Below are 143,325 nucleotides of genomic sequence, written 5' to 3' on the forward strand. Positions count from 1 at the left end.
CGTGATTTGCAGTTGAATTTCGCGATAAATGCATTTGCAGAACCGCTAAAGCAAGACTGTACTTGGGCGAGGTGTTAGACTCGGAAATCATTTTATTCTGAATCTGCAGTCAACAGATAGTCAACGTGCGAATTCTAAAGGATATATATATATATAAAATACACTTACAGTCGCAGTTATTTAATACGTCCTTAGCTAATGTCCTAATCGAAAAAAAATTCCATGTCCCCCTTATTTAGAGAAGAAAATAAATGTGATTTGTGGTTAAGCAGGTTGGGATGGTCTTGGGCCGCTATTCCTGCTCTGAACGATGGGGGTCGCCAGTCCTTCAGCGCACACGATTGTTTCAGTTACACCGTGATGCTTGCAAGCTTATACCTTTCCACCCGCCGGAGTAGATTGAACGACTGTAAAACGGACGAGACCCTCCGCTACTTCCACTTACTTGCCATCGAGCTTTTTCAAAATGGCGGCGACTTCCTCCATCCAGCCGCCGAGCGTGCATGCGTTAATGCAGGAAAATGCACTGCTTCGAAACTCCGACAGCCCTGCCGAGAGTCGACAGGATGAATCCACGGCATCCGAGGGACTTACCCTGCGATCGCTGCACCATCTACCGCCAGAGGAAATCAACAGAAGGCTGGAAAAAACTCACAGGGAGCTAAGCAACAGGAGAAAAATCTTGATCAAGAACCTACCTCAAGACACAACTAGTCAGGTGAGTCATTCAGCAACTACACGACTGGTTTAAGGTGTTAAAGTGCACCACTAAAATGAATGTTGGTAGGGGCTATAACTTCAATAAATCCCGAGTGAGTATCTTTATTTGAAAGTTTCTTGTATGTGTAGGAAGTTTCTTCCCTGTTAAGAGATGCATTTCTTAAGTTGAGAACGTAGTTCGAGCAAACTTCTCTCATTGCGCATCCCCTGAGTGCAGCCGGCTAGTGCGGCGCGGACGGGCTGGACACGCACTGACGTCCGCAGCTCGCGGCTGCACGCGCCGGCTGCTCGCTTTGATCTGCGCTCCGCCGGCGTCTCTCCGCCTAGATGATATTCGAGCCGCACTCCCCCTACACTGAAAGAGCGGACAAAATGACTATACGAATTATTGGTGACTTTTCCCCTTCATTAATATCCTGCTGGGTTAATACGTTACGTTGTCATTCTATGCTTTATGATATATTTTTAATTATTGATATCTTTATAAATGCGGTTACCCCGGTAATCGTGAATGGTTTCGTACAAAGTTCGTGATACTTGTCTTTTTCTCGTTCGGTTACAGAACTAAAGCGTATAGTTTGCCAGGTGCGTCTTCCCGTCAGCATGACAGACGCGAATGACCCTGCGCTCTATGGGTTGATACAACATGGCGATTAGCCGGTGACTCGCTTAATAAACGCCTAAAATGGACACGACACGATTCAGGGGTTTAACGTACGCCGGTGTTGTTTTTTTTTTTTTTTTTACTGCAGTGCCTGTCTAGATAGGGAGCGTTTTTTTGGAGCGCTGTCCACTGTTAAATCTGCAAAAAAAACGGGGCGTTTTAGGATGAGCTGACTGGTTAACCCCGTTAATTAGACTGGAGGTCTGGTTTTCGCATGAAATGAACGGGGCCATAGTGGAAATAATTCGGTTCCAATTGTTAGCATGGGAAAAGAGCAAAAACATAGTCTGTTTAGGCTTGGCTGATTCTCAAAGCTGATGGCTAAAGTTATCTCAACTTTTCCTTTGTGCTGTACTAACTTTGCATGCATAGATACTCCAGTCCTGTTTTACAGGTGGTATGATACCGAGTATGTGAATGAGAAAATTGATGAGGTAAAATATGGTTCCTATACCATTTGATCGAGCAGTCGGTGTGACCTCCCCTGCCTAATATGGCTGTATACAGTCATTTTAGAGGCTGTTTCAGTCTTGGGATGGCTTTCCTATCATTTCCTGGGTGAGAGTAGTGTATAAATGATCTAAAAATAATGGAATACTGAGAGGTGTGCCATAAGGAGGTGAGCACCTTCCCATTTGAGACTGGTGATCAGTTTAACAGATTAATTATTTAGGGCCCCTTAGCTGCAGGTAAACCTCATTAGAAGTTGAAAACTCTGACCATGGACACAGAGGCTAGCTGAGTCATTTATATAGAGCGCATGTTGTAAGTTAATGTGATTGTTCTGACAGCCTCCTGTCCTGATGGTGATTGTGTGTGTGCGTCATGCTCTGTCTGTCAACAGCAGATGTTCGCTGATCTCGTCCTTCAGAACTGTCTTTGTTATGCTTGGAAAAGCCCACCTCATCTCAACAGTTAGGCATAATCGTTGGTGTTCAGTAAACCTGTCGACGCACTGTGTTGAGAAGCACCGCTGACAGCCTCAGACTGCAGACACACATGCCCTTGGGGCATGTGCAGACGGTTTCCACCTCTTCCTACAGACGTTGCCTCGAATCACGGTGTTCCTTTTGCCCTGTTGTGACCTTTTGATGAAGAACTGCTCTGTCGTACTCAAGTGTACTGGGCTACTGGCAAGAGTACTGGGTCTCCTCCTCACTGTCTGCAGTAAAAGATCTTGTCCACACCAGGTTGGCACAGCAAAGGAGTGTCTGCCCTTTGTGTTACCAGAAAGCAAGACTACAGCAATACAAGTCTGCACCATCATCATCATAATTCTGCTGCTTAGCATTTAACTTGAGGGGTTTCTTTCCGGTTTGTCAATGCTGTCAGTCCTAGGGAATGTCTTATTAAACTTGATCGGTCTGTCAGGCTTCGAAAATGTTCATCGAAAAGCAGGAATTACATTTCCCCTATGCTGATGTTGATGGCTGCTGCAGCTGTTTCAGATGCTTCATGTTGGGGAAAAAAATTGAGACAGATTAAAATTTTAGACTGTTTGCAAAAAACTGGTAGAATAAACCTAATATCAAACCAATAATGAATCTTTTAATGCTGGTGCTGGGCTTTTGCATTGTTTGAAGTTCCTGGTTTTTTGTTTGTTGAATAAGTTGCCAGAAACACATGTATTTAAAAAAGGAACTGAAATGTACCTCTTGGTTCCAGCTTTTGTTTTCTTGAGGTAAAACAAGTGGGAAGTTTCTTGTGCTTTAGCAGTGCCATAATGCTTTGTCATGATTAAATATTTGGTTCAATGGTATTGTTCATAATCAATGTCCAGGTGACCTAATGGATCAAGTGCCTGGGTGTGTCAGTTGGGTGTGGATGTGTAGTTTATTCAGTTCGTGTAAGCTTGGAAGACTGGAAGGGTATTAATGTCAGATTTAATGAACTTTTTGCATGAAAACTCGGGTTGTCTGAGAAATTCCTAAATCTTCATGCTAGTTTTTTTTTTGTTTAACGTTATGACTGACAGATTTTTCTGTGCGTGTTTAAAATAAAACCTTAAACCTGAATATATGATAATGCTATACCAGTTTGAAAAAACATAGAAAATATATCTTCTTTTAGTGTGTGTGTTTTCTCTTTTATAGTGTAAAATAAACATTTATTATTAATCACAACTACGCTGACATGCAGATCTTGATAATTTTTCTTAATCTCTTCTTCCAACAGGAGGTCCATGATGTCTTGAGATCATATGAGCTGAAGTACTGTTATGTGGACAAAAACAAAGGAACAGGTAATAATCATTTATAAAATACAAGATATTTTCAGGTAGAGTTGAATAGTTAACTTTTTTTTGGCAAGGATACAATCAGAAAGTGAAACTGTTTTCCCTCCGACAGTGTTTATCCTAGACCATTAACAGTGGATGCGTTCCATCTTTAAAATACAAATTTTCAGAATTTGATAATGCTTATTACATTTTCATGTCTTGCTATTTTATCAAATGATATGTTTCTTTCCAAGTTGTGTGAATTTTCAAATACATGTCAATGTCTTTGCGTGCCAGCATTATCTGGTAGTTGTCCTAATAATATGTTGCCTTGTGTTGTTTTATGTCTGAAAATGCATGTGCACTTCATAGCTGCCACTTCCTGTATGAGTTTCGTCTTTTCATCACCTTGAAATGAGACAGTGTGAATGGTTAACATGCAGCAGGGATTTACACAAGATCTTGTCACGGTGCAAAGGCGCTTAACATTGAGCCCCGGGCCCACGAATTCGGCATTCTCAGCTAGGTGCCGCCATTGATCAAAGCTACGTCATTGCTTTCCGTTTGGCAGCAGAAAGCAGAGTGGCCTGGCTACGTGGGAATTCAGCAGGTCCCGTCTGCTAGTGACGTCCCTGAGGTCATATCAGTGACTGCTGACGCTCATCAACGTGCAGCACAAATACTGGGATAAATTCCGATGGTGGCTGATTTTGTCATTGGATTTGCAACTCAAATATAACCTTTTACAAAACTTGGTGATATCTATATCAAAAAGTAATAATAATCCAATCCAATAATCATCCCGAATAAAGAATTCATTGCTCATCTAAAAAACTAAACCTTACACTGGTAATTCTTATTTGTCAAATATTTTCTGGGCAAAATGTTGAAGGGGAAATCTTATAGAGCAGAAAATGTTTTCGCTGCTTTATACGTAGCTCACAGAAATGAGGCGTAACCTTTGTAGGCTTGAAATGTATGAAGAGGTCTGAAAATTAAGCTCGGCCACTCGCCTGCAGTTAATAATTTAGACGGAAGGCGAGTGTACAGAAAACCGAACACAAGCCCACTGGCTAGTAAAGAAAATTCAATGTTGGACTACATTTTTACTGAACTAGCTTAGATGGCCAGTAGCAAATATTCTTAAGTTCTACCCCTGCATATGACACAGTGTTAGACCATGTCAGAGCAAGTACTGCATAGATATACCTCATTACTGCGCCTGGCTCTAAGATTAGCAAACGAAACAAAGAACGTGTACATATTATATAAGAGCCAGGTAACAGTATGGCACCGAGAGGCGATATTCCACCTCGCATATTTCACTCCATGCGTGCCACCATTTTAAAAGTGCAGAGACGCCTTCTGTGAATAAATCCAGCATCCTTTTTATTTTAGGAGTGAACCCTGCCAGCACGTCTTTTAAAAACATCAAGCTAAACGCCTGTTAGAGGTCGAGTGTTTGCTGATTAACGTTGATCAGCGTTTTCGATTTGCTACTTACACAAGTTACAATGTGCAAACCAAACTGCTCTTTTGCTTAAAAACCAGCAACACCTTTACTGTTTACTCTTCAGAGATAAACCGCTCCAATTAAGCTAAAACAGCTTATATAATGGGATAATGAAGCACTGGATTATTACTGACATATCAGTATTAGGAGATATATGAATAAAATATCCCATAGCTAACAAACTAAACTGCGCCAATAAAGCTGCATTAATGTGCCCCCGTACCTATTTTACCCATAATGCTCGTCTTATGCTGACGGAGATGGCTGGATATAGGTGGTGGTTGTTGTTTTTTGTGTGAATCTGAAAATGTGTTAAAATATGAATTCCAGACAGTGAATAGGGTGTGTGGTCTCACCTTTTTAAGTGTAAAACCTTAATAATAGGTTCTTCCCCACTGGAGTGCTGCTGTTAAAGCTCGTTGAAACGCCCCCTCCCCCCCTCCAGTGCGCGCACACAGACGCATGCACACAGGTGTCACAGCCGTTGACAGCACGCTGTGGCAAGGTGCCAGGTGTGCAGCTCCCACTGTATCTTTCTCCAAGCGAAACTCAAATAGAATTTTAAAAAAAAATAATCGGTAAGGAAAAAGGCGAGCTCCTCCTCACTGCGTCCCCAAGCAGAGAATGGGAGGGGAAGCACAGGCTCAAGGGATGCTGGGAAAATAGCTCTGTGTGTGTGTGTGTGTGTGTGTGTGTGTGTGTGTGTGTGTGTGTGTGTGTGTGTGTGTGTGTGTGTGTGTGTGTGTGACCGCCATCATGATAAATATGGTGCTGGGTCAGATGTCCGTTTTGTACAGATTCTGCAGGATGAACGAAGTGTCTCATGATTCTTGCTTCAGTAAATTCAGTGCTTCAGTAAATGCTAAGACTGCCACCATCAGAATCTCAGGTATACAGTTGGAAATTTAATGCTGTTACACCCCCACTAGCTGAAGGAAGCTGATGTCCTCCTACAATGAAGAACCAGGGTGCCGTATTGGAAATCATATAGAGAAGGATGTTCATGCAGTCAGTCATAATTTGCTCTGCTGCTTCTCCCCTTAAGGAGAAGTAAAATCTGGCTCTGGCTTCCACTGGGACCCCTGCTGGGACCGCGTGACATGGCAGGGGGGGCGGTCGCATGCTGTTGGGGGCTATATGGGTTAGGGCGGAGCTTTTTCTGGCTGTGAGCACGTGCCACAGCCTGATACCAGAGCCTGTCTCAAGCCACCACTATCATCGAAAATGAATGATGGCTTCTGATGTTACGAGGTGATGCAGCACAAGTCCTATGTAACACACTCCCTCAATGAGCTCTTCAGGAACTCTTAATATAGAAGCAGTAGTGCACAGTTTTAAACTTAGTTACTGGGGTTCATCTTCCAGAATGGTTCGCTCACCAACAATGGAATTTCAAATTTTTTTTTTGTCTTGGGTCCCTAGTCGGCATGCTGAGGTGTCTGCCCTGTTATCGAAAACCACGAGTGCCAAACAGGCTTCTTATAACTGAAGTTGGCACCTTCCTAATTTTTTTTAAAAATTTTTATATAAAGAAAAAAAGAAAAAAACGTACAGAAACCAGGAGGGAGATATTTAAAGATGAAGCCTCGTCGGCGTGGCTCTGTTACGGTTGCCTGGTATGAAGCCTCGTCGGCGTGGCTCTGTTGCGGTTGCCCGGTATGAAGCCTCGTCGGCGTGGCTCTGTTGCGGTTTCCCGGTATGAAGCCTCGTCGGCGTGGCTCTGTTGCGGTTGCCCGGTATGAAGCCTCGTCGGCGTGGCTCTGTTGCGGTTGCCCGGTATGAAGCCTCGTCGGCGTGGCTCTGTTGCGGTTGCCCGGTATGAAGCCTCGTCGGCGTGGCTCTGTTGCGGTTGCCCGGTATGAAGCCTCGTCGGCGTGGCTCTGTTGCGGTTGCCCGGTATGAAGCCTCGTCGGCGTGGCTCTGTTGCGGTTGCCCGGTATGAAGCCTCGTCGGCGTGGCTCTGTTGCGGTTGCCCGGTATGAAGCCTCGTCGGCGTGGCTCTGTTGCGGTTGCCCGGTGAGCCGCCGCCTCTCCACGTTCGTTAATATTGGCCATAAGACACCAACACGTGTGTAGGGTGACAGTGTTTTTTGTGGGGAATTAGTACCTTCTCATCGCCGCAGTGATCCGGCGCCGTGCCTTTTTCCGCCAAGGCGTGGGAGTCGACCTCGTCCCACTGCCCGCGGAGGACAGCTGGTGCCTCGCAGCGGGAGGCGGTTATTGGGAGTAATGGGGGGGGCCGGGTTTGTTATGATAGTGTTGAACTGTTATGAGGCTGCGGGGGGGTGGCGGCGGCTCAGCCTGTCTGCTTGGCTAAAATACCCCCTGGGCATTAGGATGAGGGAAGCCTGATTCGAATGTACGCATGGTCGGCGAGGAGCTTGTGTCACCCGGTGAAAAACCAGTGCCTTTAGTCGTTACTGAGTCTGTACCATTACAAAGTAGGCCTGACCTCCTAACAGTGACCACTGCTCTGTGGCTCATGTGGGGCCTGCAGAGGAAATGAGTTGATTCCCTGGACTCCTGGAGCGACGTGGCAGCCTAAAGCTGCCGTGTTTGTTTGGAGTTTATTATGGGCTTAGGTGGGCCTAACCTGGAATCCACGCTACATGCTTTCGGCTGGTGCTGCGGCTTTGTGTTCTTGTGCGTGTGAGGTGTGAGATTTGTGGGTGTGCTTTGTGTGGGTGTCTGTGTATATATCAATAAATAAGTATACGTGTATGTATCTAACATGCTCAGAATGAGCCCAGAAAATTGCAGCCTTAAATTAAGAGCATTAAAAGAAAATCCCAGTGAAAACATTTTTTAGGTTGTTATAAGTAGACTAGCTTCATTTGTGACTGCAGTAACTGCTTCAGAAGACTGCGTCCTGCCTTATTATTTTTTGTATTGCATTTAGTTGGCTCTCAGTGGGTCCTGACCTGTGGACATCTCTGTATAGTGTAGCCTTCTATTAAAAATAGTGTCTTTTTTTTTTGACGGGGTGTTTGGGGAAAGGACTCTTGAACACCTGGCATATGAATCAAACGTTAACCCTAAAGAGGGCAGCACTCTTAAGAGAATCTTGTGTGTGTTAAACGAGGACCTTTGGCCATGGTTTGGACTTCTGGACTGTTTAAGGTTGAGAATGTCATCGTCATCTCCTCCTCCCTCCTCTCCTTCCCTCCTCTGCTGCTACCTCTTGAAGCACCTCACATTTTTAACTTCTCCATCTTTCCCATGGGTAATTAGAACTGTAAACATACTTAAACTCAGCACGGTGATGGAAGTGTCAGCTTAGACGTGTCCAAAAGATTCCCCGAACAGGAGTAAGGCAGATCTCGTGCGATGAAAATCCGGGGTGAGTCTGGCACTACGGCGGGTGAGGAGACCGCTAAGGAGGAGCGTCTGCCTTGGGTGACAGGGCTCTGAGGTTCGATGGAGTCTGATGATGCAACGTGGCTGTAAGCCCAAGACGCTGAAGCACAGGTCCACCACCATCCCTGCCCTTTAACTAGCCTTCAGCGCAGCGGGAGCTGAGCTGCTCTCCGGGCTTCCCAGCTGGACAGGCTGCGAAGTTGTTTTTAAGTGTGGAAGGGCAACCTAGAGCCCAATTAACTCACACATTCTGTTGTTGTTAGTTACATACTTGGTCATCATCCAGGTTTTGACGTTGAATGGTTGGTTGTACATATTAGGTGTGTGTGTGTGTGTGTGTGTGTGTGTGTGTGTGTGTGTGTGTATGTATACACACACACACACAGTGCACTATATATTTAAGGCGTCCTTAAATGGGCTCTGTCTTCAGGTGCCTGCCTGCCTCGTGTCATCATCCAGCACAAGTCTGGGGACCCTTAAGTGCATATTAACTTTGACAACCTTGTCCTGCTTGGATGGGCTGTTGAACGACTGTTTGAAAAGCCTCAGTATCTCAATTATTAGTGCTCCTCAATTCTAAGCCCCCTCCTGCTGTTTTCCAAGCCGTTGTCCTCCCCGTTTGTACCTGTTCACAAAGAACCTGCAGTAATTTTTTTTCTTCTTTGAAAGCTTAAATTATTAGCCTCGACACAGTTTCTTCTCCCTCCACTGGTGCAGGGAGGCTGTAGTGAGCGATGGCCGCTTATCTGGAAGCTGCTCGCTCATATTTTATGGGCTTATGTTTCCACGAAGTGTAGATGTGCATAGCGAATGGGGTGGGGGGGGGACTCTCATGGCTGAACAGGTAGTCTTGCAGAGGCCAACATTGTAATGGCGCTCGGCTGAGTAACTCTGAGCGCGGGGCGTGTAATTAGGTGCCTCCTCGCCACGTTAGTGTGCCGTCTGCGTTTACCGCCGTCACCCGCGTCGGAGAATGGCCGTCTGCGTTTACCGCCGTCACCCGCGTCGGAGAATGGCCGTCTGCGTTTACCGCCGTCACCCGCGTCGGAGAATGGCCGTCTGCGTTTACCGCCGTCACCCGCGTCGGAGAATGGCCGTCTGCGTTTACCGCCGTCACCCGCGTCGGAGAATGGCCGTCTGCGTTTACCGCCGTCACCCGCGTCGGAGAATGGCCGTCTGCGTTTACCGCCGTCACCCGCGTCGGAGAATGGCCGTCTGCGTTTACCGCCGTCACCCGCGTAGGAGAATGGCCGTCTGCGTTTACCGCCGTCACCCGCGTCGGAGAATGGCCGTCTGCGTTTACCGCCGTCACCCGCGTCGGAGAATGGCCGTCTGCGTTTACCGCCGTCACCCGCGTCGGAGAATGGCCGTCTGCGTTTACCGCCGTCACCCGCGTCGGAGAATGGCCGTCTGCGTTTACCGCCGTCACCCGCGTCGGAGAATGGCCGTCTGCGTTTACCGCCGTAACCCGCTTTGGAGAATGGCCGCCTGCGTTTACCGCCGTCACCCGCGTTGGAGAATGGCTGTCTGCGTTTGCCGGCGTCACGTTTAATCAGGAAGCTCAGCCAAACACTTAGGGTTGGCATCCTTTGTTTCTGCTGCGGTCGCTGTTAGTGCCTGCCGCTGTTTTCCTTTCTGTTCTGTTTGTTTTTGTGTCCCCTCCCCCTTGCTTATCATGGAGGCTGTTGAAAAAGGGGTTATGAAATATGAAATTCTGTATCCCTCTAGACTGCTGGGGAGGGGGGGTCTCATTCATTCCTAGCCAGATTGGATCAGTCCTGAATGGATAGTCACTTGCATATAAATGTATGTGCTCAGACTCTGTGTCCTGCGTGTGAATTGTGTGGCTGGGTATCTGCGAGCCGCCATTATCCAGGCCCCTCACTCGCCGTGTCGCCCGCAGCTTTCGTGACACTGCTGAACGGCGAACAGGCCCAGGACGCCATCCGCTCCTTCCACCAGCGCAGCGTGCGCGGCCGCGAGCTCACCGTGCAGCTGCAGCCCACCGACGCGCTGCTCTGCATCACCAACCTGCCGCACGCCTTCGGCGCTGCCCAGTTCGAGGAGCTGGTGCGCGCCCACGGCAACACGGAGCGCTGCTTCTTGGTGTACAGCGAGCGCACGGGCTACTCAAAGGGCTACGGCTTCGTGGAGTACATGAAGAAGGACTCCGCGTCGCGGGCACGCTCCGAGCTGCTGGGCCGCCTGTTGGGCGACCGCGCCCTCATGGTCCAGTGGGCCGACGTCAACCAATTGACTGCCGCCCACCTGCACTCCAAGTGCCTCTGCGTGGACAAGCTGCCCCTGGACTGCTGCGACGCCGACAAGCTTGCCCAGATCCTTGGCAAGCGCCATAGCCCCGTCTTCTGCCAGGTGAGTCCCAGCACCTCCGCTTGCTGTCCTCCAGTCAAAGTGAACTTCACCGTCATTGTGCGCATGTACAACAAAACGAGGGAGTCGGTGCTCTCTGCAAGAATCACACAGTAGAATCACACAGTAGAATACACAACATAACATTACACAAAGAAACAGTGCTACAATTGGTCTCCAGTAAAATGCAAGGGTCTATTTTTATCTGTATAAATATTTTTTAAATGTTGCCACAAAACTGATAATGTTCATCAAAGTGTGTCAGTCTAGGCATTTAAAAACATCTCCTAATGTCACCCAAATATTTACAGCAACCATTCAATACACCAAGTGACCACTAGCCTACCATGTTTGGCTAATCAATACCTCATTGAATTATTGATTTATATTAACTTAATTACTTAATTAATTTAGTGAGCTCGTGGAATGTATGAATATGTGGAAAGGTTGGGAGCCTAAGTGGTGGTATTCTCGAAATCCAGCACGATATCAGTATCTTTTTAGAGAAATTCTTGTTTATTTTTTATTGAGGTACTCTTCATATAATAATGTTCAATTGTATTGTTTTCTGAGCAAATATATACTTACTGCCCAGAAAAAATAGCTTTAAACATAAGCTTAATAGCTTTTCTTTGACTGCCTAATACTTTGTGTATGTGTACACATGACTATGCAACACACACACACACCATACACACATTTAGACCAGGATATTGGTGGGCTACTGAAGTTTTCACACAGCAGCATTACTACTGAAATAGCAGGGCACAGGGTCCCAGTCCATCACAAGGCATGTTCTGTGGGCAGTTTTGAGATGCCCACTTGAAGGGTAGCTTACAGTCATACCTTGATGTTTTTGGCATAATGAGAGTTGAGTATTTTCCAAAGGGTACAGCCATCTTCAAGCGCCTGTCCCAGGAAGCTCTACTCTAAATCCAGCAGCTTCATGCTAAGCTTCCCAGCGATTTCCTGTGGCTGCCATACAGATTGTTTGTTTATATGTAATATATATATAATTTTTTCTTTTGCATAAATCCCCCACTGTCCTCCTGACGGCGCTGTGCATTGATTGGCTGTTTATGGGCCGCTGACTGCTCTTGGTCTCACTCTTTAGTGGCAGACACCGCAGTTGTAGGGAGTTTAGTGCCCGAAGCAGCTGCTCCATGTTAAGCCAGATGTGCTGGAGAATGTGATAAGCAGGGTTTACGCTTAAGATTAATTTCAGAAACATTCTCGCTATTCACTGTAAGACGAATAAAGCGCGCGGTTTCCAGTGGTAATGGTGCAATACCCTCGAGCATGAGGGACTGTGACGTCTGGGGCGTTCAGCATATTAACAGCAAGTCTTTGGCTTTCTGCAGTCTTGAGGTGTGAATTTTATGGGTCTGTACGGTTCTTAACTGAAATGTGTTTTCCTTACATTCTGATATAATTTACGACTTCTGTCCGGCTTCCGAAAGGTCACACGTTCCAGGATCTGGGATTTTAAGCTTTTAACGGCTCCCTTGTTTGGCCGGGGTGCTGGGGGGGAGGGGGAGGTTCAGCCTGCTGGGTGACGTAATGATTATGGAAGGACTTGCCTGCCCCCCCCCCCCCCAATCACAGCGGCTGCTTGTGAAACAGTCACAGACTGTGGTTAACAGCAGGAGTCTTGATGTTGAAGAATTCGCTCGCAAAGTAGCCAGCAGACTGAAGACAGTGTGGTGAGAGGCTCAGAAGGAAAGTAACAGAAGAGAAACGTAGCGGAGAGGCGCAGTCTTGCCCAGTAAACTCTAGTGCCCACCTATCATAAGAGAGATTTCAGCCAGGGGCGTGGCCATGTGTGGGCCAGCCAAACAGATTGCCCACCCAGCAGACACACACCAAATGTAGCCAATCAATAGTGATTTAATAGAATCATCCGTCGACACCCCCTCCCGAGTTGTCATCCAAATTGACAACCTTTTGCCATTCCCAGCCCCCACAAGACCATTGATAAAATCAAACGCTGGTGCCCAGCCAAGATAACCCAATGCCCACCCCAGTATGGCATCCTGGTCATGTCGCTGCATTGCGCTCGAAATAAGCAGTAACAAGGGCAGTCGGGAGCTCGTCAGGCTGACCACACATTCAGCACGGCCTGCTTCCCTGCAGATCCGAGCTCAGTCTAGCAGTATGTTTGTATCTCCCCAAGCGGGATTTTGGCCACTCAGCTGCGCTCAGATATTTCTGAAAGTGTGCCGGGTCCGTTTTAAGATCCCCCGCCGCTCCACGCCGCTATGTCCCTTAACTGCGAAGGTGTCCAAGGACGATGTGCACACTGTAGCTCCCTTCCCCCGGACCAGAAAACTCACGCTGTGGCAGCATTTTAGTGGCTGTCCTGCCCTTTTTCAGGGCTTCCGGGCGGCTGCCATGTTTCCGTGATTCACCCAGATTGCTGTCAGCGCTGCTGTCACTCTCGCCGCCTGACTTAAGATCGCTGCCAGATTTGCTGCATGAATTCTTTGCTTAGGACAGGTGCCTCGTTCTTTTACGTGACTTCCACGTTGGCATTGATGGAGCTGTCTATTCCCCTTGCCTGTCTGGAATGGCCTTTGCACAGGTAACTACTGTGTGGCTGATCTCTGCACTATTGGTACACGTCCTGCAACTGAAGCGTTGCAGGAGGTGGTCTGTGAGCCAAAATGGCCGCCAGAAAGAGATCTTCCTCCTCATTGTGCTTTGGTGCATCTCCCTCCTCCTTTATTAGGTCTGGCTGTAGTCCCACTGCACCCCTTGCCAGTTTAGTTTCATCTCTTACTTTCCCTGTCTCCTTTCCAGCACTCTGTCTCTTACTCACTTCAACTGACCTCTCTGTTGAAAGGACAGGAATGCATGACCTGGGGAAAGACACTCAGTCTCCACACAACACACACGCAACCGATTCAATCTGGAGTTTTCCCCTTTGTTTCAAACACAGAAGTTGAGAAGCAGCCTTATCCATTAAATGGAATTCCTACTGGCTTCTGAAATCTCAAGTGGGACTTTAACCCATTTTCCATGTGCAAAAGGAGGGGCTTTAACGCACCTTCTGCTGAATCCCATCCTGGGGTGGTATGTGACTGTGCAGGTTAGGACTTCATGTTCATGATTGGATGGTTGCTGGTTCAAATCCCCTGGTGGGCAGAGTAACATTAAGTTGGCAATATTGATCCTCAGTGTGCTCAGTTCAGGTCTAATTCTAGTCCTTCCACTATTCAAACTAAGGAAACTCAACACCTCTTCTCAAACATAATTTCCACAGTTCCAACAAGTCTTCGAGTTCCACCCAAACCTTTTTGGAACCTGCTTCCCCAAAATGCTGTTCATTCTCTCAAAAACTATTCTGCAAAAAGAGGCCTTTGTCACCAGCTCACCCAGGGCCCCCATCACCGGAGCAGCCTATGGGCAGATACACTAGCTGGAAAGCCTGTTAAAAAGGCGTTCCTTTACAGGTGTGACCTGCCGTTGGGAATCTCCGGGGAAGGCCCAGATCCTCAAACCGCTTGGTATCTCAGTTCTTTTTGTGATGCCAATTAACTGTCGAGAAATTCGCGCACAAATAGCCAAAAAGGATAGTTTATTGAAAGGCTTAAAAGACACATTGTGGCTTCTCCAGTCTCCTCTTCAGCGATAGAGCTGCCACTTTGTCTAAATAAGGAGTGTAGAACTGTAAACTAGAAGGAGCGTCATGGGCCATGAGAAGTCTGTTAAGACCTTTTCCACACACTTTTGTGATTTAGGGCCTAAATATAAGGAATAACGATTGATCATTATTAATTCATCTTTATTGATATTACCAGACATCAGTTCTCAGGGGCTTGTTTATCAGTCATTAGCTGAGGACTGATGTCTGGTAATTTTGGATTTGTTTGTCCAGGAATGACTGAACCCCAATTGGCTGTTGATTATTTTCACAGGAAAGCCGCATCATTTCTGTTAATTGATTTAAATGCAATAATCACACAGTCAGTATTTTAGCTGTACTATCACTCCGAATGCTGGTATTTCGGACATCATCTGCCTCTTTCTTGAACAAATAGTCGAATTCAAAATGTAAACCATGAGCAGCTGTGTTGGTACTATGCTAAATAGCTTTTGGGTTTATAGATTAGACTTTTAAGTTTGTGAATATCATATTCACTTAGAATTATTATTAAGTAAAGTACTATCCATATCCCTAGGTTTTGCCATGTAATTTGAGCCAGAATCCCCTCTTTTGGGTAAAAGTGGTAACTGATAGCACCTAGTAAAAGTGCTCACACTGAATAACAAGCTGTTGAGATTATTTATGTTTCATGTGCCATGTGCAGACCTGTTTATAGGCTGAAGGGACACAACAGTGAGCCAAGCCAAGAAATCTGTGCCTGAAAGGCCTGTTTACGTCGTCGTTATGGGGTTGGAGCATTCTCAGGAAAAAGACTTGGTGCATAAGCTGTTCGGACACAGAAAGCGAGGGTCTAGCAGGGTTCTTTTGGTGCCCCCATATTAAACTTCCTTTCTGTTATTTGAGATGCTAACTACTATTCCCCCTGCTGCCTGACCATGGTAATGAACGAGAAGGGGCTGGCTGCACATCCACTGTGAGGCGTGTCCACTGATGGACTGGAAGTATCCCTTTTAATCGATAATGTGCACTATTTAAAAACTTATTTAATAGTTGTTTATTGTATTGGATATAAGGACGAACAGCACCATCTGCCAATGAATTTGTGCTTTAAATAATGCTGTAATGTTACAGAATGATTGCTTAAAGGAAATATTTCTTTGAGTATGTTATGCTACTGCTGCATAATGTCTGCTTAACTTTAATTTCTCCGAGACTATACTAAATCTTAATAAGGGTTAAGATAAATGCTCTATGATGTCCACCTTGCTCAGGTATTTCTTTTCCAAATTGATCTTGTCTGTATTTATGGTCCTTTGAATGAGGGGGATTTATTGAATACAAAATAAAGCAAAACAGTCGCGATTTGGGTCAGGCCAACTTGCTCTTCATCTGTATATGTATGTGTGAGTAATATGATAACAATATTGAATTGAACAGTCTGCACATGACAATGAATTAAACTAAGCAGTAACAACTATGCAGGAAGTGTGTTTTTTAGCAGCCAAACAACGGGAAACAAAAACAACTCCCATACTTGTAGTGAACAAAAACCATTCCTCTTCTATACCGCGGTATTTCAGAATGAGTCATGGATGGATCTCACATCCCACACTGTATTTTCAGTTTCTCACTGGATTAGCCTCACAGTGGATCTGTAGCCAGGCTCTAGTACAGGGTTCTTCAACTCTGGACCTCGATTTCAAATCCAGGCCGTGTTTTCAGTTCTTCCAGTTAGTTGTTTACTGATTCTGATTAGTCAGAGGCTTCTCACCTGACTGACAGGTAAAGGAAGGCTAGAAAACCAGCAGTGCTCGGACTTCGAGGACCGTGAGTTGAATAACCCTGCTCTAGTACAATGAATGGCTAAAATTTTTTGAGCGCGTGTCTGTAAAATGAAACAGAGATATAGTGGGGAAGGGGAGAGTGTTACATTGTTTACGTGGCCTTAGGGTTGCTTCAATCTGTCGGCAGCAGAATTTGAAAACGGGCACATCGTTAGCCCCGATGCATGATGGGAAACCTCCAGATTTGGTAACCAAATAAGCGCCGTGTGTAATTGTGCTCTAAAAGGAGGGGGAAAGCAATTTGTAGAGGGAGTAAGTTCAGCACTGATTGTCATAGCGTCAAACCTCTTTGCGTATGTGCTGTTGGTGCACGCGTGTTGCTCAAGCAGCGCATGTTGGCAACGACACAAGGGTCATGAGTTTAAATCCCATGGAGTGCACACAGATTATATCCCCTTTACTGTAAGTCATTTGAGATAGGTGTCTGTTAGATGAGTAATATAGTGCATATCTTGGCTGTGGTTTCTGATGCTATGCTACCACTGTCCTGCTTCCTCTTCCTCAAAGCTGGCACAGGATGAAGGCAGCTCCGTGAGGGGATTCGCCGTGGTGGAGTATGAGACTGCAGAGCAGGCCGAAGATGTGCTGATGGAGATGGACCGGCAGCTGGTCGGGGGCCACGAGATCCGCGTGTCCTTGTGCGCCCCCGGCACGTCCGGCCGGAGCACCCTGGCTGCTCTGATAGCGGCGCAGGGCGTGGTGAGTGGCTCCTCCTGCTGGTTGCTTCAGGAATTGGCCAAGGCGCTATTTGAGGCCAGATTACAGAGCAGACAGAGGCCTGGCTGACGATACGTCGATAACAATAAAAAATATGTTCAGCTTACAGTTTCCAAATTTACTAAAGCCAGAGGGGGCTTTTTTTGGTCAGTGTGCAGGAGGTGGATGTCAGTGCGATGTCCAGCACCAGAAATTCTCTGATTACACATAGGAATGGACAGGGCTGCCCAAACAGTTTCGAACGCCAGATGAATGTAATGTGATTCTCCATCACCTGCTTCTCCTCCAACATATTGTGACAATGAGGCATTAGCCGGGATTAATCTTTTAAAAATAACATCATCTTCACAGCAACCGATTGAAACTGGATCTTTCCCTACAACATCGCAGTGGCCTGGGGTGCCGGGCCAGCCCAGTAACTGGTGAACCATCCCGAAGTGGGCTTGAGGTTCTTCCAGTCGAATGACCTTTAATTAGGCCGTGGAAGATGTCACTCTGTAGGACTCCAGTCTCTGGTCTGTTAATAGTCGAGATGGCGATGGACATCCTCCGACACGTTGCCAGCGAGATTGCGCTTCGTGCTAAATGCACGCTCCGCGCTTGGTGTCCGTCCCGGAATGCCGCCCGCAACCCAGGAAAAACACACTATTTTTGAAATCATCTAGCTGCCTGCTCTCATGCTCGTCAACAAGAGCGCTGTCTCCACTCCGAAGGCGCTGAGGATCCACTGTGCTCCCAGTTCTGCCTGCCACATGTGATTAGGGCTGCGATGGGGATGGGGGGGGGGCATAGATTTGCTCTTCTCGAAGGATGGGGGGACGAGACTGCAGGGATGTCCTAATGAGGGAGGTTCAAGTGTCCCTGCCTGCTGTCTCCACATACTCAGGTGCTACTGACATCGCAAGTCTTAAGGTCTCATTGAGCCAAAGTGGCTCTTAAATTGATTTCCCAAACCGAATGGCTCATTAATTCACACGTGCTAAATGTTCTGGTTCTGGCCAGGCCACCGGTTCAGCCTGAATAACCAGGCTGATTTTCGGATTCGGGTTTCGGTGGATGTGACAACCAGACGCTCGTCTGTGACTCCGCAGTCACTGTGCTGCACGGCTGTCTGTGAGTGTTCCCTGGCTCTGCCCTGTAGGCTGACGTCTGCGGGCTTCTCCCTGTGTTCCCACAGATGTCCAATAGCAGGAGAGGTCTGCTTCCTGAGCCCAGCCCAGCCGCCCTGCAGGTTCTGCTCCGGCCGTACCTGACCGGGGTCAGACACACAGGTGAGTGAGTCCGGTCCATCCGTTATGAGAACAGGGTGTATGCGGGAAGTCTCTGGTGCCTCAAATTGCTCTTAGTCTTTGGAGACAAATATCATATTTAGTGTTTGGTCTATTTAGAGAAAAATGTAAAAGTTTCTTCTCTCTTTGTGTTATTTGTGTTCCTTCAGTGAGCTAACATGATTCACCCAGCCGTGTGTCTGTACTTAGCGAGAGTGCTGAGTCACATCCCAAAGTGAAGGAAGGTGGGACCAGGAAATCAAAGGGCTTTCGGCTCATACCTTTAAGGAATTCCACTGCTAATCTTAGCAGCTGATTAAACGAGACGCTTCTCGGTCGTTCTGAAGCCCGCTGCCGTCTCGCTTTCTTTTTAAAGAGATGGCAGACATGACACTGACCTTCACTGTGTGCCGCTGCCTGTGTTTTACCCCCCCATTCCCATCTCCAGGGAAGTTCGCACAGCCACAAGGCCTGCCCTTTCTGCGGCCTCCGTTCACATCAGCACTGGTCCAGTTGGGAAAGGTTCAGCAGGTAAGATGTAAGATCTAACTGCAGGCTGGGATCTTCATGTGCACAGAAGGGAGGGGTTGTAACAACACATTATGTAATAATGTTGCATTATGTGGTAACTCGACAGAATGTAACAGATTAAATGATGGTAATAATAGGGTAATGTTGCTATATAAAATCATAATAGTCTACAAATTACATTTTGCCGAGTTATTACACAATGTGGTGTCATTACGTAAAGCACAGTGTGACAACGCATTGTGTAATAACATTGCATTATGTGATGAGAATTTGTTACATTTTGTTGCATTATTATATAATGCAGCATTTTTTACATAATGCGTTGTAACAAGGATACCTAAAGGATCACACACAAAGCAACGTGCCGGCACTCAGAGGTCTGACACACCCCCAATTCCCCATCTGCATCCCTTCTGCATGGATGCATCTCATCCACGCCTGATGCATGTATAATTTTCCCCATCTATGAGCTAAGTTCTTCCTACATTTTTTAAAAAACCTGTCTCTGAACTCGGGCGAGGAGCCGGTTTATAACATGTCTCCCGTAAGAGTGAGCTGGGTTCTGCAGAGTCACGATGAAGACTATGAATACCAGCTCCTCTGGTCGGTGAGCTGGCCGTGTTTCCTGTATAGCGGGGGAGAGGTTTCCGTAGTCAGCGATTTGGATGGTGATCAGGTGGTCAGACCTATAATGAAATGAGAGCAGCATGGTGTGTCGTGGCACCCCGTTTGCACACCAGCACCTGGGCATGTCCGAGGCCCCCCCCCCCCCCCCCACTGAATACGCTCTCCTCGCTACAGAATGCCTTGCTGGGGAACAGTCTGATGCTACAGAATCTGCTTCAGATGCAGCTGGCCCAGCAGCAGCTGGTGCAGATCAAAGAGAAGCCCGTCAGCAGTGTGAGTGTCTCCCTCCCCCCCGGCGTGTCTGTGAAGATGCTCCCCGCTTGGCAGCCCCCCCCCCCAACCCTAATGTTGCAGGCAGAGTGATGGTTTCTCCTTCCCCAACTTTGTTTGGACAGGAAAGGTCAGCACAGGGGCCTGTTTAATGTGCTGTCCTCCTGCTCCCTCCTCACTCCTCCCTAGTAACTTGTGCATCTTTATTTTAAGGTTGCCTCACAGGCCTCCGTTGCCAGCCTTCTGGGGGACCCCTCCAGAGCGCTGCTGCAGAAAGCCATGGACCTGATCTCCCCAGGCAAGGGCCTGCTGGGAGACTGTCCTAGCGGTGCGTGTAAACGGAAGCTAACAGCTTTAAATAAAATAGCACTGTTCGGGTAGCTGGATAAGAATATGTTCTAGTTAAGCGACTTTAAGGTCCAACTGCTTTTCCTCCACAGTGGCCAGTGTCCCTTGATGATTCCCTTCCCAACTTTCTGTATATTTCTCGACTACCCTGTCTAGACCCATCTCAGGATGCAGCACACGGCGCTGCCAAATCCTCAAGTTGTGGTTCGGGGCTCGTGCACTACCCTCCCAGCAGGCAGATGCTGGGCTTACCAGTCTGCAGTGAGCCCGACGGGCCCCTGACCACCGACAAGCCGCCTTCTGGCCCCGGGGCCACGAAGGCCATGGCGTCAGCCCTGCAGCACGCCCGCAGGAACTCCACAGCCCCCAAAGCCAATGAGAGCAGCACTGCCGGCCCGGTACGGCACCCTCTACTGGCAGAAACCGGTTCTGCCTCATTTATAGCAGTTGTTCTCAAACTTTTTGCATGGAGTCTCATGACCACTTTCCCAACCCACTGATCTGACAGCAGATGTGCTATTTCAGGGCTAAGCATGTCTCCCTGAGCTTCAAATCCCATCAGCAACACAAAGCCAAGGTCCCCTCGGTAACATTCAGCAAGGGAGTGGACACGATCAATTTTGCTCTGCCTGGGGGGGGGGTAATCTCCTACGCAATTTAGCAGATTGCTAAGATCTATCAAGCAACAAAATGATAAAAGAATATGTTTTGGCATTTTCAGAAAATCATCCCCTGACCCCTCTTAATTATTTGGCACTACCCCCCCAGACCAAGCACCAATGATTTAGATGCAAAACACAAGCCGTGTGTGTTTCACAATGGAAAATGGAAATTTAAATACAATGGAAATTTACTGATATTTTAAATATATATATTTTTTAATCAGAGCTACTGATGAAGCACATTTACTGCAGTGATGTTGGGAATAAATGTTACTTCTTAACATGTAGGTTCTTGGATGATTTTATGCAAAGAGGATTTTTACTAGCTTATATAGATGGATAGTCTGCTGAAGTAATTCAGGTTAAGGACCTTGCTCAAGGGTATAACTGCAGGGTCCTCCAGGGGTGTGAGCGAGCCACCTTCGGGGTACAGGGTCGACGTCCTTAATCGTGCTACTTTAACTGGGTTAGCGTGTCACGTTTTCTAGGTCGGTGTAACTTTGACCTTGTTGGATTATTCACGGTCCCATAGAGGGCAGGGAGAGGTTAGCGGCTGGTGGTGACAGGGATCCTACCTGACTTAATGCACGATATCCAGAAGCCGCCGCTTTCCTTTGTGATAAATGTTTAACTTGTGACAAGTGACAGTCATGTTGTCTGTTCTATGCGCTCGCTGTTGTTCGCTCCACTGATGTGGTTTTCATTAAAATTTAAGTTATAATTTGTTCCCAAAATGGCCTTGGGGGAGAATGGGGGGGGGGGGGGGCGCGCATATTTAATGACAACTGTCGTCCTCAGTGGACTCATTAAGGATAAATTAATGGTGCGTCCGTGTGTCAGGCTAGCGGCTGAGTCTCTGTCGCTCCCGCCCCCCTTCAGGCTCTGTCCGCCAACCATACCTCGCTGCTGGGGGAACCTCCTAAGGAACTGAAGATCCCCACCAACCCGTACCTGAACCTGGCCAGTGTACTGCCAGGCATCATCCTGCAAGGTACCCCCCCCCCACAAGGCCCCAATGACATGTATGTGCATACACTGCATTCTTACTGCACTATCCGCACTCATGGGGGAAGCTTGTTTAAAGGTTTGCAGTAGCTGAGAAAGACCAGGTTCTGTTCTGAACTGGCGCAGGGTGGGTGGGGGGGGGGGATGGTCAGCTTTCAACAGCACTCAATTGTACCTTTATTTATTTTTTCCCCCCTACCCAGCCCCCGCCAGCGGTAAAGCAGCGAGCGTAGCGCTTCAAGGCAATGCGTTCGCTGGGGGGCTGGCACTAGCACCCAAACTTGCCCCGCCGCTCTCGACGGCCCTGTACGACACCCCCATGGACTACATGTCACAGTACGGTCCGCAGTACTCCCAGGTGACTGTGCCTCCATCCCAGCATGCACCACTGTGGGCTGGTCTAGCGCCCCTCTCTGTCTGCTGTGTGTAACCCTGAGTGTCTTTATAGGAGCCCGGTTCCACCTGCCTTTAAAAAGCATGACAGACGTGTGTGTGTGTGTGTGTGTGTGTGTGTGTGTGTGTTTTTTTGTTTTTCCCCCCCCCGATACTCCCCCTCAGGCATGTGCCATGACTGTATGCTCTTATAAACGTTGTGTCAGTGGGCTGTGCAGTACAGAATTAGCACTGCAGAGGGGGGGCGCGTCCCATCTGGGCCCCCGGTGGCGAGATACGTGGGACGTTCCCGGCTGAGCACCCCGCATGCTGCCTGGCTGGCGCTGCGCTTGACGTACTGTGGCTGTGACTCAGTTCTGAGTGGCACACACGCCAGGGGGGTGGGGGGGCTCCCAGGCCTGCCCGGAACCAGCCCCCTGCGTGCTGCCTACCAGCCCTCCGTCCTTTTCCTGTAATGGTCCCCCACCCCATGCTGAAACAGTAATGGGGTTAGTATGTTTTTTTCATTAAGACTAAGAAACTTTATTGATTCCAAGCGGAGATTCTTGTTTGACATAAATTACTGTGTGTGCTCTTTATATATACACGTACACATACAGCCACTTCTCGACTTACAGTGGAGTTACGCTCTGATGAACATGAAGTCAAATGCGATAAGTACGTGAATAACTGCTGTCACTGAATAACTAAATAATTACTGCAAATAACTAAATGCCAGTGATTTAAAAAGTAAGTGAATGAATACAAGTGTATTTGGTCAAACAGCGAAAAAAACACTGTACGATACGTTGTTAAACACTGTACGATACGTTGTTAAACACTGTACGATACGTTGTTAAACACTGTATGAACAGAAACTGCAAGGGCGGATGCGGCCTGGCATCAGCAGAAAATACCATGCAGCATATCACTAGTCCGGGAGCAGATCAGAGTTCAGTTTACTTACTGCTCATTATGCTTCGCTATCGCACCGTCATAATGTAGAAATATCGTAAGCCGGACCATCGTAAACCACCGAACATCTATATGTTTTATGCATGATATCTGTTTTTGATTGTATGGTCTGTCCTGTAGGAAGCCATTCAGCAGTGGTACCAGAACTACCAAGCTCAGGCCTACAGTGGTGCCCCCCAGGACAGCGACTATGGGAAGCCGCAGGAGAGGGTGGGGGCCCTGGGGGTCGTCCGTGCACATGGCCACTACACTAAAATAACCCACAAGCCTCCAGGCCACGCAGAACTGCACATGATGTCTTTACCCGCTCTCAGGGAGCCTTGAATCTCTACCACTGACAGAGTAATCCAGTTTTTCAGTTTAAATGTAAGTTGATGATGATAGGATTGGTTAACATCTCAACAGTAACTATAACTCGGTACAAGTTCTCGTTTTATGCAAGTTTAAAATCAGTGATTTTAAAACACCAAGTTTATTTTGTTTAAATCGGATACGTCGACACATCACAGTTACACCGTTATTTTTCAACATTGGGCGGGCAGGGGGGTAAAAATTGAGATCTTCAAATGATTGCTCTTAAATGTCTTAGTCTTTAATAAAATAACTCCGCGATGTTTCCGAGTTTCCGTCTCGTTTAGCTCTAGCTTTGTCTTGTTTCATGGCTGCCCCAGGATGTCGGCACCACGTCGTACGGGGATTATGGTGCCTATATGCAGACCGTCAGTCAGTGCTACTCACACACACACATGTCCGTGCAGGACTTCCCTCACAGGGACACCACCAAGGTAATTCTGTCTGTCTGCACGTGTGTCTGTCAGTCTGCGTGCCTGTCTGTCTCTGTGTGTCGGTCTGTGTGTGTGTGCATGCGTGTGTCCCCACAATGTGATTAAAAACCTGTCATTTTGCCCTTGTGGGGACAGTTTGTCAACCCCTACAACGGAAAATTCAATTATATAAAAATCTGACTGCACTCGAAAAACTAAAATAGCCTAAAGTTTTGTGTATTGTTTGGATACCTTATGGGTAAAGGTTAGGGCTGGATGTAGGGGTTAAGGTTGTCATGATTAGGATTAGGGTGATATGAATACTAAACGTGTATGTGTCTGTATGTGAGCACACAGCTGGATTTGATTCATGAGTATCTTCATAGTCTGATCAGGAGCAGCAACGGAGGTCTTGCTCTCCTCTCTCCGCAGGAGGCTGATTTTTCCAAAACCTCCCTGACCAACACGCTGCAGTCTGTTGGTAACGGCGGTGCCCCGTACAGTGCTGTGCCCGTTATGCCAGCCTACGGGGGCATTCAGCACATCGCTCCGGCGTCGGTCGCGTTATCCCACTCGGCACAGGGTACCGCAGACTGGAGCCAGTACTACTATGTAAGTACAGCCTTGGGCGGCTTCACAGCTGTCTCATACACCATGAGTTCCAGATTCATTGATTCCGAGTTGTGGTCACAGTCTCAGTCGATGTAATTGTCCTCCTTAGCCATAGTTGGTGTTAAGATGAGACCTTTCAGGCTTCAAAGAGTGCAGCAATTAAAAAAAAAAATAAAAGATAATGAAACGGAACGTTCAGATGGTGCAATTTTTCCCAACGGCGTGTCTGTGTATGCACTCTCTCTTTTGCCAGAACCAGAGCCAGACACGGGCACTCAAGCGGGACTTTCCGACTCCGCAGGAAGGGCCTCCAGACAGGCCCCTTGTAGGACAGCCCCCCCGGACCTCGGGATCTCTCTATGCAGACCAGCACAAGAAGAAGAGGATATAGCCAAGCCTTCTGGTAGCTTGAGCCATCCAAGTGCTGCCGGTACTCGCTTCCTCTGCTTACTCCAGGCCTTACTCATGGTCTCCTCTTTACACGCATTAACGTTTAATAGTGTATAACTGTACAATGCTCTCTCTGTTTTTGTGAATCTGCAGTCTTCCTGTGGGATGTGTGTCATGTCCTTTCCTCTCCCCAGGAATGTTTTCATTTTCTTCCTAATGGGAAATAAAAAGTCCCTAATAAGAATGTAACTTTATTATTTAATGTAATTATAAAGCACTGGTATCCCTTGACAATTTTCCGTCTTGGATTATATTTGAACAAAATCCTTTAATGTGTTTCCTACATAATTATGACGCCGTTGCTCTGCCGCAAGACTTGATGAGCATCGAGAAAGTCTGCTTCCGTTCGAAGCTGGTGTTCTAAGACCAAGAAATAACAGGATTGGTAACATCTTCAGTGGGGACCTTCACAGGTAATGGTTCCGTGGGGACTTCGGAGCTCTGTTTTCCCCATAAACCTGCCTGCTAAGGGACAGACTGCCTGTCTTTACAGCACTTTAGCATTGAGGTTCTCTGGTGACATCCTCAAGTTCGCTTTGGGTGAGTTTGAAATCTGAAAATGTGATACAATTTGATGTCTATGGAGCATTTTCTACCTGCTCAAACCTCCAGTCACATTTGTAATCTTACTATATTAAAAATGCAGTACTATTGTATTGAGTCCTTTTTTTCTTATAGAAAGAGTCCTCCATCCCACAGATAATCAGTTTCTCCAAGCCTTAAAGACCAACATTTAACAACGCAGTGATCATCTTACTGCTAATTCTAGAATTTCCATACTGATTTTTTTTTTTTGTGGTTCTAGAATAATTATTTAGCTGCCCCCACCCCCCCAGAACATCCACATGAAATGTAATTTGGCTTGATGTCTAGCACGTGTATTTTACAGTGGGGGTGGCACAGTGGTGCAGTGGTTAGCACTGTCGCCTCGCTCCTCTGGGACCTCCAGGTCTCCACCATGGCTCCATGTGTGTGGAAGTTTGCATGTTCTCACCGTGTCATCGTGAGGTTTCCACTGCGTGCTCCAGTTTCCCCCCCACAGAAACATGCTGAGGTTAATAGGACTTATCAAATTGCCCATACGTCTGCAAGTGTGAGTGACTGGTGTGTGTGTGCCCTGCGATGGGTTGGTGCCCCATTCTGGGTTGTTCCCTGCCTTGTGCCCTGTGATGGGTTGGTGCCCCATCCTGGGTTGTTCCCTGCCTTGTGCCCTGTGATGGGTTGGTGCCCCATCCTGGGTTGTTCCCTGCCTTGTGCCCTGTGATGGGATGGTGCCCCATCCTGGGTTGTTCCCTGCCTTGTGCCCTGTGATGGGTTGGCGCCCCATCCTGGGTTGTTCCCTGCCTTGTGCCCTGTGATGGGTTGGTGCCCCATCCTGGGTTGTTCCCTGCCTTGTGCCCTGTGATGGGATGGTGCCCCATCCTGGGTTGTTCCCTGCCTTGTGCCCTGTGATGGGTTGGCGCCCCATTCTGGGTTGTTCCCTGCCTTGTGCCCTGTGATGGGTTGGAGCCCCATTCTGGGTTATTCCCTGCCTTGTGCCCTGTGATGGGTTGGCGCCCCATCCTGGGTTGTTCCCTGCCTTGTGCCCTGTGATGGGTTGGCACCCCATTCTGGGTTGTTCCCTGCCTTGTGCCCATAGGCTCCGAAATAGGCAAAAGACCCCCTGCAACCCTGAATATAATAAGTGGTTTCAGAAGATGGATGGATGTACTGTATTTTACAATGTTTGTAGTACAACCATAGTCTCTTGAAACATCTTTATTTTTGTTACAGTATCACCCTTGTTCATCCAATTTCTTTGTGTTGAATCCACATTTAGCATGTTAATATCAATATTCCATGTTGAATGCATGTATGTTTACCTCATCAGTACTGTATTGGTCCTGTGCCTCAAGCTTTTTGCATAAAGAATTCCAGTTCTGTAGGATAACTGAATGAACATCAAGTTCTGCCAAGAGTTTTACTGTTTTCACATTAGATGTTTTCTTTTCTGTTTTTTTTGTGAACACGTGTGAAATTTTAGGTTGTTCGTAGTTCTGATTCAAAGCATACCAATTAATTGAGGACAGTTGGATTTTATTAAAAGTTTATTTAAAAGTTTATTTACATGAAGCACCTCTCAAATTAAACATTTTTAAGCTTAAAGTAAGCATTCTGTTTACTTAGCCAATGACAGATCATCTGCAGCTCGTTTTTACATAAACTCTTGATTTGTCGCCTGTGGATCATTGTCTGATCGGACGCCTTACAGTGTGCGTAGCTCATATTTGTCACATCTGCTTGTTAACGTCTCTCCCAGGCTTAACATCAGCATGAGTGTGCCATCTGTCCTACTTTAAAATATCATGTAGTACATGTCATATGATATAGTGATACTTTCAGACTTTTTTTTTTTCTTTTTTCTAAGCTGAAAACAGTACAGTGTAAATAACTATAAGGATTTCTCTAAGATATTCAGGTCTTCAGACCTTGCAGTATAAAAAAAGTCTTTTTTTAAATTATTTTTTTAATCTGTTGTCTCAACTGTATCTTCTTTGGATCTTTTATCTTTTAAATCTATAATACTTTGAGACAGGTTGGAATTCTTGGAAATACAAGTGCTGTTTGCCAAGGTCATTCCATTCCTGGGTCTGGTATTTCCAGATAAATTTTCCAGAACAGATGAACCGTGGCTATGTGGGGGCACTAAGTGCTGTTGATGGTTCATCCACAGCTGAGAAACAATTATTCAGAAGCAAATTAAGCAGTTTAATGAGTTTGACAGAGAATGACACACAGACCTTTCATTTATTATATAATATATTTAAATGATATTCTGTGATGCCACGTAAAAATGGATTAATGCCAATGATTATAGATTGCACAAAAGGTTTCCTGCTTTGAAGGTTGCTGAAGTTTAAACAAAAAAAATGAAATACTATACTTGTGGATCTATTTACAATTTTATTCACTGGCACTTCCGATGCTCATCAGCTAAATGTAACAATTTCTAGTCTTCCTGAGACTTTAAACATTGATAAAGACAAAAAAAATCATTTTAAAATAGATGCTTTCCCACGTCAATCCTGTGGGCAAGTCAGGGCACCTTCTCGAACTCCTTGATCAGACCCTTAAAGTCGATCCGCTCCTCTGGGGCACTTTTCCAGCACTTCGTCAACAGAGTATAGACCTGCATTGAAAGCCAGACCGGAGCCGCTTAATGGAGCCTTACTGTGGACTTTGTGTGATAGGAGAACTTATACAGTTAATACTTTTAAAATGTCCTTTAAAAATATCTTAGGAGTGGAATTTGAATTAGAGGTTTTCTAAAGACATACAGTGTTGGTTTTGTGCTTGGGGCTACACTCACTTTTTCTGGGCAGTTTGGTGGACAAGGTAGTCTCTTCCCCTCCTCCAGAATTTTCACCAGCCTGGTGACAGTCATCTGACCTTGGGTTCGCCCAATCATGTTCAAGAACACCTGCGAAGACAAAGGGTGGGAGGGTCAGAAATGCCGCTTCATGGCTAAATGCTAGAGGAACTGCAGAAACTGGGCTGGTTTGCATTAGTGTGTAGGCAGTGAATACCAGAGCTGCAGTGGGTGAGTTTGATTTGTTGACATAATACAGTTCACCACCATATATCATTATGTTAACGTTGTTCCTTTACTTCATCAGTATTATGTGACGATGCCCCCACTGTCAGAAAGAGTTTCTGTGGCAGACGTGCGCAGGTGGGTTTTTAAGGAGTTGCCTACCTGCATAGGACTTTTCTCTGGCTCACAGTAGGTCAGCAGCTCGTACATGGTCACCCCAAAAGACCAGACGTCTGAGGCGCGGTAGAACTTGCAGTGCAATAAGCACTCCGGGGCGTACCTGGAGGAAAAACCACGCAGCCAGAAGTTCACTTAATGCACCGTCCACCCGGGGTGGCAGATATCTTGGTGGTTTTCTCACAGTTGTTAGAAGTGGTGGTTTGTGCTGAGCAGGATGACATCAGCCCAGATCAATATCCAACTGCTCTCGCATTTACAATCCAGAATAGTGTTTTTCATTATCCTCCTTTTTTCTTCTGGCAGTCTATTATTAAATCAAGTTCACAAACTGCCACAGCCCAAACCGGCTCGGTAAGACTGCTGTGATTTTCTCATTGAGGTCTCTGGCAGTTTGTGACCCCGGCTTCCAATGAGGCCACTGACCTCTCTCGTTCTCACCAAGATCAGTTTCTGAGCCACCCTCTGGTACTGGCACCTAATATTCTCAATGAGGCCACCTATAGTTACCGGCGCTTCACTTACAACGATATCCCTCACTGGTCCTGGCCTTTAGTTACAGCTGAAGTCATTTACAGCTATTGACCCAGCATTATAGACCACTAGGTCACCCACGGTAATCCTTGACTATGGCCTTTCATGCTACTGGACTCCTACCAGAAGACGGGACTGTCCAAGTCGTCCTTCACGGTGTAGTAGCCCTCGTTGTCCTTGATGCTCTTGGTCAGCCCAAAGTCTCCGATCTTGACAGTTTCCTCATTCTCTACCAGCACGTTTCGAGCAGCTAGGTCTCTGTGGATGTAGTTCAGAGACCCCAGATAGTCCATTCCCTGGAATGAGAGAACAAGACTGCTTCATGAATGCATGCTTTCCATCACCTCGCGCAGCCAAAGTACAAATCCAGGAAGGGCTGCTACCATGTTTGCTGCCTGCCATGACATACCTGGCATATTTGAGTTCCATAACTTATCAGCCTCTTCAAGTCCATCTGGGCCTTCTTGCGGGGAAGGTACTCCTTCAGGCTTCCCGAAGGTAGGTATTCCATGATCAGCCGTATGCTTCTCCCACCTAGACAGACCACAGCGACAGGGCCAGTGCTAAATACTCGCTCAATTTAACTTTTCCTTCTGTATGCGTGACAGGAGGAGGACACGGAATGTTATCAGCTGAAGTTTAAAAGTACTGCTGCTTATATCAAATTATTTTGCGTTCTTGTAAATAAGGTAGAGATGTGAGATATCTGAGCAACAGGGAGTGAAGCAGACCAACCCGTGACAGTCCTGCAGGGGTTCAGGAACCCAATTGTGGACGTGCATTTTACGTTTTCAAAAATGTATATAAAATTATAGCCTACTTATTTTTAAAATACGTGTTTGCCATTTAAAACTGTGGTCGATCTATGCCCTATTAATTTCCCCCCGCACCCTTACCCACAAATTTTAGATTTTAGGATATTTTTCATACGTTCCACCAAAACTTTCGGATTACCCGTTGGGTACCTGTGGGTACCCCAACCCAGAGAACACTGTACTTAGCCTGAATTGCCCAAGTGATAATATCTAGCTTTATAAATAGGTAAGACTTGTAAGCTGATGTAGACGAGAAGCAAACAAGCAGGGCTGCCTTTCTACATTAATGAGGTTAAAAAATCTGTAGAAAGATCAAGCTGGATCTTGTTACCCTCTTCACTGCAGATGCCTTTGTACTTGACGATATTTTTGTGGTAGAGATCCTTCAGGATGTCGATCTCACGCCAGAGGCTGCTGCTCTGGTCCTCCTTGTTCTCGGGCTTCAAGGACTTCACAGCTACCAGCTCGCCGGTGCGGTCGCCCCGCGGGTCATACATACACAGCTCCACCTTGCCGAAGTGGCCCTGCGGCACGGCGGGAGGGAGACTCCGTTAGAACGTGGAACCTAAACCTCTTCATTGAAAAACATGCGCTTCACATTTCATCAGGTGTCCTTTTCTAGTGACTGTCTGGATTATGTATAGACACATTTGCATCATGTGTTTGGAACTAGATTCAGGTCCTGTTAACACCCCGTATTAGAGTAGCTTTTACTTAATAGATTTAATCCCTCGCATACAAGTGAGCTTTGTCCATTTCCATGTTCCCCCAAGCGTGTAACAAGTACATTATGTTTACACTAAAGGTAAACTCGTTTTCCCGGGATCTCATTTCTTTGAAATCAGCACCGTGACATTTGATGCAGCCAGAACATGCCAGAACAGTACCACATAACCGTCATCTCCTTCCTTGCCACACATTGATTCAGACATCAATTGACGCTGTAACTTGCCTAGGTGCAGTTTGTTATTAAAACTCTGTGAATGAGTCACAGTCCTTGCTGGTATCACCAGTCGAACCACAAGTCAGAACGAGACTTCGTCACGACTATTTTGGGCATTGCCAGCAGGAAAAGAAATCTAGACAGCTCAGGAAATCACAGTGTGGCTTGGAATCAAAGGCGTGACGAGAAGGACTTGCCCGCACCTCTCCGAGATCTCTGATTTTCTTTAGGAACCTCTTCTCAAACAGGGTGGGGTCCACCTCTTGGGCTGGAATGATCCCAGAGGCGATGGATGGGTCTGCAGGACGGAAGCGGACCCCAGTGTTTATTTTGAAGATGTTTTATGACCGCTTATGATGGGATTGACTGCTAACGGGGACTTACTCTGCTCCTCCAGCTTGTTGAGGTCCCTCACAATCGCTCGGAAGAAGGGCCTCTTACGGGGGTCGTAGTTCATGCACTGTTTCATGAGGTCGGCCAGCTCCTTGCAGTCTGGGGTGGCCAGGCTGCACTCTGCGGCATAGAACCTCTCTTTCTGCTCGGGTAGAACACAAAGTGTTATTCCTTTGTACCTGCCCAGTCCTATTCTTACGGCTCCGGAGAATAATAATTAAACAGCTCCTGCTAAACCATTTAGAGCTCAGATATGGGAGTTAAATGGATTAAAGGTTTATTTGAGTGAGATGCTTTAGCAAACTCCAGGCCTCTTGTTTTATTATGTTAAATCTGTGGTGGGAAAACGCCGAGGAGGGCTGAGCCGTACCTCTGTCAGCTTTTTTTCTTTCAGTGGTGCCTCGCCGTCGTAGCAAATCTCCCACAGGGTGGCGCCAAAGCTCCACTTGTCTGCTGCCACGCTGAGGTCCTTTACATTCCTCAGGCACTCTGGGGCAATCCAGGGGATGCGGTCCACACATTCTGGAAGTGGGGAGGCACACACACCAGCATTAGCACAGTTTGCCTAAATTAAGGGCTGTGTAGGCCGTAGCAGAATGTCAATGTCCCTTTCTTATGCAACCCTTCTGAAACATCCATGTGCTGGAAATATCAGAAATCCTTGGCTTATTATGGTAATACGGCTGTGTTTCAGGAACCCCCCCCCCCCCCCATGTGCCCTGCCCTACCTGCCCTGGTGAGCACAGTGATTGGAATGCCTGGATCGCTCAGCTTGATGAAGGGCCCGTCTTCACCTTCTAGGCCGTCTCGGGCCAGGAGGATGTTTTTGGTGCAGACGTAGCCGTGAACCAGCCGTAGATCCTCCTGGGGGGGCAGATTTGAGTTGGGTAGGTGAATGGCAGCTTGTGGCACAGAGGGTTAAGCTGTTACATTTGAAGTGGCTCATAGATATAGTCAGTATCAGCACATTAAGGCACATTACACTAATGCTTTAAGGGGCCCTATTATACTCATTTTTATTATTCATAATTGTATTTTTATAATTTACTTGCTTTAATGTTCCAAAAGTATATCTATCTAATTGGTTAGCTTGCCCTACATGCTCTGCCCCAGTCTTGTGGTCTGCAGGCAGATTCTTGCAGGTAGGCAGCCAATAAGGATTGTCTTACGAGGTGACCTCACCATGTCACGGAAGTAAGAACTAGAATACCAGTTATGTGTTTCAGGCAGATTAGAGAAGAGTGGTTTCTGTGGTGAGAGTGTACTTTTTGGTCTGAACACTTTGCAGACCATTTACATGCACATAACGCTATATAACACATTAAGGGAAAGGGAAAAACCAGAAAAGCATAATGGGGAAACTATAATGCAACCAGAAAGTTACTGGAACTGTGTGTAGATTCTTCTGCAAGACATTTAAACTGCATAATATCATTAAGATATCCAGTTCTGTGTGTAGGTGCGGTGTCCCAATCCGCTTCCCTCCCTCCCTCCCTCCCTCCCTCGGACTTTATGCTCTTCAGGAAAGGCACAGTTCCCCCCCCCCCCCCTCGGTGGGGCTCCTCTCTCACCAGGTAGCTCAGGGCACTTGCCAGCTGCTTGGCCACCTGGAACTTCCACGGGGTGGTAATGAAGTGCCGCTGTTTCTGCATGAAGAGGTCCAGCGGACCCAGCTCCACAAACTGCTCCACCATGATGTCTGCGAGAAGGGAGCGGCCGGGTCACATGACCACCTCATGCTTAGACAGATGAGCCTTGGTGCTAGTGGTAGGTGGGCTTACCAGATACTCCCAATAAAAGTGTGTTAGACCAGTCTGACTACAATCATCCTACCTACTTCAAGTTGGGTTTGTTATGTAAGTTGTCACCTTCATTGCCCAACTAAATCAACTTCACTCGTGAATGCAGACTGTTCTGCTTCCTACACCTGCAGCTGTTTTTCCTGACAGGTTATGTCTGACAGTGTTCCAGAATCTCGCTGGTCGGTGAAGCATGGAGCATCTTTTAGCTGAGACTCACACTCCAGTTCGCGGACGCACAAGCCATACAGCGGGACGATGTGTTTATGGGACATCTGCCGCATCCTGCTGGCTGTCTCGAAGAACGCCTGCCAGGTAGAACAGGATAGGTGAGATTTGGTGGGATGGTGGGGGGGGGGGATGCTGATGGGGGCACTCTCACCAGGGAGATGTCTCTGTGACTGGACCCCAGCACTTTCAGCACCACCTTAGTCTCGCTGTAGCTGCAGTAGCCGCTATCCTCGTCATCCTCATTTTTCACCTTCATGATGCCTGCATAGATGTTGGTCCTGGTACCCCGACCCAAGTGCTCCCCCTTGTGGTGGGAATGCGCATGAGCAAAGGCAGTTAAAGGGCAGCACATATACACACACAAAAACATGCTCGTTAAGTATGGCTGTGTTTGTGGGGATTCCCATTGATGATAAACAAATTTTGGCACTATTGATTTTACTAAGTCCAGTCCTTGGTGACCCTCCCAGCCTCCAACACACCTGAACCAGGTATTCAGTGTTCCTGACTGACTGGGAGCTGGGAGGCAGTAAAGTTTCGCCTCATAAGAATATTCGCACCAAGGCTGCCTTTTCAGATTTTACCATCCTGTCAGGAACCTCGGGGATATGCGTACTACCACATGAACACCAGCGCCTACTAGTGGCGGGTGTCACAGATAAATGCATCCTCGCACGCACGCGTACACACACACACACACACACACACACACACACACACACACACACACACACACACACACACACACACACACACACACACACACACACACACACGTGAGGCACACCTGCACGATCTCCTCCTTGGGTATCCTGTGGAATATCAGCTGGCTGAAGAGATGATCCTGTGTATCCTGGTCTCTCTTCTTGGTCACTACCAGGAGGTTGGAAATTTCTGGAACAAACGCGGGGAAGTTAATCACCGGGACAGCCCCAGGTGTGGAAGTGCACAGCAATGAGGTGAACCTGAGGAAATTCAGCCCGGTCTCCATTTTGACCCTTCCCGTTAACTGAAGACGAGAGGAAGAGGGGCCTTCCGCAGGTCTATGAGGAAGTCAGAGCGACCGCAGGGGTGTGTGGTGAGCCGGTGGGTGGGGAGGGAAAGTGCAGTGTGGCATCGGCCACAGTGACATTCAGAGACATCCTTCTGTACAGCCCCCCCCCACAGATTACAGGAGTGCTCTCTGACACAGAAGGTAACTGAGGCTGTCGGCGCTTCACCAAAGTCACAGGAGGAAGTCGTTTCTACACAACAGAGTCGTCCGCTTCCTGACTCACGTCTAGAGTTTCGTAACCTCTACAGCCGCTTCCGAAGAAAACGGGTGCGAGTCGTTCCCTGGAACACTGCTTTCACTGCTTTCACTGCTCTTCCTGCTCGGGGTGCCCGAGGGTCGCCACAGTAACCTGTCTGTTAGCTACTTGTTACTCCCCATGGGAAACACAGCAGGGCCCCCCATCCAGGTTATAACCTTCAGTTCAGTGCTCCCGATTCTATTACATATGTACATTTAATTAACTAGCACCCCCCCTAGAGTTACCATTGTCATACATTTATATACCTGGATAAACATATACTTGCCTACAAACACTCTAACTACACATTTAATCAAAACTGAATTATGGTTGAACTGGACCTCTTAGGCTCTGCTTTACCTTGTGACAAAATATCTTGGTTCACCTATGCTCTGTTTTGAAGAAGACAATGTGACACAGTAGCTACAAAATCCACTCTAAAATCTAGGCAATACACCCTTTTCCTTGGGTTACTGTGTTGCCTCCATGCCAGTACAGCCCCCCTTAACCCAATCTATCATTCCCGCCACGCAATAACAGTTGACATCATCATCAGCCTGATTTCAATGAGACAGGATTTTTGTCTCATTCACTTCCTGGGTTCTGGGCAGTATGATGCAGTATGTTTTTTTTCCATTTATGCACTTAGCAGATGTTTTTGTCCGTAGGGACGTACAACTAAGGCAAATGGCACGTTGCAAACGTACGTGCAGTTGAGGAGTCAGCTTGGCGTAAGTGCAGCTAGGCTGAGCATGCAGTGAACGCCCAGGTACGAGTGTGAGCAGGACTGGAGCAGGAGCTACCAAACAAGGCAAGAACCTAATGCGACTATTCAGGGACCAGAAGTACAACATTCGAACATTCAGGGAACATGAGGCATCAGGCTGGCGGAGTAGAGTGTTAGATGAAAGGCTGATTTGTTAAGAGGCTGTTATCTTAGGGGCTGTTTGTCGGTTAATGACTTGGGCCTCATAATGTGAGAGTTGCTGGTTAAAGTCTCAACAATGTCGCCTCTGTAAAACACTACTGAGTTGGTGGGTGTGAACTTCCCCTGTAAAACCGGACAGTGATGCACCTCGGGGCTCGGGGGGGCAGCAGCGCTTTAGCTGGAAGCTGACGTTCTCCGTCCGCAGGCACTGTCCCGCCAGGTAGTCCATCAGCTCTTTCAGGCTGCTCTGCGAGGTGTTTGTTCCACATAACCGGAATCCTCCCTCTGTCACCTCGATCTGGAAGTTCTTATACTGCCGGGTCATCTTGGACTCGCACAGGTCCACCTGTTATCCGCCGTAGGGGTGAGGGACAATATTTAAACAAAAAAATAATAATAATAAAAACAAAGGGGGTTTGTTTGAAAATAGACTGGAGGACATCATGACAAGAGACACATTCTAATTTTGGCTATAGACACATTTTTTTCTTGTTGCTGACAAACAATAAAAAGTTCCCTTCCTGCGGTTTGCACTGCAACCAGATGGTATCTCTGGCCAGTGTTAGCTGAGCCTGTTTGTTTACTGGCTGGATGCAAAATGATAATGCCACTGTGCTAGATGTTAACTGCGAAATGTAGAGGTCTCAGTATAAATACACATCGGTAGTAACACTGTTGTTGATCAGGCCAGCTACATCAATGACCATAACCAGTCCCCGAAGCCTTCTGTCTTCTGGTAAACAGTAATAGCTAATTCCTGACTGCTGCCCCCAGATCATATGACGTCAACCCCCCAACCCCAGCGCAGCGGCGAGCTGTCATACATCGTTGCATGTGACCGTCATGAGGATGTGGCTGTAGTCCGTGCAGCTCCAGCGCAGCACATACATGCCATCCTCGTTTCCCTCCTGGCGTAGCTTATGAATGGCATAGTCGGTTCTGAGAAACAAAAAAAGGAACAGGTGCAATAATAAACATTTTTTAAAAAAACATGCAACGACCACTGTCCGGAGGGTTCGCTGCAGCATGTCGCGTAATGGAAAACTTTTTGGCGGTTTTCAGTTACTTTTACCGCTCAATGCCGTCAAAACAGCTGATGATTTAAAAAAAAAATGAGAAAGAAAAAACATGGAACGCTGCTGATCAGTGACCACACGCCCATCCACACATCCTTTGTGGTAATTCTAGCTAATTCTTAGATCCGTCTTTGCTGCGGTGGGACGACGCTGCAGGTGGGAACGGATGCCATCCCCCCCAACTTACGAGATGGGCCCATGGCAGCCGTTCTGCAGGTTCTGCACCACGGAGGAGGGAGCCACCTCCGTGCAGAGGTAGTGATGGGCATCCACAGTCAGTCGGAAGTAGCCGTCCACCAGGGCAATGAAGGACAGCGCCTCAGCGGGGAAGGCCAGCTGCATCTCCTGTAAGACGCAATCGGTGCCCCGTTAGCTATGTCTCAGCGCTGTGGTACAACAATGAGAGCTCCGCTGTCCATTTTGAGCACCAATCCATGTTCTTCACCTACTTATCGTATTCAGCGTCTCATGGGTCTAGAGACTATTCCAGAAGCTATGGGCACAAGGCAGGGAATAACCCAGGATGGGGCGCCAACCTATTGCAGGGCTCACTTACACACACAATCATACCTATGGACAATTTGGCAACTCTAGTTCATCTGGTGAGGAAACATTCCATCCTTGCTGCTGCTTTCTCTCTCTCTCTCTCTCTCTCTCTCTCGCTCTCGTTATGGTGACCTTAAGGATCTCCTACTAATGCATGTCATACATATCTCCTCCTCGCTTTTCAACCACTGTGATGTCCGTGTTCCGTGCATCTCGGTTAAACCACGGACATTAGCTAAAACTGGTAGAAGCCTGTCATGTCTTCCACCTGTGTGAGAACTTACCATCTTCATCTCTTGTTTGTAAATAGTGACTATGGACTCCTTGATGACAATGTGGGTAATCTCGTGAAAGTCAGAAAACAGTTCCCATCTATCCATGGTCACCTCTTTCTTCTCATTTTTGTTTTTCATCTTGTTTTTCTTGGATTTGTTCTTGTTTTTAAGTAGGAAGGAATTCTGCACAGATAGAGGGGGGACAAACCTGAAAGCTTACAAACCAATCCGTATATCTTTTTCATTTAAATGGATGTACATGCTGGCATTGGAATATAATATTTAAATTTGCTCATCATTATGACAACTTCTAAAATGTTCACAAGAGCCCTTTCTTGTGCAAACCAAGGTCATAATTGGTATCAAGGCCATAAATGATACGCAATCATACAAGGCAGTGCATTGTGTAGTTCTGATAATTCCCATAACTTTATATATTGAATAAATGTAAGAAATTAATCATTTGTGACTTAGAGTAGAGGGAAGGGTTACAATTTGTGTGTTAGTGCAATGCTCTACTTACATTGAGTGGCTTCTTTCGCCAAGAGATGCCGTTGTTCCCAGACACTTGCACCTCGTACACTGGCGGGTCACACTCGTTGAAGGCGAACACTGGAAACTTCATGTTCTCGTTGGAGACCTGCAGTATGCTCGTCTCGTAGACCTCCTTGCCAAAGGACCGTGTTAGGGTCTCCAGGGTGGACAGGTACTTGACCTTCAGGTCATGTGTGGTGACGTGGCCGTCCTGGATGGTCTTGCTGTTGAACTCATTGAGGAAGTTCTTGAAGACGTTGTTGATTCGAACACGGGTGAGGAAGTTGCGCTGTTTGATGGTCTTGTTTAAGCTCTCTGGGATGTACTTCTTGTAACTGAGAAGAAAACAAGAGGGGTTGGTTTCGTTCTACTCGCCTGCATAGCCTGCCAAGGTCAGCAGCCTTGTTTTTGTAATAAATATGGACATTAGACTCAATCAGTCTCAAACTCGGGTTCAAATTACTAAGCCAACTGCAAGGCCAGCTTCAGTAAATGCCCAGCTGTGAGTCATTCTGGATAATGGCAAGTTCTAAGGCATTCAATAAAGAGAATAAAATTTCCCTTTCAAATGACTATTATCGGTGTGTGAGAGGGCGTCCCTTACCTGAGCTCTGCTGGTATGCTGGGCAGGGACATCTTTTTGTTGATGGCGTGGTGCGAGATGGCCAGCACCGCCATACCCAAACATTCGTTCTCGATCTCGTGTACCTCTTCCTCACTGTGGGAGCTCTTCAGCGGGGCCAGTCCTTTTACAAAGTCATACTGCCCCTAAAGAAGAAACAATGCAACAGAGCAAGCTGGTCAGCCGTGATGCCGCCAGTGACCTCCAGCCAAGCAGACGGGACCCTCGGAGTCTGCAGCTGTTCCGGCTGGTGGAAAGTGTCAGTTGGCCGACTCGACCAGACACGTAAGGAGGCCCTGTGGTGTCATTCGCTTAGTCATACCAGAAATCCCCCCTTTAAATGTCAGATTTGGTTTGGGGGGGGGGGTTGCTGAAGAAAGACAGACAGAATTGTTATACTGGTCCCCAATGCCATTTAAGGCTGTAGATGGTGGTGCGCGATGTTACCTGGGCAAACAGGTACTCTAGGGACGCAGCGTCCAGGAGGGGAGTTCCTTCTGGGCTCTCCTGCTTGGCACAGCTCTTCTGTTTGTTCAGGGAGTACCTCCAGATGGGAGACTCATTCTCGTTGGTGCCGTGCCAGTTAGTGAAGTAGAACCTGGACCGAGAGATGCTGTGTCACGCGGCGAGTTTCCCTTCCGGTCACCCGAGATTCTGTGTGACGCCTGTGTGTTCTGCAGTCAGCGGCGGTACGTGCGTACGAGGGCGCGTACGCATGCTGGCAGACAGCCCTTTGCGACAGCACCGCGCACGTCTGCTCTCGGCTCTTAGGGAGATTTCCCACTTCCGTATTTAAGCGCCACCAAAAACCTCCACATCCAGCTCCTTGCCCTTTCCTTACCATGCCCCATGAATCATTTTAGTTTTCACGGCTGTGAGGAAACCTTTTTTTTTTTGTTCCCCCCAGTAAAGGCATCGGGACATGCATGTGCTTCACACAGGAGTTACATGCGTCACTTTCAATGTGACATAAGTCCCCCCCCACCCCCGCGGCCGACACTCACCTCATACGGTAATGCAGCTTCACGTAGCTGTCACCGACTGTGAAAATGTGATTAGGGGGATACCAGATGTCCCTGTATTCTTCATAGAGGGCGAATAGGTTGTGACAGAGGGGAGAAATGCCTGAAAGAAGTGAAAGCATCTGTAAATGATCATCGCTAAAAAGTTTCTCGTTTCCATGCCAGGTGTGACGCTGCCTAGCACAGGATGCACTGGTAAATAGGAGACAGACTTTCATACATCTTTGTCACAAGAGAAATGCATGTTTTAACTATAGTGTGGGTCTCCATAGGTGTCCGTGTTAAGTGTTGTTTTACCATCTTGTTTGTCTGTTTCCAGGATACACCCTTTTGCCGATTTCGCGAGCATGCTCTCCTGCACGACTTCCTCTGCTATACCCTCCCCCTCCCCCACCCCCGCACACCAGAGACAGTGATAAGCAGCTCTGCGACTTTGGCCTGAGGCTGGAGCTAGTTTCCTGATGACATCTTGTCGGCTGTCTCAAGCCGGCCCGACTTACGGCATCTCTTGGCCGCCTCGAGGCACAGGTCCTCGGCCGAGTGGCTTCCCTCCTGGATCTCCAGTGGGTTGATCTCTGGGGTGTAGAAGTAGATCCCCAAGCCGCAGGCTGTGACGAGCACAGCAGTCTCGGGTCTCCTCGCCTTCCTCATCTTCCCGCAGAGTTGCCGGCCCAGTTCCATCGCTGTGAGTCGTGACATTGAGCCCTGGAGGGGAGGCAGGAAGGATTGTTCCCGCTGAAGGCCAGCGACCGCCCTGGGTGGGATCTCCCACCCAATGTCTTCCCTTTTCATGTCGGCTCAAGGTCAGTTTCCATACAAGCCAAAAAAATAAAAAAATATGCATCCTCAAAGCTACAATGCTAACAAGCACTGTTAATGCTGAATGTTTATCATGAGGGGCAGTGTGTAGCTCTGTGGTTTCCAGTGCCCATGATCCGAAGGTTACAGGTTCAAATCCCCTAGCAGGCAGAATGATTTCCCTACCTTCTCAACTGTGCATTTCTGTTAAATATATAAATTAAATCATTTGACTTGGTAGACACAGAAATCTGCATTTAACATCTTAGTTTTTCTTGTACTAAGGTCTCTATCAGGGACAAAGCTGGATTTTTGGGTTAGCAAGACACCTAGGCTAATAAAGTTCACTTAATCTGGGGTACCTTAAATTCGACAAGTTGCCAACACAAGTCCAGTTCTGTTATACATGAGGTCCTTGGACTCCCTATAGCTTAGCATCTCTTTTGGAAAATAATCACAATAACTTTTTGATGGAGTGTATTTCTTCGAATAAAATCTCTGGATTTCCATGTATATTCTCATTGACATCATACACTATTTATAGTTTCATCCATCTTCCATAACATCTTTTTGAGCACAGTGAGCCGGCAAGCTATAGAGAGAAGAACAGGGAACAAGGCAGGGGACAATCTGCAGGGGATATAAGAATCCAGAAGAAACTAAGTGCTAACCACAGAGTCATGACACCAGTTTCTGTTTATACTCGTATGAAGAGTTGTGTATTGGAAATGGATCTGAATACAACAGGCAAAGGCTAGTTCCCTACCCACTGTGACTGTCACGTGTTAAGAGCGTGTCGCTACTGCCTCCACGATCAGTGCCAGCTGTCACTGCTCACCACACCAGCATCTCCAGAAGCTCTGCACTGATGGCAGGGATTGAATCAGTTTCCAGTCAAGCCGTGTCTTAATGCTGTAAAACGTGAGGGATCCTCCAGGCCTGTGCTGCTTGTGAGATGAAACACCAGCAACAATCAAGGGCTGGAAATGCTTTCGCATGAAGCGAGCATTTAATTCATTACGTCTACCTTTGGGCACCAAATCGGCCACCTGCTGAACGCACCCAACCAGACTCCTGGGTGAAACACAAAGGATTCTGTAAGGAGATGTTCCTGCCAGGGAATCCCTCCCTCAAGCGCCTGTCTTAAGTGGTTTCTCCATTCCACCAACCTGCTCACTTTCATTACTGGTGCAGATCTGAGGCCATTCGAAGTCAAAGCATTTGATTCACTATACTTATTGCATGTGTTCGTGGTGCAGGAGAGATTATTCAAAAATCAAACTTTCTGATATATGTAAGGCCATTTTTCTGACAAAAACCTCCAATTTCCAATGTTCCATCCAATTAGCATTGTGTTTTTCTTGTTACTGCAAGGATCTAGATCTGGATCACAATGACTTTAACTGGGTAAGTGGTTGGTGAAACTAGACTGTACGGCTGAATGCATTACTATTTATTTAGGAACCCTTTTTGGACCCTGGGTAGGTCATTTTAAGTCTCACATGGCTGTTCCCCAGCCCTAATACTGACTTATTCATATCAATATTACTGCAGAATACCCCGTACTGTCGAAAAAGAACTCACTGCATGACTGATCGGCTTTTTTTTTCTCTTCATATAAGCAGGTCATCTCTAATGTTATGGGGTGACCTCGTTAACCTCAGTGACGACCGGTGCATTATTGACAGCCACCTCAGCTGCGATAGCTGCGGAAATCGCTAGCGTGTCTGTGGATGGATGTGCTTTTGACCGAAGAATCGAGAAGAACAATTTATAACCGCAAGCTTGGACTGCAAAGCACGTCAAAGTTTGTGAATTTTTTTTGGTACACAGTTGAACCACCGGGTACAAATTCCTCACTTTGTTCCTACCATTTACATCAGGCCACCAACACATGGAGGAATCTGGCATTTTGGAGGGGGTCCTACAATACAGGTATCTGCTGCTTTTCAAGAATTGGAACGATTATTCCAGAAGAATAGTGCAAACTTGTAGTAGTTCCAGATCCTTGATTATCCTAGCTTTATAGCTTCTCAGCTCACTGCTGTGACCCTCCAAACTAAGTGAAAATATGCTCTCCACATAATTCTTTTCTGCTGATTTATGTTAAGTCTTATAACAGTGATGATACAGTGAGCAATGTTCTTGGGCAATTGCCAACCAAGTGAGAAAAAGGGCAACTCATCTGGATGTGGATGATTGCAAAGAGTTGCCCACTGCTGATCTAAATTTTTCAAATAGAAATTTGTTGCCCAATATCAATGTAAAAGTGCCTGAGCAATAGTGGTCAACAACATTGCCCGGCAACATTTGTTAAGTTGCCCTGTGTATCATGATCCTACGTATTGTGGGAACAAGTCAGCCTACTGGGGAGGTGTGTAGCTCAGCAAGTTAGGTGATTATAAGTCACTGGTTTAAGTCTTAAAGTCAGCAAAGTGTATTCACAGTTGGGCTCTTCAGCAAGACCCATCACCCCTAATTGCTCCAGGGACCATCTGACCCTGCTTTCAATTGTACGTGAAAATTGTATAGTGTTTCTCAAACCAGTCCTCAGCTACCCCCAGGCAGTGCACATTTTTGATCTGTGGACTGTCTGGCAGGGAGCTGAAAGAAAGCAAAAACGTCGACCCTTTCGGGGTCCCCAAGGATCGGGTTGAGAAGCACTGCTTTATGTAAAATCATCTTACTAAATTAAGTAATTAAAATTGCTATGCCTTTAAACCGGATAAGAATCCAAGCCTCGTAACATCCAGTAGTGAAAATCATCTGTTCCAAAAATGTTTGCTGCCCTGGCTTGGATTAATTCCCAGTGGTCAGCCTGTTGGCTGGATAATGGGAGTATTACTGCTGCCCAGGGCACAGCCCGAAGAATCCACATTAGCAAACACTCTGGCTCCCAGCACAGTCCCACTGCAAGCAACAGCTGCATCTGCAGCAGTGGCATAGGATTAGTTACACAAGGAAAGGCCAATGGATCTCATTAAGGTATTACCCTGGTGTTAAAGGGGGTTAGAATCCTTTATGAGACAAGCACTTTTGCATTCCTCTTTACAGTATATTCTTTAAGGATTATGTACAAAAAGCCATTTTCAGTATCATGCATTAGTGGGCAGTGGTGGCTTAATGGTTAGGGAAGCGCACTTGTAATTGAAACATTGCTGGTTCGAATCCCCGACCAGCAAGGCACCACTGAGGTACCCTGAGCAAGGTACCGCCCCCAAGCACTGCTCCCCAGGTGCTAAATTAGCTGCCTCCTGCTGTGTCACATATGGGTTAAATGCAGAGGACACCTTTCGTTGTTGTGTGCTGTGACCACTGATCACCAAATTCTAATTCTAATAACACTAAGAATATGGAAATTTTGGTAACACATTTCTATAGGGGCACAAATGACATAGTATTATACTATTTCTTATGTATTAATTAGCCACAAATTAAGTGTTAGTTACAAACTGATCTCATGTTTGTTCATCATTAATGAATAATAACACATCTTTCATCTTAAGTAGCAATTATAGTAGTTTATTCAGTTCATGATTCATACTAAGTGTTTGCGTCCCCTCAAAGTGTTACTGGGTTTTTTGTTTTTTGTTTTTAATAAATAAAGTCATCCTTCAGAATGGCAGAAAAGCCACGTTTAGACTACCAGTGTGTGTGTATGTATAGATACACTTCAGTGTAGCATACTACTAGACAACTGTAAACACACTACATTTTCTGTTGATATATCTTTGCATAACAAAATCCTGAGGAGGAAAAAAATCCAGTCATCTTCAACTGCCTCATACGTTTTGAATTATAAGACTGAAAGCCTGATCTTTTCGAAGAGTTATGCAATAACACAATTCACAACAAAGGGAGTCTGCATTTCAAAGGATTTCTCTATACCAACAGTCCATAGTGGTTTGAACATGTATATAATCTGGAGGTTTTTAATGTTAGAATGCTATACACCTATAAATATTTCACTGAAACTCGTTTGGGAATACAAGTGTTGTCCATCGTTCCACCTGCCAGCCACTTACATTTCATCAGTAGACACTTTAGTTCAAAGTGTGGTACAAGAGAGAATAGCTTGGGTTCAGATAGTAGGGTTAAGTACCCAAGGAGCTGTTAGGGTTAAGTACTTTACTCCAGGGCTTTACTGTGATATGATTACTATGCTGGCCAAGGAATTCAAACCCACAGCCTTCCAGTTCACTGGCACAGAGCTTTAACCTACTAAGCCATTCATCGCATCTGGTACAGGGCTGCAGGTTGTCGCAATTGTTATTTCATAATTAATCAATTTTACACTGATAAATAGGACCTTAAATAACTGATAAAAAGGACATTAATCCATTGCAAAAAAATTCTCTGACTCAGCAGTCTCCTTGAGCAAAAAACAAATGTTTAATACTTAAAGGTGAATAATGCAGAAAAGAAAAAAAAATATATATATTTTTTTTTTTTTCTTTTTTTCAGGCAGAACCAATTGCTGGTCAGGACTGAACTTTAACATCAGATAGCTATCATTACAAAAAACAAGTTTTTTTGTTAATGAAGAACAACAACAAAAGTGAGTCATGGTACTTTTCACAAATATGGCCATACATAAATATGGTATTTAGACCTTTTAAAATCAAGTTAACAAAAATTACTTTTGCCTTGCCTTTCGATTAACATGCCAGCTTTATAAAGATATTTTAAGTTAATGAATATCCACAAAAACAGAAACCTTCATCTACATATCTGATGTACTAAGTCTATCACAAACATCTTTATACATCTAGTACTGGTTTTTATCTCAAATGTCACTGACATGGTAGCGATGTCTAAGAAAACTGCAGTAAAAAGTGATTGTAATTATGTACAGTAATTTTCTAAAACCTTTTTCCCCTACTCTTAAGTAATTAAACTGTTGTGAGTTAATACCCATCACTGTGGCTCATCTGTGTTGCGTTATAACTGTTGCAGATGCTACAAGCATTAGTCATTCGCTAAAGAAACGTCGTTTCTGAGATCATATGACGCAACATGTTCCATTTCATCAAATCACCTTTAACTATAGTTACTTAGTCTGCCTAAGAATGGTTTGAAACACTAAGAAACGTACACGTTAATATAGCATTGAATTTTAACAAAACAAAAACCAGTTTGTCAATGTGTATCTTGTCAAAACCAACTCTGCATCTTTATTTCCCACAGTAAGCTGTCAAGCTAGTTTTCCCAGTTTATGGGAATATGGGGGTGAGCATTCCTGATGTCAACACATCAAACAGTAAATTATATTACTAATGCAATAATAAAGCTAATGTTTCTCTGATTAAAGTTGTCCTAACATTGGTTCCTACCCATGTAATCCTAGGGCTTCAGTTGTGCCTGAAGAGTGGATGCTGAACATCTCTCAATATTGTATGCTGCTGTCTTTAATGACTCTGAGGCAACAAGCAATGGAAGACGCGCTTTGAGGATGTATGGTAAACCAGGTTCTAAACTTTACATTGTCTGGCTGAGGGATTCAGAACCACAGCTGTGACTTGAGCTAAAGAATATTGTTATGTTTGAGCAGGTCCATAGGGAGTCTAAAACAATCACTGCTGCAGGGCAAAGGAAATTCACCATGCCTTTTAGGCCATTTGATGCATTAGTCACTGAGACTTATCTAAATATAAGTGCTTTAACATGCTTTTTAATAATGATTTTATATTTCTCATAGATGCCTTGGGTTGCAATTAGATCTACAAGAGGTATTGCATTAGAGGGCCCATTAGCAGGATTCAAATTGCTAAGCACGAATGAGGCAGAATGAGGCACATGATTTATTTTTCTATTACAATCAGGAAGCTGGCTGAAGAACTTCAGTATATGGTGCTGAAATTGAATTTGTAGATACATATCACAAGATAAATGACAGCCGGAGTGCTACCATAGTTCAGTACTTGATTAGTGTCTGTATTGCTAGTACTACATTTCATACAAATGAATACAATATGAAATAAAATAGAAACATGTACAAACAGCTATATTTATTAGGAGTAGCTAAACCAAAAACAAGTTAGCCTGTCAGGCTTGGGGTTAGATCAACTGAAGTGGCATTTAAGTTCAAGTCACCCTATTGAGGGGTGGGAGGGGGCTTATTTAGGAGTGCAGTTGATGTACCACATTAAAATTGCTGTTGTACATGAAAGCTCATTAAGTCATAACCTTCGTTTGTCAGAATTACCTCTGGTCAAACAAAGTTTAAATACATTTTCTGAAACAGGGTTTTTTCAGGCTTAATACAAATAAGTGTATCACTGGGCGCAAGCATTAGAAAGACTTTTGTTTTGTTGTGAAGCACTTTCTCTCATAAAAGCATGTTCCCAGATATAAAGCCTTCATTCTTAGTCTGTCCCCCCCTCCCCCATTTTCATAATGTATATTTTTCTCCCCAATTTTTCTACCAGAATTAGTTGTCCAAAGACATTGCCTGCCCCCAAGATAAGGAGTTGTGCTTCCTGGATATATTCTGTGTAGTTTTCTTTGAAAAATGAGTCAAACCCCATATCCCTCAGTATTAACAGACCACAACCTGCAGGAACATGACCATAGTTTGGAATCACTTACGAAATGGCAAACCCATAATGAAACAATGCAATTTGCTGCTACAGAAATCCCAGTCACCACAAAAGAGATTTTTCCTTGCAATCAGTCCCAATCAAAACTACTACAAAGCTTTCAGACAAAGCATTCACTGAGTTAGCTGTTGGAGACCATTATTGGAAATGACCTAAATGGTCTAATATAGCTAGGCCATCTTGTTTTAATAATTAAATTCCCTAATATGTTTATTTACAATAATGATTTTATTGTACATCTTTTAAATCAATACTTCACGCTTGGCCTATACAGGAGTCTTGGAACCATTCCCAGCATATCAACCTTTACTATGAAAATGTTAGCAATCAGACCAGTTACTCACGGTACAACATATTAACAATTAGCAGGTGCTTTTGTGCAAAGTAACATACATGTGAGGAAAATGCTGGATAAGCCAGTGTCTGGAGTGGTTGGGGTTAAGGAACTTATTCAAGAGCTCAACAGTGCTGTGGTTACTCTGCTGGCAAAGGGATTTGAACCCCTGACCTTCTGGACATGGACAAAGGCACGTAGCCTACTGAACCGCACACCCAAAGCAGCAATAGCAGTTCCTTAGTACTGACACTGTTTAAGTGCAATAACAACGTTTACTGCCATAACATTGTGGCCATAAACTGTTTTCAAAGCCAAGTCTTAAAAAAAAATGCTTTTTAGGAAAAAAATACCTGCTTTGGTTTGCTAATAACAGAAAAGATTATTTCAAGCAATATTTTTTTGAAATCTGAGTTAGAACCAGTTAGAACTAAACAACATTTTTTCAGGTTCACTGTTAAAAAAAAAAAAAAAAAAAGTTTGTAAGCCCCAGATGACAAAAGTGAAAGTACCCTTGTCTGTATTACTCATTAGGTTAAAAGATTTAGTTAAATTCGAACTAGCACATCTAACGATAAAACAGTAAATGGATTACTGGTATAACACAAAATGAAATATTATGTTGATTAATACAACCAAACCACACCCCAAATAGTATCGTCATACGAAATTCGTGTAAGAACAATAATTCGCGTACACTTTTACATAGTACAGTATACGTGATTACTCTTCTGTCGATTGCACCAGCTGTAGCTTTTAAACCCCTTTTCAACCAGGAAGGCAGTACTTAGTCTATACCAGTTAGTGAATGACAAAAAGAAATTATCGAATACTATGATTATTTGTTGCAAAATATCACATATTAACATTTGACTAAAACATAAATGTTTTATAATGTATTATTACATAATATAAGCATCGGGAAAGAGCTTCTAAAGAGCTGTCAACTTTGTAACGCGTTTTCCTTTTATTCTTTTACATACTATAGAAGTTCGCATCTTTGTCATCAAATAACTGAAAATTAACAAATGATTTTTCGGTTTTCTTCAGCCCCTCATCCCTTTATCGTTTACCTTAATGGCCTTCGGTTCGCTACTAAAGCCGGAGCGGTGCACACGACTCCGACGACACTAAGCCGCGAGGACAGCCGCCCCCTCCCCGGATCCCCCGGCCATTTCTGTGTCGGGCGGCGCAATGGCAATCGTTTTCGCTTCCTTATTGCTGCGAGTGACACGAGTCCAGCTCTCGTTACATGACAGGCCGATTCGTCGTTAAGCCCCCCTTTTTTAATTAATTACTAAGGGGGTTTTTTTAAAACAATCGGCTTCCAGGCACCCAGCCAAGTACCCAAATGGCTTCACAGCGACTTCAGTCCCTTTTCACGGTGCCACTTCAGCGAACATGGACGGCTTTTTTTCCACCTTTCGATTTTAAATACCAGAATGATTTGGTTTTGAGTTTTTTCAACCCAATAATGCTCCCTTTTTAAAATCTACACAACGCCTTTTTAACAGTATAAGAGGAAACGTGACAAAGAAGAAGAGAGATCAATCGCAGGGATTATTAAAAAGCCTGCGAATATGAACTTACCTACTTCCGTATCTTTATTGCCATCGACAACTTCTCAAGAGCTCTCAGAAAAAATATCCCAGACTCGTGCGCCGATAAGCCTGGGTGAACGTTAGAAATGCGTCTTTATCAATATCTGTCGACTTTTTCCCCCATAGAAACGCGTTAAATCGTACAGAAGAAGCAATAATCCGCGGGTGACAAACTGTGTGCCCCGCTCCGCGAGGCTTTCCTGTCAAGCGTCGTCTCGATTCCCGAAAACAGGGCTCCACTCAGTCCGAGCACGATGTTGATTGGATGCCGAGCCTGTCACTCAAAGCGATCGCACTTTATTAACCATTGCGTGACCACGTTAACGCTGGAAGGCGTTCCCCGTTCTCCCTCGAAATCGTCGTGCTGTGTAAGTGGCCGAGTCACACCAAATGGACTCTTCCGCGCATCTGTGCAGTGGGCTATTTGGATGCAAGATGAAATGCACGAATAACCGTGCTTTCGAGTACAATACTTTATTTTTGTTAGGTTCGCTACTGGGTTTTTTCCCCCGTATATCTCAAAGTTACAAATTATTTCTTTATGTGCTTGGTCAACGCAACGAATAACGTGTTTATTAATAATAGTAGTAGTATAGTCTTAGAGAAAACACGCGGCACATTCTGAAAGCACTGTAGTTTTCTGTACATGCTGCAAAAGATTGTTGGTGTTTTCCTAGTGCAAAAAAGGGAGTTCGGGAATTTATTTCTGTGTCCGTTACGCCAGCTTTTTGCCGTGGTCTCTTACAAGAAAGCGGAATACAAACCATGATTAAGAGTTAAGGAATTTCCCCTTTGCATTTCCTGGGTTAGGTTCTCATTAAATTAGCACCAGAAGTTATGCTATAAATATGGCTTTATTTTTCTTTTACCGGTAAAAGTAGTTTTACACGGCTCCATGGTTCATAATTTCCATGACATCTGATATTTTACAACTCCTCATTGGCAGAACATTAACATCCATCTGTGCATTTTCTATTGCTCTTATCCATCTGAGGGCTACGCAAGTGCGACGGGTTTGTGAATCGCTGGCGAGAAGCTGGGTACATTAGGGCCCGGGCACATGTTTTACACTGGGGGAGGGACTTCCCGTTATTTCCATATGAGTATCATCGGCACGTCACTGCCAGAAAACATGGTTTGAATTTCCCATGAAAATTACAATGCGTCGTGCGGGGAACGTTAACAAGAAACAGAAGCAAATGTGACCGACTCTCGCCTGTATCTGAACTTAATCTTCATTTTTGTAATACTAAAGAACAGGTACAAACACGCATTTAATATATACATCTAAATATGACGTTAGGTAGACAAATATTACGTTATATCATCGAAAATAGAATCAGCTTGTCTGACCGTATACAATTGTTAATTTCTTCTTGAAAAATAATTTTCTGCAATTATAACAACGTAGACACGTGTGCATTTAATGCGTCCTATCTGTTAATGCCGTCTTTGAATTTTCAATCGATTGGGAAAGGAACAGGACATCCGCGGCAAAAAATCATTTGACCCGGAGCAACACACGAGAAGTTACACATTAATAGATAATGAATTTGATACAGAATACATGCAACTAATATTTGCAGTGCCTGTTATGTTTTCCATCTAAATAGATGTCTCTTGAATGAGTATTACGTGCAGCATTTACTGATATTTTATTACACGTATATATTTTTCATTTCGTATATTCAGTTGATTCCGTTTCATATTGTCAGTGTTTCTGACTATATTTTACAATTTATATTTTTAAATCTTACAGTCACATTTAACAAACTTTCTGTTGACATCTCACATTTTAAAGTTTTATTTATCACATACACAGTTAAACTTAATTTTTTTTATTGCCAAACTCTACCAGATTGTGAACAAGGGAGATATATATATATATATATATATATATATATATATATATATATATATATATATATATATATATATATGGGACAGAAGTATGCAGACATAGTATTAGACATTAACAAAAAACATTAAGAAAAATCTTAAATATCCACAGTGTCCAACTGGCAGTCGAGCTCCCCTTCATTTTTAAATGCATAAAATTTAGAGTGCTTCAAAAACTTTAATAATATACGTCTTCTTATCAATAAACTACTGACACATCTTTAATCTATAATTACTGCTTCAGAAGTGTTGCCATTCATCCACAAAGCAACTTGCCAACTCTAAAATGTACACAGAAGGTAGCAGGTGTTGCTAACGATTTGAGACTGAATGTCATGGTAGTGATTTAAACGGTGCTGCCATTTGGTTCCCTAACAAGGACAAATATATTAATCAAGATTTAACCTGTAGTGATACAGAAGTCACATTCAGGATCATTTGTAGAATTTAATTTATTTGAAAATGAAACCCGAAAGGTCTTTTTTTTCCCCAGCTGGCATAAAGGAAACTCCCATCACTCAACAAAATTTTATTTACATTTTTTTCATTATTTTAAAGAGTGTGTGCATACATACTAAACTTCACCGTGGGACAAAATAATAAATTAAATGCTGTTGTGCTGATTCTGCGCACATTATCCAACAAAATCTGCAAAACAAAATAATTCTTAAATATTAATGTGCAGCCTTGTGTAGTGGCTGATTCTTTGTTTTGTTCAAATTGCCCCTTCCTTATTTTCAGAAAGTCAAGGAGGAAGTGACCTTATATGGTGTCTTTGGAGTCAGTCAGTTTCTGCAAAAGTTATAAATTCCTTTTGGTAGTTTAAATAAGGAAATGTTTTCATGACTTTGAAGGCAAATTATACTTTTTATGTGACAAGGGCACATAGATGGTTTAAAAAAATACACACATTGTTTAACACATATAAAAGTAATAGGGATAATTATTTTCTGGAATGATGCCTTGAAGACAAGATGGCCGCCATCCTTCAGTTATCACAGTACTGTACCTTTACTATGGACAGCATCAGCACTGTGATAACTGAACCAGGGCGGCCTGTCACATCAAGTCTCCGCTTGAATCCTCCCCAGCTGATGAATGAGAGGCACCCGTTTCAGCAGTCTTTACAAATGAAGTCGGAGTCATTTTGCAGGGTGACATTATTGCAATACCAGTGAGCTTGCAATGGATTCAGTATAGTTAGAAACGCAATAAAATTGATGTGAGGCACATTCAATAATGTCATCAAATTAAAATTACATTGACAGGCAAAGGCATGTGTATACAATGGGAGAGATGACAATCCATTGTAGTGATAAGGAATGAACTCCTAAAACTTAAACAATATGCAGTGAGTGAATTCTAAGCTATAGAGCATTAGAAACTGCATTGTAAGAATCAGCGGACTTGAATTTGAAAATCATGATGATGGGCATCTTACAAGATAAGACATTATGTTGTTCTTAAGTCTACAAGGAATACAAAATGCATGAATTTATTTGAATCTAGTGTTATGTCCGCATGCAATAAGCTTTCTCAGAGAATTACTGGGTAAAAATGAACTTATGAGGCGAGCTGTTTCCTATGGGCAACCACACAGAACGATGTTTAGGGGATTTTGGGTGGGAACTGTTAGTGTCAGTCTACCATAATAAAAATATGATGAAGGGTTAAAAACATCGTGTACACGTTTGTTTGCTCAAACATCTCTGGCGAGCACACGAATCGGTAATTTTCATTATAACCATGCACTGTGATTATTTTTAATTTGGACGTAATGCATTGGAAGCGGAGGTTTTAATTTTAATGTTTTCTCCAGACACTTCCATCATGAACACACGAAAAACAAACGGTACTCAAAACGTTTGTTATTTATGCATGTGGATTATATGCTACTGAAATGCAAAATAACGTATTAATGAGACTGGGAGCAGTGGCAATTATTTAGGACTATAGCGTTATATTATGCGAAAACAATTATTTATTCATGCAAAGAGAGGTTTACGTCAGACTTGTTATGATTATACTCTGCTGGCCCCGCCCTCATTGCGAACTTCTTCCGCAGCGAGCCAGTCGCATTGCATACAAAAGAAACTCCTCCCCTTGCGACCACGCCCCCTGGTTACTCCTTCGTGTAAACAACTCGATTAGCTGCGTGTGACATTTCACGGGACGAGGGCAAAAATACCCTATTTTAAAGCATCTGCGCAATATATTTTTTCAAACGCATTTGTTGTTTACGTGCACTGTAAATACAGATTGCTTCTCCTCAAACTGGGGTCTTAGCCAAAAATTCTACACTTAAAATGCCTGAAACTAAAAAGCACGCACACGAAAACAGACGTACGCTGGAAGACAACTTGGCTATACTGCAGAACAAAACAAAATATGTACAGTCGACTTTCAAAAACATAAAATATATTGAATGTTATAATATTATTACGATTGAAAGCAGTTTTGACTTTTAATGCACGCATTTAATGCATAGACTCGTCTAAAAACTCATGGTTACGTACAGTACACTATATACTGTGGTGTACATAAATAATGGTTGCTTTTCAATATGCATGTAAAATGCAAGCCTACGCTGAAATCAATTAAACTGCAAGTCGTCTTCTTTCATGCAGTCAACAGCTAACGCCCAACACCGTACACACCCCTTCACTGCAAAAACTGTAAACAAACCTCAAAGCCAGCGCAAATACCACTATTTACCAAACCATTACATGTAACTTGTCAGAGGTTTCATCTAACAGATCTGGCAACACCTTACCCGCAATTTTCTGTTTCTTGTCCGTGTTTACGTGAATATTTTAATGACGCAGCAAAACAACACTGAACAACGTGATTGTCGCCATTTTTTGTTATTGAAATATCTCGGTAAGCCATGTGACAAATCAAAAAAGAAGCTTCCGGGTCCTGCAGCAGAAGTCCTCCTTTTCGTGTCTTCTGCACTTGTTTTGCACAGTTTGGAGTTGGATATTATGAGGACCCATCTCACATACCTGCTGCCACTTCAGCGTTACAGAGACCACTTTTCACCCGATCATTCGGACACACTGGTGTGCAGCGGGCGAGCCTGCGTAGCTTTCAGTATGAAGACAGTAAACTGTCATTGGTTAAATCTGCCAAAATTAAAAAAAAAAAAAAGCGCTTCCCTCCTTGCGCGACTGCTTCAGACTGTGTATGATCTGTGTTAGACAGGTTAAGCTGCTTTGTATATAGTGAAAAAAAAATTGTGCTAACATTGCACTTATTACCGAAGCTAAACACAAAATGCAAATTCAAACTCATAGTTTCACTGAAACAGATTAAAACAGACCATTCCTTAATACAAACAGCATTAGATAAGCCATTTTAACCGCCCTAGTGCAGTTTTAAGACTACCTTTTAAATTGATTTCATCCTTCTTGTCTGGTCTAGTAATTTGAGTCGGAAAAACAGCTGTGTTGGACTATGCTGGTAATTGCCCCTAAATATGTGAAACATTTCCCTTCATTCAGTTTTATATTAAATCTTCATCACATCTATTCCCATTTATAGGTTTGCATATTATGGCATGAATGTTTACATGGATGTTTATAGAATATCATTGTAAACTCTGTCCCTACTAATGTAATACACACACACATACACATGTGTGCACACATATCATATGTCATATATCATTGTTAGGAAGTTTCATGAAGCAATTTCAATTACATGCTTGAAGGTTTTATTCTTGGGGTTTTGACCATCAGATCACACTATGGTGACGTTCAACCAGGCTGCAGAAGCACCTGGAAAGGGGGTAAGAGACAGAGACTGGTACAGGTCTGCAATATGACTTATTATGTTATACATTTTTGAGCATGTTTACAACACTCATGTGTTGATACATGCTTATTTTTTTCTAGTACTGGTTTGAATATGTCATCCAACGTATGGGCCTACATTTGTTATTGTAACAGGTGAGTGCAAATGTTGTCAAGCATCTTCAGACTTGTTTGACGTTTGTTTGTGGCATCAGAGCGGTTTTCTGTTTACTTTGTAGTGCTCTGACGGAAAGTGACACATACCTGTTAAAAAAGTAAGAACCAACATCTTACCTTGTCACATTGGGTTGAAGTGTGTGTTTCCACAGTGCCTACAATTTAATAGAAGTATGGATTTGATAGGTAAACCACTGATTAATGGCAATTTTTTAGCCTTCATTTTTTTTGCATTCAGAGCTCGCTTCTCCCCGTCAAAGCTCATATTTCTGCCTAATATCAGCTAGCAACGTAAATAAGTTCTGATCTCTAACTATAACACTAATGCAAACATCTCTATCAAGATGCAGAAAGACAGGTGGACTCATACAGCCATTTTGAATTTATTATTTCTATTTTTTTATCTTAAGAAAGGCCCACACAAAAAAGAAGTCATTACGTCACAATGAAGCCACAAAGTGTCATATTGTATAGGTACATATACTTGCTCACAAATGAAGAGACAAACAGATAACCCTAATCCTGGAAGACTAAAAAAATTTAGTTCAGCCATGACGTGTGATCTTATTGCAATACCAGTGAGCTTGCAATGGATTCAGTATAGTTAGAAACACAATAAAATTGATGTGAGGCACATTCAATAATGTCATCAAATTAAAATTACATTGACAGGCAAAGGCATGTGTATACAATGGGAGAGATGACAATCCATTGTAGTGATAAGGAATGAACTCCTAAAACTTAAACAATATGCAGTGAGTGAATTCTAAGCTATAGAGCATTAGAAACTGCATTGTAAGAATCAGTGGACTTGAATTTGAAAATCATGATGATGGGCATCTTACAAGATAAGACATTATGTTTTTCTACCTCTTGTTTTTCTAATATAATTTTTTAGTTATTTCTTCATCTCGAAAATATTTTTTTAGTGTGGAATGACAGATAGAACCGCGCCGCCTTGTCTATTCCTTTATCTATATTTAATTTAAAATCCAATGTATTTCTGTTTGCGGTTTCCATGTCTTTGTATACTGGCGCTGGGTAGGCCAATCATTGCACCAATAATCGTGGATGTACACCTCAAACGCCTAGCCCATTCGCTCCGCTAACATCTATATGAATATTGCCGGAATCAAAAATCCAGTCCGTGTTTTTCACCATATATATTGAGTTAAAATCAACTCCGTTTTTGAATTGTTGATCTATTATATATTATACATATTATTATTATTATGAGGACACATCCGTTATACTATAATATGGAAGAGTGCGTAAGAAGCGGACACGCTCGCTGACCTTTGACTTGCCGTGAATGACAAAGCAAAGGTCAGCAGCCTTGACATCAGCTGCTGTCCCTGCGATTCTGCGGCTGGAGACGCGGCGCACAGGACGACGATGAAAGAAAGCTCTCAAATAGGTATGGCGATTTAAAAATCACTTATATCTCTGTTATGAAACTGCAGTATGACGGTGCCGGTTTATGATTCCGCATTGGACGATTTATCACGAAATGCGTCTCGCTATTATTTGCCATGTCTAATTTAAATGTACTGGGACAACAGTCAGTGAAGCGAATATAGGTGATTCCTTTGATAGTTTTTGAAATCGATGCAAATTGTAGGCTACAATATTGACAAAAATGTTTATTTTCATTCGACGTTAGGTTCAATGAAAACAAAACGATTCGTGGAAATAATTCCGCTGTAGCAATTTTTTTTTTGTTTTTTTTTTTTTTACAAAAGTAATGTTATAAACTGGATCACTGGATACATCGTTTTATTTTATTTGCCTCTTCTGTGTAAAACACGTCGTGGTTTTTATCTGATGCTTTGGCGCTTACGTATCCTGTACGTATCATATAGTCTTTGCAGCGATGCTCCATTTTACTCCGGAACATACAAGGTGAAAGCTAGATGAGGTGTTCATGTAATGTTTTGGCAAGGAGAATCTTTTTTTTTAGAGATCAATATAAATATTAACCATACGATCTGCACCTTTTATGAAGATCCTGAAGATCTGCAGCTAAAATACATTTTAGCGGTTCATATATGGGATCATATGTGAAATGGCGACGGTACCCTTTTACATTTTTACCATTCTCTTCAGCTTTATCAAAGGCGCAGGGGATGTTTCAGTGTATCGTGCAATATTTACACTTTATGGTTTAAACAGGAAAGAAGTTCGATTCTTGGCTTCATCGCATGAGCTCGCCGGCCGCGGCTCCGGTCGGGATACTCGGGTGAACCTTTAAACATTTATGCGCGCACGCACCCAAGGTGTGACCATTCATTGCGTCTTCCTAAGTAACAGCCTTAACGCATTTCAGTTTAGTTGGACTGGATTATAATCTGTAGTTCTAGCAGTCCATATTTGTCCTCAGGGCGCAGATAACGCGACATAATGATCAGAAAACTTAATATTGCATCCCTTTGGGGTCCCGACAGTCCAGCACCTGTCAGGCTGACCGCGCCATTCATATTTAAGCATACAGCTGTGTTTGTTCGTAGACGACAGGACGTCCAAATAGGCTTTAATTTGACTTCGATTAAAGCCGACAGGACTAGAGTATATATCGATGGATTTACTCTGACATGAAGTACCTTTAAACCAACATGTCTGTTTTCTGACATTAGTATTACGTATAGCATAAACGGAACAGGGGCCGGTGTTAGGCTGTGCGACAGAAGACCACGTAAAACTGCTTACTCTAAGTGTGTCAACCTGGATAATGAGTAATTCATCCAAGTTAAATTTCATTAGATTAGATTAACTTTATTGATCCTAGAAGGGAAATGCTTGAATTTTGAATTTCTTGAGTAGTTCAACTATGAACTAGACTAGTATATTACTGCACTGGTACATAGCTTGTTTTCTAAATGTAGTATTTTAGAAATGTAGTTCCTCTACTGATTTTAAAAATAATCAGAAATACACAATACAGTTGTATATCTATTGTATGTTATCTGTATTTTTCTATAAAGGTGTAGGGTATTCCATGTGGTGATTAATCACACTACGGTAATACTTTACTGATAAATTCGAAGGCAGTATTACACAAGAATTGTTACCAGTGTTGATGCTCCATGACATAATTGTGGAGCATTTGTCTGCAAAGTAAATTACTCTGGTCAGTCATTTCTGGCTAATAATGATATTTATGCTAGTGCTAGTTAATAATAATGGCAACAATAACGTGAGATATAGCCCATCCATTTTCTAACCCCTTATATATTCTAGTCAGGCTCACAGGGGGTCCTGGGGCCTCTCAGATAGCATAGGTCAGAAGGCAGGGGGTGCACCCTGGATGGGACACCAGGCCATACATACTCCTATGGGCAATTTGCCATACATACATACTCCTATGGGCAATTTGCCATACATACATACTCCTATGGGCAATTTGCCATACATACATACTCCTATGTGCAATTTAGAGATGCCAGTTATCCTAGCCGCATGTCTTTGGAACGTGAGAGGAAATTAGTGAGAGTACCCAAGACATCAGATGTTTAATTGAAAATAGCAAGTGCTAAACAATGTGGTTTAATCCTAAGAAAAATAGAGCAGTGTAAATGTTTTCTTGGTTAAGTTTTACCTTCAGCTTTAATTTGTGTCACCTTGTAATTATTGCTAATCTTCTGAACCACTATAAAGCCATTGTGACTGCAGCAGTGCAAAGACCGTTCTAAAATTACCTGTGGTTTTTCATTTGGTTGGTTGATCCTTAGTTCCAGTAGTTTACCAGTCGAAACTTACCGTAAGATCATTCCTGTGATTTTTCAATGTCTTCATTTGTTCCATATTGTACTATAAGAGATGGACTTTGCAGTCAATAAACCTCCATTTTTCCATTAAACTGTTTTAAATCATTAACTGCTTGCTGCTGTTTAGCTGAAATTGCAGGATGGATTTGTTTGCAGTGTTTGATGTTGAGAGGAACAGTGAGACTGAAAAGTTTGTCTCTCTAGGACAGGGGTGGGCAATCTTATCCACAAAGGGCCGGTGTGTATGCGGGTTTTCACTGCAACTTCCTAATTATGTCACTAATTAGAGGACTGATTGGCTGAAGAGTCCTCACACCTGGGTTTGAACAGCTGACCTACTGGTTATCCCAAAAACCTGCACACACACCGGCCCTTTGCGGATAAGATTGCCCACCACTGCTCTAGGATATAAAAGTGAAAATCGACGTCAAGTTTAAACGCAAGTATTTCTTCAGTAATTTATAAAAATGTTTATGTGAATCTGTTTGTCATATTCATATATGGCACAACTTTCCACGGCATTTTCTGTATGCGCGGAAAATCACACGGATTGTGTTTCTCATTGATTTATATGATGTGGACACAATTTGTATGTTTTTATTAAAGCAGCGATTCAACGTAGGGAAAGTTATGCCATATAGCAGAAACCAGTGGCTGTACAGATGTTATAACAGGTGCTGTTTCCGAGAAAAGAAAAAAAATTAATTGGGAAGATCTGTGGTCTAACAGTAACGGTATGTCATACAAAATATAATCATAGAAGATATTCTAAATATACCATTAAAGTGGATTTATTTGGAAATGTACTTGTCATATTTATTGCAGTTACTATATTCATGCTGTTAATATGGATAGTTTAAAAGACAGCTTTTGCTTTATAAGTGTTTACTATTTTATTAATGTGCAAGTTCTCAAAAACAAATACAAAAATATGAATAATACATTGACAGATTGTTTGAAGTTCCAAATATACTAGCTTATCTCATACCCAGTATTGTGCAGTCATCTCTTGTACTTGTAATATCAATATTTGTCCGGAGCACAAATTACCTATATTGACTACAAAAGGTGGCATCCATTGTGATGGTAATGTTCATTAGAGTAAGCAGTCAAATGCAATTAAATATTATTGAGATATTTATTTAGTAATTTCTAATGATTGTGAGTAACATCATTAGTATCACATTTGGGCAACTTTGTGGATGTCATTCTTCGCAGCGGGTCAAGTATATCTGTGACTTCAACGGTGTGAGTTCATCAGTGGTCATCTTTGGAGTTCGACCCAATTGCCATAGCACCATGGACAGCTCAGGTAAGCCCTTTGATTCCACAGGCGGCTATTTTATGTTGTACACCTACATATGTTACTCCTTCCTATATCATGGACATCAACAGAAACTAGTTCATAGTTAAAACACACACCTAAACCCAGATCGTTACTTCCATTGCCAAGAGTATCATAGAGGGTGTAATGGAAAACGTAGCATGATGACTGCAAAGTAGATATTTTTCACAGTATTTGAAAGACTGGGGGAAACATGAATATATTCCTACACTCATTGCCGAAAATCTGTGAAGTGATTAGCTAAATGGGAAGGGCGCTGGGCAGGTTCTCATACACACAGCCTCACGGTAAGACTAATTTTGGGTCTCCAATGCATCTGATTGTACAATTTTGGACCGGAGGGGGACTGGAGGGGCAGGGTTTCGAGCCCCAGCCATGGGGGCGCTGAACAGCAGTGGGAATGCTACCCACTGAGCTGATGGGCAACTACCCGCTGAGCTGATGGGCAACCCTTCAACAACTTACACTGCCCAAAAGTGACATTTTTACCAGAACAAAGATTCTGATTCTTAGCATAAGCACGGCAGGAAGGCAAGAAATAGATACTGTCTTCCTGTATTTTGTATGCTTTAAGTATGATGATTAGCACCACATGCCAGGCCATCTCGGCAATCGTAGAAATAGATTAAATTGCATATCATATTATTCAAGAAAGATGGTTAGAGCACATCACTTTATGGGCAAGATTCGAAATAGCTATGTCATGTGCTCTTCCCAGAATCCCTGCTAACGTACTACATGTTAAACAGCAGGTTAACAATATAGATTCATAACTTAAAGGGCTTGAAATAAAATGTAAATCCACAGAACCCTTAAGAAGTCTTAGAACAAGAATGCGATTTCTCGCCTTGCTTGTGTGAGGCACAAAGATAATTGTTCTTGTATAGGCAAGTATTTTATTGAGACATTACTGTAGCAGTAATGGGTTTTGTATTATTTGTCAAGCCAAGTCATGTTTTTAATTGCACTGACTAATATAATATTACATAATTCCCACAGAGAATTATCATGCCACAGGAATGGGGTCGCTCATTTTGTTGTACTATCTGGTTACAGAAACTGTTATGTGTTTATTATAAACCGTGACTCAGTTTTAATGATTAAGAACATTTTACCATAAGCTGCTTCGTTGGAATCCAGCGTTGGTGTCACGTGTAAAGTTGCGCGTTTTGCTCCTAGGATGTTTTCCAGTTGTCGTCTTCTTCCTGGGATGCAGGTTGACTGTCTGAATGTCAAACCTGTGGGGTTTGAGTGTTTACATGTGTACTCTGTGTAAGTCTGCAGTCATGGGCGTTTCCTGTCCTACATTTCAGGATATTTCCAAGATAATTTTCATGTCATTCCAAATCTATATAGATAAATACTTATCGGAAAAAGATTGTGACATTTAAAAGTAAAAATTTTCAAGGGAAATTCTGAAGATGAGTTGCATCATTTCCCCCCCCCCCCTGTTTCATTTGCAGCTCCTGATGGAATTAAATGTGCTGATGTTTAATGAATGGTGCGGCACAATGATGAGCTGTAGTTCCCTACATTTGCAATAAAATATCAGAGCCAGGACTACATTTCCCATCAGGCTCTTCTTCCAACTTTAAAATCCTGTGCTTTCTTGCATGTATTAATGTGGGCATTTTTAAGCAAAATAATAATAATGTTAGATTGTTGACTAGACTAAAGGAAGCTGTAGCTTGATGGGATTATTTGGTGGTGTGGATTAAATGTCTGCTGCTGCATTACAGATGAAGTAACTGCTGATTACATGATGCAATAACTTGTTTGAAGGATGGGTTTTCCATGGGATTGTTGTTGGTGGTCAACCTCATAGATGCAGGCGGGCTGCTGGACATGGTTAAGGGTGGGGCCGGCAAGCTGTTCAGCAGCTTTAAGGACAACCTGAAGGACACCCTGAAAGACACTTCAACAAAAGTTATGCACCAAGTTGCAACGTAAGTCTTCTCCATTTTGTTTCTTTTTTTTTTCCAAGGCTCCTGGAATGATCCTGGGGCATCTTAACATGGATTATGGTCTTGAAAAGGGTCTGGTCCTCCCAGTCTTCAGAGGGCGCTACATACACAGGGCATAGCTGAAGTTATAATGGATCCTTACCCAGTGATCACATGCTACCTACTTGCATGATCTGAACTCCAAGTCATTTTTTTTTTTCCAACTCAAAATTTAGGTTTGAATTTCTGTGGATATTTTCTTTAAAATAGGATTTCTTTGTGGTCAAGAATAATTATTGTAATATTTGTTTGTTTATTGTGGGAACTGAATAGAACATAAGAGGGCGAATTGATTCCAATAATTTGTATTGTCCTGCTAATCCTGGATTTAAGTATCAAAAAGTTCGATGCGGCGATTGTGGAAATCTAATTATCAGTTTTCCCAAGAACTGTTACATGGTATATGCAGCTTTTCAAAGGGGAAGCACATTCTGGTGATTAGAAGGGAGGGCGATCAGAGCACAGCACAGCACAGCACAGCAGAGCACAGCACAGCACAGCACAGCACAGCAGGGCATCCTCATCAGTGAGCTGAGCTCCTCCTGCTCTGTCACAGCCTCCCTGGGGCAGAAACTCCAACAATCCCACAGATTAAAAACGAAAGTCACAGCCAAAGAAACTCGTGGCATGTTCACTAAACTGGAAGATTTTTGAAAACTCCCCTATCAGTATCCACAATGCAGAAAAGGGGCTTTATATACGTAGATGAGGAAGTGTGACCCTTGGTCACTGGAGGTGCCACCAATGTTGCCGTCAGTAATTTATTTTTTAAAAAGCTGCTTGTAGCACCACATAATATCAGATGACCATCCCATAGTTCATCACTTGTACAAAGAACATTGTAAAATCATGCTCTGTCAACACGTTTTTCAGATGTACTCTTATTCTGTAAACACAGGCCTTGACTGGCCATCTGGCACAGCAGGCATTTTCCCCATGCCTGGGAAGTGGGTTTTTGGGCCAGCAAGACTTTATTGTGGGACTCCCCTTGCCCCCTCCCCAGTAAAATTTATTGTGGGGACCTCCCTTCCCCCACCCCCCCCCCCCCCCCATTAGAAACATTTCAGGGGTATGTGTGTGTGATTCAGGTTCGTTTCTTAATCCCAAATCCCAGTCCAGCCCTGGCAATTTTGTGACAGGCATTTCCTTTGATGTGGCAATACTGCATGACGCTCAACAGTGTTATTCTTTCAGGATGAAAATTTATATTGGAAATCTGAGTAATGCAAGAAATAAATATTAACAGCATGTGAGTCACTGGAATCTCTGAATAGAATTCTTTGTGAATATGTTTGGGCAAAGACCAGCGTGAGGGTTCGGCTCACCCCATATGAGGCCCTCCGTCCCACGTATTCTTTCGGGTTACTTCCAAAACAGGAAGTGCAGGAGACAGGAGTCTGTGATAAGCACCTGATCCGGTTCAGAGAGCACAAAGGTTCCATACAGTCTTCACCTACCAGTAGATTCACCTCAATGAATTTTACACCTGAAAGAACCAGATACGATCAGATACAGTCCTAGTAATCGATCAGTTTTTCCGCATTTTTGAATGATTTATTTATTTTTTCTGAGTTTGTTACGTTCTGATTTCATTTGTGGTATTGTCTGATACTTCCAAATGTAATCAGACTTGAATTCTTCCAGATATAACTAGACCAAATACTTCCCTGTACAGGTTCATATTCTGTACGACATAAACACACCAGAAAATGCCTGAGGACTTGTCTGGACCTGCATGTCAGCATGCGTGACACAGACTTGCTTAAAATCTAGTCTCTGATTAAACTGCTTTTAGCTTTCATGTACTGTAATTCCACAGCAGTACATCCCAGCAAAAATGTACTTCGTTTGTTTAAATAGTCTATTTCTATTTCAGTTATGCAAAAGGAGAACTGGACATTTCCTACGTCACCTCACGTGTTATAGGTGAGTGTGGCCTGACTTTTCTGCAACAGAGTGGCTGCTCATCGCTATAGTATTCCCAAGTGTAAACATCAGCACAGAGATGCTCTTTGTGTAACTTCGAAAGCACTGGTATACTGATCTGTGGTCATGTACGGCAGTCCCTGGGATAAGGGCGCTCAACTACGAACGGACATCCATCTGTCCGTCCGTCCGTCCATTTGTCTATCCATCCATCCGTCCGATTTCTGTAAGCGCTCATCCTATTCAGGCAAATGGACTTCCATAAAGCCTGTTATATAAAAAATGTGAGTTAAATACAATGATTCGTAATAACGAACGCACACACTGCTTTGGGAAGCCTGTGTAAATATGGCGCGGCTTCGGTAGCTTGAGGTTTAGTACAATACCATATGTGGTTACTTTTACTCTGACTACTGTAATCATCTTTGTTATCATTACTGTTACGTACAGTTATTATTTTTCCAACCTACCTACAAATTCGACTTAGACAGACTTTAAGACTCATTCATAACCTGGGGACTAATCCTTTTAATCTTATTATGAGTGTCTTTTTGCTCTTTGTAGCCTCTGTTTGTTGTCGTTTTCCCTGGCAGTAATGTCATATCCTCCCGAGGCCATGGAGGCTGGCTATAGGAACCATATCGAGGATGTACGTTCATTCCTCGACTCTAGGCATACGGACCACTACACAGTCTTCAACCTGTCACCGAGAAGTTACAGAGGAGCCAGGTTTTCGAACCGGGTGAGGACAACTCGCAGTCTGAATCGCAGTTAGAGATCTAGATGTGGTGTGTGTGTGTGTGTGTGTGTGTGTGCTTTGCAAAGGTGCCTCTCTGCGGTTTCTTAAGGATGTTCTGAACGTGATTACCATTTCCCAAAACATTGACGAGCTTTGCTTTTGTTGTATCCTGTTAATAATTTTGCGACAGGTTTTATAAACTGATGCAATTTTCAAACGAACATTCTTATAAATGCATGTTTGTAGCTTTCTAAATGCGAAGTGGAGTCTCTAATATTTATTTATTTCACTCATTAGAATTCCTCAGCATATCTCTATCCCTGAGTAACTCCAACAAGGGAATTATAGATTTTTTTTACAACTAATATATAAGCCTTTCAGACTGAGGAAGAAGGTCTCTTGAAGTCTCTTGGAAAAATATGGAAATTTGGTAATTTTATATTTGACCCTGGTTATCTCAAAACAAATAAATTTTTTATAATATGTTTCACAGTTTGGGCCATTCTTAATATCTCAGTAACTGGGGTTCAGTGTATAATGAAATGTGGGGTGGATGATCTTCTAAATTATGTCAGACACGATGCCTCTGAGTCACAGACAAGCAGGTATCTTTCTGTGAAGTCATTCAAGCTTCAGCTGGTTTTTTTTTTTTTTTTTAACCCCATTGGTAGTATGTTCTGATGTTGGATCCACAACTGTTTCACAAAAAACACCTTGAGGAAGTAAATTTCACCCTCTTTCTGCCTCAGGCCAATATCATATCCCCACCACCATCTGTCATTTATCCATTTATCCCACTCAAAGGTGTGTAACTCAATGTGGGCTTGTGACCGGAAGGTTGCTGGGTCAAATCCTAAAACGGCAGAGTAATTTCACCGTTGGGCTCTTCAGCAGAGCCCTTAATCCCAGTCGCTCCAGGAACCACATGACTCTGCTTTCTCAGTTGAATGTCGCTTTAGATAAAAGCATCTGTTTAAATATATAAGTGCCTTAAAGGCAAAGTATCCCCATTAAATATGACTGATTTTTCTGAATTTCGTTTGTTTGTTTCGTTTCTTAAATAGCCCGGCTTTCCTTTGTAAAGAAGTACAGTTTGTTTGATCCTTTAGTCCTTATAAGGACTCTATAGGATAGTATTTGTTAATGGTTCCTCCAGTAACATCATAAGGGTTTTTGTCCTTAATAAAGTTTCTCAAGTACTGAACGTCCCTTGGATTCTTTGTGGGAGGGGTGTACTGCAGCTGTGCGGTGGCTTGGCATTATGAAATTCTGCCGTTTATGATGCATTATTTTCCATTGCTGTCTCGCCCTCAGTAGTGGAACAGGTAGGTCGTCTTTCATCGTCAATGGACAAAGGAGTTGCTTTCAGCAATCAGAGATACAAAACTTGTTCTCTTGGGGAAGCTCATCCCGTTTTATGATACGCAGTCTATTTTTGACTGATGAAGTCATGTCAATGGCAGCCAAGATGATGTTTTTCTGTAACAGAATTGATATTAGTCAACAGGTTGACTAATAGCCTGACGTTGATCCCTTTTTTGTTCACTACCCTGGATCCAACAAAAGATGATCTCTTGAGGAAACTCATAAAAAAGATTATTGGCTTCTGAAAGATCCCCCAGTACGACATCTCCTTTCTTACCAGCCTTTCAGAAAGAATGCAGACCGGCTGTTTCCTGTTCAGGGATGTTCCTGTGAACTTCCGTTTAACTTTAGATAACCAGGACCACTGTCTTTCTGCTGAAATTAATTTGCTTTTCACCGTTCTTCATAATCCTGAGCAGTTTTATTAAACATATTTGGGAAGCGGTCACGCCCGCGTGAATTTCGTTGCATCATTCTCTTGTGCCTTTTTAAAATCGCCGCCTTCGTGCATGACTGTCGATGCGGATTGTGTATCACCCCGAAGTGTTTTTCCAGTGCGCAACTCCCATCTCCCTCCCATTCCTCAGGTGTCTGAGTGCAACTGGCCGGCCAGACATGCCCCGAGTCTCCACAACCTCTTTGCCGTCTGCAAGAACATGCACCACTGGCTGCGCCAGAACCCCAAAAACGTCTGTGTCATCACCTGCACGGTAACCCACCCAAGCTGTCATTGGTGTCCTCAAAAATGTCACGTGCACAGTCCTTTTGTCCGTGTTAGGGTGTGCACCATCCTTTGTCACATTTAACTTTCCAGTCTATGGTTGGAAGCTGTGTAAGATCTGCTTTTTTTTCTAGGTTGCACTTATAAATCAACACTTCATGACTATTTCCTGTTTTGGTTTTGTGTTATTGCCTTGTAGCCGAATGACTGTTGCCCATTTCTCAGGAAGGAAGAGCGCCCCCTGGTGTTCTGGTCTGTGCCATGTTCTGCTTCTGTCATCTCTTCAACAACCCCGTACCTGCAATGCAGCTGTTTGGTGCCAAGAAACCTGGAGCAGGCCTCTGGCCCTCACACAAACAGTAGGTGCAGATATGTTGACCTCTCAGCTGCACAGAGCTACGCATAGCTAGATCTGCTAAAAAAAAATCATGGTCTTATTATAGCTTTCTGGAAATTTCTCTCTAAAAAAAAAAAAAAAATTCTGGTAATTTGTGGCATTTAGATTGACATTTTGATAGGATATTGAAACAATTAAGTAGGAGCAGGATGATCTTCATAATGGTAGTAATGGTAGAATAAGTCCTATGGGTTCTAATGCGTCCGGACCCCCTGGTTCTCCAGGTACGTTGGCTACATGTGCAGCATGGTGTCGGAGAACCCTAAGCTGCCCCACTGCAAGCCCTTGGTCATCAAAGCCGTCACCATGGCTCCCGTTCCCTGCTTCAACAAGCAGCGCACTGGCTGCCGTCCCTACTGCGACGTCCTCGTCGGCGATACCAAGACCTTCTCTACCGCGCAAGACTATGAGAGGATGAGGTGTGCGGCACCCTGGCAAACTACAAACCCCTGCGGTCTGTTACAGGGAATCTAAAATGAGAGAAGCCATTTTAGGTAGTCATATCCCGCGTGCCATTATTGTTCTTAGCTGCCTGCCCGTAGTTGTGGTGCTCTGGGCCGTAACAGCATGTGACCGGCTAAAACAATGACATCATCCCCCATTTACACGCTGGTGGCTTGCAGGGACGCTAACCCTTTAGCGTGCTAGCGCTCTGCAGGGTTGCTATCTTTGGTCCTTTGGCTGGTGTGAGATTTTCAATTCGAGACGACAGTTTTATTACCTTAGTAAACCGTCTTTAGGGTTTGCAAACTAGCCCAACGATTCGGATGTGGCTAATTTTAGGTTTATAATGGAATTATATAGATTTCTTGCGTGACAGTGTCATGCCAGATGCGTGAGAGCTGGCAACTCTGCTGCTGATGTGACGGCCTTTTATCTTTCGCTGTCTCTTCCCCCAGAGAGAACCGGGTGCAGGAGGGGAAAGTGGTCTTCCCCCTTGGTGTGAATGTTCATGGGGATGTGGTGGTCTCTGTGTTTCATATGAGGTCTACCATCGGAGACAGGCTCCAGGGCACGGTAGGCCTGAGCCGTAACATCTCAGCACAGTCTGTCGCTGTTATTTTTCATGTTTTATATTGCAGATTATATCAATACAATGTCTATTGACAATAATAAACACTATGATGATATTTTCCAAAAAATATCCCAATATACCCAATGTCTGTGGTATTGACACAATTTTATTATTGTTGCTTAGGTGACCAACACTCAGATATTTCAGATACAGTTCCACACTGGGTTCATCTCTCCAGGCACGACAGTCTTGAAGTTTACAAAGTAAGTCATTTTTCCCCAAAGTGGCTTCACCTGTGTGTCTTCAGCTGGATGCACCTAAACAGTTCCCTCAGTGCTTTGGAAGCGTTAATCCACTGACAGACATTTTATTTTGATTGGTCCATGTCCTGTTTGTCAAACACAAGCCTTGAGTGAATGAGAGAACCTCTGTAGAGGGCCAGCAGCATTTTTGCTTATTTTATTGTAGTGACTTGGCCAACGGACGCTATAGTCTCTAAGGAAGTGGGTGTCTGGCAGTTGGAATGCTAAGAGAACTTCTACTGTTACAGCCATAAGAAGTGTCCGTTCTCTTTGGTTAAAATCCTCATCTGTGTAAACAAGATGTAAACCAACACTGTATTGGCTTTTGTAGCATCTTTTGGGCAGCTCAGTTTGTTCATTGGACAGGTGTGTGGTAATCGGAGTCTGTGTGTCTCTGTAGGCCGGAACTAGACGCCTGCGATTCGCCTGAGAAGTACCCCCAGCTGTTCCACGTGGTGCTGGACATCGAAGTGGAAAGCACAGACAAACAGGTGGACCTCACCCCCCCTTGGGAGCAGTTCCCCAGCAAGGACCTGAGTCCCAACATCCTCTTCTCCTGCTATCAGGAGCACCAGGATGCCCTGGCCATCGCAGGTGGGAGATTCTTCCTCATGTCACAATAAACTGCCATTTGTTTCATTTTTAGTGCCTAATAACTTGACCCTTGTGCAAGTGAATTGAAACAAGCTGTCGTATCTGTATGCAGACAGACTGACCACAGTTAAGAACCTCACAGTCACATTAATTCATACTTATCAGCTTGGCTTCGGATTTAGGGCCTGCTGGATTGATAAAATTACCTGGGAATTACCCAGGATGGGGCACCAATCCATCGCAGGGCGCACACACCATTAATGTATATGGGTAATTTGGTAACTCTAATTAACATTAGCATGTTTTTGGACTGTGGGAGGAAATTGCAGAACCTGAAACCCAACGACAACACAGGGAGGTGCCTGAACCCAGAGTATTCACTTGAAACATACAGGGATAGCTGAAGCACAGTCGTAGCACCCAGCTGTCACCCCCCCCCCCCCCCTACCTGTCTGTGGGCACAATGCCTGCTCTGTCCATCCACTCAGTCGTACCACCCAGCTCTAACCCCACCAGAGCAGGCCTGCCTGTCTGTGGGCACAATGCCTGCTCTGTCCATCCACTCAGTCGTACCACCCAGCTCTAACCCCGCCAGAGCAGGCCTGCCTGTCTGTGGGCACAATGCCTGCTCTGTCCATCCACTCAGTCGTGCCACCCAGCTCTAACCCCGCCAGAGCAGGCCTGCCTGTCTGTGGGCACAATGCCTGCTCTGTCCATCCACTCAGTCGTGCCACCCAGCTCTAACCCCGCCAGAGCAGGCCTGCCTGTCTGTGGGCACAATGCCTGCTCTGTCCATCCACTCAGTCGTGCCACCCAGCTCTAACCCCGCCAGAGCAGGCCTGCCTGTCTGTGGGCACAATGCCTGCTCTGTCCATCCACTCAGTCGTGCCACCCAGCTCTAACCCCGCCAGAGCAGGCCTGCCTGTCTGTGGGCACAATGCCTCCCCCTTGGCTTTACCCCATACCATGGTACTCCTGCAGTAGCCGCTGTCCCTGTGTGTGGTGCTGAATGGGCCAGGCGGACCATTTGCTGTTCCCATGGCAATTGACCCCGACCCCAAACATCCCCCCCCCCCGCCACCCGCCAAACACACACACAAACACACACACACACACCTCCATCCAGTGAATGTCCACAGAGTGTTTGCCCTAAGTTGATAAGTTCAACATAGAGTACCTGTGTGTTTCCTGGGCAATGATGGGTTTTTATGACCGACATAACCAACATTGTAATCCCACTCATCTTAACAACATTCGGAATTTGATGATGGATATTTTTGTATCGGATGACTTCTTGAACATTGTTAATGTTAAGTAGAAAGACTGTTACCGGATAGAGGTGAGTGTGCAGCACAGACCCGGCTGTTCTAAAACAATAGGTGTGTTGACCTAAAAAAGAAAAAACATTAGTATCCTTGTTCAGTTGTTTACCATTGATTGACATATGACTGGATGAGCTCAGTGGATGAAGGGACATCAGCGACTGTCTGTTGGGTACAGAGCCATACGATTGGCTGACATTTAGCTTCTATTACATGTGTTACTGACAGCTTTTAGAAGGACAGCGTGCTAATTAACACGGGGCAGTCTGGTGGCTCGTGGGGGGGGGGCACCATCACCTCCCACCTCCACGGCTGGCAGCGGCAGTTCCACCCCTGCACTGTGTGGGGGGACTTTGAACAAAATCTGTGTTTGTGTGGGTTTTCTGTCACAGTACTAATATGTGTGGTTTGGGTGCCTCTAAACTGCCCTTTGCTACCTTTCGAGGGACGGTCTCCTGTCCAGGAGCTTCCCCTGTCTTCTGCCAGTTTAGTGAGTGAGTGGATGGATGGATGGATTGATGGACTGACTGACTGATTGATGGATGGATGGATGGATTAATGGATGGATTGATGGCCTGATTGGATAGATGATTCGATTTGATTGATTGGATGGATGGATGGATGGTCTTTATTTTAGAATGCAGTTGTAAAAGTGCCACCCCAGTGATGCCCTGTATTCAGATCAGAACATTTAAAAAATGCAGAGCCTTCTATGCCCTGTGCTAGGATTTGTCATTTTTGTTTAATCTCTCATTGTTACTGTCTTGTCTCGTCATACTTATGCACCCTTTATACTTACTGTATGTCCCCTATTCACCATCTGAGCTTGGCGTCCATGCTTCTCTCTGCACGTTATTCTCAGTATAATCCTGCATGTGGCAGAAACTCGAACCCGGCACTCTTCTTATTCCAGTACTGTTGAGGCATTTTTTTTTATTATAATTTATTTTTTGCCCCTCGTGTCCCAGGAAGGGGAAAGGCCTGTGCGGGTCCAGACAGCCACACGGGGCCGGCCAGCGTGGACAGCGAGCCCTCTGACGACGAGATGTTGACCCTGTCTGGCCAGAAGGCTAACGCTGGCCAGAAGGCTAATGACTCCCAGGCTGCAAGCAAGGGCAAGGAGCCAGAGGCCCCTCCCCCTGAGGCCCCTCCCCCAGTGGAAGTAGACCTCCTGGGTCTCGGCGATGGTCCTGGGGACCAGGCCTTCGCCTCCTCCCAGCCCCCAAAGCAGCCCCCGACAAACACCGACCTCCTGGGTGACCTCTTTGGGGCTGACTCTGGGTCCACAGAGTCCCCCCCCCAAAAGACGGTGCCCCCCGCCTCCCCCGGTGTCTCCCCGTGTCCCAGCCAAGGTGGGTTTGCCACTGCTTCCATAACAGGGCACACTTTTGATGACATGGGTGTTTTTGGAGTCAATGTCGTCTCTCCATAACTCTTAGGTTCTGCTCAACAGGTTTCGATCCGTTTGGGTCTGGCACGACTGTGCAGGAACCGAAGGGGCCATTCCTGGACCCAGGTAATGTCTTCCTTTGCTTGCCTTTCCTATACCGCCTAGCGTGCAGGATATGATTATGGGTAGAGCATGTACAGCCCGGCACTCTGCCAGTACGTCGTCTCACCTTCACCGGCAGTTTTGCAGATAGCCGTTTGTGGTTCGCACTGGCTGTTGCTTATGCAGCATGAAGCGTGCTAGCGAGCCGTGGTCTGTCCTCGCAGGCCGGACGTCGCCAGCGCCCCCCACCACCCCGACCGTCAACGTCCAGCAGCAGAACCTGATGGGCGGCTGGGAGTGGAACAGGCCACCTGCTGCAGGTGTGGTGCCAGCAGTTCTCAGCTAATTCTGTGGTAGCAGAAACTCTGCATCTCAGCAGCTCCCTCTAATGGTACATTTGTGATAGCATGATGAGTCTGACCGCAGTTGTGCACCAATTAGTCATTTTTAAAAATTCCAGTTCTTGTCATTTTAATACTTTTATCAGGTAGTAATATAGAATTTATCAAAATTAATGGATTAGTTAATTTCTTCAACCCCTCATTTGTACAGCTGAATCTTGTTCAGTATATGCATTCTGCTGCAGGTCTTTAATCCCTAAAGCAGCCTCAGAGTGTATTGCTCTGGTGGGGATCTTGGGGATCTTGTGGCAGCAGGAGGGCTATGAAGTCTCTCGCCATCCATCCTGATGCCTGTTTTTCCTTTTGTGTTGGCACAGGAGGTTTTGGGATGGGAAGCAAATCAGCCAGCACCAGTCCCACAGGCTCAGCCCACAGTACGCCTACTCACCAGCCCAAACCCAATACTTTGGACCCCTTTGCTGATCTGGGAGCACTGGGAGGTGAGTTTGTGGCTTCATATTGACTCCAGCTAGAGAATCTCTTTTCACTGTAGGATTTTAAAGTTAGTTGTACATGTGCCCTTTAACTGCTTTTCCAGTATAGAGCACATGGCAGAGGAGCCAACCAAGAAGGGATTCACTTCAGAGCGAGAACCAATCAGATTGTAGAGGTGGGTCCAAGCAACTAGAGGAGGCAGGATCAACCAATCAGATGTCTTGGTCCCACCTCCTCTAGTTGCTTGGACTCACCTCTTCTACAATCTGATTGGTTCCCTCTCTGAACCAGTCATTTTCCGTTCTGCCCTCATAACATTTTGTGTAAAGTACAACTCCCAAGGGATTCCAGTTAATCAAAAGTCTCAGAAACAATACAGATGATTTAGAAATGCAAGTTCACCTAACTGAATATCTGATTGCTGGGTGAAACTGCAGTGTGGGGGAAACCTGCACGATTCTGCCCCCCCCCCCCCCCCAAACTGTGGAGGTTTAAGACCCCTGCACCATCCAACCACGTTTTACCTTTTACTCGCTAAGAAAATGCCTGCAGATATTTTCATGTTTTTTTTTGTTTTTTTTTTCCCTCCCTCAGGGGGGTCTGGGTTTTCCAGTAAGCCCACCACCCCCACCACTTCCGCGGGTGCCTTCCCACCCATGGCATCCCCGCAGCGGCCCCCTTCCCAGCCCGCAGCGGGCAGCGGCGGTTGGCAGTCCTCCCGGCAGCCAGGGGGCGCCTCGCAGTGGCAGCCCCAGTCTTCCCCGCAGCACCGGCCCAACTACAACGTCAGCTTCTCCACTGCAGCCGGCGCCCCTAGTGGTAATGGGAGGCAGGCCCCAAGCTTTGGTAAAGCCACACCCCTATGACATCATAGCTTTCCCCAACCATTTGTTATGTAGATCTGAAGTATAAGTTTAATGGCTTTTATTGCCTGCCACTACAGTCTAAAGCACTGACTTATGAAGGGATATAAGTTTTTTTTTTTGTTTGTTTTGTTTTGTTTTTTTTTTAAACACTGGGGAGGCAGCAGGACTGTGTACATATACTGTATATCACTACAATATCACTACAATTATATATATTTTTAGGGTGCAGTATCATAGGTGCAGGGAAACGTTTTGAGCTCAGTGTGCTGTACATCAGAACAACCAATAGGTTTTACTGGAGTTACTTTGTATCATTGGCCATTAGACAGAGCTGGAAAGTTCAAATCCAGTCCGAGGTTTTGTTTCAGCCAGGCCGGTTGAGTACTCTGTGACTGTGATTCTTTATACTCAACTGGTTGGTTGAAACAAAACCTCGGACTGGATTTGTACTTTCCACCTCTGTAATGGATAACTTTTGTGAGTAACTTTCCCAACACTGATCATTGGTAGCTATAATCAGCAAACATCAAGATAACAAGTGTGAAAACGTGGCCCAGCTTTTTAAAACTTTTGATACTGTATTGCCGCCACCAACCACAGGGCTGAAGTAACCCTAGTTCCAGCACTAGTGGGCAGTATTAGGTTTTTTTTAAATGTTTCTTTACTGCTGATCGTCCGTTTGCGGTGTCACCCCCAAACAATTAAAAGAATTAGGGCAGCTAACATGGACTGTGTTTTCTCAATTTTGCACAGGGGTCAAACCAAAAATGGCAGAGGCAGACTTTGGGGACCTGCTTTCCGGACAAGGCTTTGCTGGAAACAAGGAGAAGAAGGGTCCAAAGACGATCGCAGAGATGAGGAAGGAGGAGATGGCCAAGGAGATGGACCCCGAAAAGCTCAAGGTTTGAGCCTGAGACCTGATTACCGTACACCGTAAATGGGATGAGTAGTGCAAAACCTTTACACTTCAGTGTTGTATAAGGTTTCAAAATTCTTGGAATTTTCAAAGTTGGAAACTTTCCATGGGAATTAGTGGCTAGCCTATAACAGGGAACTGAGATGTAGTTTAAAAAAATACATCTTGATGGTGCTAATAGTGATATTATTGTGTAACCAGGTGCTTGTGAGTAATCATGTGAGCGTGAAAACACGCCAAAATAAGCATCTGCATCTGCAAAACACACTGCTTATAAGTCTTATTCTATGTTGTATTACTCATACAGCTTGCTTTCTGTGCCGTATCTGACAGCTCCCGTGGAGTTCCATGGGGTTCAATATTTCCAAAATTCCCCAGCTTAACTTCCCATGGAGAGGTTCTGGAAAGTTTTCGGAAATTTTCCGCCCCTTTGCAACCCTAGTGGTGTATCTACAGTAGTCGAGTAGGATTTCAGACGCTTATGAGTAGCTTAGAAAGGTCTTATGAGGATGTTCTAAAGTTATTACGGCGCTCTGCGTCTAAACAGATTCTGGACTGGATCGAGGGGAAGGAGAGGAACATCCGGGCCCTTCTGTCTACCATGCACACGGTGTTGTGGGAGGGTGAGACCCGCTGGAAGCCCGTAGGAATGGCCGACCTGGTTACACCCGATCAGGTCAAGAAGGTCTACCGCAAGGCAGTGCTGGTGGTCCATCCAGACAAAGTGAGGCTTGTGCTTATTATATTGTTAGCAGGCCTTGATAAGATTGCACCATTCACCCTACAGAACCTTCTCCAATGAAGTTTCCAGTAGCTTTGTTTTGTCTTACACCCTCCTTGCAAATGTAAGTGAAAAGGATGATTTATGGGCCCGACTAATATTTTTGTCTCCTGTGTTAAGGAGCTAAAAACTGATATCTGAAAATATTTACAAATGTGATGTTATATATTGGCAAAACAAGCAGACACCAGTAGCTTTTTAGTTATACAGCACTTTACCAATGGATTTGGTAAACTCAAAAAGCAGACACTTACAAGAAGTTCTCAAAAAAATAAGTAATGTTCTTAAGGACATTGGTGCTTTATCTGTGCATTTTCCAATCAGTTCAATCTGCATGACTTGACACTGCATGACACTGGAATTGTGAGAATTGCACAAATTAGCGTTTGCATTTTTACTTAGAAGTTTGATTAATTCTGCTTTTTTCCTGCATTTGTAGGTTGAAATAACTTTTTTCCATTGTTCTCCTGTGTTTGAAGGCTACGGGCCAGCCATATGAACAGTATGCCAAGATGATCTTCATGGAACTGAACGATGCCTGGTCAGAGTTCGAGAGTCAAGGGCAAAAGGCGCTATATTGAAATTCAGCTTTTGGGTTACCGGCGAACTCCCTTGTGATGTGATGCCTGATTTTTGGTGGTTTTTTTTCCCCTCTCTGTCACATGGGTTTTGTTGTCACACATAGACCTTAGAGTGCAGATTAACCATGCAGTCTCAGGAAACGTGAGGCTCGCCCATTCACCTGGTGTCCACAACCCATCATGACACAGAATCGGCAGTGCGAATAGTCTTCACCCAGATCATAAGGGGAGAGGCAGTATGTGGTGTATTTTCCCTAGTTTATGGGTATTGCAGTGTACGGTCAGGAATTCTGTTTCTTTGAAACCTTCACGGTAGCATCATGAAGCCAAGAAAATTTTAATGCTAGCAGTCTCAGATCCTTTGTGGGGGGTGATGTTAATTCCTTTGAAGAATGGGAGATTACATTAGCATTACGTTTATATGACACATTTGGCCTGTGTTCATTTGTATATATGTCTTTTTCTGTTTCTTCGCCATGCAAGCTAATTGCTAATTACCATCCGTTCGCGTCCTTGGAGCAATTCCTTTAACTGCATTCATTTACACGATGGCACAGAGTCGGCGTTTAGAAGTGGCCAGATAGCACAGTTGATGAGATTCAAAGGAAAGGTGTGAATATTTTCCAGCAGTATTTTTGTATGTTTAGTGTGTAGACATGCATATTTAATATGCAGGAAATAACTGTTTACAAAAGGTTTGTTTTAAAATTAATATTTATCATAATTATTTTGTTCTTTTTTTGAGTACATGTACAGTATCTTTTCTCCATGTGTTTTTTTTTTCCAATCTATATTATCCTCCTATTTTTCTATGGGAGAAGACAGACGGTTAGTTGTTCCTGCAAAGCCTTAATTCACTCATCAAACGACCTGGTCCAGTTAGGTAAGTGACATTATGTCAGACATTATTTGCTTCACTCATTAGCCTGGGTAGCGCCTTAACATATTCCCAAGAAACTAAATTATGCAATCTCTGTTTTTCTGCTAAACTAATAATTTAATCTGATCAGATATCAGTCCTGGTGTTTGGACTAAAACATAGTAACTGGACATAATTCCCCCCAAAAACACCCCCATCCCAGTACATGCGTCCTGGTAAGGTTTGATCTTTTCTAATGGGAACTGGGCCCCAACTCTAACACTCAATTTATTTAAAAATATTTTTAAGCAACTTCTCTTTAAAACTGTTTTAACAATATATTTATTATAATCATTGCTGTAATTTTACTTTCTGTTGTATAATTTGTGGTATTTTTGTGTTTGAATGTATTCAGGATGCATATTTGGGTGAACGGAACATGATTTGGATGCAGGTCATGTGACACAGATCTGCATTGCAAAGATGGCTTCCCTCTTCCTGATGTACGCTGTAATGCACATCCCTGGTTTCTCATTGCTGTCTGTAGCCATGGAACAGGAGAAGCCCAGGGTCCAGAAGTGTGTGTGTGTGTGTGTGTGTGTGTGTGTGTGTGTGTGTGTGTGTGTGTGTGTGTGTGTGTGTGTGTGTGTGTGTGTGTGTGTGTGTGTGTGTGTGTGTGTGTGTGTGTGTGTGTGTGTGTGTGTGTGTGTGTACGTACTGCTGTGTTTACCTTCCACACTTATCCTGTCTGTTTCACACTTATTTTTGAAGCATTGTTTGCCAAGTGAAAACAAAGACTGACCTCAGCTACCCTGGGGATATTAGAATTATCAGAATTTGACAACTGTATGATACTTTTAATTCCAGCTAACTGTTGTTCTCAGAAATGTGAAATATTTAAGATGCACAGCCTTGTATACTGTGCCAGCACCCTACAGATATGGTAACGTTATATGACAACGTTGGGATAACATCCGGTATATGTTTAGTCTAGATCTCTTTTCTATATGTAATGTCAGTGCTTTGTTTTATGTGTTGGGAATGCATACTTGACAGAAAACACCTCCTAATGTGTGTTATTTTGATGTTGCAGAAACTATTAAATATTTAGTTGCAACTGAATATTGTTCTGTACATTCCAAGAATCAAATGCAAACACTACTGTTGTGGAAAGATTTATCTGTAATCCAGTTTTGGGTTATATTGAAGATAGTATGTTTTAAAAAAAATGAAATGTTTTCTTGTGGAGGAACTGTGACGGTATAGAACAAACTATATGTTGCAGTAAGTGAAGTCCCCTCCCAACCAAATATTTTTGTCTGAAATGTTTAAAATAACCCTTATGCAGTGGGCTTGTGGTTGTGTGAGACTTACATGAAGGTAAGATCCTTTTCTGTTTTTGCGCGTGGTTTGAATGTTTTCTGCTCTGCTGTAAAAAGAGAAACGTTAGAAATGAAACGGGAAAATAAATAAAGGAAGAATTATGTTTACGCAAGCTTCCCGCGTGTACAAAATCCTAACGTCTAGAACAAAATGTGAAATATGGCATAATTGGCAGTTCCACCCCCATTCCATGCAAAAAAGGTTCCATCCCAGAATAGTGGGCGGTGGCAAGTTCATTTAAAGCCTGGTGATAACACTGCTGGTCTATTTGATTTGGTTAAATGTTGGACACTTTTTGAAGTTGCTTTTGCACAATTTAAATACATGAAATATATAAATTTTAATGAATCTGTTTCCTGTTAGCTGATCACAAACGAATGGATGTGTTGAATGTACATATTACAAAATGCGCTTGTGTCTTTGAAATGTAATGCCATAGGTCTGAATTTCTGCTTTTTCTTTTCCTTCCTTGAGCAATAACAGCAGCTTAACACATGTAGTCTTTAGGGCATTTTAAAAACTTCCCAATAATGGATCAAGGTCTCCTGACAGTTGTGCACTTGTTCACCAAAGCGTATCGCCTTAATACACACTGAACACACCAGAATGACACATAGCTGTGCATCAGAGCCATATGATTCTCCTGCACTGTTGCTTACGGCTGTCAAACCTGCCCTCTGTAGCTCAGCAAGTGGAGTATTGTGCTACCGACCGGAAGGTTGATGGGTTCGGATCCCAGGTGCAGATGTAAGTAGTCACCTTTCCGTCTGTTCTAAGTGGCTTTGGATAAAAGCATTTATTACACGGCTCTCTGGAATGCTTGATTCTGATTGGTCAGTTGAGACATTTGCAGGTTCGTTATTTTCAAATAATGACCGCTCCAAAGTAATAACGCATATTCACGTGGTACTATATCGTTTCGCGGAAAGGTAAAAATGTTATTTTAAAACAAATATGCCAATAAAATGTTTCAAATTCATATTCATTTCCATGTCATTTTCCTTATGTGGCAAATAGCCGTGTAATAAACGGGATAATGTACAGGCAGCCGCTAGCCTCCGCTTCGCGTCGGGTCCTGATCACACTGTCGGGGCTTATTTCTGCGATAACTACCGGCTGCCTGTACATTATCCCTTACTTAACACCTGGTACAGATTCTAACCCATTCGTCAGGGTGGAGTAGGGATCCCAAGCACTGGTCTTCCACATTAAAGGCACCATTCTTAACTGCAACACTAGTTACAAAAGCTTCAGGATTGATGCACACTCAGTGCAGCGCCTCAAATTGGTCTTGTGGCAGTCAGCGAGGTCTGCTTTACCGGAGGAAGCATCGTGGGAAATGCATTGCTGGCTGCTTTCCTGTCCAGGGTTACTAATCCTCGGTCGTTACTCCACTTCTGACAGCACTAGACGGGGGGACGAATATCTGCCACGTTTACTACATCACACTGTGGCTCTAGGCGTGAGAACATACATTATTTTGTAAGAGCCCTTCCATGGAAAAAAACCTGCTGTTTCTATGTGAAATGTTTTTCTATTTTGGGGGGAGGGGGCATTTTATGTTTTCCACCCTAATTAAAATAATTAAAAAAAAAAAAAAATATATATATATATATATATATATATATATATATATATATATATATATATATATATATATATATACATATATACATATATATATATACATATATATATATACATATATATATATATATATATATAATACATATATATACATACATACATATTACATATGTATACTCTTCGGAGGTGATAGTGTTGTTATTAACTAATTTGGCCTGTTACAATTTTTGTTCCACAGTATGTTTTATTAAATACTCCTCATTAATGTGTTTTGAATTGTTCCCCTCAGCCTTCACAAGGGGGCAGTAATGGGGATTTGGGATTCCCCATTCTGGTCTTCCTTTGAACATACTTGACACTTTACAGTAATTTAGTAGTTTTATTCAGTAATAGTTGAGCCCAGGCTTAATCAAATTTGCAAATGTGTCAGACTTGCATGAGACATAGATATTCAAGTTCTGACAAAAACCCAGCAAGTCATAGAAGAAATGTATTCCCATCTGCATTTGCTGCTACCTGTACGTTATTGCTGTCTCTGCGCAGCCTCTGTCTGATAGTGAGTCTGTCCCAGCTTCTACACACCTCTGTGTTCATCTTCTAGCCCCGCTAACAATTTTTCATTCTAGGAACATTTACTGAACATTACGATTAAGGTATGGAAATGTTCAAGGTGTCGTTTTTCCTGATGCTCCTAGAACATTATCCCACTACTACAATGACTACCACAGCTAAGAACAAGAACACAGAAACCAACAAAGGGCATTGATAAGGCAGCAGGCAGCACTCTCTAAAGTAACGCCTGGATGCTGTGTTGGCAGTATACGTATATAACATACTATGCACATATTTTGGCAGTATACACATGAAATAAAACAATATTTTTTCAATGTTACTTGTGTTAAAAAGATGTCCAGGTAATAATGTTACCATGCTGACATTGACAGAACTTTCGTTAAAATGTAAAATGTGGAAATAACGTTCCATTAATGTTAGTGAGAATGTTCTCCGCCAGCTTTGAGAAGACCTTCACGTAACGTTGACTAAAGTTCTGAGAATGTTCCCCGTTAGCTGCGTTGCACACATTCCCTACTTCCCTGCCAGGAACACTAGTTTCCAGGTGTTAAGGTGCGTAGTCCATATCAAATAAATCAACAAAGAAGCCACAATAACTTGTTCAGTAATGTCTGCGGGGACCTCGCATGCTGCTTCATCCTCGTGGCCCTCTGACGGTTGGGTGAGAATGTGGTGGCATTTCAAGCCGGGGATTTCCTCACATCACAGAAAAGATCCTATCGGTGTTAAAGCAGCCTGGCATGGAATGTTGCTGAAGCTGCCATATGAAGGAGAACATTCATAAACACACACAGGAGACCTTAACACGCGACGTTATAGAGATATAAAATATGAAAACTGGTATCATTTACAAAGTGTTGCAACCTAGTTAATAACCTGCTTATAAACCTTTCATAATCCCTTTATAAGGGTGGCCTTATTGTAAAGTGGCACCGTTAGTTTAAGGAGAACATGCGATCTCCATGGGCACTGAGCAGATAAACCTCCGAATCCCTGTCGGGGGTGTACTGGGAGCTGTGAAGGAGAAAAAATGTGGACTGCGGATTGCGTGAGAACTGGGTTGGGAAACGCTGATCTAGAGTCACGGTTCAGTGCTGAGTGTGTTTTTCTGTCCAGCCTCCAAACATGGCCGTCCCCACCAGACAGGGTTTTGCCGAAATGTTACTGCAAGCAACATCCACTCAAATTTATGAAAAATGAAGTTGAAAATGAGTCAATAAGGGCAGCACCGGGTACATTTCCTGTTGAAACCCACTCGTCTATCAGTCATTTCCATCTGAACATATCGCACTGCCATACTTTCTGGATGTTGCAATATGTGAGAGCCAACGGAGGCATAGACAGAACATCACTACAGGTGCATTTCAGCATGGAACAGCCGTGATTCTACTCCATTATGCGCTGAATGCAGCGAGCATGCTGTCATCTTATGCTCAATGGTGCAGGGTCTGCACAGGATGTACAGTATAGCAACACAATGCATAGGCAGGAGTTACACTTATGGTCTTCAGAGGTGAACGCTAATTATTTGCTGCCTATTCTGTTAATGCTAAGAACGAATGTTTTTTTTTATGTTACGTTGTTCAATAATGGATGATGATGGAATCATTTATCAATGTTACGTTGTGAAATGACTGAAAAGAAATTTTGCTTTCAACAAAATGTTTTATTGATGCACTTTTTATAGTTAAAAACATGGAGGATCATCCTGGAAGTTCCCCCCGCGTTGGAGCTGCACCACACGGCCCTTTGCTTACACACTGGCTGAGGGTCACACTTCACCGCTCACTGATGAAGCTTCCGTGTATTACCACATGGTGCCTTTCACAACACAGTCGCCCCAAGGTGCTTTACATGGGAGTGTTGAAATACATTCCTGCATCATTCATACAGAAAAATTCAAAATCAGGGAAAACGGAGGAGAGACAGAAAGAAAGAGAAAAAAAAGAGGGAGAGAAAGAAAGGAAGGAGTGGGTTTGCTTGCTAAAAGCAAGGTGTAAACTGTGGTCAGGGTCAAAGCCAAAATCTATTAATGAGTCGGTTCTGCATCCCAACCTGGGAAAGGTGGCAGGCTGAAGGCTGCATCCATGATGTCACAGTTCGTAAGTCACATCCATGATGCAACAGTTCGTAAGTCACATCCATGATGTCACCCTTCCATGGGCCTGAACCAGGACTCCAGCTTCAGTCAAGATTGAAAGACCGAGACCGATTCGGCATCCTGAATAGCACATAGGCAGGTCTTGTCACAGCAGTTGCTGTAAGGATTTTCCTCTATATGGTGAGGATTCCATCATATCCTGTCTAATCTCCTCCAGTGTTTAGAGGACTTTTGCTCACTGTGTAAATATGTATGTATGTGTGTGTGTGTTTGCATAGATCACATTTGAGGACTAAATTGTCCCCAAAGTGTAATAAAACCTGAAATTTCCCTACTTTTGGGGACATATTTTGCGGCAAATACACCATCAATTCCTCTAGGGGAATGACAGATACAGGTCCTGTACAGCGGCCAGAGGGATGTTGAGCGATTCCTCTTGCAGATCAGTGGCCAGGTCATTACGTGATACAGGTGGAGGAAAACATTTCCTGACTCGCTTCTCCAAAACACCCCAAAGTGGCTCCATAATCTTCAGATCTGCAGGTCATGGGAGATGACCTTCACTTTCATCAAAACACTGTCACCAGACTCACTGTGTTTATTGGTGCAACATCATCCTGATACACAGCACCACCTTCTGGGTGCAATGTTTGAAACATCAGGTGAACATGATCCCCCAGAATGGTCTAGCCGTGGCAGTGACGCACCCATCTAGAACAAGTAGCAGGCCTGGGGAATGACATGGTACTGCAGCCCGAACCGTCACTCAGGTGAGACCTTCTGATTTTCCTTTTGGTTGCTTAAATAACCATTTTAACTAAATGAATAATTTTTTTTTTTTTTAGATTGATTTAGTGTGATACGTAGGTGCGGAACACAGACATGACATCAATGATGTGAATGGTGCAACTTTGGTAGTTTTTCTCCTGCAATCCAAAGACATGCAGCTAGGTTAGCTTGTGTCTCTACATTGCTAACTAAGGATGGCTATGTGTATGTACCCTACAATAAACCGGTGAGTTGTGCAGGATGGACCACAGCCTTGTCCTCTGTGCTGCCTGGGATAGGGTCCGCTTAGCCCTGACCAGGATAAGGTATTAGAAGATGATTGAGGAGATAGACAAAAGCATAACTTGACATTATGAGTCTGTCTCTTTCCCTGTTATTCTACAGACAGCATCCCCCAGACAAAGGTAACTGTGGCAGCTAATCCACTGGCCGCTAACCCGCATCGCAGTGGCCAGGTCATGCTCACTCATTCAGGCCCAGTGAAAGCCAACATTGGTAGGTCACTTCTTCCACCAGGATGCATTCCTTCGCGTTTATAAACGTGGTGATGATGTCATAATGCAATGCAGGATACGATGATGTCACTTGTAAAGCAGGAGTAATAACAGAGAGATAATGTCATCCTTATTTTAAGACCACTGACAACATATTCCTTGGGTGAATTTGGTTCTTCTCAAGATTCATTAAATGACCTTTATTTCCCTCTCCGATTGTCTTAATGGCCATTGGGTAGAAGTCAATTAAAATTCGCATCTGGCTTTCTCGTTTTGTGATTTTTTTCCTTTTCTCCTACAAAAGACATCATGTTCCCTGGCACAGAGGCAAAATCATAATCATTGTTCATTCCCTTTTTCTCAAATTCCCTCGCATCTAATACGGAGTCAATATATAAAGAGTCTCCTAGGTAGAACAGGTACCTCTGTTCGCATCACCAGAATTGCTCCCTTGTTCGTTGTTTCCACTCGTAGTGTCTGACGCCCGGCATTCTCACCTTCCACCTGTACAGGGGCATCCGAGAAATGTGTGTCACCACTTAACTCTTGAGGACATAGTTATTTCCATTATCCCAGATCCTGAGATGAGCTCCACAGGTTAGTTTTTCAATTTTGTCTGCAATAAAAGCCCAGGAATGCTGGAGAATCACACGACAAAAACAAACCAAATGTTATACACTTATCAGTTGCCTATATTGATCTAATTCATCATGTTTTACTAGGTGGTTGCCTTGCCTTGACAATGTCCTTGTTGCATAATATTGGGTTTTAAGCCTCTCTAAAGTACTGTTAGGTTACTAACATTAAATCGATCATTGTGTGTGATCGGTTGTTATGGGAAGGATAATGTAAGAGTTATTATCCAATCAGAATTCTTTATGAAGAATTCAAGCACTTAAGCAATATCTTAATTTCTCTCTCATGTCCACTTTCAGCACAGACCATGAATTGCCACCATCGGTGTTTGCATAATATCACTCCACCCATCCGACTACACCTGTAGCCTTGCTTATGATAACAGAGGAACGCCCTACCCGAAAGAAAATAGTGCCCCCAGCTTCAATGGAAGAGAAAAAAAACCTTTGTGTAATAAGTTCTGCATCCCTCGGTGGCCGTCGCCCTTGAACATTGTTGCGTTTCGTACCGCTGTACAGGAACACGTTTTTTTTTTCAACTGCAAGTTATTTGACAAGACTTTCTGTTATACCAACCACCATCTGGAAAATAAGACATGAAAACAATATTATATTGGGGGAAGAATCTAAATAAAACCCTGCTTTCTTCATTTACAAAGTGTTAGAAACATACATTCCACCAGAACGTGTAATTTTAAATGTCTCGGTTATTTGTAGGAGTAGCCTATAGGCTATAATAACTATTTCGTCACAGTATAAATAATTTTCCCCTGGGCCTTTTTAAAAAAAAAAAAAAAAAAAATTAACATCAGACTTAACATTTCTGTGGAGACGCGTATCTCTCATGCCTTGATGACTCAGAGATGAGACTGAGGATACTCGCTGATTCCTTCAGCGCGCGCCACCTCCCCCCCTGACAGCGTGCGTGTGGCGACGCGGCTTCTCAGGCAAAGATTCTCAGCAGATATTAACGGCAACTTCAGGCACCTTCCACACACGTAAGTAGCGGCTCGCTTCTTCGTCGCCATCATCATCATTATCATCATCATCATCATCATCATCATCCCGTCATGTTTCTTGTGGTCTAGCAGGTAATATTTAAAAATTAAGTTAATTCGGGGGAAAAAAACGTTATTTTCTGCTTTACTCCATTTTAAAAACTTAAAGTAGGCATAACGTTCAAGTTGACATACCTGCTTAAAATGAATGAATGAATTGATGAATAAGAAAATGAAATGCATTTCAACCTAATACTTATCCCTAAACTTTCAACGACGACCGAAGTATAATTTTTCACTGACTCCACTGAAGCACTGGTTCAATATAGCATATGCTTATATCTTAGCTCACATGCATGGGTGTATGTGTGTGTATGTATATGTGTGTGTATGTATGTATATATATATATATATATATATATACATATATATATATATATATATATATATATTATGATTTTTTCAATTTCTCTTTCATCAACATTTACCCAAGACAACTTAAGTATATTTTGTATTTTGCTTGCTGTTGGTTCGGTTCTGTTACTGTGGTCAAGCTGTCCGCGCTCTGCCGATTTGCGGTGCAAATCTACTGCGCTTAAAACGTGTGAGTACGCGTAGGTATAAAATGATGGTGTCAGATCGCGCATAGGAAAACAATATGCTCCAAGCCAGTGGTGTCAAACTGCAGTCCCGGAGGGCCGGAACTCTGCACATTTTGGGGTTTCCACACATTTAACACACCTGGTTCAACTCATTTCACCTCCTTGTGCTAAATACCACACATCTCTTGAGATGAATCATTTGTGATGGAACGGGGAAAGAACTAAGCTACACTGCTCCGGCCTCCCAGGACTGCAGTTTGACACCCCTGCTCTAAGCGATCGTGCATAGGAAATCGGTTCAAGATTTATTGTCTTATGTATGAAGTACAGGATGTACTAAAATACAAAGAAATTATTACTTTCCCATATAATGCATTAACAAGTCTTATGGTTTTATGCACATTTAGTAAAACAAGCCAAGTTTGACAGGCTGTTTCTCAGAATTTCCCCATAATGTATAAATACGTACAGTAACCCGCCGCTGTATCGCGGATCTTTCCCCGACGCATCACAGTTCCCTGCGTATCTCGTACCTTGCTCGTGGTCCTGATTGTTGTGAGCAAACTTTTTGTGAACCCATACTGAGCTTAAAATGGTTTTATTTTTACATATTCCATTATGTGTACAGTGAGAGAGAGAGAGAGAGAGAGAGAGAGATGTGTGTGGATATATATTATGTTATATCCTTAGCCCGACATACACTTATCATTTGTGTTTACACAGTTTGTACATATAGCAAACTTATATTCTTGCATTTATTTTGACCAGCTCCTAAGAATTTACCCATCGCACCTAGTTATCTGATAAAGTTATGCCTATGCGTACATCACGTATTTGAAGAGCGGACGATTTGACCGCGTATCGGCAAAGGGCTGATAGCTTAACCACATCATCCTACTAATCTAATATCTATAGTAGTATTCAGTTAAAAAAATCTATTTAAGTGAGCCTAGCACCAACCATTTATATGGTGTTTTTTTTTTTGTAGGTATACGTACAGTGATAGGTATAAGCCATTAAGGGACGTATCATAGCTAGGCCTATTTACTGGCCAAAATTAACGTTATAGAAATAGGAGGAGTAGATCTTGTGGTGAATGACTGGCAGTTTGTTGATCATACTTTTCATTTAGCTGATACCTTTTCAACATGCCTTTCTTCTCGGACCTCTATTTGAATCTCTTCAGCACCATAACACCTGCCTAAAGTCTGTTGCAGTTTGCGTACATTTTAATTTCCGAATAGTTGTGTTCTTTTACATCTGAATGAATCACAGAAATGTCACTTTCCTTTCAAGATAACCCTCCGTCTTCGTGTGATTTGCGTGATGGTCCAAAATGAAATTTCAGCCAGAGTGCATGTATTTTAGTCGTTTCTCAGGGGGATGTAAAAAATGAGCTGTGATAAAAGCACTTATGATATTTAAGTTTCCGTTTCTCTCTGCAGTGAAAGAAATGTTTCCTGCGTTGTTTATCACCTCCTTTCTGGGTAAGATTATTACAATAATGGACAAATCATAGTCTCTCCATGATGTTTCCATAATTCTCGTCCTTAAGACTCATGAGTGAATGGTCAAGTGTAACATGCAGGTGAATTGTACATAAATATGTGTCTTAAACTTTAAGATATGCAACATATGGACTTTGTTCAAGCAGATAAGCATCACCCACATTGCTTGTTGTTTAATGTCATCATTTTCGATTTCATGATCTTACCTTGTAAACATACAGTATGTGTTTGTTTGAGATGATTATCTGCTTGTGCAATAACAACGTGGTCAAGTCAGAACTCTGGAATAATTGTGATACTTTTCATCTGGTCTAATTATCTGATAAACCGATATGCACTTTCTATATTCTTATTAAGATCACCATGCAGTTTTTTGCGTTGTTTTTTTTCACCTCTGTGGTCATGGGTGTGTGTTTCTGCATTAAGTTTAAGCAATATTTCCCGGAGACAGAGATGACTGATAACATTTTCTTCAGGCACGTTGTCACTGAGCCTCAGTGTAGGTCTGCATGCCGGACCCCAGGCCCTCCCTCTGCCTGTCACCCTGTGCTGTGACCTCGCTGACAGGCCTCCGGAAGGAGATGGTGGCCGCCATTGTGTGTCCAGCTCCCACAGTCCTGCAGGACTTCAGCGACCCGCCCCTTCCCAGAATCCTGTTAGCGTCCAGATCGGCATACAGCTATCTCACAACGAGACTGCAGCGCATGGAAGTAATGGAAACTAACGTCTTAAAAACATAATGGTTATATGGATGTTCCTCTCCACGTCACAGGAGCTGTCATGCGATGAAAGACATGCAGAGAGAAGATTCTAATTTCATTATCAGTGAGCCAATGAGCATTATGGTCTAGAAAAGCCCCACAGCTCCCTAATATTTTTTACATAAGCCCTTCAGTGTCCTGTGTTCAGATATCACTTTGTAGCTTCCAGTTGACTTTATTCAACTGGTCCTGAGAACAGTGTTGAGTCTAACATGCTGATTTGTGTTTCTCTCCAGTTGTCTGCTTTGACATCCTGTGCTGGGTTGACACCAGCCCAGGACAGTTCATTTGTAATATAGAGCCAATTACCAAGCAGCCGGGCACCCCTGTCGCAGTGGTCTCAAACTGTTTGCAGTGAGTATTTGGTCCTTGCAGTGAGTGTTCGGTGGGAGAGTATTGAGTGATCATTCCCTAATGGAGCGAGTCAACACAGAAGACATGATCGTACCAGTATTCATGTGTGTTCACAGAATGATCCTGTCTGACTTGTGCAATGAAGCTACATCCAGTGTGTGAAGATGTAGCATCTTATTTAAAAATCTGCTTTTCAATCACAGCGCAAAGGACACATATGTTACATTGTATAAACATTGTGGCTTGGACTAATGGTTAATGACATCAGCTAAGCTAAACACTGACAGTGAAATCCAAGTAGTTATATGTTTCAAAAAAGTCCCTAACCGTACCTGTTTAACTATGTGGTAATACTTTACTTAAAGTAGTCAACATAATGCATTATAGATCCCTTCATAATGCATTATAATGCATTCATAAAGTATTATAAACACAACTATAACTATTTAGAAAAAAGACCTAACACATTGTAGCCATGTTTATTATGCATTATGAATGGTCTATGAAGCTCTCATCTGTAATGATGCCTTCATGATGCATTATGATGGCTTATACTGACCATTATAATGCATTACGAAGGTATCTATAATGCATTATGGTGACTGCTTTAAGTAAAGTGTTACCAAATATATTTTCCATGGACAGTGCATTAGCTCCTCCTTAAATGTTCCTTATCGTATTTGTTTGTAGACCAGAGTCAAACTCAACAAATGGGACATTCAGAGGGGAGACTGAGTGCAGGTGTGTCGCTGCTGATGATGTCAGGTGCTTCTCGGGTGCTGACACAGTGGACCAGCTGATCTCCATGGAGGTCACCGTTTGCAGTGGCCCACTGACCGCCCACTCCCCCATCATGAGTTTTCGGCCATGGGATCGCAGTAAGGATTCTCAAGTCTTAATGCAACCACTGGCTGTTTATTTAATATTTATGGCAACTGAAGAGCAAATCAATATCAGTTCATTTTTTGTTGTTTTTGAGATGAAACCACCATTGACCTAAAGTCAGGCTTCCCCATCATATCTTACAATATTGGCAGCCAAAACTTGTAATTTGTAATTAGACTTGTAATTGCAATTGCAGTTGTGCAATAAAAAATGTCTTCATTTAGTTATATTTTTTTTTTACTTCAGTACACATTGAATTGTCAAACAAGAATTAAGCATTGCATGCAAATTTGTACAAGTTGATGGTAGTTTAGCAGTTTGCCACTTTCAAATCACCAGTGTGGGAGCAAATATTTTGCCTCTTTGATATTGCTGAAGCATTAACATTGCAGCATGTAGTTTTGCATTCATGCAGGTACACAGAGAGCTGTGTTTGCTTCTGATTAGAATAAACTCCACGTAATCTGAAACATATTGATAGCGAATGGTGCCTTAATTTCTACTTTGAAAATGAATAAGTGAAGCCAGATTTTATATTGCTGGTGTAAACAAAGGCATCCCCCCGAAGAGCTGGTAGAGGTGGCTGGAGAGAGGGAGGTCTGGGTATCTCTCCTGAAGTTGCTACCCCTGTGACCCGGATCCTGGACAAGCGGGTGGTGATGGATGGATGGATGGATGGATGGCTCCTACTAAAATAAGTGTTCTGCTACATGTTCTGCAGTAAATTTGAAGCCCCCAGTTGATCTGTACTACAAAGTAACCATTGAAGGAGATTTGTTACTGACCTGGACTGATTCACAGTCTGTTGCTCACCCACTTGTCTACGATGTCCGCTACTTCCCCAAAGGCACACTGGATTCTTGGGAGGTATGTCCCCGACTGTGCATAATAAGTTTGTGACGCAGGGAGCGTAATGGGTAAGGGCATGGACTGTCCAACGGAATATTGTGAATTCAAGTAGTTATGGGAAGAATGGTTCTAAATTCCATGCATGGCTTGACCAAAGCAGGACCAGTACAGTAACCAATAGGAAGGAGGTTAAACCAGTCAGTAACTGACAGCAGAGTAACTAAGCTAAATAAGCTGTAAATAAATGTGAATTTACCGGAAATAGCAAGGATATACAGCATAAGTGATGTGTGTGAAGTTCTCTTTGCCTTGTGGTTCAAGAAAGCTCATGGGAGTTTTACTCAAAGAAAAATGTTCTGAGGACAGAACAAAACATGATTGGTTAGAGATAACCAATCAGATTGTAGAGGAGGTGGGTCCAAGCAACTGGATGCAGTGGGACCAACTAATTAGATCTCCTCTAGTTGCTTGAACCCACCTTCCCTACAGTCTGATTGGTTATCTCATTGGCATCCAGGTGAACTGAAGCTTTGTTTCGCCCCCGACAGTATGTGGATGGGGTGACCATGCAGCCGGTCTCCCTGAGAAAGTTGAGTCCTGGAGTCACTTATGTCATTCAGGTTCGCTGCAGGTTCCAGCACATACCAGGGCTACAGAGCACCTGGAGTCGACCCCTATACACTGATATTGAAGGTGAAGAATCTTCTGTTGGTGCAATGCACTGCTCCACAATTTAAGGTTTTTGAATGCTTTTGTTGTGATGTAATGGCCAATTGTCCCAATACTTTTGTCCTTATACTGTATATCTTATCATATATGTCATTAATAACCTTGGGAAAACTGTCCAGCTAAATATAGATAGAAAATCCATTTCCACATGTAATAATGTTTAGTATGATTCTGTAATATGTTCAAATGCAGACCAAAGGCACACACTGAGCAAATAAGGCACACAAGACCATACATGAACTAAAACAGAGTAGATAGATATGAATGGATAAATATAAATGCTGAATCTAAATATATAATGAATACACATATAAATATGTATTTACACGAGTGACTGATTAATTTTTATTACAGAGGTGACTTATCTTCCTGAAAAAGTGTTGGTGAGCACTGGTTCAAATGTGACAATTTACTGCATATTGCACAACTGGAGCGTCAATGCCAAGAACGTCGTCTGGTGGCTGAACACACGAGAGAAAGTTCCAGAAAGACAATACTCTGTTATCAATGACCATGTGAGTGGAGTCACTCTGCTGAACTTGGACCCAAAACAGGAATCATATACTCTACATTGCTGTCCGCAGATCGGAGAATGGTCATTCTGTTGCTTGAGTTCTGCGGCCTTGTACACTACAGGTGAGCTGACTCTAGGCGAGTGGTTTGGTAGGACAGTGCTAATGTAAATAGACTATAACCATGCTAATGCTAAGTTACAGTCTAATGCTACCTTATCCTTTACAGTAACTGTAAATGGACTATAACTACGCTAATGCTAAGTTACAGTCTAATGCTACCTTATCCTTTACAGTAACTGTAAATGGACTATAACTACGCTAATGCTAAGTTACAGTCTAATGCTACCTTATCCTTTACAGTAACTGTAAATGGACTATAACCACGCTAATGCTAAGTTACAGTCTAATGCTACCTTATCCTTTACAGTAACTGTAAATGGACTATAACTATGCTAATGCTAAGTTACAGTCTAATGCTACCTTATCCTTTACAGTAACTGTAAATGGACTATGACCACGCTAATGCTAAGTTACAGTCTAATGCTACCTTATCCTTTACAGTAACTGTAAATGGACTATAACCACGCTAATGCTAAGTTACAGTCTAATGCTACCTTATCCTTTACAGTAACTGTAAATGGACTATAACCACGCTAATGCTAAGTTACAGTCTAATGCTACCTTATCCTTTACAGTAACTGTAAATGGACTATAACCACGCTAATGCTAAGTTACAGTCTAATGCTACCTTATCCTTTACAGTAACTGTAAATGGACTATAACTACGCTAATGCTAAGTTACAGTCTAATGCTACCTTATCCTTTACAGTAACTGTAAATGGACTATAACTACGCTAATGCTAAGTTACAGTCTAATGCTACCTTATCCTTTACAGTAACTGTAAATGGACTATAACTACGCTAATGCTAAGTTACAGTCTAATGCTACCTTATCCTTTACAGTAACTGTAAATGGACTATAACTACGCTAATGCTAAGTTACAGTCTAATGCTACCTTATCCTTTACAGTAACTGTAAATGGACTATAACCACGCTAATGCTAAGTTACAGTCTAATGCTACCTTATCCTTTACAGTAACTGTAAATGGACTATAACTATGCTAATGCTAAGTTACAGTCTAATGCTACCTTATCCTTTACAGTAACTGTAAATGGACTATGACCACGCTAATGCTAAGTTACAGTCTAATGCTACCTTATCCTTTACAGTAACTGTAAATGGACTATAACTACGCTAATGCTAAGTTACAGTCTAATGCTACCTTATCCTTTACAGTAACTGTAAATGGACTATAACTACGCTAATGCTAAGTTACAGTCTAATGCTACCTTATCCTTTACAGTAACTGTAAATGGACTATAACCACGCTAATGCTAAGTTACAGTCTAATGCTACCTTATCCTTTACAGTAACTGTAAATGGACTATAACTATGCTAATGCTAAGTTACAGTCTAATGCTACCTTATCCTTTACAGTAACTGTAAATGGACTATGACCACGCTAATGCTAAGTTACAGTCTAATGCTACCTTATCCTTTACAGTAACTGTAAATGGACTATGACCACGCTAATGCTAAGTTACAGTCTAATGCTACCTTATCCTTTACAGTAACTGTAAATGGACTATAACCACGCTAATGCTAAGTTACAGTCTAATGCTACCTTATCCTTTACAGTAACTGTAAATGGACTATAACCACGCTAATGCTAAGTTACAGTCTAATGCTACCTTATCCTTTACAGTAACTGTAAATGGACTATAACCACGCTAATGCTAAGTTACAGTCTAATGCTACCTTATCCTTTACAGTAACTGTAAATGGACTATAACTACGCTAATGCTAAGTTACAGTCTAATGCTACCTTATCCTTTACAGTAACTGTAAATGGACTATGACCACGCTAATGCTAAGTTACAGTCTAATGCTACCTTATCCTTTACAGTAACTGTAAATGGACTATAACCACGCTAATGCTAAGTTACAGTCTAATGCTACCTTATCCTTTACAGTAACTGTAAATGGACTATAACCACGCTAATGCTAAGTTACAGTCTAATGCTACCTTATCCTTTACAGTAACTGTAAATGGACTATAACCACGCTAATGCTAAGTTACAGTCTAATGCTACCTTATCCTTTACAGTAACTGTAAATGGACTATAACTACGCTAATGCTAAGTTACAGTCTAATGCTACCTTATCCTTTACAGTAACTGTAAATGGACTATGACCACGCTAATGCTAAGTTACAGTCTAATGCTACCTTATCCTTTACAGTAACTGTAAATGGACTATAACCACGCTAATGCTAAGTTACAGTCTAATGCTACCTTATCCTTTACAGTAACTGTAAATGGACTATAACCACGCTAATGCTAAGTTACAGTCTAATGCTACCTTATCCTTTACAGTAACTGTAAATGGACTATAACCACGCTAATGCTAAGTTACAGTCTAATGCTACCTTATCCTTTACAGTAACTGTAAATGGACTATGACCACGCTAATGCTAAGTTACAGTCTAATGCTACCTTATCCTTTACAGTAACTGTAAATGGACTATGACCACGCTAATGCTAAGTTACAGTCTAATGCTACCTTATCCTTTACAGTAACTGTAAATGGACTATAACTATGCTAATGCTAAGTTACAGTCTAATGCTACCTTATCCTTTACAGTAACTGTAAATGGACTATGACCACGCTAATGCTAAGTTACAGTCTAATGCTACCTTATCCTTTACAGTAACTGTAAATGGACTATGACCACGCTAATGCTAAGTTACAGTCTAATGCTACCTTATCCTTTACAGTAACTGTAAATGGACTATGACCACGCTAATGCTAAGTTACAGTCTAATGCTACCTTATCCTTTACAGTAACTGTAAATGGACTATGACCACGCTAATGCTAAGTTACAGTCTAATGCTACCTTATCCTTTACAGTAACTGTAAATGGACTATGACCACGCTAATGCTAAGTTACAGTCTAATGCTACCTTATCCTTTACAGTAACTGTAAATGGACTATGACCACGCTAATGCTAAGTTACAGTCTAATGCTACCTTATCCTTTACAGTAACTGTAAATGGACTATGACCACGCTAATGCTAAGTTACAGTCTAATGCTACCTTATCCTTTACAGTAACTGTAAATGGACTATGACCACGCTAATGCTAAGTTACAGTCTAATGCTACCTTATCCTTTACAGTAACTGTAAATGGACTATGACCACGCTAATGCTAAGTTACAGTCTAATGCTACCTTATCCTTTACAGTAACTGTAAATGGACTATGACCACGCTAATGCTAAGTTACAGTCTAATGCTACCTTATCCTTTACAGTAACTGTAAATGGACTATGACCACGCTAATGCTAAGTTACAGTCTAATGCTACCTTATCCTTTACAGTAACTGTAAATGGACTATAACCACGCTAATGCTAAGTTACAGTCTAATGCTACCTTATCCTTTACAGTAACTGTAAATGGACTATAACCATGCTAATGCTAAGTTACAGTCTAATGCTACCTTATCCTTTACAGTAACTGTAAATGGACTATAACCATGCTAATGCTAAGTTACAGTCTAATGCTACCTTATCCTTTACAGTAACTGTAAATGGACTATAACCACGCTAATGCTAAGTTACAGTCTAATGCTACCTTATCCTTTACAGTAACTGTAAATGGACTATGACCATGCTAATGCTAAGTTACAGTGTGAGTAAAATGAGTCTGTTCTGTAGACACGCTAATGCTACACTATTATTTATACCTGGTTGGCTGCATTTCAGAAAGTGACGTATTAATTTCCTGCGAGACCAATGGGGACCTCACAGCCATGACCTGCAGCTGGAACACTATACAGAGTGTGAGGTTCCAATACCAGTAAGATCTCTCTGTTGTCTCTTTGGGTTCTTCTGCAAACATGTTCTTTGGCCTGCCATAGCCATCGGAACTTGGATTTTGTGCTGTTTTGTCCCAGAGTAAGGTTTATGGCGTGCAGCATAACTGAGGGTGCAGGGAACTTCTCTTCGGTCCTGGGCTGCCCCCAGGGGGGACTTGGTATCGGCAGTTGCACCTTCCAGCCCCTTTTTATAATGGCTTGCTACCAGATGTGGGTGGAATTTGGGACGGAGTTGGACCCGCTCAGATCAGCTCCTGTCCAAGTCTTGCCTTTTGACTGGGGTGAGTCGATCCACTCTGACTTCTCATAAGCCTGCATTTCGACCCCTGGGCTTGTTTGACACTTTTTATTGAGTTTTGTTGAGTCCCATAAAAGTGCAGCATGACAGTATCGTTTCTCGTATACTTAATAGCTTTGCATCATGTATTTTGAAATAACCACCATCAACATTTGAACCTTTTGCCCTTAATTTCTTAGTGTATCACAGTTTTTTGTCATTGATTCTCACAGTAAGCTTTTATATTATATAACATATATAATACATCATTATAGCAACTGTACCGTTATTAAGCGACTTGAATTGCAACCTCTGATGACAATGTAGTGGAGGTTAGTGTCCTGTACCTTCTCACTTTCTGCAGTTAAGCCAAATCCTCCATACGACCTGGTGGCCATCACTGATCCAGAGGGCTATCTGAATACTGAATGGAAAAGGCATGAATTGCTTCCGTTCAAATTCAAGTACGAGATGCGTTACAGAATGGACTCACCTGATGCCGACTGGGAGGTGTGTAAAAGTGTCTTGCAAGCTGTGTTTCCGTAGTTGCCCTTCATGCACACGTAGCATATTGTGGTGCCAACAATAGCTATTTTAGTATTTTTAGCTATTGCTCAGTGACGGTAGCTGAAGGTACCACCAAACTTATTGAATCGGAGATGATGTGTGGCTCTGGGGGTTAAGCTGTTGTATCTATAATCAGAAGGTCACCAGTTTAACTCCTGCTGTTGGTAGAGTTACCATTGAGCCCTTACCTCTTGATCGTTCCAGCGATTGTCTGAACTTGCTTTCTCTCAAAAATATATGCCACTTTGGATAATCATGTCAGTTAAATAAATTTTAGAAATGTAAATTTAATACCTTTAATTTGTATGGCACTATCCAAGAACCCAAAGATGCTTTGATGGGGAAAGACCTAGAACACAGACCACCGCTAGGCAATAATTAACGTCAGAATATAAACCGAGTGTAAGTTGAGAGTAGTGGGAAGGAACCTGCCGTTAGTTTCAGCAGCAAGATCTGATTATCTGAAAGGTTTTTCTTTACATTGCAAGTCAAATAAGTGTAGAAGTAATCAATTACTGCAATTGTTAGACTGAATATGAATGAATGTCTCTTTTTCACAGGTTCTTACCTCTTACAATCAGTCAGTTGTGGTTCCAGTGTCGGACCCATGTCAGATTCACACCGTCCAAGTGCGTTGCAGTCGTCACGATCAGGATGGTCTCTGGAGTGACTGGAGTCGTCAGAGCTTCAGCCACGTCCGTAATTCTAGAGGTGCAAGACCGACTGTGTGATTTCAGCTACCCTCTGTTTTTTGCTTGTGTACCATGCAATGTTGTGGATATCCCAAACCTGACAAGTGAAAATGTTAAAGGTAAATGCTTAGATGGTTGATCCAAAGTGAAAGTCATTCCAGAAGAGACCATCAGGAAAGTAAGTTATGGAAAAGAATATGCAGTGAACTGGGGTTCACTGGGTTTCACTGGCGTTCACTGTAATGGAGTTCTGAATGACCATGTCATTTTTGTCTGTATTTTTAGCTCCAAGCAAGGGACCTGATTTTTGGAGGCTGCTTCAAGAAGATCCAGGGAAGAACCAGACGAACGTCACTCTTCATTTCATGGTAAGGTGATGGAAAGGTGTCATCAGGAAATACGCTGTGGCCTCATTGTGCTTAGACGACAGCGTCATTTTCTGTGTTAGAGCTGCTTTTTTTCTGTCCCTCAGCCTCTGGAGAAAGAGAAGCCTTTGTGCTGTGTTGAGGGCTTCCTGGTGGAGTTCCACAACCTCTCTGGCCAGGTGTGGTCTAACAGGCTGGGACTGGTTGTGTTTTACTCATTTCTGTGGAACGAGACCATCCACACTGTTACCGTCATGGCCAGGAATGATGTGGGGTTGTCCCTCAGGAACACGAGAATGATTCTAGCACCACCCACTAAAAAATGTAAGCAAGCTATCACCACACGTAAGATCCGAGGAACATGAAAGGATTTAAACCCTTTCGCTCAGTTTGTCACAACTATGGAGTGCTGCAAATATCCTCCTGTAAAACCAGAACCATCAGTTCATTAGTGCTGCAGTCAAAAAGTTATGAATGCATAGTATGATTTCAAGTGACTCTTATAGCAAAGACATATTTCCGACATTATGAAAATACTGCACAAACCATTTAGTGATGAGTGTGCGTGAAGCTTGACTTTGACTTGGTTACTACACTGCAACGGTCTGTCAGAGCAGAGTGTCGAAAATTGTCTCAGACCCTGATAGAAAGTTGCAGTTCAGAGAATGTCAGAGCCTTTGCTGTACTGGATACTAAAATGCCGGCCGAAGAAAAAGACTGAATAATAAACTCTCTCAATTGTGAAATTTTTTATTAGGGGGACTATAGCTGACATCATGCCAAATGTCTATAATGGGGCATTTTGGAACGTGCTCAGTTAATTTCTCAATGCATTCAGGAGCGTGTAATATGGAAACAGTATGGAACAGTATTATTAGTTGAAAGTGCAGGTAAAAGAACTTAGATTCACACTGTATTATCCTTACATGTGGTTGGTTGTTATCCTCTTAGCTTTCTATGTCGTTAAATACTAATAGACTGGATGAATGTTACTTTAAATCCATTAATATACGAGGTACACTTTCTTGCAAAGTGATCGCTAGTTGACATGCGTCTCCATTTCCCCCCATCCTCAGCGAAATCACTGTCTCAGTTCAGCGTAATGAGGATAAACAGCAGTTGTGTCACCCTGGCCTGGACCCTGCTCCCAGTCCCCTCGAATCCACTGTCATTTGTCATTGAATGGAGGGCACAGAGCACTGTGGGTGGGGTGAAGTGGGTTCGAGTCCCTGCCCACATCCGCACCTTCATCCTAAGAGGTAGGAAGTGCAACTACAGGCCACCGCATGATGCTCAGTACCACATTTAATTGTGTCCGTCATGAATAGTGTCACTAAAACATGCTGTGTGAAATATGCTTATTCCAGTTTATGCATATGACAAGTCCAAGGCAGTGAATTAGATTTTTTCCTTGGTACCAAATTAACTTCATAGTTAGTACTTGTAGCCTATGCAATTTTGTCATTGCTTTTTTGGTACCGCATTACATTAACTGCACCTTTATAATGCCTTCATAATGCATTCATAGAACATTCATAAGCAGCATGTAAGTATACCATAATATCCTGTCACACCTTAAGAGCTTAAATTGATAACAAACATGATATGATTTGATTATATAATCTAATATCATATAATCTTGTAATGTTTGTTGTTAATGTATAATAAAGCTGTCAAGGTATGTTTATTTAAGTGTGTGTGTGTGTTTTTTTTTTCCCAGATCATTTTTTAAGTTCTGAGGACTATGGTTTTACTTTGTATCCAATATTTCCTGACGGCGAAGGGGAGCCAATTTTTGTCGAAGGTAAGTCTTACTTTCCTGGGTATTTGTTTACCAATTTGAGTGGAGAGATGTCGACTTACTGTTTTATTTTGTTTGTTTTCCTCCAGAAGACAGGGGGCGCTCCACGGGACCGCACTCTCCTTATATGCTTCTGCTAGTTATTGCCTTCCTGTTGGTCCTGGCTCTGGCAATTTCCCAGCACCAGTATGAAATCCTTTCTCTTTTATTTTATGTTGAATTTGTTATATAAAGTGACTAGTAAATTGTTTTCTAGAAAAAAACTATAATGGGCAGCATGATGTCACACTGTGACTCACATCTCCTTGATTTGAGTCCTTCTACCACTCTGAGATTGTGCACTCTGAATCAAAGGGTATTAATATTAAGTTCTGGGCATTGTATTAATTGTGTCTTAATGCCATTAAGAAATGCAGAGGAGCCATGTTTTTAATGCCAAACATGATTTTTTAAATATTATAAATCAGGCTGGTTTTCTTAAAGCCTGCCCTTGCATGGCATTTGTATTTGATCCATATTACGGACAGCGTGATATCTACCAAAAATGAAATTCGATGCCCCCATATACCGAACAGTCACACAGATACTGCCCCAGATTCAGAAATTCACAATGTGGCGGTGTTCATCACGACACTCGGGAAGGACGGTGTTGTCTGAGTGTGTGGTCATGTTTGTCACATCTGGCACAGGAAGATGAAGCTGGTTTGGCGAGATGTCCCAGATCCCAACAACTGCTCTTGGGCCAAGGGTGTGGATTTTACCAAGGTGAGTGTATTTTTGAATTTCGGAATTCTATCATCAGAGATCGAATGATCTCTGGACTTTGTGGTTTGTAATGCGATTCCTAAAGCAAGCCTTTTGTGTTTTCAGGAAAAGACTGTGGAGAATCTCTTTAAGCAGCACGAGATGCCCATGTCTTGCCCCCTTCTCTTGGGACTGGAGACCATCTCAGAGGCTCTGATTGTGGATAAGACAAAGCTACCAATAGAGGTCAAAGAGATGGAGTGGACCTTTGACAACACTGAGGAAAGGGAGGCCTGTGTTTCTCCTGCTATGGAGGGCTACCAAGAGCTACCGGCTCCAAAAATGTCCATAACGTCTTCTTCTGCCATGAGTCTGACTCCATCGACAACCGTCTATTCCTCAATACTGTTCCAGGACAAGGCTGGTCTCTGCTGTAGACTTCCCAAGAGCTTCAGTAGTTCCTCAGATGAGGACAAGTCTTCAGGCGACTCCAATATCCCCGAGTCCTCCTTCTGGGGTCTTTTGGATGGGCGCCTCCCCTGTTTTTTGAAAGCGGCCCGCTTCCGCTCTTGTTCTTTCAACTCACAGGATGAGTTTTCAGACACCATGGACTGTGACGATGAGGCTGTCAGTGACCTGGCTGTGGGCGGGGAGTGTTTTGGCATGGGCATGAGTTCTGGTGACCGAGAACAAGGGGAGAATTTGCAGAGGCAAGCTGCCCGTGTGTGTGCCAAGGAGAGTCCTGACCTGAACCCCCTACTGTGTCATCAGGAGTCCACATGCAATTTGGCCGACACACCAGCTCAAATCATCCCTCTGTATGTGCCACAAATCCAGACTTTATCCTTTTGGAGTCCCAGAGGGAAAACACCAGAATGGGTTTCTGAAGTTTGAGAGGAAAAACACAGAGGCAGAACTGAACACTCCGTATGTTCACCCTTTGTGTGCGCGGTGTGACCCTTAGGGCTGCAATGCAAAGTCAAAATATGATAGTTGTTAACCCGTGGCTGATATTGTTTACCAACTGCTGTACTATTCTGTGACTCATGAAGTGTGGCTTTAGTGTTATATATTTATTTTTATATGAAATTGGTTATAATTGTTATAATTCTGCAATGTGCCGCAAATTGAGTTCTCCATTTCCAGTATGTTTCGAGAACTATCTTTGCCTTCTCCCAAAAGAAGTGTGCTTTTCTGTCGTTCCACCCTGTCTATGGCTAACAGAAAAAATACATGCTATAAATCGACTTAAAGATTTGTGACAGAGTTTTTTGGAACATGGAGAGATGTTTTCTGTGTAAAAAAAAAAAGCCAAATTCACCCAAAAACTTCTTGGGAGTCAAAAGACGACTTCTTGAAGTGAGGTTCTCGCTTCACCTGACAGTGTGGGGCCTTCTTTGTGTAGAAAATGTGACGTGTGACCGTGCAAAAATCCTCATTCCAAACAAACAAAAGGCTGAACTGCTAATAGACAGGCAAGACAATACAATGACATGTTCTGGATCAGGTAAAGCAAAATGCATTCATGTCAAACAAGTCACACAAAGACAATGGTAAATCTTTGATTAAACTTGGTAAATGCCAAACAACTCTTTTTTTTTTTTTTTGCTAAGATACGGTACAGAATTAACAAACAATGAATCCTCAATCACCTACTTCATTAAGTTTCATTCATGAACTAATTACTATAGCATACAGAAAAGTCTAATAAGAAAATTAATATACATACAATTTAGATTGGCGTTATCTGTTTGTTAACCTTTCATGTCTTGGACAGCTCAAGGACACATCTGACATGTTGTTTCAAAACATCATAAACGACTTGCCACATAAGTTATGAATAGTCCGAATCGCTCGTCTAGTTTGACCGTTCTTGTTGCGAAATGTGTTTTCCACGTTCGCCGTTCGGAAGTGAAACTTTGGTGTGAAACCTCTTTGGAAAGGAGAAAAAAAATGCAAGCTTTGACTCGTGCAAGGTATGCATTTCCGTTCCAGAAACTGCTGCTTCATCCACAGTCATGCTCACACATATCACTAAATGTTGAAACCAAAAAGTTTGTTTTTGTATAAAATGGTATTCATTATTCATATTTGTAGAGGGCCAATAAGAGAACAGACTGGAGAAGCTACCCACTAAACATTGGACGTCGGATAGGCGTGCAGATCATGTCTATATTAGGTCCGTCAGTCCATGACCAATTCTGGACATCTATACAACGTCCAAACTAGGTCCACAATTTGAACGTCCATCCATGACCCAACTTGCACGTCAATATGACATTCAACATTTGAACGTAATTTTTTTGACGTTATTTGGACGACTATGACAGGTGCAGGAAATATAGTTTTATGTACAAATATCAACATTGTTGTTATCAACATAATAAATGTGAATACAGATGATTATTTCGAAACAAACATGATTTATTATGCCAATGCGTACGTATTTTATGTGCATTTGCGCTGATATGACAATAAATTATATCGTGCATTGTTTTTTATGTTCGTTCTGAAAACCATGTGAAAACTGAGTAGTGCAGAGCAGCTGTAACAGTTTTATCCACGTCCCTCGCGGACACTTTTGTGCACGTGCAGAACGCGGGATTTCAAAATCTGGCAGCAGCTTGATGCCCAGTCGAACAAATTAACATCCAGCTTGCTAAACCAGGTTAATGCTAAATTATGTTTTTTACTTTTCATGATACTTTAGCTCTGTACTGTTCTGTTGTATACACTGTAGCACCGGCGGGGCTCATGTCCCAGCATGCCCCGCGTGCAGTTGTAAATAGCCATTGTTGTGTTGTTGCTGTTATTGTTAATTAATAGGTAATTCCTTATTGTTGCACATGTGTTTACATGTGTCTTGTGTGTACCCGGTCTGATCCTCGTGTGTAATTAGCTTACATAAATGTCCCACCGTGGATGCGTCTTACAGTTCGTTGTCTGACAACTTTGTGTTTCTTACATATAATTATGTTTGGTGCTCTTTGGGTGCCTGATGTAATTCTTGTACGGATTATTTGTTGAGTGGATGTTCCCCGGCAGAGTAGTCTCCGTGTTTCTCTGCTCGCGATACCTTCATCTGCCCGTCGCAGCAATACATTATTTAAATTTAAGTTTTAATTGAAAGCATGGTGAAATTGTTCATTTATATATGAATTTAGTCGAGACACGACATACACAATGTCTAAAATTAGTCGGCTTTTGGTATTATAAGACGTCCACAACGACCACATTTGGACTATAAATAGCCCATACATGGAGATCCCACGGCCGTCAATACTAGACGTTCATTAGACGTCAAAAAAAGACGTCGCCTGGCGTTACAAAACAACCCCTTCAGTGGACCAAAATTGGACGTCCAAAAACGACATATTAAAGATGTCATTCCGACGTCACTATGCGCAGTGGGTATTTAAGAGGTCAATCAATTAAGCGTTCAGATGGATTATTTCTCATTTGTAGCATCAACTCACTACTTACGTTTTTCTGATGTTAAAATTAATTATAAGCATATCTTGCGTTTTCTAAATACAAAATGTAATCATTTTAAAAAACAATCCTAATTAAATGTTGGTTTTAGGCTGGTGTATATAATTGCTTCATCATCCCACTCCTCATCTTGTGGACAACGAGAACTTAATTTTACAAATGATTATGATTTTATTTGTGAAAGGAATTGCCTGAATACTTTATGTCATGCCATAGTTTCCCTGCTTATATACTTAAAACTGAAAATCCAGGTTAACTGAAACATTAAGGCATACCTGCTTGCTCCCCAATGCGGCTGTACCTCAGGAATGGGCTCATTAAATTCAAGTGTGGCCAATTAAAGAGTGCTAATGAAAGACTGAAGCTTTCTGTCTTTCTTTATCAAGTAAGGGGCAGGGTGTGGTTAGAACAGTGTATTCCCACGGCAAACCAACTTATTCGGATGTTTGCTAAAAAAGTCTCCACAAATATTGCTGTTTTAAATTAGCTCCAATACTGAGTAATAATTACTGTGGTATGTATTTAATATACCATGGTTAAAACTTATTAAATTCCTGTTAGAATAATATTATCAAATTCCTGTTGGAAAGTCTCCCAAAATGGCGCAAGAGCTACCCCTTCTGGATGAGACCGCGCAGTGCCCTTAATGCGTGGCATGTGCCTTTAAGGCTTACAGCAGTGCGTGGGAACTGGAGCAGCTGCGTTTTTCCCTGTTGGCTTGATGCCAACACATCTCAGAAATGTATGACTGTGTCTCAGATGCAGTGTTTGATAACCTGAATTCAGAATGACTAGTGACGCTTTCCTGATGTCTATACGTGTCACAATTCTTACTGGGTGCAGAGTTTAATCCGTTTTCCCAGATTCTGTAATTGCCATTCAATAGGGACAAAGATTGTTTTGCTTGGCCAAAATCTCTCAGATAATCAGTTAAAATGGAGATTTTTTTTAAAAATCCTCGTTTAGACCAAAAAGGGACAAAGATAATGCACAAACAAGCCTTTCTTTTGAGGTTTTGAACATGCTTGTTTTATTACATTTTTATTGCAGACAAATTTTATTGCGGTGACCAGTCTCTCCTACCTAAAACAATGATCTGAGAAATGTAATAAGCAGTTGCTATTGCTAAAAGCTAAATGTGCTGATGGCCTTTTACACAGCTGTTAATGATGTAGCGTATAGCAACATGTTGAAGACTTAACTCAAAGCTCTTTGAAGGCTTTGCTATAATCTACTACTGAGTCACAGATGCTGAGCCTCATTCACTCTAGGTGAGTACAGTCTTCACAGAATCGATGGGAAATGACCAATGGCGCACGTCTACCCCGTCATCTAGAATTATATGAATTATAGTTGGCTAGATTTTGAATAGGGGGAATGATGCAGGTTTGTTCTTCAAAATCATATTATATATGACTACTATTGATCTCAAGGTACTTACCACCTTAACTTCCCCAACATTAGAGCTACAGTAACCTATTGATTACTGATGCCAATGGAACATTATAATCTTTTATCGAAAATGGCAAGATGGCGATATGCATGAATAACATGCATGAGACCTGGTTGTAGATTAAGCAGAAGCTGTGGACTTGCCATGGGCTGTATGTTGAGAGCAGAAGATGCTGACGGCGAGAGCTGCAGTCCTCGCCGGTCACTGTGTGCCTGGTGAGCAGGTACTTTTCTCAGCATGGTTCCTGCTCTTGTAAAAGCAATAAGTCGCATGGCTTTTCAGAAGGACGTCCAGGTGGCCCTGAATGAAGCTCCTCGCTTCAGGCCTGATGTGTAGAGCCATGAATTAACCACTATTAGCTCCTTGCTGGTTTGATTTGGCTTTTCGATACAGTTCCCATGGCAAAAGCATAAAGCCGCAGCTCAAGAATCCCCAAGTGGCATGAATCGTGGCTGTCGATTATATGGTGTATATTGATTATGCAGTAATGCGTGATGACGTTTAAAACTCAAGCGTGGGATTGTTTGGGGTTGACTTCCTCGACATTGATCTCACAGTCCTTCTATTTCCCCCTCAAGATTTAACAGACCTACATGCAAATCTGAGGAGATCTAAAGCTTTTCGCTTGGCTTTTTATGGGGTCATTTAAGACCAGGAATCACTGCTGTTACTCAATCATCTTTCTGAGCTGAGATTTCTGAAAATATAATGTAACACAGTATATTATAGGTAAAGTCTTACTGGTGTATGAAGTGTTATATTTATAGAAATACAATGACTTTCCTCCACAATATAACACCATATAGACAAATAGTCACACTGACAAAATACAACATTACATTTTTTTTAGCATTTCTCATAATTTATCAGCACTTTATAATAGAAGTTGCATGTCACTCATTATTTATCTTCTGTTGAGAAGCCTTGATATTCTGGAATGCAGAAATGATGCACCAGACACAGGGATTGGAAGATGGAATGGGGGTGTTTTATTGGATCTGTCAGAGGGCTGGCAGGCAGGACAAGCTGCATACAAAACAACCGTTTGCTAGGGAGCAAAATGTCTCACCTTAAACCCACAAGGGCCAGACCATTGCTCCCCGGCCTTCCTTCTAACACACACCAAACTTGTTTTATTACTCTTGGACAAATAGTTACAGGTGAGCAGAAGGGCCTGACCTCACCTCTCCCCATGTAACACTTACTGGGGACTGGGAGGGAGGAAAAATGTGGACTGTCTGGCAGGGAGCTCGGAGGGAACGAAAACATGGACCGACTGCCAGTCCCCGAGGACTGGATTGGGAAGACGCTGCTGTAACATGGAAAGGTATGTAAAGGGATACTTGTATGTCCTGAGCTGGATCAAAAATCCAAAGACACAGTGGCCCCCGTAGCCTAGAGCCGAATAAGTGTACAGTATGCTGACAACCATAAGACAAACATTGCTTGCTTGCTGTACATTGTCATTACATTATTTGAGAATGTTTCAATCAAGAAGGATTGGGCCGCAAAATTGTGCATGCCTATACTTTAGGGGATAATGTACACTTCTCTACAGACATTCATTTTTCATTCATTTAAGCTTAGAAATATTTGTCTTTTACACAGCTAATGATTCAGGTTTTTACATATAACATGGTTCGTTAAATATATTTCTAATATCCTCCTGAGACCCAAGGAAAAAAGTTTCCTTCAATTTTAGGTTATTTGTCTTTGGAGGAAATAAGACATCTTACAATTTAGATTTTTTCAAATTAATTTTTATTTTTAATTTCACAGCATGTCCTCTTTAGTGTACAACAGGAATAAATATGTTTCCTTGCATCAGTGAAAAGATAGATGCAAAAACAACACGTCCACTACAATGGACATAAATGAATGGGTGGGATCTCAGGAGGATATATTAATATCATATCATTCTTTATGTTCTCTTACATTTTAGTTTAATTTCATCTTACAAATTTCGCTAATACTTTATTGTAATTATTTTCCCTTTTTGCTCTATTTTCACTTCCTCAAACTGCTCGGAAGGTCACTGCGCCTTAAGCTGACTCCTCACCAAAGTGACTCTCCTACACCTGTGAAATCCTGCTGCAAATGTAATTTCCTGTTGAATAAGGGAATTTGAGGAGTTCAACCCAGCTGTCTTCTCTTTGCAGGTAATACATTATGATTAGTACCCTGTCCAGTAGCATGTACACAAACCGACTAAGATTTTATTCTGCCATTCTGTGTTGGACCTAAAAATCTTACGCATTTCACAATGTCTATGTGACCTTTGTGACTGATCTTCAGAATCTTTGCCACCACTTCCATTAATCTTATAAGGTGGAAGCTTATAAAAGTCTTCAAAAGTTAACTTCAGTGTTGTGGTGTGAAGTTTTAGTAGATTAGGCATGTTTCCTCTGTCCAGAATGTTATGGGCTACATAACTGCATTCACTGCATGCTCTCTGAAAGCTGGGTAGATGTTTATAAAAACCAAATCTATCCTTGACTACAAAGACCATTCCATACATATTGTAACAGACGTGGGAGGGGGCGGGGAATGTGACAGTTTTAAACTTGAGAAGAAGTTGGGCACTGACACCCCAAAACCGTAATGAGCTGAAGGTACAGTTGGGTTGGCAGAGGGAGAAGATCAAGTAATGCTAAAATATGCTTTGATGAATTTCAAAAAACATTCAGTCAGAGCAGGTACCTGCAAAGTAGCGCAGGTATTATGTAATCAGTGCTGGTTGAGAAAGATGGGAGGGGCATGTTACCAGACTAAAGCAGACTATTTATTGGTATTCCTCCCTGCTGCCAACTAACTGGGAATGCTAGCTGTCTGCTCTAATGCTGTTAGTGCACCCTAATACAGTGTTCCTCAACCCGGTCCTTGTGGTCTCCCAGACAGTCCACATTTTTGCTCCCTCCCGTCTCCCTGTCAGATAGTCCACATTTTTGCTCCCTCCTGTATTGACAATTCTTTTCAAACATCACTAGATACTGTAAGTATATTCCCCTGTATGTAGGGGAGGCCATCACATCTTACCATAATAAATGACCATGTAAAGTTATTTATCTAATTAAACAAAAATATAAGTAAAAACATGGACTGTCTGTGTGACCTGAGGACTGGGTTGGGAAACACTGCCCTCATCCACGCTAATTCTGCCTAGTGGTGTCAACTCAGGCTGCATTTTTAGTACAGAAACTAAAGATGAAGAGAGAGTCTTTGCCAGACAATTGTTGTATTGATTTTTTTCTTCTTCTTTAAAGCCCTCCAAATGGAATGGAAAATGTCCTTGGGTTGTTTTAATTGATTGATAATGCTGTTGTAACTCTGCAGGCGGCAGGAACGGTCTCCCACACCGAAAGCAGAAAGCCAACTGCGTCATTGCATCACATAAGCCCAGGCCTTTGTCACCCTGCTAAAATAACTACAGTATTTCTTATCATATAATTCTAAATTATATATGACTGTCTACCTTTACGTATTGCAAGGACACATTTGAAATATTGGCAGAACTAGAGAAGTATATTGTCCTGTATGCAGAATTGACTTAAACAAAAACTGAAGCAAAACGTTGGCTATCTGGGTGTCCCATAGGACTGGGTTGGGAAACACTGTCTCATAGGAGATTTACTTGCACAAAAATGTTCTGAGGGCAGAAGGAACAATGATTGGCCCAGAGAGATAACCAATCCGATTGTAGAGGAGGTGGGTTCAACCAATCAGATATCTAGGCCCTTCCTCCTCTAGTTGCTTTGACCCACCTTCTCTACAAATTGATTGGTTATCACTCTGAACCAATCATTGTTCCTTCTGCCCTCAGAACATTTTTGTGTATGTAAAACTTACATGAGCAAAACACTGATCTAAAGTGATTTATATGGAAGGAGCTGAAAATGACCAAACTGTGATTATAGAGATAAGCCCCAAGCGTGTCACCTGCCCTGCCCGGAGAGTGAAAATAAGCTGGCAGCTGACAGCTCATGCATCAGAAGATGTGTGTCGGCTCATTATCCCTCCTGGGGTGTTGGGGACACAGTGCTTTGAGTCAGAGGCATGCAAAGAATATACAAGGCCTAGTATTTCAGATTGGATTATGCTCAATTAATTAACCTGCCTTGCTTCTGAATTGCATTCTGATTTCTTTTTTCATTTGTGCTTCCCCTGTCAGTTGAACAGAAGGGAAATTGTTTTGGAAAAAGCACACTTCCGAGCGTCCGTAAACATTGTTAATGATACACTTCCTGATGTCTCTCTTTTATAAGGGAATTAATTGGATGCACCTTCTTGTGGTGATCTGTCAATTAGCTGGAGCTGGTTGGCATTCGGGAAGCAGGGGGGGAGCATGTAAATTAAAATGAGATTTAGGTTAGAAAAATGAGGATGCTTACTAAAATCAGCAGGCCTAAAACCAGACATCACAACTCAAGCTGCTCTTGAAAGTAATTTTTATGATACTTAACAGGAAGTCTGCGAAACTTCTGTAGAAGATGGTACATCTCGGAATGACTGTTACCAGGCAACATCTCCAGGATCATTGCATTCTGACATTTTGGTTCTGGCGTTGGCAGAAATAACAGACGGCACTGGCCACACAAGCTCAACAGAGGTGTACACAGGTCGCCAACATGTGAAGGTGGTGCTTTTAAAACCGCGTGCAAATGCCTTAACTGCGAATACTCACCTTAGGCTACGGAATATAAATGGCGTGAAGGTGAGGCAATGAAGGCCAGTGCTAATTCTAACGCTCTTAACATGCAAACGACGGGACCCAATCAATGAGAGAGAGCTGGTGAATGAGAAAAGCCCAGGGGCCTGATTTAACCCGTGTGTGTTTATGAGAAGCAAGGATAGGCAAACGGTCCTTTTTAAAATCCGGCCTGCATTGTTTAGACAGCATTTTGATCACTAAGGGCCAAAGCCTTCTGCAAACATGATTACAGAAATAAGTAGGCAAAAGACATCAATGAAATATTCATGCATTATGTACCCTTTATTTATTAAAGAGAATTGTTACGTAACTATATGTCGCCAACCAGTTGCCCCAGTTTTCTATTCACGTGCAGGAATAGGCCTACTTAAAGAAAATCCTACTGTATAATAATCCTGCATAAGTCTTAATTTTCTTTGCGACTTTCATTATTTTTCTCACATGCACCGTCTTCCCTGGGCGGTAAATTTAATGTATAGCGTGTTCTTCATTATCATTGGGCTGGCATGGTTGCTCAGTGGGTAGGACTATGTCCGCTTCCAAAATGTTTCTAGAGTTTTCGTTCCCCCCACCTTTGCCTGGGTTTTCGGTGAATCAGCGTCTCTGAATTGCCCTTGGTGTGTGACTGTGTGCCCCGTGATGCAACGGTGTCCTGCCCAGGGAGTCCCCCCTTGTACTGTACCTGTAACCGCATTGGTTAAGTGGTTATGGAGAATCAATTGCTTAATCCATACCTTATTCTTCGTGCATTGAAAATTTTGCTAATGCATCTTTACGCTACATTTGCTAAAGCACCCGCCGCATATCTGACTGCGTCTTCTAAGTTGTGTTAAAAGGGATGGTCAGATATCACGTAAATTAAAGAATAACCAGTGCAAACAATCTGCAGAGTTAGAATTAAGATGCTTTTTTTGTCGCAAAAAAAAATCGCCTGCTGTTAGACCCGCATTTTAGACTAATAACCTCTAGTAAGTACAGCATGACAAGCAAAATTTGACAAAATATAATTTGCACCAGCAAATAATCATACAGGAAGCATCCGAACAATAAGCAAATGCCCTCCGGTCTACACAAGTGCACTGCAGTCTAATTGCAGACCAGTGTAAAATCCAAATGTAATTAGTCTGTAAACAAAGCAACGCGAACCGCAGGCACGGCAGATTGTTTAGCGTACTACTTGTGCTTAATACCCCGAACATATGTTTATTAAGCTGCTAATTGTTAACCGCAGGAGCGCCCATATCTTGTCGTGGTTAAGCGAGCAATAATATTAATTTATTAATTACACTTTATTAAGCAATAAAACATCATGAAGGTACCAGATTGTTCTCCGCGATGAATTCATCACTAGCGCTGCGATGACCGGGGCTGTTGCACAGAAGGATACGTGCATTTGCAACATTACGTCATGCCAGTCACTATTTATCTTAATATGAAAAAATAATTTCCCGATCAGCATCCAGCGTCACAATTTTACAGGCTTTCTACACAATGTAGCATATAGCATGAACCATGTTTTACCCGTGAATACAAATTAATTTTCTAATATGAACAACGTATTTAAACATTTCAATCTTAAATCCGGTGATGGCCATACATTTGGTCTGCGGTTAGCCTACATTTCTAGGGTGCAAATTAACACCCGTTATTTATTTAACTTTCGATTTATTTAATCGAATTGCAGTCCATTGCTACTTGCTGTCAGCTTATTTAGGTAACATGGGCTAACGATTAAAGGATTTTACCGAAAATGCCGGTTAATGTGTTGATTTTATCGAGTTTAGTTTAAACTGGTGTTTTCTAAACGTCTCCCTTTGTGAGCGTCCATCCAGTAGCTACTGTACATTAGATTTAATTTATAATTAAGTGCTTTTTTTTAACGCAATATTCATTTTATGTGACTCAAACTAATCAAAGCACTGACATCATTATGCAAAACCAATTGTACTAACATGTATTACATAAAACAACATGTCTACTTTTATTTTATACAATGTATATACTATGTTGGTATTGCAATTAATATTGAAGGAAAAGTCAATACGTGTTTTAGTCCCGCGAAACTGTATCATTTCAGAGCGACCATTACTTTGTTTTGTATCACAAAATCTGTGGCGAAGGACCGAAAATAATTTACAGGATTTCCTCTTGAATTATTATGATAATCCTCCGTCCGCGGTGTTTCAAGGATGTTAACGTTGAGAACAATGGCCACATATTTATTGCTAGGTTAAGACTGGGGGGTTCAGATTGGGGGAAAAAACCAGGCGAAGCGATCGCAAAGAGGAATTATCACCTAACTAAAAATGCCTGTTTTTGGGGAGGTACAGCTCATCTGATGATGAGCTTTCCGTACAGCCAGAGCCCGCAGCGCATTAAGAACGCACGCGATCCCCCTCCGGAGCGCCTGCCTTAGTGATTCGGGCGGCGGCGGCGGAAAGAAACGGGCTTCGATACAAACGCGCATTTATCGGGGGCAGAGTAGCGCAGCACAGCAGCCGAAGGATTGATCTGCTTCAGTATCAGCCTAGGAAGGCAGAAGTGACACATAACTAGATATTGTGGAAGGCAGAGCGCGGTGTCTTTGCGCAGGATCGCGCTATAGGCATTTACTGCTTTCCCTCTATTTCCAACCCAATGCCGAGGCTTCCGTGCGTGAGTGTCTGGTGTCCCACCTAAGAGTGGAAAGTGGAGACATATATGAGGTAAGAGTAGGATTCGGTCATTTACCATAGTGAATGCTGGTTTTTATGCGATGCCTGGTCTTCATGACCGGGTCGTTGGGTGTCTAGCAGTAATTCAGCGCTCAGATTTCACGCCGCCGCATTTGATTAAAGCGAGTCTGTAGACTTTACACTAAACTGCACGGGGTTGATCGGTGAAAACGAAGCATAAATAGGTCAAAATGTACCAACTTCACGATCGATTGTTGTTAGTGCGTTTGGGAAAGTAACTTGAATTGGGTATTTGTAAACCGTAAGCTCAAAAAATACAATAAAGCTGGTTACATCGAATCAAGCAGGACACGTCGAATAAATATGGAAGTTCGCATTAAGTAAAAAAAATATGGATAAAATTTAATTAAAGTGAAACCTAAAATAGCATGGGGAACTTCTGGATAGGTGTAATGTATCTTACACGGTTCGGTGGACTTGAGTGTAAAAACTAGCGCTTCAGCGTCAGTCATTTTTCATCGGTTTTGAGTTGTTTGGATGTAACATTTGTTCCCTTTGGGCAGAGGAGAGGCAGGTGTGCTGGTGACCGGGGAAAACAGGTGTTGGGGGGAAGGAGGTCGGTAAAGTAAGACCGGGAAAAGCGAGTGAAACGCCCGATTCTGGATGCTGAATTATAAGTTGCAATGCGCGGCAGTTGGACCCAAGCGAAATGTTGTGTCGAGTCTGTTAGACTTCGGATGAGCGCATGTTAGTTTGGGGGAAGATTATAGCTGAAATGAAGTAATCGGTGCATTTTACTGTATCTGGGAAGGAATGTCAGTGCTGTAATGTTCCCGTGGGGGACACAGCGCTTCTCGCGTTTATGAAGCGGACGTGAGCCGCTCTGCTGAATAGAGATGTCTGTAAGGCACCTGGACGCGGATCGCAGAAGTGCTACTATTTGAGAAAAGGCCAGATGAGTGTGCAAGTTCGTGGTGTTTAGAAACAAAATGTCATGCTGTTTTTTCTTCTTGTTGTTTTTCGGCAAGAGTTAGAGCCACAGTAGACCATGGACAAGAATGTAATTACCTCTTAAGTAGCAGGATGGGTCAGTTGACCTTAGAAGATACACCTCCAGGGTAAATTTATATTAAAATCCTTCCTTAGGAGAAGGAAAGAACCATTAACTAGGTCACTGTCACTTACTATGACATGAGTAATTATACCCAGGGGCAGCTATTAGCATATTATAGAAGTTCTTTCAAATTCTATGAGTGATCTTTTATGGAGACCTAGTCAATTACAGAAGTAAATTCGAGCTGGAAAAGGTAAAAGATGGTTAGTAGTCTGAATAAGAGACCGAGTTTGTGTCTGAGGTATATCTACACAGGTAACGTTCATGTGTGAATTCTGGGTTAGTTTCAGGCTGGGTGGTCTCCAGCTATCCATTTTATGGTCTCAAAATGAGAACGCGTGTTTAATCTGGACAGCGTCTTTGTCAGATTTGTGATACTGTAAGTCGTCCTTGGTACTGCTGCACTGGAAATGAGATGGGTGACCTGTAGTGATGTGGCTTGCAACTTTCCTTTGATTTGTGGGTAAGATTGTATCTGGGAACACGACTCCATCTTTGGGCCTGATACCCCCCCCAGTGTGTTCCCCTGTCAGCCTGCGGCTAGAAAAAAGATTTCACTGGGATTCTGACAACCTCATTGATGACAGGTTTGTCACGGGGGGGGGGAAATCTCCCTTTGTACGTTTTCTGCCTATTGGGGGGGGGCGGCCTATGTTCCTGACCCATAACAAAAAAGCTTCTGGGGGTTGGGCCCAGATTCGCTGTTATACCACATGGTTACATGCCTGTTCACCAGCTCGTTCGCTGTGGACTCTGCTTAGATGCCTTTGTCATACATCAGTGGTAAGACGGGGCTCTCATACCGTGGCCTTGATCACATGACCTTGGCCAGACACGAAGACCAGGGCCCCCCATCTCTCCTTGGTGCTCCTCCTTCAGCCCTGGTGATTTTATATGGCCTCTTGTATCCTCTGATTTATTGCGGACGTGGGCAAATGCTTAGTCATAACAGTGTATGCAATGCAGTATTGACTCTAAGAGCTGCTCTAGAGAGTATTAGCCACTGTGGAAAGACTGTTGCCCTTTTTATGAAAACTTCTGGGTGAAGATCATGGTAATGCTATACGGTTCTACATAAGAGCCCAGCCTGGCCAGTTTGCTACCTTAAGGGGTAGATGAAGGGTGAGGTTATTTTGCTGCTGTTTCTCAAAGGTATATAGATAGAGTTGTTTTTAAGATCCTTTTTAGCAACGATATCTTTTTGCTAATGCATTGATCTAAGCTTTCGTAAGCAGGATGTTTATTTGTAGAGGAAAAATGCCTCCTTTTGTATTATGCTGCCCAGGGGAGAGACTTTATAGTTCAGGTATTATAACGTGTTTTTGGAATGACCGTCACACGGATAGCTGGAGGTGATACAGGCTGTAGTAAGTTGTGTCTTGGCTGAAGAACAGTGTGAGGACAGCCCAGGGCTCGAGGCCACACCAGGACACACTGAATACGAATGCTCTCTGCCATGTCTGCTTTCGGCTTTTGGAACTCAACTGTCAAGGTGGTTTGCAAACGGGAGCCTCATTACTTAAATCTCTTAAATACCTTCTAACTCTCTGAAAGTGTTTTGGCTGTGAAATATATCAGCCATAACATATTAAAGTCACTAACAGGTGAAGTGAATAACGTTGATTATCTTATTACAATGGCACCGGTCAAGGGGGCCATTCTGCATTAGGCGATGAACAGTTGGTTCTTGAAGTTGGTGTCTTGGAAGCAAGCGTAAGGATCTGGATGAATGATTGACCAGGGCCAAATTGTGATTGCTAGACGACTGGGTCAGAGCGTCTCCTAAACAGCTGATCTTGTGGGGTGTTCCCAGTATGCAGTGGTCAGTTCCTACCATAACTGGTCCAAGGAAGGCCAACTGGTTAACCAGCGGGGAGGTCATGGGTGCCCGAGCGGGTGCTGGGGCGTGAAGGCTAAACAGTCTGGTGATCTGCTGTAGCACAAACTGCTGAAAAAGTTAATACTGGCTATGATAGAAAAGTGTCAGAACACACTGCGCATTGCAGTCGGCTGCGCATGGGGCCGCGCAGTCGCAGGGCAGTCAAAGTGCCCATGCTGACCCCTGTCCACTGCCGCAAGCTCCTGAGCATCAGACCTCGGTCATGGAGAAATGGAAGAAGGTGGCTTGGTCTGATGAGTCATGTTTTCTGTTGCATCATGTGGATGGAACCAGGATGCACTATGGGGAAACCGGCAGAGGCAGTGTGATGGTCTGGGCAATATTCTGCTGGGAAACCTGGCATTCATATGGATGCTACTTTGACACCTGTCACCTACCTAACATTGTTGCAGACCAAGTGCACCCTTCTTGGCAGTGGTATCCCCCGATGGCAGTGGTATCCCCCGATGGCAGTGGTATCCCCCGATGGCAGTGGTATCCCCCGATGGCAGTGGTATCCCCCGATGGCAGTGGTATCCCCGATGGCAGTGGTATTCCCCGATGGCAGTGGTATCCTCCGATGGCAGTGGTATTCCCCGATGGCAGTGGTATCCCCGATGGCAGTGGTATTCCCCGATGGCAGTGGTATCCTCCGATGGCAGTGGTATTCCCCGATGGCAGTGGTATCCCTCGATGGCAGTGGTATCCCTCGATGGCAGTGGTATCCCTCGATGGCAGTGGTATCCCTCGATGGCAGTGGTATCCCCGAAGGCAGTGGTATTCCCCGATGGCAGTGGCCTCTTTCAGTATGATAATGCACCCTGCCACACTGCAAAAATTGTTCAGGGATGGTTTGAGGAACATGACAAAGAGTTCAAGGTGTTGACTTGGCCTCCAGATTCCCCAGATCTCAATCTGTGGGATGTGCTGGACAAATATGTACGATGCATGGAGGGCCCACCAAGCAACGTTCAGGACTTAAAGGATCTGCTGCTAACGTCTTGGTGCCAGATACCACTGGAGACCTTCAGAGGTCTTGAGGAGTCCATGTGCTGATGGTCCTTTGTTTTGTTTTTTGTACTGCGTGACCTGCATCTGTTTTGAAATCTATGCTTAAAAAATCTTATAATTTTGCTTCCCACATTGGTGAAGATTCTGGGATCTCTGCCATGGTTTTTCTTACTCCAGAGAAAAGACTGAAAGCATTGTCATATTTCATGTGCATATTGAAAATAATGTATCATACATGAAACGTGAGTCTCAATCATGTTTGTGATGTTTTTTTTTTTTTGGAGTTGCGTACTTGTCTCTCTGAAACTCATAATTACCCATTTTTGCATACATGGGTTTCATTTCTACGAGAAATGAGGTCTTATATTGTAGCTTTTAATTAACAAAGGACATGGGGTGAAATGTAGTGCTGAAACTTTGGCTTTAAAAGCAGTAGATAGATATCCTTGCGTAATGAACATGCAGTCATGTGTCTCACATTAAGATGAAGGGGTGAGATTACTCTGGCTTCTGTGCTGAGCTGATGTTTATTTCAAACCCACCTGGACAGAATGAAAACGTGTCTGTTGGAACGCTTACCACAGTGTTTTTGATGTCGATTGTCTCTGTGTCGAGGGTTAAATTTCTTTAACAGCTGCTGTTGGTGATCCGACAGATGGTTTATTTTGAAAGGAAGGTGTGTGTGTGTGTGTGTGTGTGTGTGTGTGTGTGTGTATACTGCCTGCAGCAATAACCTGAGCCTGCGCTTGTGGTGTCACAGCGAATATGTTTTAACCGATGCTGGCAAGTTCCACTTCAGTTCGCTGCGGTAGCCAGTATCGCTCACAGAAACCGTTGTCCTCTCTGGTTTTCACCCCCCTTCTCTCCTTACACTGCCTGGACTTCCTCCCAGCCCAGCTGTGCTCGTCACGATCTGCCACAAGGAGCGATTTAATGCAGCCCCCGGATAACAGCTCCTTGTTTGTGCGGGAGCGTGGGGCCGTGGTGTGTGGCACGGCTCGGGCGGCGCAGCCTGCCTGTCTAATTACCAACGCCATGGATTGTCCGCGAGGGCGGCTGGAGCGCGGAATCGGCAGCGGAGTTCGTCCACGCTCCTGAATCACAGCCGGCTTTTTTTTACATGCCAAGGGGGACGTCTAATGTGTTACAAAACACTCTTGTGGGAGGGTGATTTTTTTTTTTTTTCCTTTTAACTCTTGATATTGAAATGTGACGATTTTTTTTTTTTTTACGTATTGAAGTGTTATATGTTTTTGTCGTCTCTTGAACACAGAGCCCTAGATCTTTTTATGCTGAGCTTTTTATGCAGATTATTATAAAATAAGGTCTCTGTGTTCCTTCTTTAGGTGACTAGATTTACAGAAGGACGTTCACAGAAGCTACCTGGTCTTCAAGCCTAGCTCCTTAACCGCACCAGCTGGGTTGTCTCCAGATAGCTTTTTGATCATCCACTTTGCAATACACCTTCTTCCCCGTGCTGCATGCCCAGAGGTCTGTGCTTTCTCCAAGAGGTCAGCCATTTACTCTCCCATTCCTGCCTTTGCACTGTTCGATCTGCACTTCCTGTAGCCATACTGGCGTCTGCCGATCCCACCGTGTGGGGGAACAGGAGGCCACGTCACGGCAAATTTGCCACGGCACCTGGCCCCTCGAGCGCATCCCCAGATAAAATCCGCGACGCGATGGTAGCAGTACAAACATCAGAGACACACTGTGGTTTAATGGATGTCTGTAGGTCGTATGAGGAACATATCAAGTCAGCAAGAGTAGGGTTGTTGGGTTCGCGGGCATGTAATTCACAGTAGCGTGGCAATTTTATGGTCTATGATCTTATTTTGTGTGTGTGTGAGAGAGAGAAATGGAGAGCTAGTGCGTGGAATCTGTGATATTCTCTCTAAACTGAAACAGCGTTTATTTTCCTTCTTGCCCTTCGGTTTCGTAATCGGCTGCAGTCCCCTCTTGTGGTATGGTGATTAACGGGAGCTCCCCCGCGCCTCCCCCACACTCTCCCCCTCGACGACTGCTTTTTCACTCTGGAGCGCTAATGGTCGGGCGTCCCTATGTCCCTGGTCTGTGGGACCCGGGTGCTGAAGGACTGCTTGATGGCGAGGGAGCGTCTGCAAGCGCTAATGACGAATCAGTGAAAAGGGGACGGTCGTTGGCGTCAGCAACATAAAAATTAACGGAAAGCGATGGAATGGAACGATTTGCAAACTAATGAGGCAACGCTCTCATTAGGCGTGCTGTGGCATTTCCGGGAACGCCTGCTGTTCATTAGACGTCGGGGTACGGCGTTTGCATGTCAGTTTGAACAAATTGTTCAATAATCCTGTATTCATGACCATGTTCAAATTCAGTCAATTTTGCTAACAAGCCTGAAATCGGAAGTGAGTTTTTCAAAACATTCGATGGCCCCTGCAGCACAGTCTGGTCGGCCAAATTAGTACACGTTTAATTACTGGGACGGGAGAGTTGAATTCATATGGGTTTTGCAGAGACAAATGTGGCTATTAGAGTTCAGAGTGGTGAGTGTTTATTTCTGCAAAGGGCAGCTTAGACAGGCTCCCTTCACACCAGGTAGAGCTGGGGGGGGGGGCGTCCTTTGCCTGACCAGGTCACCTTCCAACCCGGTCCTCAGGGACCCCCCCCCACAGTCCACGTTTTTGCTCCCTGCTAGGTAGGACAATGTGCAGGTCCCTGAGGACCGGATTGGGCAACACTGCCTTACATCATCGTACCATGTTTGGCCTTAGATGCTTTTGGGCTATATTTGCCTATTTGGTTTGAGGCAAATAAAACATCCAAAAAAAAACACTCCTGTAATGCTGATTGAGACGATGCATTGGTTAGCACTGTTGCCCCACACTGCTGGGGCCAGGGTTGAGTCTCCACCCGAGGCTCTGTGTGTGTGGATCTTCTCCCCGTGTCGTTGTGGGGTTTCCTCCAGGTTCTCCAGCTTTTCCCCACAGTCCAATTAGATGCTGAGGTGCCAAATTGTCTGCAGGTGTGAATGTGTGTGTGAATGGTGAGTGTGTGTGTGTGTGTGTGCCCTGTGATGGGTTGGTGCCCCATCCTGGGTTGTTCCCTGCCTTGTGCCCTGTGATGGGTTGGCGCCCCATCCTGGGTTGTTCCCTGCCTTGTGCCCTGCGATGGGTTGGTGCCCCATCCTGGGTTGTTCCCTGCCTTGTGCCCTGTGATGGGTTGGCGCCCCATCCTGGGTTGTTCCCTGCCTTGTGCCCTGTGATGGGTTGGCGCCCCATCCTGGGTTGTTCCCTGCCTTGTGCCCTGTGATGGGTTGGCGCCCCATCCTGGGTTGTTCCCTGCCTTGTGCCTGTAGCGTCCAGGATGGATCCTTCATATGTTCTCAAGTGCTAGTAGGTATAGGATGAATGGATGGATGGTAGAGAGCGAGTTTGATTAGCTGTAGTTCTGGGGATCTATTAAGCCCATATTTTGAAAGGAGCTTTACGCAGCAGCCAAAATCTTAGTCGATCTGCGTGCAGAGTAGCCTCTCGTAGTTTCAGTCCGGCAGCCTTGGAGAGTAGCATTGTCATGCCCAAGGACGATGGCACGGTGACGGTGACACGGCGAAGGTTACTGCAGGCGAGGTGCTTCGACTGCTGATGAAGGCCTGCAGCTCCTGCTTTATCCCCATCTCATTCGAAACTGACGCTTCGCATTGACCCTCGTATCCTCTCTCTCCTTCCGTCACACCCCCCTGGAGACCTGCTGTCCCGTAGGCGGGAGTTCAATGCCATCGATCAGCCGGTCGTAGGCCCGGGCCCTGACCGTGACAGAATGCCGACGGAAAATGTCACGTCTGGATTAGCTGCTGTGAAGCTACGTTCTCCTACGGTGCTGATGGAATCTTCCTTTTACATGATTTTATTCAAGTTTAATAATCTCTAGCACCAAGCAGCTTTCTAGCCCAGTGTTGACAGAACCCTGCTGTAGAGAAAAGCAGATATGTCATTATTGATTGTACTGGATGTGCTATTATCTTTCTTCATGTTTTTCCCACTCTTAAACTTAAGCAACTGAATTGTTTTTATTCTGAATTAAATGAGACGATGGCGGCCCAGAATTTCTCCGCTCTCCTGAAATAGTCTCTTTGGTTCCTCTTCTGTTTTGCAGCAGATTTTCAGAATAATTACTTGGAATCTTCGATTTGAGTGAGAATAGCAAATGAAGTGTGGGACAAAGCGTTTTGGTTCTGTTCCGCTCTCGTCCTTTTCCTGTAGGTCCTGCAACAAGGTGATGTCCTGGTCTTTCTTTTTAACTAAACAGTTTATCATTAACCCAGACTACAGGTTCATTGATAGATGTCATTGTTGAGGGCATTATTATTGTTCTGCTAAAATAACATACAAAATTGATGTTACCATGATATATGCATATGTGTATATTTCAAAGTAGAAGAATAATTAAGTTTATTTTTAGTCGATTTTTTTACATTTTTAGGTTAAATTTGCACGTTTTTTTTTTTTTTTTTTAAACAATTTGAAAAGTTCAGTTGCTCAGTCTCCCTCATTTCCTGTGAGCTTCTGATTACTTGTTAACTGTCAGAACTAACTATGGTAGGGCGGTGATTAGAAACCATCTACTTAATAAGGCCATCACTGACCAAAAGCATTAGCTGTGATAGGTCTTAAAATACCAGCAATGTGTGTAATTACCCAAAGGGTTTTTAATTGTATGTATGTCAGGAAGCTTTTAAGTTTGTGGAAAAGGGAGTTTTTTTCCAGCAATGTGTATTTGATAAAGGTTTTGTGCCAATGTGTGCTTTCCTTGTCATATAAAAGTCTGCATAACATCCGTTTTAGACTGGACCTGCATTGAAGTTCCTGAGTATCCTTTTCTCAAGCGACTCCTGAAACCCTGCTGAAACCCTGCATGCACAGATAATATGATCTTTGCAGTGGTATTTTTTACAGGAAGGCATAATATTGCCCAGGAGAATTATTCCCAGCTTTGCCATTGTAAGATATAACCCGTGAATGAAACAGAGTAATGCATCGAAATGGCTTAAAACTGGAAGTAATATTCTTGTTTTCTCCTAATGTCCCCATGAAAAGGCATTAAAATTTTTTTTTTTTTCCATGGATTGCTTTTTACACACGCCTTACCCCAAGCAAAATCTAAACAGTAAATGAAGTGTTGACTGAAGTACGGGGAGCAAAATAAGTCAAAATGCAAAATCATGGGACAGATACCCAAACATCATGTAGAAATGGCTCATTCACTCCAGAAATGAATGTCTGGCTGTTGCTGCTAATGAAAGTTAACGTATACTTAAGGCTGATTGGGGAAATAATATTTTAGTGCGAAAGTGATGTTTTATTAAACAATTTAAGTTGAAGCTCCGTCTGTGTTTAAACATGTTGTAGGAAACTCATTGTTTTGGGAAGTGATGATTATACATTAGGTGATATAAAGGTATTTTGTGGTACTTGTATCTTTTAAGTGTTTGTTTGCACCATGAGTGCGCTGTCACTTTGGTAGGTCGACTTAAGTAAGCATCTTAAATTAGTGACAAGTGTAGCTACTCAACACTGTGACCCTGTGCTGCAGGGGTGTCAAACTCCAGTCCTGGGGGGCCGGAGCCCTATGCATTTTTGGGTTTCCCCTCATTTAACACACCTGATTCACCCCCTTGTGCTAATTACCACACAGCTCTTGAGCGGGATCATTTGTGGTGGAACAGGGAAGGAACTAAGCTACACAGGACTGGAGTTTGACACCCCTGCTGTACTGGATTGGTAATGATGGATGAATGGATGTAGCCACTCTAGATATAACTCTGGCATTCATTTCCTTTCAGTCTGTTACCTTCCAGAAGGGAACATGGCAGCATAGAGTCATTAAGAAAAATCATGTGGTGCTTTAGACCATATTAAATACAGAAGGAACTGAAAAATGAGACCCGGTGCAAGAACAGTCAGGGTTCTGGAGCCAGACAAATGGCTGCGATGTGGCCCTTCTTTGAGGCGTCAGGTGCCGGGAAGCGTGTCCCTCTGTGACTCGTGAGGTGTGGAGGTCTTTAATTATGTAAAGTCCCCCCCCCCCCCGATTTCTTTATGAAATTGGTTTCACCCTTGCCCACTGTACCAGCGTGAATAACGATGACTCGCACAAAATTCAAGGCCGTCGCCCTTCATGGCTGCGGCCGTCAGTGCTGCCCTGCGTATGCGCAGTCGCAGTCGCAGTTGCTCATGCTGCTAATTGCTCCCCCCACACAGTGTCTGCAACCGCAGCCCTGATTGTGGAAATTTTAGCAGCAGCGTGTGGCCGCCTCAGCCTTAAACCCAATCCCGGATCGTCCGTTGAGGCAGCCATAAATATTTCACACAATCTGTGTTGTTAATAAGAAAATATCCTGGGGCGTTTACTGCGCCGAATGCCAGATGACGGCCCTCCACCAGCATGCAGGTTGCAAGCCGTTGTTTTTATTTAAGATGATTTATTTCTGTGTTCTTGTTGCAGTGCTGAGCTTGCTGGAACACACACAGTCAGCCACCATATGTTTTACAGGTACAGATACGTTCCTAACGTTCTTCATTAGATGTTTAACCCTAAAACAGCATACTGGCCTCACTGGTGCAGTGAGTAGGACCTTTTTCCTTGCACCTCCAGGGTTGTGGGTTCAGATCCTGCCTTTGTTCCACACGCGTGGAGATGGCGTGTTATTCCCATGTTGCCTGAGTTCCCTCTGAGTGCTCCAGTTTCTTTCCACAGCCCACAGATGTTCTGTTAGGCCAGGGCTCTTCAGATCTGGACCTCGATTCCAAATCCAGGCCTTGTTTTCAGTTCTCCCAGGTATGTAGTTTAATAATGACTGATTCTGATTGGCCACAGAGGCTTCACACCTGGCTGACAGGTAAAGGAAGGCTGGAAAACCAGCAGTGCTCGGACCTCGAGGACTGTGAGTTGAACAGCCCTGTGTTAGGCTAATTGGCTGCTTTTAAGTTTAGGGCTGCACAATGTCGCATCTCGATATGTGAAATTTCCATGAATAACAGTGATATTTATAAAACAAAAGATGAGATGAAATTATTTCAAATAAACTATAGCCAAACAGAACTTATCTACCAACAGAGTGTGTCAGATGAGTTAGTTGTGTTGCCAAACATCATGTTAATAGTGAGAAACTGGTGCTGACAAATGCGATGCATTTATTGCGCATGCGCACGATATATTGCACAGCCCTGAAACATCATCGGAGTAGTGTGTGTGTTTGCAGAGTGTGACTGGCCTGTGATGGATTGGCGTTCCGTCCAGACTGCCCCCACCCTCGTGGTCTGTCCCGCCCGGGGTAGGCTCCGCCCCCCTCCGTGATGCTGCCCAGGATAAGTGGTCAGAAGATTGATTGGATAAATAACTCTTTGCAGCTGAGAATCACGTGACCATGAGTTGTACTGCAAAAAAAAAATAAAACAAGTATGAGGCTTTTTGTATTCAGAAGCAACGTGAGACGGTGCCACATGGATCCCCCTCCCCCACTGTAAAACGCCCCTCTGAGAGATGAAAAGCATGACTTACAATGGCAGTGATTGTGTTCTAAGAGAATGAATGCCCTGTGTCTGGGCGTGTCCTGCTGCTATGGTGACGAAACCCCGGAGAACAGGGACCAGGTGTCCGTTTGCCCCCCCGCTGGTACTGACATCAGGGGTCAGCTGAGGTCACCGCCAGCCTTCTGATGGTGCTTGTTTGCCCGTCCTGTACGCCTGTCCTGTTTGACCAGTGTAGCTACACTGTCGCAGCTGGTCGCTGGGATCGTCGTGGGCGGGCCGGCGCGTAGCTCAGTGGGTTAGACCTCTGTACTTGTGTTCAGAAGGTCACTGGTTCGAATTCCGTCCTTGGCAGAATAGTCGTATGTCAGTGGGGCCCTTGAGCAAGGCCCCCGAAGCCCCAAAATGGCCCCAGATAAGTCTCAAAGGAGAGCATGATGGGATACGACCAAAGAAGCATTTCCTATGTAGCTGTACTTGCGTACACGGCAATTAAAGAATCCTTTCATCTGAAAAATGGCCCCGTCATCTCTGGGTGACGGATATTTGGCGTGACTGGCCGTATTCCCTGTGCTGAAGTAGAGGAGGTATGAGGTTATTAACTGGCAGGAGCCGCTCCGTTAAATTAGCCAGAGGGTCAACACAGCGGCGTGTTTGCCGGCAGTGCCCCACACTGCACTGTCACGCCGCTGTCACACAGCAGCGGGCGACGACCGTGTCCTGGTTTCTCATTGCCCTCCGTCCCCATTGTGCTGCCCCCCCCCTCCCCACCACTGCACGCCGCACCTGCGTCTTTCAGCATCAGGTGTCGCTCTTTTTGTCTGAAGACCGTAGGTGCTTGTGGTCGGTGCCCGATCCGCTGGATTTTTCCCGTCAGTGAGTGGGATCCCTGGACCTGTTCCGACCGTGGACGAGCGTGTGTTGATTTTTAACCGTGCTTTTTCGCTTTCTGAAAAAGCTGGGATCTCCCTTGAGGATTTCCCGCAATTGATCCGTTTGCACTGCCAGAAATGTTTGTTTTCTTGACTAAACTCTATAGCTGGAAGCATCTCAATTTTAATACATTTTGTAAAATATTTGCTTTACAATGTGTGTTTTTAAAAATCTATTTGGCCCATACTTTTTTAAATGCCATTCAATGACCTGAAATCCCAACCAGGGTTCTCTCTGCTGCCTGCCATAAGCTCTAGCCCCCCTCACAACCCTCTATGTGTACGTGGACAGAGATGGATGGTTGCTAGAAACAGTATGGTAGTGAAATTGGTAACTCCATGAGTTTAGGGGTCAGTTTCTGCCTCCTGGCTCTGTGTGTGGAATGTGTACTTTACCCTGATATCTGTGTGGTTCTCCTCCTGCAGGCCAAGTGAATGGTTGCTTGCAAATTGCCCTTGCTGAGTGATATTGCCCTTGCTGAGTGATATTGCCCTCGCTGAGTGATATTGCCCTCGCTGAGTGATATTGCCCCCTCTCAAGACTCAGCGTGACCCTGAACAGTATCACATGTACAGCGGTTATGCAAGATGGATGGATTATTTATTTTTTTTATATTGTAAAGTGTATTACTCTTATCTGTTCTAATTTCCATTAACAAAATGATAACCATATATGTAAATTTGTAAATTTAAATACCCATTTAGTAATTATCTTTTGCATGAGTTGTTTTTGCAAATCAGTTGATGACCTGAATATGGTCACCCCTTACAAACACTTCACAGAGAATAAATATATTAACTCCTGTTCAGTGTTACCATAGTTATAAAAATTAATGGTATACTGGGATGCTAAGTACTGTATTATAAAACCATAATAAGGAACATCCTCCACTACATTTTCTTGTTATTATGTAACTGTGATTAGATTGTTGAAGTTAAATAATATGAGTTAGTATGAAATATGGGGGTTTGAACTGTCAGGCTCTAAAAGAGATGAAGCTTCGCTGAAAATGGAGTTTTAAGATCACCGTGTTCTGAAGACCCGGAGATGAAAACCATGATTCCCTTTCATGAATTGATTGTTCCCTCAATTAGGAAATTCCTTCAGAATCGTGAATCGATTCCTTCATTAATGCCCCGTCCCCCATCAATTTGCTTTTCCGTTGTGGAAGATCGCTTTCATGTTTAATAAAATTATATTCAAGTCGTATTGCATTTATTTTAATGTAGGCTATTAATTTTATTTTTTTATTAAACCTTTAAATGTATTCACTGTTAACAGGAAAAAAAATTTGTCAGGAATTTGATGATATTGCTTTTAGTGGCACATCTGAAGGGCAGTATTACTGCAGAGTCACCGTGACAGTAATGATGCTTCGAGTCGCATGGTTATAATTAACCGTCGTCACTGGCTGGTGTGACCCACTACCCATTGGCTACTCTGTAGGTTCCCACTTGGTTAACTCAAAGAATATCTGACCGTACAGAGTAAGCCTGACCGCTCCCATTCTTCTGGAGCCCCTACTGTCATTTATCTGGGTCACAGCAGACGTCCTGCAGGATGATGTCTTTGGAGTTTGGATTTGTGTGGTTTAATTCATCCATGCTATTAAATTTGTATAATCCTAGCCTGTTATTCACAGAGAAGATTTATACCAGCGGTCTAATATTCTTTTTGTTTGGAGAAGGAAAAACCGGATGACCTTATGTATATATGCAACAGATTTAGCACAACCCAGTTAAAACGGTCAAGCAAAATTGTTGATGGTGTTTACTCTTATTTTGACATTCGGAAACTGCACGTATTGTTATGTTTACATGCTGCCTCTTAGGTAAAAGTTTGATTTTCCTTATAAGGAAAATGAATCTCCAGATGGGAAGTTTGTGAGCCTTTGTGCCAGGAAGAGGCGACGTTTGGCTGCACTGGTCTCATTCTGAAGATTATTTTTACCCAGAGTTCCTTCCGGAGTTACATTCAGGATTGCGTGCACGCAGACAGTGATTAAGTGCCGCCAGGTTTTCTTGCTGAGCAGGCTTTTGTAACTCATGTGCAGATACACAGCAACTGCTGTTCAAATGGTGTGAACCCCAGCTGTTAGCTACACGGCTTTGAGGTGTGCATATAGGATCATATAGGGATGAGGTGTGCATATAGGGATGAGGTGTGCATATAGGGATGTCTGAGTAGGAAACGACACGCGAAGCATGCGCATGCTATACAGCGGCAGCCAATGGGAGACGGAGCAGTGGCTACAATCAGTTGCCGTGGTAATTAATGACCAGTCCTGTGCCAATCATAGAAGTTCAGCTGGCCCTAATCGCCCAATGAAGGATGAGTGGGGCTACCTGGGTAGTTTGTTTTTATATATATAAAATATAATCTTGTATGTTAATTTATAAGAACTGAACATTTGCATGCCCTTCATTCTTAATTTTGGGCCACATTGAGCTTTGTGTATGGTATTTATTAAAATAATAAATGTATTATATGCTTTGTACCGTTTAATAGAGGCTTGTATCCAATATAACATATTTAATGTCCGACATAAATCATACAGGGTGTTTTGCTGAAGAAAGGTCTCTTGCCAGCTGCCTCCTGGGGTTGAAAATGGCACCATGCTGACCCTGTCTGTGATTGTTTAGCATTTTCCTGTTTTTCTTCCTGAATTTTGTACTTTTTATTATTTTTTTTAATGATCTGTGGGTTCGTTGTTTTTCAGCCAGTTTCACTCCCTGCTGGCAGTTAGGTTGCCCCCCCGCTTTTGGCCCTGGATCCACGGTTTTCCCAGCAATGCCAAGATCTATATCAAATTTTAAAGGGGAAGGGGGTCATCCTTGAACTCCAGTGCACACTGCCCACTTGCATTAAGGACTTAAGAACAGATGCAGTTCCTTCTCCCTGGATCAATAATTCAGGGCCCATGCATTGTTAAAGATGGACGAGTACGAATGCTGTCGGTTGTCTCTCCGTGCAGGAGTTGGTCTCCGGCTTTGACGGTGGGGTCGGTCGCTGCGGAAAGCCCAGAGGAAGAGCGTCTGCCCGACGGCGGGGATGAGGAAGAGCAGGAGCGTGCTGACCGTGTCGCCCGACGATGTGAGTAACTTATGGGGGGGGGGGGGTGCATGTCTCCCCCACCCTCTCGCTTCCTACGCCCCTATGTTAAACTAGACCAATGGATCTCAAACTATCCAACACTAGTGAAAGGAGTGGCCCTCTCTAGTGGTATTTGAAGGTATTTGTGTGTGTTAAGGATTGGCCGTAATGGTGGTGACACCCCCACAGCCGGCAACTTTTACCAAGCCCCCATCCCCAGTCGTCAACTTTGCCACTGGTAAATGGAGAGCCTAATATTTTCCAAGCTGGTATGCGATGTAATGTAAGAAATTTGAAAACCACTGAACTTGGATGTTCAAATCCTACAGCACAGTTGAAATAAGTTCACAGTTGCAATCATCAAAAAAATTGCTTTGTTTCCAAAATGATTCATCTTTTAACAGCGTTTCAGACTCTGTGAAGTAGCCGTTCCCTGTTGTGACCAATACCAAAGCGCTCTGTTGCCACAGATCCAGTACATTTTTTGAAATAGCGGGAAGTAGCCTCATTAAATGCAGGGGTGTCCACAAAGCAAAATAAACATCTGAGAAAACCTGCCCGGACGATTGGCTGCTTCGACGCACTCGCTGCGTTGGCGGGGAGAGAAAATGAAGGCGCAAACCTAGAGATTCATCGCACGCTGCCGGCTTGAAATGACAGAGGTGGGGCCTGCCGGTGACTGGAGACAGGAGGCGTCCATCAACATGCCGGGATGAAAAGGCGTCAGTGCCAAAGTGAGCCATGGGCATCTGATGAAGGCGAAGCGGCTGGCTTCTGCCAGTGGGGAATGTGGAGGGAAAGGTCGGCCCATCTCTGTGTTCTCTCAGGGTTTGAGACTTTATTGTACGTTATTCGAGGCCCCTTGATGATCTAGACTGCAGGAACTTTATGCTTTGTGGCTTCCTTATGTGTTCTGCCTTTTGCACCACTTCCTTCTCAAGAATGCTTTCCAAAGCCCTGCATTCCTCACCACTTCCTGCTCACTTCTCACTTCCAACACCCTGCATTCCTCACCACTTCCTGCTCACATCTAACACCCTGCATTCCTCACCACTTCCTGCTCACATCTAACACCCTGCATTCCTCACCACTTCCTGCTCACTTCTCACTTCTAACACCCTGCATTCCTCACCACTTCCTGCTCACTTCTCACTTCCAACACCCTGCATTCCTCACCACTTCCTGCTCACTTCTCACTTCTAACACCCTGCATTCCTCACCACTTCCTGCTCACTTCTCACTTCCAACACCCTGCATTCCTCACCACTTCCTGCTCACTTCTCACTTCCAACACCCTGCATTCCTCACCACTTCCTGCTCACTTCTAACACCCTGCATTCCTCACCACTTCCTGCTCACTTCTAACACCCTGCATTCCTCACCACTTCCTGCTCACTTCTCACTTCCAACACCCTGCATTTCTCACCATTTTTTACTCACAATCCACTTCCGGCACTTCTTACTGCTTCCCAAGTACCACAATTACTTACCAAGTACCACAATTACTTACCAAGTACCACAAGTACTTACCACCCCAGCTTCTAAAACTCTGCATTTCTCACCACTTCCCACTCAATTCCTGCCTTTGATGGTCAACCATGCCAAAGCAGATCTTTTTTTTTTTTTTTTTATAAAAATTCTCATGGCAATAATGGGAGACCTGCAGAGGTGATCCTTAGCGGAATTAATTTTTAAGTTGTTTTTTTCTACATCACAAATGCTGTACATGTGGTCCTTTCGACGTTTCACACCAGCGACTCCCAAATAAATATAGACCAGAGATCAAGGCCCCCTGTCACTAATGTGCGATCACGTTAACAACCAAGAACCACGTGACACATCTCTGCAGACCCCCTATGCTGGGTGTATGGACCCCTAGGGCACATGTACCTCAGTCTGAAACCCCCCCGCTGTAAAGCTTCTCAGTGAATTTTAGTCCCTAGAGAGCGCTACAGCATAAACCATAAAAAGGGGGAAGTTTAAAGGGGGAAAAACTCACAATCGCACATCAGCATCCATTTCAATAACAATAATATAAAATTATTATTTTCTCTTTATTGATTATCAGCGTTAAAACTGACCAGGCTGTTAACTATTAGATGATTAGTTCGTACCCTGTGCTGCACTTTTGGGGCCTTTTTGTTATTTTGTGATTCCAAAATAACAATTATGCTCATTTCCTCCTGTTAAGTCCTTTAATTGTGTTTTTATCCCCTTTTTTCCCCCCTTCCAATTTTAACTTTAACAATTTGAATTTAAAACCTCCACACACAGCTAAAGCCAATTTAATAACGTGTCACTTCCCTTGCCATCATTGACCTTTTGAGCTGCCTGAATCACTGGAGAAGTGAGAACCCCACTGGTTCGGTTAATGATGGCCGACTTGGAGAATTTCCTCAGCTATGGATTGTCAGTGTAAAAAAAGACCCCAGTGTACAGTACCCCCCCCCCCCCCCCACTCAGGGAGGGTGTGGGTGTGGTTTTAAAATCCGGTGCTCAGCGGGTGAGATTGTCTCTACTGTGGCTCCATCCTTCAAGAAGATAGGATGCTAACAAAACTAACGACGTATCATAATCCGGCATAAGCGATCCCCTCCGCATCTTCAGGGTACGCCGGGGAGCGCAGGCCGTGTTCGCATATGTGGGGGTGCCCCACCTTGTTTGGATCACGTCCGCCTGGCTGGGGGGGCGATGCCTCGAGTTGACGGGTCGGCTGACACGTGGCGGGGCCAGATTAAGTGAAATCCCGCCTCTCTGCGGGGGCCAATCGCACAACTCCGCTCTCAGCGGGGGCCAATTGCACAACTCCGCTCTCAGCGGGGGCCAATCGCACAACTCCGCTCTCTGCGGGGGCCAAGGGAGCCAAGCAAAGGTGTCAGAGCCAGAAGCCTCCCTTTAAATCCCAGGGAGTCGAAATGTGGAATTCCACCCCATAAAATAGCCCTGTAAATCGCTGGGAAACGACAGCGTTTGTTTTTTCAGCTTAACCATTTGGGCTGCTTGGCTCTTAAAATGCGCAGCCATGCGGCCTTGATGCGGTTGCCATGGCAATCTGTGCTCCTCATTCATTCATACCGTTGCGTGATAACTTTGCAGGAGAAGTACTCATCTGTACCCTGGTTTGTCTGTGTGTGTGTGTCTATTTCTTAGGGGGATGAATGAAGTCAAATTAAATATTGGGGGGTACAGGTCCCCCTAGTTCCTACCCCCCTTGGACCTTCTCACGTTTGAGGTTTCAGGCAGCAGAAGCTTCCAGATTCTTCAGGAATCCCCTCGTTTTTGGTTTTCATAGCGTCAGCTGGGGAGACGTTACTTGTTGCCATCGAGGATGTGGCACGTGTGCTGGGGCAGGGTGGGGGTTGCGGGGTGGGGGTTGCTTGTGTGCCCTCGTATTCGAACGTGACGGGAACTTTCTTAAAATGTGACTGCAGCTCGTACGGTAGCAGTGATGGATGTACTCGCGTTGACAGCCTGCTCTGCTCGTTCTGCTGCTCAGGCCGGCAGATCAGACGGATCTCATTTTCCAAGAGAGCTTCACTGGATTGGCAGTGAGATACAGTGGAGCGGTTTCCTTATGGTACAGACGGCCGGCTGGTGGATGAGGCCGAGACTAGAGCCGGTATCTCAGTCATGTTTTCGAAGCCCAGGAAGTATGTGCTGCGGCAGAGAACCACAATTTAGAGGAAGTATGTTTTGCACTTCCTGTTCCACAGTCTAATAACTGTGTCTGTAACCAAAAGTCCTAGCAGTGTTTTCCTGTTGTACCTTTAGGCTACTCGAGATAATTGTCATTCACTGACCTTTTTCCAGTGGTTTAAATAAAAACCAGTCAAACCGTAAAGTACATGTTGATATCAGTGTGATAACCGCTTAATTTATCGCATATTTTGCGCCCCCTCCAGGGCTGTGCTGGTACTGCAATGCATCAGTAAGTGACGGGTGCAGCTCTGGATTCCCTGAGAGCCATATCACGGGGTTTGGGGCTGTTTGGAACCCGAATGGGTCATGCCGGTTCCAGGCAGTCGGCAGCATTCTCCAAGTGGTGTAAGAATGGCTAATCCGCCTCTTTGGTCCAGCCTCCCGCGGTGTGGCCGTATGGGGTCAGCAGGAGACCAGCCGAGAGCTGTCTGCCGTTACCGCAACCCCCCCGCCCCCCCCGCCCCCCCCGCCCCCCCAGGCTCTGCATGCTGGACCGTCAGTGTGATCTCCTCCTTGCTAAGCCTGGCGCATGCTGCCACGCCCTGGCGAGCATCCGCTGATGTCGCCTCTGCATGCAAGATCGTTTGATCTGTCGCAGTAAAAACTAAGCAACAACAAAAAAAAAAATTGGATAATCTGTCCAGAAGAGTTTTTTATTTTTTAAAATCTACCATGTCTGTTTCCATATGGAGTGACGGGGAATTTGAGATGGAGAGCTCACCGTTCCGCTGACGCTTGCTTGATACCTCTGTCACTCCCGTGCTCTTCATGTCTTCTGTCGCATGCCGTGTCTTTCTTTCATGCATCCAGCTTCTGAAATGAGGGAGGCTCATTGGATGACAGAGAGCCCGCACACCTTGCCAAAGGGTTCCTGTCCCCCCCCAGGGGTGAGAGAGATTTGACAGTGCATATGGTTGCTAGTCCCGCGAGAGCTTTTGAAGGGAATTGTGTCCTAGGAATGACAACATGAACGTGAAACGTCTTTAGCTGTAACTGAATATACGTTGTCAGTCTATCTTACCTTAAACCCTGTGCTTTGGGTTGGGCTCCATGTTGATGTTACGCTAAATGAATAAGTGGCTGAGTTAGGATGACCCTTACATATACCATCAGTGCTGGAGACCGGAAAGAAACCACTTTGATGCCGCCCAGGAAAAGTGGGCCTTGACTGTCCCTTGATGCTTTCATCTTTGTGATGTAATGAGTAAATCCAGCTTCCTGTTTTCCATTGGCTAGTGAAGGTCAGGTGGAGGGGAATGATAGCCAATGGGAGCTTCTTCCTTATGTATGAGTTCTTGGTCTGTTTTTTTCACTTCTATGAATATAACATTCATATCTCCAAAGTGGGAAGCAAAAGTGCACCACGAAATGGGGATGATGTAATACATATGGGGGGGGGATTATTTCATTAGTTTGATTTCATTGGTTTCCAATCTGGTTTTGTCTCACTGGTTAACCCACTTCCCCTTGGTTACTTTCTGGGTTCCCTCAGGGATAAACCCACTGGTGGCTGACGGCTCGGGACGCTCCCACACGCAATGCTGACATCTCGTCTTCCTCGTCACCAGCTAAAGATACCAGCTTATGAAGTTCTGCCACACACATTAAAAAATGATGCAAATCAGATTAGATGAAAATCTTCTACATACAGCAGCAAGGGTCAAAAGGCCCCAGACAAACATACATTCAGTGCAAAACCGTCAAGTTGCGAAGACGTAACAAAGTGCAAACAAATTAAAATAGAATCCTGAAAAACAATATTATAGAATATTAATGAAATAAATACTGAGAGGAGAAATGAATACATCAGCAGATGGTAATGTGCAATTAAAAATAAACACCAGACTCTTACCAGTGCTAGGGGTGGGACTCTTTCTGACATATTTGACCTGGGGTGGGGGCAACATGTTTGGAGAAATACATAAAGGCCTTTCTGTGCCAATCAAAATATCGAGGTAATGTGTCTAATAAAAGGAAACGCGGTGCAGTGAGGTCCAGTTTGCCACAGAAAGCCTTCGTGGTGCTTGCAGTCAGCACTGGAGAGGTTCCACCATGTCTGTGTTCCAGGGTGCTGCACAGCATGCATAGAAAGTGGAATCAGTCAAGTGGACAGTGCAGGACACCATGTCCTTAATAACTCCCCAAGATCGTGTAGGACATAATAAATGAGTAATAGCATTTTAAGCTCCCCGCTCTTAAGTAATTACACAGTGATGTTTCTTGGCTGTGGTTCATCTTATGTTCTACAAAGGCAAAACATTACAAAGGACTTCGTGAATCACAGTATGTTTTGAATCACTGGCATTTAAATAGCGGGTGGGGAGTCTGACTGTGTTTAATGTTGAGTTTGTCAACTGTCAAATGGACTCAATCTGGAGCAGGTCCTACGTCATTAACCTTCCAGGCCACCGCAGTGGAGACGTCGTTTTCTTCTACAGCCCTTCGCACTCATCTGGGATTGTCGCAGTTAGGATTTGGGACTGTGTGCTCGGTTATGGTGCCATCTAGTGGATGTGAACTAACGGAACGTGTTTGTTGTCGCCGTGTATATTGCGCTGTTATTAAAATGAGTACACATTTAGTTTTGTGTTTTTTTTTTTATGAAAAGTGAAATTAAAATGTTGTTCACCTGTGTAATTTCTTCTTATTTTTTCCCATTTTAATATATTATTATACTGTTTCCAGGCTGGGGTTTGTAGCACGCCTGTAACCCGGTATTTGTCTAAGTGCTTATGGGTGGGTAGTTGGGATTGCAGCACACGACTGGTGTAGCTCTACATGCTTATTAGAACAAAAGCCTGAACGTGGATTACGGCTGATCTCCCTGCTGCTCTAACGGTTAATAGAAGTATGGAGGGCTGACACTCGTATGATTAATACTTTGATTAAGTCTTTGGATCTCGCGCTGCGTACGTGGTCCTCTGTGATAAGCTGTTAAATCATTTCGGCATTTATTAAGGCCATTTGAAATACAATGGGTCTGATGCCCCCCCCCCCCCCGTTTTATGTTATAGGACAGTAGGGAGGACTGTGAGGTCACTGAGCCCTCCACTGCCTACACCCTGGGTGTCGACTTGCGTCGGGGACGCAGGCGTCACTCTGGCACCTTACAGCTGCCCCCGTTGTCATGGAGACAGGCCGAGAGGTCGCGCACCCCCGATGATGACCTGATGTCCCGGCCTACCACCCTGCCCTTTATGAACCCGCCCCGCATCGACATCACACCTGTCGACCCCGAAAGGTGAGTCTGCGCTGCCCCACCCAACCCTAACCCTTTTACCATCCTCTGCTCGCCCGCGTTTTCCTCTCAGAAGTACAATCATTCTTCCGAAAACTCAGCGCTTGTCCAACGCTTTTCAGGGCCCTAAGCAATATTTGATTAACCTTGTTCTCATTTGTCATCATTTTTTTTTCCCCACTCTGACGGGCTGATCAGATAGAAGCGCCCCCTGATGGCCACTGTGCTCTAAGCAGCCACTTAGTTCACTTGTGCTTTGGACTTGTCCTGAAAAATCTCACTAGCCTGAGAATTTGATACATTTTTGGTGGATATTACATACTATTTATACTTTATTGAGCTTGCATTGTCTCCTTTTATAGCACAGGATGTCAGTGATAAACACTTGCATTTCCTAGCAGGCCCTTTTTCGATCAGTCTGAGATCAGTCTCTGTGTCGGTCTGAGATCAGTCTCTGTGTCGGTCTGAGATCAGTCTCTGTGTCGGTCAGACCCCTAAACAAGCTGCTGCAGTTTTTACTGACATACCACCACTGTAAGGAAAGTGCTGGAAACACAACTCCGTGCCCGACACCAGCACATCTCTGATGCAGCTGTACTGCCCCACACAGGCCAAACACAGCAGCTACACGGAGACCCAAACTGTGAAAAAGGGCGTTTTGCCTTGGTTATGCTGTCAATTTTGTAATTACTGAAATTTTCACACACTTTTTTTTTTTTTTTTCTTCAAAACCAACCATAGTTGAACTAAGATATTTTGTCACCTGATAAAAACTGATCCTAAGACACCCTTTGCACGGCAATGAGTCTGTTACCAATGATGTCCAGTCATCAGGAATCAGACTCACTGCCCAGGCTGCATGTCTCTGAGCCGTCAGAGAGACACTGGGCTCAGCGTCAGTGTGCCCATATGTTACAGCTAATGAGATGATAATTGTGCTTGTCAGAAATAGAACGCATAAGGACTCGGGGCTGTTTACCCATGAACCTTTTATGCAAAACCAAAACTATCCTAGCTGTGTGCCTCTTTAAATACCTTGAGGATGGATTCAGAAGTTTTTTGTTAGCGGGCTTGCATAATTTAGGAGGTTTTCATAAGGCAGCTTCTATTGTAGATATCAAACGGATGCACAGTCTAGTCCAGACAGCTTTCTGAAAATAATACAGTTTACACACTGTTCTTAACAGTGTGAGAAATATTTTGTAAGATTTTTACAAATCTTATTCCCTATGTGTGACAAAAACCTCTGGAATTGTCTTAAAGGGAATTCTGAACATTATGTATTTTGATGTCCAAAAAATTAGTTAAGTCTTCGCCTTGCGCTAATTGCTTTAGTACGTGTGTTACAGCAGGATGTCTAGTGCGTAGATATTGCAGCCATGCAGATGGTGGTCTTGCTGTTTCTGCAACTTAACAGAAGAGGGCGATCTTACTACAAAATGAGCCTGAGTGCTTGTTTTTTATTTTCTTGCTAGCAGGGCTTATCTAGTAATCAGTTACCCAAAGGTATTCACCATCAACGGTATACGTCTTATTTGACATTTTGTTTAAAGTCCTTAATCCAAAAAATTAAAGGCAGCAGTGCTGGGAAATGAATTACGTGGATGGATATTATGTATATGCTTGTATATAGTAAAGGAGACTCGTGGCGTGCTGCTTTGGTCACACTTTACAATTGTCACAATCGGTTTTTGGCCTCGGTATTTATGCACGTTTGCCCCACCGGCTCAGCCATCTCCGTGCAAAGTCTCCGCAGGGAAAAGTGGAGCAGCTGCGCCGTAATAAAATCTGGGAGATTAAAAGCGGTGCCGGGTCTCTGAGCGCCGCAGCTGCCGTGCGACGCACGACTGGCCCATTAACCCGAACGCCCGCTAATCGCCTCTTAATTTGCAGACATCCGAGGGGCCTCTTCCTCCGTGTGCCGGTCCTGGGCGCTGCTTTCAGCCTTCTGCCGGTTAACGGCCCCAACTCGCTGTCTTGCCTGGGTTATATATTATGATTAGTGACACTATGCAGATCCTTGCCGCACCTCCAGATTAAGTAACACTTAACAGTGTTAAGTTAACACTGACTCACTCTCTTCGTCTCCTCTCATGGGCTGATTAGTGTTGTTACTGGATGGTTTCCTTTTTCATGGAAAAAATGTCCGGTTGTTTAACTGGCCGTAATATAACCTTTTCACCTTGTTAAAGTCACTTATGGCTTTATAATGGTCAGGGGTGTTTATTTTTTTCCCCGTCGTTTCCTTAGCCAAAGCCGTATCTCACGTCATCGTCCGAATTCTGGTTTCCATGTAGTGAATTATGACGAATCTGGATCAGGGGCGGACTGGCAACAAAAAGCAGCCTGGGAATTTGGGGGGTCCCCAAAATGTATTTCCTGGTGCCCAACTCGTCGTTCGATCTCGGCGTGTTTCCAGGTCGATGATTAATATGATTGATGCATTATTTCATTGGTGGCAAAACAGACACGGCTGTTTATCTATTTATATATAATTATATATGTGTGTGTGTGTGTGTATGTTTGTATGTATGTGTGTGTGTATATACACACGCACATATATATATATATATATATATATATATATATATATATATATATATATGTGCGTGTGTATATACACACACACATACATACAAACATACACACACACACACACATATATAATTATATATAAATAGATAAACAGCCGTGTCTGTTTTGCCACCAATGAAATAATGCATCAATCATATTAATCATCGACCTGGAAACACGCCGAGATCGAACGACGAGTTGGGCACCAGGAAATACATTTTGGGGACCCCCCAAATTCCCAGGCTGCTTTTTGTTGCCAGTCCGCCCCTGATCCAGATTCGTCATAATTCACTACATGGAAATGTATATATATAATGTACAGACATTCACATACATAGGTACACATATATACGTGTGTGTGTGTGTGTGTGTATAAAATATGTAAACAAACAGCTGTGGCTGTGCACCAATCATTAATCATCGACCTGGAGACACAGCGAGATCGACCCTCGGCTTGGGCACCGGGGAACAGTGGCGGTCTGCCGGGAAAGTGGCCGTACATCCTGATGCCCAGCCTGAGCCTGGTCTGGAGTCAGTGAGCGGTCTGCCGGGAAAGTGGCCGTACATCCTGATGCCCAGCCTGAGCCTGGTCTGGAGTCAGTGAGCGGTCTGCCGGGAAAGTGGCCGTACATCCTGATGCCCAGCCTGAGCCTGGTCTGGAGTCAGTGAGCGGTCTGCCGGGAAAGTGGCCGCACATCCTGATGCCCAGCCTGAGCCTGGTCTGGAGTCAGTGAGCGGTCTGCCGGGAAAGTGGCCGTACATCCTGATGCTCAGCCTGAGCCTGGTCTGGAGTCAGTGAGCGGTCTGCCGGGAAAGTGGCCGTACATCCTGATGCTCAGCCTGAGCCTGGTCTGGAATCAGTGTGGACTTTCCACCAGAGATTTCTGCTGGATTTGAACTGTGGGTTACTGCGTTACGGTCTGTGCAGAATACAGCGTTCGCCTTGTTTCTTAAATGATGATTTAAAGCATGCAGTGATATTTTTTATGAACGGCATCCACAGTTTGGTTTCAGTATCATTTGGTGGCATCATTCGAGTTACAAGATACTTGAAAAACAGTGGACAGTGATTAATGATCGTTATCTGACGAGTGGCCATGTGTTGTGTTATTTCCAGATGAAATTTGATAATTTTTGGTAAGATCTGGAGAAATTGGATGGTTTATAAACAGAACACTGCTGGATTTTGATTGCGGTTGTATCCATTTACCACACTGGTCATATTGTGATGAAGCAAGCAAGCCAGATTGATGAAGTTTGTGTGTTTATGTGCTGTTTATGAATTGTCGTGTCCGTGTGCATGCACACACACACACACACACACACACACACACACGTCACTGTCATTTGATTCACTGTCGGAATTGATAACCCTTCTCTGTGACAGGTGTGCACTGGCTTTTGAGAAAGATCACTGACTGTGTTGCACTGTGTGTTCTGGTGCCTTCGCAGAAATCTTGGGGCCTCTACTGCTTTGTCCAGATTCTGTTAATGCCCAGGCAAGTGACCAAGTCATGGACTCATCACTGGAAAGCAAAAACACACTGATCAAATGTAAATAACCATTTAAACTGAAAAGAGGATTCATGCTGATTAATTATTTTGACTAATGACTTCTGACTCGCAATCAGGGTTTTAATAATATGCACATCTGCCACGTGGTAATGATGGGATTCAAGGCAATTGCGACTTTCTTAGCGGAATAAGTGAACAGATTTGTTTTATACGCGATGCTGCAGTCCTCAGCCGAGAGGTGCTGTAGCCTAGCAGTGCCTGTCACACGTTTAATTACACTCTGAAACTGCGGTCCTTTCCAATTCATTTGACGAAATTGGCCGTTTTCAGGCTTTTAGGCTCCTATTTGCATTAGGGATGCACAAACGCGCCTGTCTGTGCGGGAGGCATTCTGCTGATTAGCCCGACTGCGCTAATGAATGGCGCAGCGTGATGCTGGCAGCGGCTGCCTGCGGGACAGCGGCTGCATGCGGGACGGCAGCCCGCTAATCATGCCGCCGTGTGAGGGCTGCAATTAAGGCTCAACGGCGCACGAACCGTCGCCTCTGCCCCGCTTTGGCCATTTAAACCAGAAATGTGAACGGAAAATCCGCCGCACTCAAAGGTGGTGATTTTGCTGCTCGTGCTAGTGAGAGTGTCAGGAAGCGTACAGACGAGAACCTTGTTAATCTTGAAGAAAATCACAGAAAAAAAAAAAAAAACACGGGGATATTCACCGCTACTGTAACCAGCAGCTGCCTCTACTGGTACTGGCTTATTTTGTTTACAGAATTTGTTTGGTATTTCTTAGGACCAGTTCAGTGGGTGTTTTCAGCACGATTCCCAGTGAACCTCGCGTAGGATAGAGGTTTTCTGTTTCAGCGTGAAATGTTTATATTAGTTGAGCTATTCCTCAGGCCCCTGGTTCCTCACTGGGAGACCAAGGTCACATCCCAGGAAACCAGTCATCTTTGCGTAATTGATCGTGATGTTTAAAAAGTCACACTGGGCTTTTCTTTTGGGACTAGCCTTGCTAACCAGGGACTGGAACATTGTGCTGTGAACTGGCCGGAGGCAAAGGTCCAGTTCCTGAGGCGTGTCGGCCATATTGACCGTCTCCCCCACCATGTGACTTGGGCACAGGTCTCAGCAGAGGGCTGGAAGTGTGATGTTGGAGCACCTAAAGAAAAATACAGAATCGCTTTTTTATGTAAGTTAGGTATGTTCATTTTAAAGATGCCTTTACCCCAAGTAACATGGAATTTTTATACATTAGCATAGCACAGTACATCCACCCCTCTATTCATTTTCTGTAATCGTTTGTCTTGTTCAGGGTCGCGGGGGTTACGGTGCAAGGTAGGGAACACCCCAGGATGGAGAGCCAACCCATCACCCTAGCACAAGACAATATTGCTGAATTCCTTTATTAAGCGGCATAGTGATGGCCTAATGGTTGCTGGTTTGAATCCCCGACCAGTAAGGTACCGCTGACGTATCCTGAACTAGGTACCGCCCCCCCACACTGCTCCCCAGGTGCTAAATAATAGCTGCCCACTGCTATGTCACATATGGGTTAAATCCAGGGGACACATTTTGTTGTGTGCTGTGATTCGTCAACAGTGACAATTAATCACTTTCATTGTTCAATAGTAGGTCTCAAAACAACAACCATCTGGTTATAATTACATGTCCTTGCTAGCTGCTCTGCATAGCTCAAGAATGTATCCGTTCTTTGATTTACAGTACGCGATTATCCCTGACTCTCTCATGCCAGTGATGCTGGTATTTATGATACAGGCAGTATGCCCTGTTGTTGCTTTTAAGCATTCTTGTGATTATTTTCCCCTCCTTTTTATTTAATAAAATATGAAAAATATTCTACAGACCAAGCAGTGGAAAAATCCCCGGTCAGGCTGCAGTTAGAGGAGGCATGTCATGACAGGGCTGATAATTTGTGTGGTGACATCAGGGAAATTTTATTTCCAGAGCAACAAGCTCTTTGTCCTCCCGTGGTCTGCTCCGGTTTGGCCGCACGTGCCAATGGGAATAGCCTCCGTCTCGCGGTGAATTAACCACGTCGTGTTTCGGGCTGGCGGTTTCCTGCATTCCTGTCTGACTTTGGCGGCAGCTTTGTTAGGTCACAAGTCATCAGAATGCAGTGCCAGTACCGCAGCCTCTGGGAGACGATCTCCTTCGCCAAGCCCGGCGAGGTATATCCCTGCCGTCAAAGCAGTCGGGAGCCAATCAGAAACCAGAGGGGGGTGGAGCCTGTATCCACTGCGAAAATCTTCGACTTATGACTGTTTTTTTTCTCTCTCTAAATCCTCAGTGAACATTTGTGAGTATCCATGCTAGCTTCCCTGCTGTCATTTTCTATTTTATTTTTTTTTTCCCGTGGTTTATCCCGGAAGGTGATGATCATTTTCAGTCTAACAAGGGAGAATTTTCTGCCCCTAAATCTCCTCGGGGGCAACTTCTGGATGGGAGTGTTGTTTGGACCGGGACCCTAATGAATAATTCATAAGGGTGGATTTTTGGGGGAATGAATGGCTCCATTGAATGATAGTGTGTACTTTGTAGATATACCGTAGCAACCAGGAGGCTTTCGACGCAGAGCGAAGGAGAGCATGGGAGCGTGAGAGAGAGAGAGGGAGAGAGGGAGGGAGGGAGGGGGAAGAGAGAGCAGAGGAGCATAGCTTTCTGTCAGGAGGTGTAGCTGTTCTTTGAGAGCGCTCTCCATTGAAGCTGTCGGCTAGCGGGAGCTCGTGGGAGCAGGCTGTGCGTGTCGTTAGCGCCCCCCACGGGGGTCCAGAGCCGCTCCGGAGGGGCCGCCGAGCGTGGGATCGCCACCCCCGTCCCGAGCCGAAATGTCTGAGAGGGAGGGCGTGCTAGGGGAGCCGGACCAGCGCGTCCGAGCCTTCAAGGAGCACCTGAGGCTGGAGTTGGAGCCCCCCCGCGGGGCTGGCAAGGGGGCCATCTCCCCTAGGGCCTCCCCCCGCAGCTCCCCGCGCCTCTTCAGGAAGCTGATGGTCAACAAGAGCATCCGGCAACGGCGTCGCTTCACCGTGGCGCATACGTGGTAAGGACCGGTGTGCGGACCGGCACAGGGGGGGGCCAAAGTCCGTAAAGCAGGAAAACCAAGTTCCTCATCCGACCCTCCGCTGTCCTGCTTGCCTGGCTCCATACTGGAATATGATACTTACCGCCTGTTTGTGTGGAACTTTTCTTTCTCTCTCTCTGAAGTTTTATCGCTTTAAGAAACGATAAGTTTGATTTGTCGTACTTAGTCTGTATTTAGCTATCGGATGTACATTGGAGCTGCAGTGAATGTTTCAGTGCGTGCGGACGTGCTGATTGACGTCTGTTCGGCTAGTTTGAACACCGATCTAATTATGGGTCGTGTGCTGTGCCTGACATTCCACCGGTGGGTACAGACCGATTTCGCCTCTCCGCCTGTGTGCCGTTCTGATCTGCACGTCTCCGCCGTGCCGATGTAACACGCGTGTGGAAGACGCGCTCCGTTTCTACCCACAGTCCTCCCACTGCTATCGTGGATACCTTTTAGAATAGTACACGGTTATCGTGGGCGAGGGGGGGGTGATGCTGGGACGCAGTGACGCACAGAAAAAAAACCACTACAAAAGCTAAATATAAACATAACTGCACAATACTCATTTCTGGTCCTGGATGGGTGGAGTTGATAAAAAGAGGTCTGGGCTTTCAGATTCTGTCTGAGCAAAGGACCTGTTCGCTTCTGTTGGTTCTGATTGTGTTCTGCTGCCCCACACGACCTGCTTCTTTGTCACCGGGGATGGAAACGGTTTTGCACCCATAATCCTTAACCCAATGTGGCACAGACGTCACTTCACTTCTATAACCGTTTTATTAGAGCGGCGTGAATTCGCTCCTGTTTCATGGGGGCTGCCGCCGCTCTTGGTTTAATTCCGGAAACACGGCAAAGTCCTTCTGGGATTTTGTGAAAACCTTTTGCAATTTAATTTTTTTTTTTAATCCCTTCCTGCTTCTTTGAGATTTGACTAAAGAGAAAAAGCAAAACCCCCCACCACGATTATTTAAGTTAAAAATGCTAATAATAGTGGATGTAATGATATGACTGATAGGAATGACTTATAATAAGCATTAAATGGTCCTTCTGCAGACATCAAGGGTGGGTTTAGCAAGTCGTTTTCATTTGTTTCTGGTTGTGTGTGTGTGTGTGTGTGTGTGTGTGTGTGTGTGTGTGCACGTGCCTGTGTGTTCAGGTGCATTTGTGTCTCTGTGCACTTGCATTTGTGTGTGTGTGTGCGCGTTTCTGTGCACACGGGCATTTGTGTGTGCGCATGTGCATTTATGCATGCTTGTGTGTGTACGCATTTGTGTGTGTGTGTCTGTGTGTGTGTGTGTGTCTGTGTGCGTGCGTGCGTGTGTGTGTGTGTGTGTGCACTTATGCTACAATATTGACATCACATCAGGATGTTTCGTCAGCACTGGCACGCAGCTGGCTGCAGAACCGTGACTGAAAGGCTTCTGCCTGCCCGTTGTGTGTGTGGCTCAGATGGGGACCCTCGTGACAGGCAGCCATGCAGCGCAAACAGTGCAGACACAGTCGTGGGGGGAGGGCGTG

General features: G+C 43.9%; 5 protein-coding genes and 2 long non-coding RNA genes across 17 annotated transcripts in view; 5 read left to right on the forward strand and 2 right to left on the reverse strand.

Moving 5' to 3' along the window:
* The first annotated feature begins 259 nt into the window (after nt 1-259).
* On the forward strand, nt 260-25,550 carry LOC111840998 (ribonucleoprotein PTB-binding 2-like). 2 transcript variants are annotated; one of them, XM_023806404.2, is made up of 15 exons: nt 263-718; nt 3,560-3,626; nt 10,376-10,845; nt 16,801-16,992; nt 18,188-18,281; nt 18,727-18,809; nt 19,611-19,709; nt 19,920-20,034; nt 20,211-20,452; nt 21,596-21,707; nt 21,925-22,079; nt 23,189-23,278; nt 23,740-23,853; nt 24,265-24,444; nt 24,698-25,550. In XM_023806404.2, the coding sequence occupies exons 1-15, from the start codon at nt 467-469 to the stop codon at nt 24,833-24,835; spliced, it is 2,403 nt and encodes an 800-aa protein (XP_023662172.2). In that variant the 5' UTR covers nt 263-466; the 3' UTR covers nt 24,836-25,550. The 2 variants fall into 2 exon arrangements, with proteins under 2 accessions (XP_072560449.1, XP_023662172.2); XM_072704348.1 differs by lacking the exons at nt 23,189-23,278; nt 23,740-23,853 and having other exon boundaries at nt 260-718.
* Nucleotides 25,551-26,963: 1,413 nt separating this feature from the next.
* On the reverse strand, nt 26,964-53,945 carry LOC111841014 (tyrosine-protein kinase JAK1-like). Of its 3 annotated transcripts, none has more exons than XM_023806430.2 (24): nt 53,660-53,945; nt 40,156-40,360; nt 39,638-39,758; nt 39,081-39,231; nt 38,616-38,779; nt 38,001-38,346; nt 37,487-37,660; nt 36,844-37,001; nt 36,405-36,519; nt 35,728-35,926; nt 34,148-34,254; nt 33,512-33,664; nt 33,350-33,437; nt 32,902-33,029; nt 32,059-32,194; nt 31,701-31,852; nt 31,322-31,472; nt 31,141-31,235; nt 30,326-30,518; nt 29,589-29,713; nt 29,303-29,475; nt 28,631-28,748; nt 28,244-28,354; nt 26,964-28,063 (listed from the first exon to the last, which is right to left on the reverse strand). In XM_023806430.2, exons 2-24 carry the CDS (start codon nt 40,352-40,354, stop codon nt 27,971-27,973), a joined length of 3,450 nt encoding a protein of 1,149 aa, XP_023662198.1. In that variant the 5' UTR covers nt 40,355-40,360; nt 53,660-53,945; the 3' UTR covers nt 26,964-27,970. The 3 variants fall into 3 exon arrangements, with proteins under 3 accessions (XP_023662198.1, XP_023662199.1, XP_023662197.1); XM_023806431.2 differs by lacking the exon at nt 53,660-53,945 and adding an exon at nt 48,981-49,222; XM_023806429.2 differs by lacking the exon at nt 53,660-53,945 and adding an exon at nt 48,977-49,222.
* A 2,058-nt stretch (nt 53,946-56,003) lies between these two features.
* Nucleotides 56,004-78,171, forward strand: LOC111840993 (auxilin-like). 5 transcript variants are annotated; one of them, XR_002837569.2, is made up of 21 exons: nt 56,735-56,931; nt 59,840-59,933; nt 61,792-61,912; nt 63,846-63,895; nt 64,489-64,637; nt 66,587-66,709; nt 66,946-67,079; nt 67,342-67,536; nt 68,017-68,134; nt 68,316-68,395; nt 68,835-69,028; nt 71,319-71,702; nt 71,804-71,866; nt 72,067-72,162; nt 72,561-72,683; nt 73,273-73,524; nt 74,298-74,446; nt 75,008-75,184; nt 75,721-76,432; nt 76,644-76,705; nt 77,097-78,171. XR_002837569.2 is itself a non-coding variant. In XM_023806395.2 (19 exons), exons 2-19 carry the CDS (start codon nt 59,921-59,923, stop codon nt 75,820-75,822), a joined length of 2,523 nt encoding a protein of 840 aa, XP_023662163.1. In that variant the 5' UTR covers nt 56,004-56,274; nt 59,840-59,920; the 3' UTR covers nt 75,823-78,171. The 5 variants fall into 5 exon arrangements, 2 of the variants coding, with proteins under 2 accessions (XP_023662163.1, XP_023662162.1); XR_002837566.2 differs by having other exon boundaries at nt 75,721-76,705; XR_002837567.2 differs by having other exon boundaries at nt 76,644-78,171.
* A 5,358-nt stretch (nt 78,172-83,529) lies between these two features.
* On the forward strand, nt 83,530-84,631 carry LOC140581513 (uncharacterized). Its single transcript, XR_011984605.1, has 3 exons — nt 83,530-83,609; nt 84,121-84,205; nt 84,544-84,631. It is a non-coding gene; the product is annotated as an uncharacterized lncRNA (long non-coding RNA).
* A 595-nt stretch (nt 84,632-85,226) lies between these two features.
* Nucleotides 85,227-101,077, forward strand: LOC111841005 (leptin receptor-like). The gene is made up of 19 exons (XM_072704432.1): nt 85,227-85,241; nt 87,289-87,330; nt 87,919-88,061; nt 88,349-88,466; nt 89,157-89,344; nt 90,073-90,218; nt 90,749-90,893; nt 91,284-91,565; nt 95,272-95,365; nt 95,463-95,665; nt 96,026-96,171; nt 96,789-96,939; nt 97,206-97,288; nt 97,393-97,609; nt 98,362-98,544; nt 99,006-99,089; nt 99,176-99,272; nt 99,776-99,851; nt 99,957-101,077. Exons 5-19 carry the CDS (start codon nt 89,272-89,274, stop codon nt 100,722-100,724), a joined length of 2,748 nt encoding a protein of 915 aa, XP_072560533.1. The 5' UTR covers nt 85,227-85,241; nt 87,289-87,330; nt 87,919-88,061; nt 88,349-88,466; nt 89,157-89,271; the 3' UTR covers nt 100,725-101,077.
* A 10,792-nt stretch (nt 101,078-111,869) lies between these two features.
* Nucleotides 111,870-143,325, forward strand: part of LOC111841022 (3',5'-cyclic-AMP phosphodiesterase 4B-like) — an 87,479-nt gene continuing 56,023 nt past the window's right edge. The window contains exons 1-3 of one of the 4 annotated variants that reach the window (XM_023806444.2): nt 111,870-112,188; nt 127,578-127,696; nt 134,410-134,636. In XM_023806444.2, the coding sequence (XP_023662212.1) occupies nt 127,655-127,696; nt 134,410-134,636 (269 nt within the window). In that variant the 5' untranslated portion in view covers nt 111,870-112,188; nt 127,578-127,654. Of the gene's footprint in view, nt 112,189-127,577; nt 127,697-134,409; nt 134,637-141,421; nt 141,781-143,325 lie in introns of those variants that run through there. The other 3 variants (XM_023806446.2, XM_023806445.2, XM_023806448.2) reach the window with 3 other exon arrangements.
* On the reverse strand, nt 123,408-132,538 carry LOC111841023 (uncharacterized). The gene is made up of 3 exons (XR_002837580.2): nt 132,417-132,538; nt 132,117-132,266; nt 123,408-123,577 (listed from the first exon to the last, which is right to left on the reverse strand). It is a non-coding gene; the product is annotated as an uncharacterized lncRNA (long non-coding RNA).

This window comes from Paramormyrops kingsleyae, chromosome 21, assembly GCF_048594095.1.
Source record: "Paramormyrops kingsleyae isolate MSU_618 chromosome 21, PKINGS_0.4, whole genome shotgun sequence".
In the NCBI taxonomy this organism is placed as follows: domain Eukaryota; kingdom Metazoa; phylum Chordata; class Actinopteri; order Osteoglossiformes; family Mormyridae; genus Paramormyrops; species Paramormyrops kingsleyae.

Excerpts from the sequence above, each read along its gene's own strand:
- LOC111840993 (XM_023806394.2), top strand. Across the intron at positions 64,638-66,586 it reads GAGCCAGGTTTTCGAACCGG|GTGTCTGAGTGCAACTGGCC; the intron begins GTGAGGACAACT and ends CCCATTCCTCAG. Across the intron at positions 67,080-67,341 it reads CTCTGGCCCTCACACAAACA|GTACGTTGGCTACATGTGCA; the intron begins GTAGGTGCAGAT and ends CTGGTTCTCCAG.
- LOC111840998 (XM_023806404.2), top strand. The coding sequence starts at position 467 with ATGGCGGCGACTTCCTCCATCCAGCCGCCGAGCGTGCATGCGTTAATG. Across the intron at positions 719-3,559 it reads CTCAAGACACAACTAGTCAG|GAGGTCCATGATGTCTTGAG; the intron begins GTGAGTCATTCA and ends TTCTTCCAACAG. Across the intron at positions 10,846-16,800 it reads ATAGCCCCGTCTTCTGCCAG|CTGGCACAGGATGAAGGCAG; the intron begins GTGAGTCCCAGC and ends TCTTCCTCAAAG.
- LOC111841014 (XM_023806430.2), bottom strand. The coding sequence starts at position 40,354 with ATGTCACGACTCACAGCGATGGAACTGGGCCGGCAACTCTGCGGGAAG. Across the intron at positions 30,519-31,140 it reads AAATCAGAGATCTCGGAGAG|GGCCACTTCGGCAAGGTGGA; the intron begins GTGCGGGCAAGT and ends GCCGTGCCGCAG. Across the intron at positions 29,714-30,325 it reads AGGCATCTGCAGTGAAGAGG|GTGGGAGAAGCATACGGCTG; the intron begins GTAACAAGATCC and ends TGGTCTGTCTAG.
- LOC111841005 (XM_072704432.1), top strand. The coding sequence starts at position 89,272 with ATGGAGGTCACCGTTTGCAGTGGCCCACTGACCGCCCACTCCCCCATC. Across the intron at positions 89,345-90,072 it reads TTTTCGGCCATGGGATCGCA|TAAATTTGAAGCCCCCAGTT; the intron begins GTAAGGATTCTC and ends CATGTTCTGCAG. Across the intron at positions 95,366-95,462 it reads AGTGTGAGGTTCCAATACCA|AGTAAGGTTTATGGCGTGCA; the intron begins GTAAGATCTCTC and ends GTTTTGTCCCAG.